Source organism: Ranitomeya variabilis, chromosome 3 (assembly GCF_051348905.1).
Source record: "Ranitomeya variabilis isolate aRanVar5 chromosome 3, aRanVar5.hap1, whole genome shotgun sequence".
NCBI lineage: Eukaryota > Metazoa > Chordata > Amphibia > Anura > Dendrobatidae > Ranitomeya > Ranitomeya variabilis.
In genome coordinates this window covers 681250238-681394416 of record NC_135234.1, presented here as the reverse complement: position 1 = coordinate 681394416, position 144179 = coordinate 681250238, and the positions used below count along the sequence as shown (strand labels likewise).

At 44.0% G+C, this 144179-nt stretch overlaps 4 protein-coding genes and 2 long non-coding RNA genes across 6 annotated transcripts; 3 read left to right on the top strand and 3 right to left on the bottom strand.

The window, feature by feature from the left end:
* Nucleotides 1-856: 856 nt before the first annotated feature.
* On the bottom strand, nt 857-5578 carry LOC143818510 (keratin, type II cytoskeletal cochleal-like). Its single transcript, XM_077299795.1, has 9 exons — nt 4847-5578; nt 3873-4081; nt 3269-3329; nt 2864-2959; nt 2607-2771; nt 2398-2523; nt 2097-2317; nt 1815-1843; nt 857-1142 (listed from the first exon to the last, which is right to left on the bottom strand). The coding sequence occupies exons 1-9, from the start codon at nt 5261-5263 to the stop codon at nt 1006-1008; spliced, it is 1461 nt and encodes a 486-aa protein (XP_077155910.1). The 5' UTR covers nt 5264-5578; the 3' UTR covers nt 857-1005.
* A 39696-nt stretch (nt 5579-45274) lies between these two features.
* On the top strand, nt 45275-49403 carry LOC143818509 (keratin, type II cytoskeletal 8-like). Its single transcript, XM_077299794.1, has 9 exons — nt 45275-45691; nt 46480-46688; nt 47363-47423; nt 47514-47609; nt 47702-47866; nt 47950-48075; nt 48156-48376; nt 48587-48615; nt 49253-49403. The coding sequence occupies exons 1-9, from the start codon at nt 45275-45277 to the stop codon at nt 49375-49377; spliced, it is 1449 nt and encodes a 482-aa protein (XP_077155909.1). The 3' UTR covers nt 49378-49403.
* Nucleotides 49404-63608: 14205 nt separating this feature from the next.
* On the top strand, nt 63609-68130 carry LOC143817000 (uncharacterized). The gene is made up of 3 exons (XR_013224038.1): nt 63609-63648; nt 66659-66790; nt 68063-68130. It is a non-coding gene; the product is annotated as an uncharacterized LOC143817000 (long non-coding RNA).
* Nucleotides 68039-77740, bottom strand: LOC143816998 (keratin, type II cytoskeletal cochleal-like). The gene is made up of 7 exons (XM_077298042.1): nt 77318-77740; nt 76506-76714; nt 75216-75276; nt 75017-75112; nt 74748-74912; nt 68423-68548; nt 68039-68263 (listed from the first exon to the last, which is right to left on the bottom strand). The coding sequence occupies exons 1-7, from the start codon at nt 77738-77740 to the stop codon at nt 68039-68041; spliced, it is 1305 nt and encodes a 434-aa protein (XP_077154157.1).
* Nucleotides 68168-134252, top strand: LOC143816999 (uncharacterized). The gene is made up of 3 exons (XR_013224037.1): nt 68168-68274; nt 133520-133616; nt 134158-134252. It is a non-coding gene; the product is annotated as an uncharacterized LOC143816999 (long non-coding RNA).
* On the bottom strand, nt 132446-137983 carry LOC143816997 (keratin, type II cytoskeletal cochleal-like). Its single transcript, XM_077298041.1, has 9 exons — nt 137517-137983; nt 136200-136408; nt 135420-135480; nt 135034-135129; nt 134785-134949; nt 134573-134698; nt 134138-134358; nt 133734-133762; nt 132446-132786 (listed from the first exon to the last, which is right to left on the bottom strand). Exons 1-9 carry the CDS (start codon nt 137940-137942, stop codon nt 132608-132610), a joined length of 1512 nt encoding a protein of 503 aa, XP_077154156.1. The 5' UTR covers nt 137943-137983; the 3' UTR covers nt 132446-132607.
* Nucleotides 137984-144179: the final 6196 nt, after the last annotated feature.

Below are 144179 nucleotides of genomic sequence, written 5' to 3'. Positions count from 1 at the left end.
TGAGGAGGAAAAAAATGAAAACACAAAAATGGAAAATTGCCCAATTGAGAAGGAATTAAAATCAGGGCTGATTGTTGTATATCTCAAATGTGGTTTCATTCGCTAACTTTGTAATAATAGAAAGGAATAATCATTCTTTATTCATTGTATAAAAAATCATATTTAATAATTAGTGGAGTTATGTCAGTGAAGATGAATATGAGGAAGCTATGATTACATATTGCTTTAACGCAAAAAAAAGAAAGAGAATGAAGGAGTCATCTACTGTAAACTGGTGATATTACATCATGTTTTCATGATCTTTGACTCAGTCGGCCCATCATGGACCCATTATCAATGTCCTTTTTCACATGCCATTTTTTCCGATCCAATTGTAGGCCAACTGAAAAAAATAGAGCCATGTCCTACATTGATAAGGACTGCAGATCAAAGTCATCAGTGCGAGTTAATGGCTCTGTGAAAAAAAATATAAAGGACACAGAGGTCAAGTCCGCGCATATTTTAATACCTAATGGAGAGTTGTAAATAATAACTGACACAAGGACCAATAATGGATCCAGCCCATTAGTGAGTTATGAAAAGAAAATAGATGTGTGAAACTAGCCTTACTGATACATTTAGTAAAATCTAAGTCTTTGTCTCCTGGTGGTAATTTTTGCCCAATTTTACTTGCTATTACCTCTGCCCAGCAATAAATGTGTGAAATTCAATAGATTATTTTATGGCAATAGATTTTTTTGTAAGATTTATTATGCTTTCACCTAATATGGCTTTATAAGAACCAAGAATAATGAGATAACGAGTTTTGCAATCAGCTCAGTTTATTGCAGGCAGTATAGACAAGCAGTCACTATTACATTGCATCCTAAAAATTCAAGTGAAACAACCAGAATAAAATATATTAGACTCTCACTTTCCTACAAGAATAGCAACAAAGCATATTTCTAAATATACACTATAATGATATCCACTGGGTATTCTGGAGCTCTAGTCCACCAATCCATTTCAACAATGGTGGCTGTGGCCAGAGTGATGCTTGCTGGAGTCATAGGTGTTGGATTTATGGTGGTGATGAGAATGGTGATGTCCACCATGGTGTCCTCCTGAATGATGTTTTCCTCCAGTGCTGGAGTGTAGAACGGCTGCAGAGTGTTGGAAACAAATTAGTTACACAAATTATTGAATATGCAAGTTTAAATTCAAAGTTAAAATGCTAATATTCAAAGGTTTATAGTTTTTAAGCTTGATAGAATTTCATTATTCCAGTCTAACACCTAACATGTTGATCCAGATGAAGGCAAGAACTTACATGATAAGTTCCCCATATTCAGGGAAAATTTATTTCGTGACAACACATACAGCAATCAGACTAGTTCCCTGGATTAACATCCCATCACAGAATTTAGTGCCCATATCCTATAATATATATCTATATCAAGAAAGGCATCCAGGCCTTCCTTGAAATTTTGTAGTGAGTGTCCTCTATTTGCTGCTCACTTCCATGATGTCAACAAGAGGAATGGCATGAGTGGCATTGCGCGTTGTGCACTGTAGTAGTGGCTCTGTTATGGGAAATTGCACAACCGGCTTCATTAAGAGATTGCATGTGTTGCCAACCTGTCTCCTCCATTCTCAAGTGTGAACTGGGAGCTGAAGAAATCGGTATGCTCCAGAAGTGGAACCCCCATCCATCAGGCAATTATGACAAAATTAATCCAGATTTTACTTTTATGTACCTCATGAGAAGTGGAATCTGACAAGTTGTTGCCCTTGCGCACTTATATAAAAATAACAATTAAATTATGGATACTTACATATATTCACAGAGTTGTCACCAGAGATCCTGAAATAGAACATTAATTTTTGTGAGTTGTGTTGCTGTAACAGTATGCTGGTTCTATCTTTACATTTTTTTGTCAAGTTTCATGATTACCATAATTTACAATGAGGTAATTTTACCATGTAGACACGTTATGCTTATACATAATTTTCCACATTGTACACTAGTTGAGGAAGACGGCTGTTATAGTACATTTTCTTGTAATCATTTGCACATTAATTGCGTTTTTTTTTCCAGCAAGTTGTATGGTAATTACCTGCATTCTTCCCCTTCCAACATTTTCTTATAAGTGGCTATCTCAATATCCAGAGCCAGTTTGACGTTCATCAGCTCCTGGTATTCTCTCAGTTGGCGAGCCATGTCCTGCTTGGCCTTCTGTAGGGCAGACTCCAGTTCTGACAATTTCATCTTGGCATCTCGGACAGCAGCTTCACCACGTTCTTCAGCCTCTGCGATGGCAGCTTCCAGGGCAGCACGCTAGAAATATCTTAAGAATTATCATTGTTTTTTGCCTCCCCAGATAAAATGTGTCATTCACTGAATTTTGATGTTTTTACCTGGGCCTTAGCACACTCAATCTCCCCTTTAAGTCTCTGGATTGTTTGATTAAGTCCAGCGATCTCATTTCTGCTGCTTTGCAGATCATCTCCATTTCTTCCAGCCACCATACGGAGCTCATCAAACTGCCCAGCCAAAGAATATTCAAGGATTAAAAAATACTGTTAATTCAGACATTATGAATTATGTGCTCACGTTTTATCTTTACCCTTGACTGGTACATGGCCTCGGCCTCAGCTCTGCTCCTGCTGGCAATCTCTTCATATTGGGCTCTGACCTCAGCAATGATGCTGTCCATGTCCAGGTCTCGGCTGTTGTCCATGGACACAACCACTGAGGTGTCTGAGATCTGAGCCTGGAGCTGACTGATCTCCTGTAAAACAAAAGTAAAATTACATAACATTATATGATACAATACAACTAATAACATATTCAATGGACATGAATCACAAGTAGCATCATTACCGCATCATATAAAGTCCTTAGGAAGTTGATTTCATCAGACAGCGAGTCAGCTCTGGCCTGAAGTTCAGCTTTGTTCATAAAGGCAGCGTCAACATCCTAAGGCACAAATATAATTCAGAAAATATATAATACAAACACATCACATCTACATTTTCATGTTCTTTTACAGGGGTTGTCCTCACTTTTTTTTGTTTTTAAAACCCATATTGTCTAAGAATAAAAACCTATATGTTACCAACCAATCTCTCACAGCTCCTCAGTACCATACCTGAGTTCCTCTTCCAGAGGGACAGCGCATGACTGAGGCAGCCAGACACTGACTACAGTGATGATAATTAAAAAGGTGAACAATCCCTTTAAGGGGTTTTAGCTTACATTAGTTATTTTTACAATTTTTAGACTTACTCTCTTTATACTGACAAATTCATTCTCTGCTGCTGTACGACGGTTCAGCTCTTCTTCATAGCTGTAGGGAACACACTATTGGTTAATACCTTGTGTGTGACATTTTATTTGCTGATTTTTTTGAAGACCATTCCACCACATGAAGACAAAGGTATTGTGAATGTCACAAGGAAGGTGGAAGGCCTTGATTGACATGCACAAAGACTTCAGCTTACTGCTAAAAAGTTCATCCATTTTTAAAAAATTTAGTCACTGAGGTATTCTGTAAAATCCTGATCCATAAAGCATTTAAATGGCTGACTAGACGACACATCAACAAGATCTGATCTCTTGGTTGGTCATCTTATTCAGGTAATACTAAATGTAATAGAATATGGCAAGCCAGACCACTAGCCAGTACTATCCGAGTATTTATAGGACAGCATTGCAAGTGCCTGAATTTAACATTAAAAAGTTTCACAAAAAAATGAATGTTAAAGATTTTAGCTACAAAAAATATATTATATTCAAGGTGGGAGAATGTGGGGATTAGATCGTTTTGATTCCATAATAATGATGCTTAATGTTGAAAGAAATACAGTTTCGGCATTTGAACAATTAGTACCTTCTCCTCAGGTCTTCAACAGTTCTTTCCATGTTGTTTCTCTCTGCGTCCAGACGAGCTCTCTCACATGTCAGGTTCTCCAGTTGACTTCTGAGATTGCTGATAAAAGCCTCAAACAAAGGTTCGATCTGACAACGGGCTGTTCTTTGTTCTTGTAGAAGGGACCATTTGGTTTCCAGCATCTTATTTTGCTGCTCCAGAAATCTCACCTTTGTGGGAAAAAATATCAATATCAAGTAAACTAGTGATTTTTTTACTTATTTCTTCTAATATTTAGATAATTGTAATCTATTTGACTTGTTAAAATATGATGTAGCATCTTCTGTGCCTGGTAGATTATTTTTTTGTACAGTAGTTTGCCTCACCCACTTTTGCATGTGACCATAAATCGTTCCAAGCTACTTGTTACTATTGTTATGAATTATGGGAGATTCCATCAATTACATCTGGTGCCTTAAGGAAATCGAACCTGAGTTGAACTGGAGTAGGCACTAAATGAGCCTTGCTTGTGATCTCCATTTGCAAAAACTGGATCAGAAATTAGTAGCCATTCTAGGAAAATTGAAAGCTAGAGGGTTTTGCACCTAATTTACAAAAATCCAAATGTGCTTTAATACATTTGCACATTTGAACCTTTATAAAATCTAGAAAATTACTTGCCCCAAAGCTTACTCTGTTTTATGTCTTTCATGTTAATAAATCACTACTAAATTTGGACCCAGTGCCCACTATGTGAAACACACAATTATTTTTCTTGAAACCTCAAATTTGTGAAATGCCAAGACAAGTCACAGTTTTCAAGTAAAATTGATGCAAGTCACGGCTATTTTGGTACAGTTCATACTAATAACAGTAGTTAGAAAAGAAATTCAATCTGCTGATATCAGCTACATTTTTCATCTACATGAGGGGTGGACACGGGAATATGCAAATAACTTTATCAGCAGGATATCTAAACTTCCAGCTTTTCTTACCTTGTCAATAAAGGAAGCAAACTGATTGTTGAGGCCTTTAATTTGGTTCTTCTCATCATTTCTAACTCTTTGGATGTTAGTGTCAATCTCCAAGTTAAGTGGAGCTAGAAGACCTTCGTTCACAGTCACAGGGGTGATACCTCCACATCCGGATTGTCCTCCAAGACCACCACCCATTCCTCCAAATCCAGATCCATGTCCACTTTTATGTAGACTTCCAAATGACATCTTGTGACCCTTGGATCCAATGTTGTGGGCACTTGAGCTGCTGAAGCAATGTTGAGTCTTGTGTCCATGGCCAGTGTGTTTAGAAGAGTGGGATAAGATGCTGTGAGAGCTGGAATGTTTGGGTAAAGCTACAGAACACGAGCTGAAGTGCTTGTGTCCAGAGGAGGAGAGGATGGAGTGATGAGACATGATGGTTCTTCTCACAAAGCTGGAATAGGATGTGAAGTGCTCAGAAGATTCCTCTCGACTGCTGTCTTCTACAGCTGTTATGTGGAGCTTTTATACTCAAACTGGGTGTTTCCATGCTCAATGCACTGTTACTATTGTAGCATCATCTACTTTTATAGAAATCATATAAGCTACACGCCTGTGTTATCAAAACTGAAGTATCGTTTTACTATTTGATGATGAAAGGAATCCTCTCACCACAAGCTAGTTATTTAATTTTATTAACTTCAACATTGATGTTTTATTCATGTGTATCATTCATTTGAAATGTGACTTTGAGAGCTGAAATGGAATAAAACAATAAATAGTTTGCTAAATAAGAATAGACACTGGAAAATGAGGCAGAAGTCAACATCTTAGGTCATCATGAACATATCATGTTAACATCCTCCATTTGACCTATACACTGGGAAAGGATGTGAATAATGGATGATGGCATATTTATGCATTGTATCCCACAGAAGTAGCATCCAGTGCGATTTGTCACCTATAGCATCCCATTCTAAAAAAATATGACATGGTATATATATATTTTATTTAATACTATTGTATGGAGCCTACTACATTATTCCATACCTTTTTTTGCAGGATATAAACCTATACCTATGCAATGGATGCCAGAAGGATGTTTTGATACATATATACTAGATGGAGGCCCGATGCTATCGCATTGGGAGGGCGGTAATATCACGATGGGGTCAGCATTGAGAATCTCTTCCTCCATGTGCTCACCCACCTATCCACTCTCTCTTTCCCCATGTGCTGACTTCTCCCATCTGTGCTCTCTTCTTTGACCTTTCTGCCCCATGTGCTATATGCATTGTTTCCCAGCGATGCTGTTGCTCTTTAAGAGTCTTATTTGCCCATTGTTGTCTTTGACGTTGTGCCTTTGCTGCTTTCCTTTCATTGTCATTGGCATACTGTTTAGGAGGAGCCATGTTGGTGCTGATATTTGCTTTTTAAAGGGGTTTTCCCATGAATGAAAGTTCATTTTAAAAATTGTGCCTGATCTTGTACAGAACATACCACAGCTCCTGGGCAGGGGAGGAAGCAGAAGACAATAAAGACATTACAGCAGGAGATCGCAGAAGATTCATTTTGTGAAGTAAAATATTGTTTAAAAACAGTCAGTGAAATATTTTACCTGACAAAATGAATCCTCTGTGATCCCCTGTTGTAATGTCAGTATTGTCTTTTGCTTCCTCCCCTACCAAGGAGATGTGTTATGCTCAGTACACGGTCAGACACAGACAATTTTTAAAATTAACTTTGGTTCGTGGGAAAACCCCTGTAATGTGACGGCTTCCTCTGCCTGTAGAAATGTTGTGCATCTGCTGCCGGGATCAGCCAAATCATTCACTGCGCCTGTGTGGAATTCACGCAGGCTCAGTAAATCAGACCGCCGCCATCTTTGTGCAAACAGATAGCGGCGGTCACATTAAAACTGCGCATGCGCTCCTCCTGTACAAAGATGGCGGCGGTCAGTGAATCGTTGGTACTAGAGTTGAGCGACTTTTACTTTTTTCGGATCGAGTTGGGTTTCGCGAAACCCGACTTTGTCAAAAGTCGGGTCGGGTGAAATCGGCCGAATATTGCGAAAAGTTGGGGGCCGACTGAAACACGAAACCCAATGCAAGTCAATGGGGAATCAAAGTCGGCAGTGAGTGGAGGACAGGAAAACACCTACAGTGCCCATTTTAATGCCAAAAACATCAATTCTTATTACTGAAGCTTGTCAATCTTAATTTACTTTATAATAATAGCTAGGCATTGAAAACTGTGGGTCATTTGGCAAAAGATGTGGGCCCAGGAAACGTGGAATACGTCACGGCGGTGGAGCAGGGAGAGGTAAGTATTTCAACCTTGCAAGTGCTGTGATTCTGAGCAAGCAGGGAGGCCCACTCGTTAGCTTTGGCACTGGCACAGGGCCCCTCATAGTACGGCGGTGTGTTTGATGGTGGGTGGCGCCTCCCACCGGCAGAGACACTTTTGCGTACTATGAGGGGCCCTGTGCCAGTGACGTCGCCAACGAGTATGCCCCCCCCACCTGATGAAGGAACCTGCACTTTCATCTGCACCTTCCTCTTTGTCCCCGTGTAAGGTGGTATAGTATGCGGGAAGGGGAACCTGACTTTCAGCAGGGTCAGATTCTGGCTGTGTAGAGTGCAAGGGGAATGTAGTGGTCTGGGTCAATGTACCAGCAGACTCATCTAGCAGTGGCTGGGCAATGGGCAGGATGAGGAGGAAACACAGATATTGGCCCAAATAATAAAGTAGGCTAAATGCAGTTCAAAATTGGTAACAGGACTAAACTGGCGGCATTGCTTTGTTCAGCGGAGGACAACTGTAAAGAGTGGCAGACACAGTTAGTAGGCCCAAATAATAAAGTGGGCTAAATGCAGTTCAAAATTGGTAACAGGACTAAACTGGCGGCATTGCTTTGTTCAGCGGAGGACAACTGTAAGGAGTGGCAGACACAGTTAGTAGGCCCAAATAATTAAGTGGGCTAAATGCAGTTCAAAATTGGTAACAGGACTAAACAGGCGGCATGGCTTTGTTCAGCGGAGGACAACTGTAATGAGCGGCAGACACAGTTAGTAGGCCCTAATAATAAAGTAGGCTAAATGTCTGCCAAAAAATTGTTCATAAATAAACAGGTGGCATAGCTAGGTACAGGGATGGGCTCCTCTGCTGAGTAGCAGACAGTGGTAGTAGGCGCAAAGTACCATATTTTTCGGACTATAAGATGCACCGGACCATAAGGCGCAGCCCAAATTTGGGGTGAAAATTGCAGAAAAAAAGATTTTTTATAAGATGGGGGTCCGTCTTATTGTCCGAATGTAATACATTATCTTACCTGAGAGCTGGCGGTGGCAGAGCAGGGTCACAGGAGGCATGGTGTCGGCAGAGGTGGGGTGATGCGGTGTGGTGTGCACCTGAGCAGGGTCCCTTCCTGCTTAGGTGGGCGACGCCATGGCCTGGTGTCCATGGGGGGTTGCAGCAGTGCTGTGACGGCAGAAGAGGTGCAGGGATGATGAGCGGTATGGCGTGCGCAGGGTCACTTCCTCAGGTGAGGTGATGCAGTGGCCCGGTATGCAATGTGAGCAGCAGAGCCGGGTTAATAACCGGTTTATCGGTGGCGGCGGCCATCTTCCCAAGGCCGCGCGTGCGCAGATGGAGTGCTCTGCTTCCCGGGGCTTCAGGAAAACGGCCGAGGGAGGCCGCGCGTGCGCAGATGCAGATCGCCGTGGCCATTTTCCTGAAGCCGAGATCTAAATCTGCGAACTCGGCTTCAGGAAAATGGCCGCCGCGATCTCCATCTGCGCACGTGCGGCCTCCCGCGGCCATTTTCCTGAAGCCCCGTGAAGCAGAGCACTCCATCTGCGCACACGCGGCCTCAGAAAGATGGCCGCCGCCACCGATAAACCAGTGATCAACCCGGCTCTGCTGCTTACATTGTATTCTGGGCCGCTGCGTCACCTCACCGGTGGAAGGGACCCTGCGCATGCCATACCGCACCTCTGCCGCCGCACCTCTGCTGCCACCACACCACTGCGGGTAAGCCTGCATTACGACTATAAGACGTACCCCCTATTTTCCCCCCTTTTTTGGGGGGGAAAAAGTGCATCTTGTAGTACAAAAAATACGGTATTAACTGGTCTAAATGGAGGCCATGGCCCCTGTATATTTTAACTATCATCTATCATTTCAACAAATTTGTATTGGCAGTGCCATTGAAGGATTTAACAGCACAGACTACACAGTGGTGGAGCAGGGAGAGGTAAGTATTGCAAGTGGTAGAGCACTGTTCGAGCTGGGGGGAACACTCTCTCGTAGGCGGCGGTACTGGCACAGGGCCCCTCATATTATGACGGTGTGTCTGACGTTGGTTGTGCACCACCACCATCAGAGACACTTCATTGTACTATGAGGGACCCTGTGCCAGTGCCAGAACTTTTTCCTGCTGCTCCAGCTTTAAAAGCTGTTTTCCTACTCCCAGATAAGGGAGCCTTCGAGGTCTTGTGTAGCCAGACGATGACACTGGCTCAACACCTCCAGCCTTAGGTGCTATTTTGCTTTTCCCACTACAACCAGATGCTCCACCACCACCACCACCATCAGTACCAGCTGGCAATGACCGCCCACGGCCTCTTCCACCAGACTTCCTCATTTTTGGGAAAATCTAACCAAAATAACAACCATTATATGGTACTGTAAAACAAGGTAGAAGGTGTATATAAACTTGCTGAGAATTTAAATCTCCCTTTTTTGGGGGGGAGACTGCACCAAAACTCAGGCCCAATGTATAACACAACACAATGTAAGTGGCAGAAAGTGGCTGGAAGATATCTGAAAAAATACAAGGACTGTAGTACAATTTCAATCTCCCTACAATGAACTCAGGACAAGTATGGCAGCAATAAAAAGGACTGCTGCACACAAAAGTGTGGACAAATAAGCAAGATAACTGTGCAGAAAGGCGCAACAGGATTTTTGCTTTTAAAAAAGCAGTTGGTTTGCACAGCAGCATGCAAACAGCAATGCAGCTATCAGGGAGCCTTATAAGGCAGCCTAATAAGCTACAGAACTGATGCACAAAAATATAGCCTCCGCTGTCCCTGCAAAAAAAGGTGGTGTTGGACAGTGGAAATCGCTACAGCACAAGCAGTTTGGGGGTTAATGTTTCCTCCCTAACTACAGTATATCCCTTCTTCTGATGAAGCTGCAGCAAGCTCTCCCTATGCTACGATCGGCAGAAGTAAGATTGCGGTCAGCGTGCAAGCCCCTTTATAGCCCCTGTGATGCCGCAGAAAGCAAGCCAATCACTGTCATGCCCTTCTCTAAGATGGTGGGGACCGATACCTATGTCACCACGCTGCCCACACTCTGCGTCCTCCTTCATTGGCTGAGAAATGGCACTGAACGCGTCATATGAAACGCGACTTTGGCGCGAACATCGCCGACCTCATGGCCGATCCCACATTAGGATCGGGTCGGGTTTCATGAAACCCGACTTTGCCAAAAGTCGGCGATTTTTGAATTTGTCTGATCCGTTTTGCTCAACCCTAGTTGGTGCTAATAAAAACCTTATCTGAAGCTCAGAGGCTCCTAATTTCTTGCATCACAGCCCACCCATTGTGATTCTCTTCATTCTGTTAAATATATATCTGGCAGATATCTCCTCCAGCCAAGGGGCAGCAAAAGTGGATATTCACGCTTAAACAGTAGTGCATTTAGCTAACTTGACATGTTATCCTCTTGAAGTTAACCCTTCTACCATCAGCTCTCAGGGTATAGAGGTCACATTGTGCTTGGTGATGTTTGTTATTCTCATTTGCACTTCCTCTGGAAATAGCTATCCTCTCCTCCTTGTAGTTTTGTTGCTATCAGAACAGTCGCTCTTTCTAATCCATGCTGGCTCATGCCAGCTAGTAAGAACAGTAACACTTCATAGCCCGTTGATGGCTAGTTTAAATTTCTAATAGTCTAACACAACTTGCTCTCCCAAGCAAGTCTACAAGTATCTTCTGAATCCAAGACCTGCTTAAAGATTTTCTACAACCCTATTTATGAGGGGTTCTAATTTGAGACATGCTTCCAATTCTTGGAAACAAACTCAAACAAGCCAAAAGTCCATGTATTGAAATGTCCACTGCATCACTCAGACTTAAGCCATATCCAGGCTCTGTTTCTCTCATTTAATATAAATGAAGGGGTTAATGTGGATATATTCTGCGCTGCTAAATTATCATAAGTCCAGATGCATTTTACATAAAGAGAGGTGGTTCATTCAACTCATTTCAAAGTCTAAGTGACATCTTCATCAGGAAAACCACATGAAATGGTATTCCTGTGGTATTTCCTGATGAACAAGTCACTTAGACTTTGAAACTCGTTGAATAAACCACCTCTCTTTATGTGAAATACATCTGGATATACGATTATTCAGCAGCGCAGATTATATCCACATTAACCCCTTCATTTATCTACAGCATGGTCACTTGCTGACCCCTGGATCTGTCGCAGCAGATCATTTTATATGCTTTTATCAAAAGCTCTATCTGGTGAGTAGAATTTGATTACATCATAGAATCATAGAATGGTAGAGTTGGAAGGGACCTCCTGGGTCATCTGGTCCAACCCCCTGCTCAAACAAAGATTCACTAAATCATCCCAGACAGATGTCTCTGAAGACTTCCATTGAAGAACTCACCACCTCTCGTGGCAGCCTGTTCCACTCATTGATCACCCTCACTGTGAAAGTGTTTTCTAATATCTAATCTGTGTCTCCTCCCAATCAGTTTCATCCCATTGATTCTAGTCTTTCCTTGTGCAAATGAGAATAAAAATGATCCTTCTACACTGTGACAGCCCTTGAGATATTTGTAGACAGCTATTGAGCCTCCTCTCAGTCTTGTTTTTAGCAAGCTAAACATTCTCAAATCCTGTAACCGTTTCTCATAGGTCATGGTTTGCAGACCGGTCACCATTCTGGTTGCTCTTCTCTGAACTTGCTCCAGTTGATGTTGATGTTTTTTTTTTTAAATGTGGTGCCCAAAACTGGACACAGTATTCCAGATGATATCTGATATTCCAGATATCAATTCATTTTTTGTTGGATAAGACCCTATTTGTGCTGATCTCTCCATCAGTAATCCTTGGATTCTCTCATTTAATAAGGAGGGGATGTGAGCTTTAACCCCTTCACCCCAAAGCCTGTGTTCACCTTCCTGATCAGGCCAATTTTTACAATTCTAAACACTATCAATTTATGAGGTCATAACTCTGGAATGCTGATTTGGAGACTGTTTTGTCAAAACATATTGTACTTCATGATAGTGGTAAAATTTATTTGATATGACTTGCGTTCATTTGTAAAATTTGGTAAAAAACAAAAAATGGAAATTTGTTGAGAATTTTGAACATTTGGTAATTTTCAAACTTTTAGTTTTTATGCCCTTAAATCAGAGTCATATTGCACAAAATATTTAATAAATAACATTTCTCACATGTCTACTTTACATCAGCACAATTTTTGAAGCATATTTTTTTTGCTAGGAAGTTATAAGAGTTAAAAATTGATCAGCGATTTCTCATTTTTACAACAAAATTTTTAGGGACCACCTCCCATTTGAATTGACTTTGAAGGGCCAATATGAGAGAAAATACCCCAAAGTAACACCATTCTTAAAACTGCACCCCTCAAGGTACTCAAAACCACATTTAACCCCTTAATCCCATTGTACGCACTATCCCGTCAAGGCGACCTGGGACTTAATTCCCCGTGATGGGATAGTACGTCCAGCGCGATCAGCTGCGCTCACGGGGGGAATGCGGCCGATCGCAGCCAGCTGTCAGATGACTATTGCCCCCGGCACATTAACCCCCGGCACACTGCAATCAAAGATGATCGCAGTGTCCCGGCGGTATAGGGAAGCATCGCGCAGGGAGGGGGCTCCCTGCATGCTTCCCAGAGACCCTCGGTACAAGGCGATGTGCTCACCTCGTACCGAGCGTCTTCTCCCTGCAGGCCCCAGATCCAAAATGGCCGTGGGGCGTCATCCGGGTCCTGCAGGGAGGTGGCTTACCAGCGCCTGCTCAGAGCAAGCACTGGTAAGCCTGCAGCCCTGCATGTCAGATCGTTGATCTGACACATTGCTCTGCAAAGTGTGAGATCAGCGATCTGACCCTATAAAAAGATGCACCCCTCTGGGGCAATGTTAGAAAGTAAAAACAAAATATTCACATGTGTAAAAAAAAAAACCATTCCTAAATAAAGAAAAAATATATATTGTTCCCATAAATACATTCCTTTATCTAAAGAAAAAAATAAATAAAAGTACACATATTTAGTATCGCCGCATCCGTAGCAACCCGACCTATAAAACTGTCTAACTAGTTAACCCCTTCAGTGAACAACATAAAAAAGAATTTAAAAAAACGAGACAAAAAACAACCCTTTCTTATCATACCGCCGAACAAAAAATGGAATAGCATGCGATCAAAAAGACAGATATAAATAACCATGGTACCACTGAAAATGTCATCTTGTCCTGCAAAAAATGAGCCGCCATACAGCATCATCAGCAAAAAAATAAAAAAGTTATAGTCCTCAGAATAAAGCGATGCAAAAATAATCCTTTTTTCTATAAAAAGGTTTTTATTGTATAAAAGCGCCAAAACATAAAAAAATAATCTAAATGAGCTATCGCTGTAATCGTACTGACCCGAAGAATAAAACTGCTGTATCCATTTTACCAAACGCAGAACGGTATAAACGCCCCCCAAAAGAAATTCATGAAAAGTTGGTTTTTGGTCATACTGCCTCACAAAAATCGGAATAAAAAGCGATCAAAAAATGTCACGTGCCCAAAAATGTTACCAATTAAAATTTTCAACTCGTCCTGCAAAAAAAAAGACCTCAAATGACTCTGTGGACCAAAATATGGAAAAATTATAGCTCTCAAAATGTGGTAACACAAAAAATATTTTTTGCAATAAAAAGCGTCTTTTAATGTGTGACAGCTGCCAATCGGAAAAATCTGCTAAAAAAACTCGCTATAAAAGTAAATCCTCCTTCATCACCCCCTTGGTTAGGGAAAAATAAAAAAATTAAAAAAATGTATTTATTTCCATTTTCCCATTAGGGTTAGGGCTAGGGCTAGGGTTATGGTTGGGGCTAGGGTTAAAGTTAGTGTTGGGGTTAGGGTTAGGGCTGGGGCTAGGGTTGGGGTTAGGGCTGGGGTTTGGGTTAGGGTTTGGGCTAGGGTTAGGGTTTGGATTACATTTACGGTTGGGAAACTGGGTGTTAAAGATAATTTTTGTGGAAAAAAAAAGATTTTTTATTTTCACGGCTCTGCGTTATAAACTGTAGTGAAATACTTGGGGGTTCAAAGTTCTCACAACACATCTAGATAAGTTTCTTGTGGGGTCTAGATTCCAATATGGGGTCACTTGTGGGTGGTTTCTACTGTTTAGGTACATCAGGGGCTCTGCAAATGCAACGTGACGCCTGCAGACCAATCCATCTAAGTCTGCATTCCAAATGGCTCTCCTTCCCTTCCGAGCTCTGCCATGCACACAAACGGTTGTTACCCCCCACATATGGGGTATCAGCGTACTCAGGACAAATTGCACAACATCTTTTGTGGTCCAATTTCTCCTGTTACCCTTGGGAAAATACAAAACTGGGGGCTAAAAAAGAATTTTTGTGGAAAAAAAAGGAATTTTTATTTTCACGGCTCTGCATTATAAACTGTAGTGAAACACTTGGGGGTTCAAAGCTCTCACAACACATCTAGATAAGATTCTTGGGGGGTCTACTTTCCAAAATGTTGTCACTTGTGGGGGGTTTCAATGTTTAGGCACATCAGGGGCTCTCCAAACGCAACATGACATCCCATCTCAATTCCAGCCAATTTTGCATTGAAAAGTCAAATGGCGCTCCTTCCCTTCCAAGCTCTGCCATGCACCCAAACAGTGGTTTACTCCCACATATGGGGTATCAGCGTACTCAGGACAAATTGCACAACAACTTTTGGGGTATAATTTCTTCTGGTACCTTTGGGAAAATAACAAATTGGGGGCAACAATTTCATTTTTGTGAAAAAATATTATTTTTTATTTTTACGGCTCTACATTATAAACTTCTGTGAAGCACTTGGTGGGTCAAAGTGCTCACCACACATCTAGATAAGTTCCTTAGGGGGTCTACTTTCCAAAATGGTGTCACTTGTGTGGGGTTTCAATGTTTAGGCACATCAAGGGCTCTCCAAACGCAACATGGCGTCCCATCTCAATTCCAGTTAATTTTGCATGGAAAAGTCAAATAGCGCTCCTTCCCTTCCGAGCTCTGCCATGCACCCAAACAGTGGTTTACCCCCACATATCAGATATCAGCGTACTCAGGACAAATTGCAAAACAACTTCACGGGTCCATTTTCTCCTGTTACCCTTGGTAAAATAAAACAAATTGGAGCTGAATTAAATTTTTTGTGAAAAAAAATTAAATGTTCATTTTTTTTTGAACATTCCAAAAATTCCTGTGAAACACCTGAAGGGTTAATAAACTTCTTGAATGTGGTCTTGAGCACCTTGAGGGGTGCAGTTTTTAGAATGGTGTCACACTTGGTTATTTTCTATCATATAGACCCCTCAAAATGACTTAAAATGTGATGTGGTCCCTTAAAAATAATGGTGTTGTAAAAATGAGAAATTGCTGGTCAAGTTTTAACCCTTATAACTCCCTAGCAAAAAAAATTGTTTCCAAAATTGTGCTGATGTAAAGTAGACATGTGGAAATGTTACTTATTAAGTATTTTGTGTGACATATATCTGTAATTTAAGGGCATAAAAATTCAAAGTTGGAAAATTGCCAAATTTTCTAAATTTTCTCCAAATATCAGTTTTTTTTTCACAAATAAATGCAGGTAATATCAAAGAAATTTTAACACTAAGATGAAGTACAATATGTCTTGAGAAAATAATGTCAGACTCACCGGGATCCGTTGAAGCGTAAAGGGACAGTGGTCAGAATTGTAAAAATTGGCCAAGTCATTAACGTGCAAACCGCCCTTGGTGCTTACGGGGTTAATGTCTGTCATGTTTGCCAGCAGTCAGGACACCTTGCCACCAGGTGTTCTCAGCGGTCAGGAAAACTTCCGCATCTGGTCGTAGTCGGAGGAGGTATACTAGACACGGCAAAGTTTTCCTACAACTTGTCCTTCAAGGGGACAATTACCATAGGCCCATGCACTCTTATGGTAGAGCTTTGCGTGAACTCCGGGGCGGAGGGCAATTTTATTTCATCTGCTTTCGCCCAATGACACGCAATACCCCTGGTGATGCTCACCAAATCTGTGACCGTTCAAGTGGTAAATGGGTCGACACTACCCTCACAGATTACACACCAAACCATTCCATTCACTCTTTCCATGTCTCCATCTCATCAGAAGATTATTTGACTACTAGTCATTCCCGAGGGAATTGATGAGGTCCTGTTGGGGATACCATGGTTACGCTACCACCCTCCTCATATAGAGCGGTCCTCAGGGACAATTCTGGGATGGAGTAAATCCTGTGAGGGTAGATGTCAGAGGGAGTGCGTTCAGGTTGCTACAACTGAGGTACCCGCAGATCTTTCCTCTCTCCCCAAGCACTATTGGCCCTATGCGGACGTGTTCTCCAAAAGGGCTGCAGAAACCCTTCCACCTGACTGCCCCTATGTCTGTCCTACTGACCTCTCGCCTGGTGCAGAGCCTCCCTGGGGTCGAGTCTATCTGTTATCTCTTCCAGAGACGGAGGCAATGTCCGAGTACATCCGAGAGAATCTAGCAAGAGGATTCATTAGGAAGTCAGTGTGACCTGCAGGGGCTGGGTTCTTCTTCGTGCAGAAGAAGAGTGGAGAACTACGTCCATGCATAGACTACAGGGGTCTTAAGGCCATCACCGTTAAGAATAAGTACCCACTACCCCTGATATCTGAGCTCTTTGATAGGCTATGGGAAGCAAGGGTATTTACTAAATTAGATCTGCGGGGTGCTTACAACCTGATTCGCATCCGTGAGGGGGACGAATGGAAGACGGCTTTTAATACCAGGGATGGGCACTATGAATATCTGGTGATGCCCTTCGGGCTCTGTAATGCCCCAGCCGTTTTCCAAGACTTTGTGAACGACATCTTCCGGGATATGCTCACCACCTCGGTCGTAGTCTATCTGGAAGATATTCTCATCTACTCTCCAGATATTGACTCCAACCGGAGAGATGTTTGCAAAGTCTTCGACCTCTTACAGGCAAACTCCCTCTACGCCAAGTTGGAGAAGTGTGTGTTTGAGCAAGAGTCCTTGCCTGTCCTGGGCTATATCATCTCTTCCCAGGGATTGGCTATGGATCCTGCCAAGTTACAGGCTGTGATGGACTGGCAGGAACCCCATTCCAGCTAAGTCCGCAAACACAAAATCTAGCTCATAGGGAGGTGGTAACTTGGCTGACCGTATATCTGATCCTAGCACAACAACTAAAATTAGCCGGGGAACGTTCCTACGTTGATTCTAGACATCTCGCACCAGCCGGAGAACTAACTAACCCTTTCAGAGGAAATAAGACCTCACTTGCCTCAAGAGAAAGGACCCCAAAGTTATGATACAAGCCCCCAACAAATAATAACGGTGAGGTAAGAAGAAAAGACAAACATAAGTATGAACTAGATTTAGCAAAGTGAGGCCCACTAATTAATAGCAGAAAATAGGAAGAGGACTTATGCGGTCAGCAAAAACCCTACAAAAATATCCACGCTGAATATCCAAGAACCCCCGCACCGACTAACGGTGTGGGGGGAGAATATCAGCCCCCTAGAGCTTCCAGCAAAAATCAGGAATCACATTGTAACAAGCTGGAACAAAATAGCAGTAATGCGAATAAACAAAAATAGGAAAGCAGGACTTAGCTTATCTTGCAAAAAGCAGGAGACCAGGAGACAGGAGCAAACAGACATAGACTGACTACATCGATTCCAGGCACTAGACTGAGTTTCCAGGAAGTCTAAATAGGAACACCCAAGGCCTAACGAACCAGGTGGGTACCAACCTGGAGAAAGACAATCCAAGTGTCATACCGCTAGTGATCACAAGAGGGAGCCAAGAAATACAGTTCACAACAGTAGATAAGTCATTTATAATGGATGTAAATGCCTCATCTGTTGGTGCTGGAGCAGTCCTCTTCCAAAAGGAGGCTCAAGGTCGGAAGCATCTTTGCTTCTTCTTTTCCAAGACCTTCCCACCAGCGGAGAGGAATTATTCCACTGGGGAGAGGGAGTTGCTAGCCATGAAGTTGGCTTTCTCAGAGGGGAGACACCTCCTGGAGGGGGCTCGCTTTCCCTTCCAAGTTTTTACAGACCACAAAAATTTGGTGCACTGTCATGGTTCTCAATGGCAAGAGACCGTAGTAAAGCATACAAAAGGACTAGCTCTTGGAAGATGGGAACTCGAGCTGACTGTGAGCTAAACCTACCGCACAACTAACAGTGGCCGGGTAGCGTGCCTACGTTTTATCCCTAGACGCCCAGCGCCAGCCGGAGGACTGCCTGACCCTAGCAGAGGAAAATACAGACCTGGCTTACCTCTAGAGAAATTTTCCCCACAAGGCAGACAGTAGCCCCCACATATATTGTCGGTGATTTTAGAGGAAATTGACATACGAAGTATGAAGATAGGTTTAGCAAATTGAGGTCCGCTTACTAGATAGTAGGAAGACAGAAAAGGGAACTACACAGTCAGCTGAAAACCCTTTTCAAAACACCATCCTGAAATTACTTTAAGACTCTAATATCAACTCATGACACTAGAATGGCAATTTCAGCTCACAAGAGCTTCCAGCCTCAGAATTATTCAAACACAGAGAACTGGAACAAAAATGCAAAACAAACTTAGGACTACAAGTCCAACTTAGCTGATAGTAGTCTAGGAGCAGGAACATGCAACAGAAAGGCTTCTGGTAACATTGTTGGCCGGCATAGAAATGACTGAGGAGCAAGGTTAAATAGAAAACTCCCACATCCTGATGGAAACAGGTGAACAGAGGAGATGAAGCACACAAGTTCAGTACCACCAGTGGCCACCGGGGGAGCCCAGAAACCAAATTCACAACAGTACCCCCCCCTCAAGGAGGGGGCACCGAACCCTCACCAGAACCACCAGGGCGATCAGGATGAGCCCTATGAAAGGCACGGACCAAATCGGAGGCATGAACATCAGAGGCTGTCACCCAAGAATTATCCTCCTGACCGTAGCCCTTCCACTTGACCAGATACTGAAGTCTCCGTCTGGAAACACGGGAGTCCAAGATCTTCTCGACAACGTACTCCAACTCACCCTCAACCAACACCGGAGCAGGAGGCTCAACGGAAGGCACAACCGGTACCTCATACCTGCGCAACAATGACCGATGGAAGACATTATGAATAGAAAAAGATGCAGGGAGGTCCAAACGAAAGGACACAGGGTTAAGAATCTCCAATATCTTGTACGGGCCGATAAACCGAGGCTTAAACTTAGGAGAAGAAACCTTCATAGGGACAAAACGAGAAGACAACCACACCAAGTCCCCAACACAAAGACGAGGACCAACACGACGACGGCGGTTGGCAAACTGCTGAGTCTTCTCCTGGGACAACTTCAAATTGTCCACCACATGCCCCCAAATCTGATGCAACCTCTCCACCACAGCATCCACTCCAGGACAATCCGAAGACTCCACCTGACCGGAAGAGAAACGAGGATGAAACCCCGAATTACAGAAGAAAGGAGAAACCAAGGTGGCAGAACTAGCCCGATTATTGAGGGCAAACTCCGCCAAGGGCAAAAAGGCAACCCAATCATCCTGATCCGCAGACACAAAACACCTCAAATAAGTCTCCAAGGTCTGATTAGCTCGCTCGGTCTGGCCATTAGTCTGAGGATGGAAAGCAGATGAAAAAGACAAATCAATGCCCATCCTAGCACAGAATGCTCGCCAAAATCTAGACACGAATTGAGTTCCCCTGTCAGAAACGATATTTTCCGGAATACCATGCAAGCGAACCACATTTTGAAAAAACAGAGGAACCAGCTCGGATGAGGAAGGCAATTTAGGCAAGGGGACCAAATGGACCGTCTTAGAGAAACGGTCACACACCACCCAGATGACAGACATCTTCTGAGAAACAGGGAGATCAGAAATAAAATCCATGGAGATGTGAGTCCAAGGCCTCTTCGGAATAGGCAAAGATAACAACAATCCACTAGCCCGAGAACAACAAGGCTTGGCCCGAGCACAAACATCACAAGACTGCACAAAACCTCGCACATCTCGCGACAGGGAAGGCCACCAGAAGGACCTAGCCACCAAATCCCTGGTACCAAAGATTCCAGGATGACCAGCTAACGCAGAAGAATGGACCTCCGAGATGACTCTACTGGTCCAATCATCCGGAACAAACAGTCTACCAGGCGGGCAACGATCAGGTCTATCCGCCTGAAACTCCTGCAAGACCCGTCGCAAGTCTGGGGAAACAGCAGACAATATCACTCCATCCTTAAGGATACCTGTAGGTTCAGAATTACCAGGGGAATCAGGCTCAAAACTCCTAGAAAGGGCATCCGCCTTCACATTTTTAGAACCCGGTAGGTAAGAAACCACAAAATTAAACCGAGAGAAAAATAACGACCAGCGCGCCTGTCTAGGATTCAGGCGCCTGGCAGACTCAAGATAAATCAAATTCTTGTGGTCGGTCAATACCACCACCTGATGTCTAGCCCCCTCAAGCCAATGACGCCACTCCTCAAAAGCCCACTTCATAGCCAAGAGCTCCCGATTACCAATATCATAATTTCGCTCAGCGGGCGAAAACTTACGAGAAAAGAACGCGCAAGGTCTCATCACGGAGCAGTCGGAACTTTTCTGCGACAAAACCACCCCCAGCTCCGATTTCTGAAGCGTCGACCTCAACCTGAAAAGGAAGAGTAACATCAGGCTGACGCAATACAGGGGCGGAAGAAAAGCGGCGCTTAAGCTCCCGAAAGGCCTCCACAGCAGCAGGGGACCAATCAGCAACATCCGCACCCTTCTTAGTCAAATCAGTCAACGGCTTAGCAACATCAGAAAAAACAGTTATAAATCGACGATAAAAATTAGCAAAGCCCAAAAACTTCTGAAGGCTCTTAAGAGAAGAGGGTTGCGTCCAATCACAAATAGCCTGAACCTTGACAGGGTCCATCTCAATGGAGGAGGGGGAAAAAATGTACCCCAAAAACGAAATCTTTTGAACCCCAAAAACACACTTAGAACCCTTTACACACAAGGAATTAGAGCGCAAAACCTGAAAAACCCTCCTGACCTGTTGGACATGAGAGTCCCAGTCATCCGAAAAAATCAAAATATCATCCAGATACACAATCATAAATTTATCCAAATATTCACGGAAAATGTCATGCATAAAAGACTGAAAGACTGAAGGGGCATTTGAAAGACCAAAAGGCATTACTAAATACTCAAAATGGCCCTCAGGCGTATTAAATGCGGTTTTCCACTCATCCCCCTGCTTAATTCGCAATAAATTATACGCCCCACGAAGATCAATCTTAGAGAACCACTTGGCCCCCTTTATTCGAGCAAACAAATCAGTAAGCAGTGGCAAAGGATACTGATATTTAACCGTGATTTTATTCAAAAGCCGATAATCAATACACGGCCTCAAAGAGCCATCTTTTTTAGATACAAAGAAAAAACCGGCTCCTAAGGAAGATGACGAAGGACGAATATGTCCCTTTTCCAAGGACTCCTTAATATATTCCCGCATAGCAGCATGTTCAGGCACAGATAGATTAAATAAACGACCCTTTGGAAACTTACTGCCCGGAATCAGATCTATAGTACAATCGCAATCTCTGTGCGGAGGTAGTGAACCAAGTTTAGGCTCCTCAAAAACGTCACGATAATCCGATAAAAATTCCGGAATCTCAGAGGGAATAGATGACGAAATGGAAACCAAAGGTACGTCCCCATGAGTCCCCTGACATCCCCAGCTTAACACAGACATTGCTTTCCAGTCGAGGACTGGGTTATGAGATTGCAGCCATGGCAATCCAAGCACCAACACATCATGTAGATTATACAACACAAGGAAGCGAATAATCTCCTGGTGATCCGGATTAATACGCATAGTTACTTGTGTCCAGTATTGTGGTTTATTACTAGCCAATGGCGTGGAGTCAATACCCTTCAGAGGTATAGGAACTTCCAGAGGCTCTAAACTAAACCCACAGCGTTTGGCAAAGGACCAATCCATAAGACTCAAAGTGGCGCCAGAGTCGACATAGGCGTCCGCGGTAATAGACGATAAAGAGAAAATCAGGGTCACAGATAGAATAAACTTAGACTGTAAAGTGCCAATTGAAACAGACTTATCATCAACCTTCTTAGTACGTTTAGAGCATGCTGATATAACATGAGTTGAATCACCACAATAGAAGCACAACCCATTTTTTCGCCTAAAATTCTGTCGTTCGCTTCTGGACAGAATTCTATCACATTGCATAATCTCTGGCGCCTTCTCAGTAGACACCGCCAAATGGTGCACAGGTTTGCGCTCCCGCAAACGCCGATCAATCTGAATGGCCATTGTCATGGACTCATTCAGACCTGTAGGCACAGGGAACCCCACCATAACATCTTTAATGGCATCAGAGAGACCCTCTCTGAAATTCGCCGCCAGGGCGCACTCATTCCACTGAGTAAGCACAGACCACTTACGAAATTTTTGGCAGTATATTTCAGCCTCATCTTGCCCCTGAGACAGGGCCATCAAGGCTTTTTCAGCCTGAATCTCTAAATGAGGTTCCTCATAAAGCAACCCCAATGCCAGGAAAAACGCATCCACATTGAGCAACGCAGGATCCCCTGGTGCCAAAGCAAATGCCCAATCCTGAGGGTCGCCCCGGAGCAAGGAAATTACAATCCTGACCTGCTGTGCAGGATCTCCAGCGGAGCGAGATCTCAGAGACAAGAATAATTTACAATTATGTTTGAAATTCTGGAAGCGAGATCTATCCCCGGAGAAAAATTCAGGTAAAGGAATTCTAGGTTCAGATATAGGAGCATGAATTACAAAATCCTGTAAACTTTGAACCTTCATAGCGAGATTATTCAAACCTGTAGCTAAACTCTGCTGATCCATTTTTATCAGGTGAAATCAGAACCATTCAAGGATTAGAAGGAGAGAGAGACGAAGGCTGCAGTAAGCAGAGATGCAAAAAATCAACTAATGAGCAAACTCAGGAAAAAAAAAAAAAAAAAAAAATTCTCTGCAGACTTCTTTTCTCTCCTTTCTTCTGCCAATTATTTTAACCCTTGGCCGGCCAAACTGTCATGGTTCTCAATGGCAAGAGACCGTAGTAAAGCATACAAAAGGACTAGCTCTTGGAAGATGGGAACTCGAGCTGACTGTGAGCTAAACCTACCGCACAACTAACAGTGGCCGGGTAGCGTGCCTACGTTTTATCCCTAGACGCCCAGCGCCAGCTGGAGGACTGCCTGACCCTAGCAGAGGAAAATACAGACCTGTCTTACCTCTAGAGAAATTTTCCCCACAAGGCAGACAGTAGCCCCCACATATATTGTCGGTGATTTTAGAGGAAATTGACATACGAAGTATGAAGATAGGTTTAGCAAATTGAGGTCCGCTTACTAGATAGTAGGAAGACAGAAAAGGGAACTACACAGTCAGCTGAAAAACCCTTTTCAAAACACCATCCTGAAATTACTTTAAGACTCTAATATCAACTCATGACACTAGAGTGGCAATTTCAGCTCACAAGAGCTTCCAGCCTCAGAATTATTCAAACACAGAGAACTGGAACAAAAATGCAAAACAAACTTAGGACTACAAGTCCAACTTAGCTGATAGTAGTCTAGGAGCAGGAACATGCAACAGAAAGGCTTCTGGTAACATTGTTGGCCGGCATAGAAATGACTGAGGAGCAAGGTTAAATAGAAAACTCCCACATCCTGATGGAAACAGGTGAACAGAGGAGATGAAGCACACAAGTTCAGTACCACCAGTGGCCACCGGGGGAGCCCAGAAACCAAATTCACAACAGTGCACTTACAGACAGACAAGAGGCTAAATTCTCGCCTGGCCAGATGGTCCCTGTTCATCTCCTGGTGTCAGGACTCTGAACATTTTTTATTACCTTTTTGTGCATTACTGCCCTTTTCCAAGATGGTGTCTTTGGTCTCATGTGCACTGTGTCTTCCTGCTATAAAACTCCACCCCAGCCTTCAGTCTGTGCTAGAGTATTCTGCCTTGCATCCATCTCCTGACCTCTGGTCACTCCCTGGCTATATACCTGCTCCTGTGAACCTGTGGGGTTATCTTGCTACTCTGCTCTGAGTTCCTGCTGCATACACCAGTTCCTGTAATCCTCCTTCATCTGCTGCTCACGTTTACTTCCATCTGCATTTGCTGGACATGTAAGCTGTTGCTGCTCTGCAAGAACCTGAGACTATTACCCAGACCTCCCTGGTTGAGCTAAGATATTATTTGAACTGCCTTATAAGCATATCTATCTGTGTTTTGGACTAAGCAAGGACTTATTCGTGTCAAGTATCCTCAAGAATAATTGTGCTTCATAGACTTTCTGCGTGATTGCATTTTCCTCTGAAGTTTCCTATAGACTGCTGAGCTGCATTTGATATTTGCACCAAGTGTTGTGGACTTGAGTTTCTCTCTGCACCTGTTTGAATCAACGTGTGATAATATAGACTTTACCACTTATAAAACTGTGTCTTGCAGTTGTTTTGTTCCATGCAAAGAGTCTCCTGAGTTATCCCCTATAATTATTACAGGGGATAACTCAGGAGGTTCTTTGCGTGGAACAAGACAACTACAGGATACAGTTTTATAAGTGGTAAAGTCTATATTATCACACGGTGATTCAAACAAGTGCAGAGAGAAACTCAAGTCCACAACACTTGGTGCAAATATCAAATGCAGCTCAGCAGTCTATAGGAAACTTCAGAGGAAAATGCAATCACGCAGAAAGTCTATGAAGCACAATTATTCTTGAGGATACTTGACACGAATAAGTCCTTGCTTAGTCCAAAACACAGATAGATATGCTTATAAGGTAGTTCAAATAATATCTTAGCTCAACCAGGGAGGTCTGGGTAATAGTCTCAGGTTCTTGCAGAGCAGCAACAGCTTACATGTCCTGCAAATGCAGATGGAAGTAAACACGAGCAGCAGATGAAGGAGGATTACTGGAACTGGTGTATGCAGCAGGAACTCAGCAGAGTAGCAGGATAACCCCACAGGTTCACAGGAGCAGGTATATAGCCAGGGAGTAACCAGAGGTCAGGAGCTGGATGCAAGGCAGAATACTCTAGCACAGACTGAAGGCTGGGGTGGAGTTTTATAGCAGGAAGACAGTGCACATGAGACCAAAGACGCCATCTTGGAAAAGGGCAGTAATGCACAAAAAGGTAATAAAAAATGTTCAGAGTCCTGACACCTGGTTCCATTTCACCCTCCATTTTCTCTCCGGGGAGAAGAACATTCGTGCCGATGCTCTCTCCCACTCCGTAGTGTCATCAGAGAAAGAGGAGGAGGAGCCTCGGCTTATTGTCCCTTCGGAGAGCCTGAGAACCATAGCTCCGGTTTTACTAGAGTCTGTGCACCTGGGCAAGACTTTTGTACCATCTAATTTGTGACCGAAGGTTCTCTCTTGGGCTCATTCGTCCAGGGTGGGTGGACATTTTGGGACCAAGAGGACATTTGAGCTTCTGGCGAGGACATACTGGTGGCCGCATATGGCTCGTGACGTTGGGGATTATATTCGGGCGTGTGTCTCCTGCGCCAAGTATCGGTCTCCTCGGCAATGGCCTGCTGGGCTACTTTACCCCCTGTCGCTGGCAGACAGGCCCTGGGAGATGGTCAGGATGAACTTCATGGTGGGCTTACCTAAGTCTCGTAGCTGCACTGTTATCTGCATAGTCACCGATCATTTTTCTAAAATGGTGCTTTTGGTGCCACTTCCACGGTTACCTTCTGCACGGGCCTTGGTGGCGTTGTTCATAAAACATATCTTCTGTCTACCTGGCATGCCTGACAAAATTGTCAGTGACCGGGGTCCCCAGTTCGGGTCTCGATTCTGGAGAGAGCTCTGTCGTTTACTCTGCATTGAGCTGAATCTCTCTTCTGCATACCATCCCGAGACGAATGGGTTGGTAGAGAGGGCCAACCAGACTCTGGTGACATACCTGCGACATTTTGTCTCTGCTAGGCAGGACGATTGGGCATCTTTGCTACCTTGGGCGGAATTTGCTTTGAACAACGCTGTAGCCGACTCCACTGGGCAGACTCCATTTCTCCTTAATTACGGCCAGCATCCGCGTGTCCCTGTGCCCATGCCCGTGTCATCCACTGATTCCAGGGTGGGAAACTGGGCAGTGGAGGCACTTGACATTTGGGACCGCACACAGGATGCCATTCGGGCCTCCAAGGAGAGAATGAGGGTTTCTGCCGATGCACACCGGCGCCCCGCTCCGACCTTTGCTCCTGGCAACTTAGTGTGTCTCTCCGCCCGTAACATCAGGCTGTGAGTTGAGTCCACTAAGTTTGTGCCTCGTTACATTGGTCCATTCAAGCTTCTGGAACAGGTTAATCCTGTGGTCTACCATCTGGCTATTCCTCTGCGCCTTGTTATCACTGACACCTTTCATGTTTCCCTCTTAAAGCCTGTCTATATATCTCAGTTTTGCGAGTCATCTGCCGGGACATCGGGTTCATCCACGATTGAGTACCAGGTGAATATCATTGGGTGCAAGGTGGTACGTTGCAAGAAATACTATCTGGTGGACTGGAAGGGTCACGGCCCAGAGGACAGAACCTGGGAACCTATGGAGCACATTCAGGCTCCGCTGCTCATTGCAGCCTTTGAGCATACCGAGGCTCAAGGAGGAGGGGGCCCTAGGAGGGGGGTAATGTTAGGTGTCGAGTTCCCGCAGCTGCACAGGGGGAATCTCGAACCAAGTCTGCTGCAGTCTCCCATTCTCCTCCAGCCACAGTGGAACCTGCTCAGCGGAGACGTCGGTCCCAGCGTCTGGCTCAGCCTGATACTGTGCTAATGGTTACTGCTGCCTTTCCAGGCTCTTCCTTTGTAGCCCGCACTGGTCAGCGGCGAGCAGGCTTTTCTGGGACTAAGTCCTGCTTTTCATGCACTGAGCATGCCCACGGGAGGAAATCTCATTGGAGGTCGGGGGTCACACACTCAGGCCCTGTAGCAGCTCCTATTGGTCCACCAGGAAGGTCCTGAAGAGCTGCAACTATAAAAGGTTCGCATGGCAGCACGGCCATGCGCTAGTATCAAACGTGTTTGGCTTATGCCAGTGAATGCTATACCACTCTATACTTATGTGGTGTGAGGTTGTAGCTTTGGGACTGTACACTCAGGCAGGCAGCTAGCGTCATTGGGGCAATTAGCCTTGACTTAGCATCTGGTTCCTTCATGTGTGCAGTTAGCACAGAAGAGTTCCAGAGTAAGCACAACCCTAGTTAGGGTAATAGTTTTGTGTACAGCGCGACTCTGTGAGGCAACAAAGATCCCTTCCAGTTCACACGGGTTGAAGTATAACCCACTTGTGAGCTCAGAGTTTATCTGCCGTTACTGTGCAGCAGATATCTCTGCACGGAGGACCCTAGGCTGTGAACGCACCTTGTAGCTACCTATCGATATTCGGTGCGTTCCGCTAGCCCTAACATAGAGTGTACCTTAATGAGAAAAATGAACTTTTTAGAATTTACCAAATGGCTGCAATGAAACAAAGAGTGAAACATTTACAGAGGTATGAACACTTTCCGTACCCACTGTATATTTTGCTTGGGAAAGACATCATGGGCCATGTAGCTAACAGACACACTGTTTGCAGATAGTCAAAATAATAAATGGATTTCTGTCTCTTTGTTAGTGTATCTGTAGGGCTACAGGCACTTTTATGAGTCAATGGATAAAAAATTCAGACATGCCACCTTATTCAGTTTTTAAAAAGGTTAAAAAACCAAACAAATGTAAAGCCTGGGCCTTTAGGGGAGCATTAGGTTCCTTGTGACCTTCAATAAAACAGTGGTCAGCCAGGTGCTAAGCAGCATTAATCAGAAAAAATGGCCAGAAGTGGCCCTAATAACAACCTAAAGAACCACACTTTCTAGCAAAACTTGGGTCAACAGTTACAGGTTGTGAGATTCCAGCATGCAGAGGTGGACTGTACAATTCTTTGTGCCCCCCTAACTGATAAAGTACCAATTTTGTGAGTATTAGGTCAAATTCACACATCCATGTGTTGTGGCCCGGGCATGGATCACGATAAACATAGCAGCTGCAAGTCTCCTGACCAAGATTCAGCAGCCTAAAAAATGTACATGATGCAGCTAAGTTTGAGTCAGGAAAACCACTAACTCTCCTTCATGGTCCATGCTCGAGTATGTCTCTAGCTTTATTGAGAGATTTCGTATATTTACCCAAAAGAGCGTTGCACATTATGTACTGTATACCACAGTTACCAAACCACAGTTACCAATCAGTAACTGCTGTTACATATTGCCTCTACACTGTATTATTTAAAATCCAATGATCGGCCGTAGAGAATTGTGGGATCTCTCTCTGCATGTGGGGATCTTACATCTTGAAAGTTTGGACCCTTCTTTTGCTAGGAAGTCATAGAAATTTAAATTTTAGCATAATTAATGTTAACTAAAGCTTTAGCCAACGCTTGCTCAAGAGAAAGAGAATATGTTGTTGTGTGTAGAGATGGACAAACTTGTTCAGAAAAGATTCGCCAATCTCAAATTCAGCATGAACATAGCACATTGGGTTTTGTGTTTGGTTTCCCGAGCATTTCTACTCAAAGTTGGCAAAATTGGGACACAGATCAGTAAATTATTGTGTTTCCACTAATACTTTGGTTTTAACTTTGTCTAGAATAATGTTGCTGTATGATGAGCAGGGAGACATATTTTATGAGAGGAGGGGTGTGTGTCGAGGTCAGAGGAGCAGCCGAGTATAATTTTTTTTGTTTTGTAATAACTTAATGTGTATACTTTGGCAGCCAATCATGATGCAGAAACCATCCACAATGTCATGACACAAGGTCTTCTGTGATTGGCTGCCAAAGTCACAAGTCCCTGTCCATATAAAAAGTAGATATTTTGTTTTCTGGTGCCATTTTCTCAGTGTAACAGCGCAAAGAGACCGCTCCTGCTGCTGCTGAAAGTGAACTTGTCAGTTAGCTTGATAGGATCCTGTTCTGTATGAAATTGATCTTAAAGCATCTAACTAGATTGTGCTAAAACTGTGTTGCAGTCTAAGGAGGTCTCAATTGCTAATCAAATTCATTTGGGCAAAAACTGGGTTGCAGTGAGGAATCAGGAAGCCCCATTTTCTCTTAAAAATTGTTATTCCTAATATTGGGGTTCAGCCAGGAGGCCCTATTTACTTATTCAAATTGTTTGGGATAAAACTGTGTTGCAGTGAGGAACCTGGAGGCCCCATTTGCTCTTAACCCATTGACCAGAGGTATTTTTAGTTTTGCACATTCATTTTTTCTCCCCTTCTTCCTGGAGCCATAACTTTTTTATTTTTGATCAAACTGACCGTGTGAGGGCTTCATTTTTGCAGGATGAGCTGTACTTTTGAACGACACAATTGGTTTTAACATATCGTGTACTGGAAAACGGGAAAGAAAAAAAATCCAAGTGCGGTGAAATCACAAATAAAGTGCAATCTCACAGTTGTTTTTTTTTTTTTTTTTACCTTGTTCTTTAAATGCTAAACCTGACCTGCCATTATGATTCTCCATGTAAGTACAAGTTCATAGACACCAAACATGTATAGGTTTTTTTTTGTTTTTGTTTTTTAGTCCTTGTATTGGGGTTCAGCCAAGAGGCTCTATTTGCTTATCCAAATCGTTTGGGATAAAACTGTGTTGCAGTGAGGAAAAGAGGGGAACAGTACATACAGTACAGTACATACAACATGAGAGGGGAAAAAGCGAGGTCATGGGAGAAAGGGAAATAGGCTTGGTGTTCGATGTGTAATTGGGTTAGGTGTTGATGTTAAGGGCCAGTATTTACGGGTCAGGAGAAAATGCTTCTCTTCGGCATTGTTTTATACCCAAGTGCGACAACTGAGGGACAGATTCTCTGAGAGAGGATACCCAAAAACTGTCCTTAAGGAAGCATTTACTCATGCTGAATCGCAATCAAGAACCAGTTTGTTGAGATCAGAATCATAGGCAACTTTGGTAATTGTTCCCAAGAAGTCAGAACTAGAGTTGAGCGACTTTTACTTTTTTAGGATCGAGTCGGGTTTCGTGAAACCCGACTTTCTCAAAAGTCGGATCTTGTGAAAATGGCCGATTATTGCAAAAAGTCGGGGATCCGACTGAAACACGAAAACCAATGCAAGTCAATGGGGATATCTCTTTCTCTCTCTCTTTCTCTCTCTCTCTCTCTCCTTGGACAGTGTAAATCGCTACATCCAAAACGGTAAGATCGCGGTTATACCCCCCACCCCCTGTGACGCCGCAGAAAGCAAGACGACACCTATGTCATCACAGTGCCCACACTCCTTCATTGGCTGAAAAATGGCGGTTAAAGCGTCATATGAAACGCGACTTTGGCGCGAAGATCGCCGACCGCATGGCTGATCCCACACTGGGATCGGCTCAGGTTTCATGAAACCCGACTTTGCCGAAAGTCGGCGACTTATGAAATTGACTGATCCATTTCGCTCAACCCTAGTCAGAACAATTATCTGTAGACATTGGGGCATTTTGAAAGCAGATACTAATATCAGCTATTTATTGCCTCCTTTGCCAGCAATTACCTATAGAAAAGGGAGATCCATTGGTGACCAATTAGTCCATAGCACATACATTCCCCCAGAAAAAAGGGTACCTGGCTTGATAACAGAAGCCAGGATATTTTACAGAGAGTACTAGTACAGGCAAAATGTATCATTCTAGACATTTTGCCAACTGTAAAACCAAAGGAGTGATTTAGCTATGCAAGTGCTCCTGTCCCTTTCATTATGTTGGCAAAACTAAGCAAGAGTTATGCACAGACACAGAGTGATGCAACCACGACAAGCACAACTGTGGCTTTGGTATCAGAGGTCTGCTTCAAAGATTCACAGAATCTAGAGGAAGAAAGCATCTGCAGCGATGCCAACATTTTTCCATGTTGGATCCGGGGCAGGACAAAGTAGGATTTGAGCAGAATCCAGACCCTTGTCACCAGAGGTTAACCACTGGGGATGGAGGTGATCCTGATGAGACTCAGATAAGAGGCACAAGCGGACTGTACTGGGGCATCAGGCCAGGAAGAGGAGAAAGGTGTCTCTCAGGGCAAGGAGTAGGAGAACAGAGAGGATGACGATGAGGTTGTAGATCCCACTTGGTGTTAATCCAGAGGCACACAGCTAAGTAGCTCAGCAGAGGAGGAAGAAGACAAGTAGGTTACATTGCGGATTGCTGCACAGACAGGGAGTGATGCAACCAAGACAAACACAACTGTGACTTTGGCCAGCTCTGTCCTGAGTCTGCAGTTTGCAGGGGTGGCAAGGGTTGCCTATACTGGGCCTTTTTTGAGACTATGAAGGAAGACCCAACTCAAGTTATATACCAAATTTGCAAAAAAGACTTAGTAGAGGCAAAAATTGCAATAATTTGACTACTACATGCACGAACCTGCACATGTGTGATTTGAGAATCTCACTGTGCTAAAATTCGGACTACCAGGCGTCGCCAATCACCAACCCAACCTGCTGCTTCTTCCTCTTCTGTCACTGTTCCAAGTGTTCTCCCACAGATCTCTGGCTGCAGAAACTCCACTTGTTTACGTCCTACAGTCGGGGTGAGTGAGAGCTCCTCAGCTGTTGCAGAAGTCGATATGGCTGCTGTTTTTGCTTCACTGAGCACAACACATCTTTCTTAACCCACCATAACATCTCTGCCTGTACCTCACTCACAGTCCAGCAGTTTGTCCTGTTCACCCTTCTCCACCCTCTCTCTCAGCCCCCAGTCTTGCAGTTGTGGTCATGTAAAAAAAAAGTTTTGCTCTACACATGTCAAAGCTAAAAGCTTGAACTCCACCATCTTCAATCTGTTAGCCACAGAAATGCTGCTCTTCCGCCAGCAAAGAAGGCTTTCATGGGTCCCTTAACCACAGGCCTTAATTTGAACTTCAATTCAAAGCTGTAAATGAGGGCCCAGACACTGATACCACATGCATGGCCTATGGCTGACTGCTGCTGTGCCATTTTAATTCTACTGTGGGTCAATTGATCAGTCAACTATCTGTGTTACATTCCTTACATTTTTTTTACCAATAGTACTCTATGAAACTGATGTTTGTGCCATCTGAGTGTTGCTGGGAAAAAAAAGAGCTGCTGCATGAGGAATCAGGGCTCCCAGCAAAGAAGGCTTACACCGCTCCCTTCAATTCAACTTCAATTCAAAGCTGTAAATGCTGGTCCAGACCTTGATGCCTCATGCATGATTCATGGCTGACTGCTGCTGTGCCATTAGCAAATTCAGTCAATTGATGCCATTTTTCATGGTGTCTGCCCTTAATATTAGCTGTTTGTGAAGCTTTTTGTCACCCTTTAAGGGATGTATTTATTTGGTTTCGCCTCCCATTGAATTTAATTGGGTTCAGGTACGTTCATCAAACTTTTCGGGAAACACATAGGACGAACATCGGGACATTTGGGGAACAGAACCATACCATGGAAGGTTTGCTTATCTCTAGTTGTGTGCATTATTATATTTATTTAATCATTAAAAAAGTATATTTGTGCTCAGTGTTCTGTCCATGTGCTCAACATACAGAACAATAATAATCATTGTGCCAGTGCACGCTAACAGTTTTTCAATTAGATTGATGGCCTGTGTGAAGAACTACAGCATGCATAAAACTGGTCCGATATATAGAGCAAACTGGTGCATGTCAATAATACCGAGTCACTTACTTCTGCAGGCTATGGATGACCGGCCCAAGTTTTAGTACAGCTTGGCCTACCACGGTTGCCTCCCTATAGACCACGTAATTCACCACAAAAGAAACATATAAATGCCAGAAGCACTGTAGATGTCAAATGTATTTGTCACTTGGTCATTATGAGGTGAATACTTTGAATACAGAGATTTATTAAGATGTTAGATGTGTCATTAAGAAATAAAGCATATAATTACTGGTGTCTAGACAGAACACAGGGATCCTCAATGTTACTTTCTCCTACAGCTGTTTGCATTGTTTGGAATTGCTGAACTAAGATTTTCAATGCCAATAAGGTTCTTTTCACATCTACAGTAGTTGTGAGCCTTTTGTTGAAGGTGTATGTCAAGAAAACTCCTGGTGTTTATCCCACTGTACTGCACCAGACTTTGTAGAACCTTGCCCTATCTCTAGCTACTGTATATCTTCAGACATTGGAGATCTTGTTGTGTTGGAGGTTGAGTCTCTAAAGGTACCTTCACACTAAACGATATCGCTAGCGATCCGTGACGTTGCAGCGTCCTGGCTAGCGATATCGTTGTGTTTGACAGGCAGCAGCGATCAGGATCCTGCTGTGATATCGCTGGTCGTTGCTGAAAGTTCAGAACTTTATTTGGTCGTCAGATCGGCGTGTATCGTCGTGTTTGACAGCCAAAGCAATGATGCCAGCGATGTTTTACAGTGGTAACCAGGGTAAATATCGGGTTACTAAGCACAGGGCCACGCTTAGTAACCCGATGTTTACCCTGGTTACCATTGTAAAAGTAAAAAAAACCAAACAGTACATACTCACCTTCTGCTGTCTGTCACACGACCCTTGCCGTCTGCTTCCTGCACTGACTGTGATTGCCGGCCGTAAAGTGAAAGCAGAGCACAGCGGTGACGTCACCGCTGTGCTGTACTTTACAGCCGGCAATCACAGTCAGTGCAGGAAGCAGACGGCAAGGGTCGTGTGACAGACAGCAGAAGGTGAGTATGTACTGTTTGTTTTTTTTTACTTTTACAATGGTAACCAGGGTAAACATCGGGTTACTAAGCGCGGCCCTGCGCTTAGTAACCCGATGTTTACCCTGGTTACCCGGGGACCTCGGCATCGTTGGTCGCTGGAGAGCTGTCTGTGTGACAGCTCTCAAGCGACCACACAGCGATGCTGCAGCGATCGGCATCGTTGTCGATATCGCTGCAGCGTCGCTTAGTGTGAAGGTACCTTTAGGCAGCAGGGTGAACTAGTGGTTAGCGCTGTTGCATTGGGGTCCTGGAATCAAATCTCACGAAGATAACACCTGCAAGTAATTTATACACTTTTTCTGTGTTCGCGTGGGTTTCCTCCGGGTTCTCTGGCTTCCTTCCACACTCCAAAGACATACTGGTAGACAATGTAGATTGATAGCATTGATAATGTCTGTAAAGCGCTTCGGAATATGATAGTGTTATATAAGGAAGCTAACCAAATAATAGTAAAAGAAGTGTGGAAGGCAGATAAGGCTACTTTCACACTAGTCCGTTGGTACGGGCCATCGCAAACCGTCGGCTCGACGTACCGACAGACAGTGTGTTAATGTAGCACAACGTGGGCAGCGGATGCAGTTTTACAATGCATCCGCTGCCCATTGTGAGTTCCGGGGAGGAGGGGGCGGAGTTCCGGCCGCGCATGCGCGGTCGAAAATGGTGGACACGACGCACAAAAAAAACGTTACATGGAACGATTTTTTGTGCCGACGGTCTGCCAAAACACGACACATCCGTCGCACGACAGATGCGACGTGTGGAAATCTGTCGCAATGCGTCGCTAATGCAAGTCTATGGAGAAAAAACGCATCCTGCGGGCAACTTTGCAGGATGCGTTTTTTCTCCAAAACGACGCATTGCGACTTCCATCTAACAACGCTAGTGTGAAAGTAGCCAAAGCTGCTGGCTCTGGTCCACATGCGTTTCAAAGCAATATTACTAAAAGTTTTTTTAATCATGGCTAAAGATATTTCTTTAGCAAATATCTTTAGTCATTACTAGCAACCATTTAATGATATTGTTTTGAAACACAGACTGATAACGCTATTCGTTTTTACATCATTGTTTTCTTTTATCATTTTGGATTTTAATCTTATAAAGTAAGGCTATGTTCACACGTTCAGGATTTCCATCCTTTTTTTTTCCTGACTGAATCTGCAGGTCTCTGCAGAAAACGCAGGTGCGTTTTTGGTGCGTTTTTGGTGCATTTTTTGGTGCGTTTTTTAGTGCGGTTTTTTGTGCGTTTTTTTATGCAGTTTTCTCTGCAAATTGTCTGTGTTTGACACAAATAAAGCTTTAACTGCAGTGGGGGAAAAAAAAAAAAGAAATGATGTCATTTCCTTGTCCAACCCTTTTCTTCTTCCATCCTCCATTTTGGGACTAAACACCAAAATGAGTGGACGTGTTTTGAATGACAGCGCTCCGCGTTTTGCGCCGCATGCGTCACTGCAGCGCACGCATCCGGGCGCAGAGGACGCAGCAAGTTGCATTTTTGCTGCGTCCAAAATCAATCCAAAAAAGGACGCATGCGGCGCAAAACGCAGCGTTGTGCATGCGTTTTGCTGCGTTTTACTTTGCGTTGTGTGTTGGGGCGCCGACGCTGCGGCGCACAACGCAAATGTGAACATAGCCTAAGTGCCACGTGCCACGTATTTCAGTGCCACGTGCCACGTATTTAAGTGCCACGTGCCACATATTTCAGTGCCACGTGCCACGTATTTCAGTGCCACGTGCCACGTATTTAAGTGCCACGTGCCACGTATTTAAGTGCCACGTGCCACGTATTTAAGTGCCACGTGCCACGTATCTCAGTGCCACGTGCCACGTATTTAAGTGACACGTGCCACGTATTTAAGTGCCACGTGCCACATATTTCAGTGCCACGTGCCACGTATTTCAGTGCCACGTGCCACGTATTTCAGTGCCACGTGCCACGTATTTCAGTGCCACGTGCCACGTATTTAAGTGCCACGTGCCACGTATTTCAGTGCCACGTGCCACGTATTTAAGTGCCACGTGCCACGTATCTCAGTGCCACGTGCCACGTATTTAAGTGCCACGTGCCACGTATTTAAGTGCCACGTGCCACATATTTCAGTGCCACGTGCCACGTATTTCAGTGCCACGTGCCACGTATTTCAGTGCCACGTGCCACGTATTTAAGTGCCACGTGCCACGTATTTCAGTGCCACGTGCCACGTATTTAAGTGCCACGTGCCACGTATTTCAGTGCCACGTGCCACGTATTTAAGTGCCACGTGCCACGTATTTAAGTGCCACGTGCCACGTATCTCAGTGCCACGTGCCACGTATTTAAGTGCCACGTGCCACGTATTTAAGTGCCACGTGCCACATATTTCAGTGCCACGTGCCACGTATTTCAGTGCCACGTGCCACGTATTTAAGTGCCACATGCCACGTATTTAAGTGCCACGTGCCACGTATCTCAGTGCCACGTGCCACGTATTTAAGTGCCACGTGCCACGTATTTAAGTGCCACGTGCCACGTATTTCAGTGCCACGTGCCACGTATTTAAGTGACACGTATCATGTATTTAAGTGACACGTATCACGTATAAGTGACACGTGTCACGTATTTAAGTGACACGTATCACGTATAAGTGACACGTGTCACGTATTTAAGTGCCACGTATTTAAGTGCCACGTATCCCACGAAGATTTTCCATGGAGAACAGACACATCCAGAGATATGTCTGCTCTCCACGGATGCAGCAACACACTGACAGGAGCCATAGTTCCTGTCGGTGTGTCACTGCGCATGCGCGAGCGAGTTTACCGGCGGTCATTGACCCCGACACTCTCGCTTAACGGCAGTGCTGCGTGGGAAAGTTCAACGCAGCTGTACTGCTGTTAACCGAGACGCCGGAGTCATTGAGCTCCGGGACAGTACGCGATACACTGCTAGGAGCTTCGCTCCTGGCAGTGTATCGCCGGAGAGCAGCCGATCGGCGTGGGACACTCGTTTTATGGATTCTGCGGACAGGGAGTATGAATTTGCTTTATTATTTTGCGATTTTTTCCTGGAGGATCGAGGGCTTCGCCTACAAGTGTGCTGTTGGTGAGTATATACTCTGTGTTATGTGTTGTATGTACTGTACTGTGTGTCATGTATGTGTATTGTGTGTAGGTGTTTGGTGTAACTTTACCATTGTGCTAAGTCGCCGGACACAGGGACAACTCTCCCATCCTAATACCGGATGGGAGTAGTAGTCCATACGGCGACTTAGCACAATGGAGGCACTAGCGTCGCATGGGGACACACACGCACACACACACACACACACACACACAGACACAGACACACAGACACACATACCAAATCAATCAAACGGCCGACACGATCCCCATGCGCCGGTATGCCTCCATGTCTCTCCGCCCACGCACTTCCGGCCCCGCACTTCCGCCGGCTTCCCCGCACTTCCGGCTGCAGCGGTTCTGCACAACAAACCGCAGTAAAACCCGCAGATATATTTTTGATCTGCGGGTTTTACTGCGATTTTGACCTCACAATGGAGGTCTATGGGTGCAGAACCGCTGCGGTTCAGGACGAAGAATTGACATGCTCCTTCTTTTTTCCGGGAGCTATTCCGCACGGCTTTTTTTTTAAAATTTCCGGACCATGTGCACAGTGTGTCCTGTTTTCCATAGGGTACAGTGTACTGTACCCTGCATGGAAAACAGCTGCGGAACCGCAGCGGCAAAACCGCCGCGGTTCCGCGGTAAAAAACGCACTGTGTGAACATGGCCTTAAACTTATTATGAATTTAATTGCGAAAAAAACCCCGACACACCACTTTTAACGCTATTTACACATCAACATAAATAATCTGTTAACTGTGGTTGCTTTCGATTACAGAGATACCAAATATATCCGTGTTATTTACTGGTTTGAAACCTTTATTTATAAATGGTGTATAAAGAATGTGATTATTATAATACTTTAGGCCATGTTCACACAGTGCGTTTTTTACCGCGGAACCGCGGCGGTTTTGCCGCTGCGGTTCCGCAGCTGTTTTCCATGCAGGGTACAGTACACTGTACCCTATGGAAAACAGGACACACTGTGCACATGGTCCGGAAATTTTAAAAAAAAAGCCGTGCGGAATAGCTCCCGGAAAAAAGAAGGAGCATGTCAATTCTTCGTCCTGAACCGCAGCGGTTCTGCACCCATAGACCTCCATTGTGAGGTCAAAATCGCAGTAAAACCCGCAGATCAAAAATATATCTGCGGGTTTTACTGCGGTTTGTTGTGCAGAACCGCTGCAGCCGGAAGTGCGGGGAAGCCGGCGGAAGTGCGGGGCCGGAAGTGCGTGGGCGGAGAGACATGGAGGCATACCGGCGCATGGGGATCGTGTCGGCCGTTTGATTGATTTGGTATGTGTGTCTGTGTGTCTGTGTCTGTGTGTGTGTGTGTGTGTGTGTGTGTGTGTGTGTGTGTGTGTGTGTGTGTGCGTGTGTGTCCCCATGCGACGCTAGTGCCTCCATTGTGCTAAGTCGCCGTATGGACTACTACTCCCATCCGGTATTAGGATGGGAGAGTTGTCCCTGTGTCCGGCGACTTAGCACAATGGTAAAGTTACACCAAACACCTACACACAATACACATACATGACACACAGTACAGTACATACAACACATAACACAGAGTATATACTCACCAACAGCACACTTGTAGGCGAAGCCCTCGATCCTCCAGGAAAAAATCGCAAAATAATAAAGCAAATTCATACTCCCTGTCCGCAGAATCCATAAAACGAGTGTCCCACGCCGATCGGCTGCTCTCCGGCGATACACTGCCAGGAGCGAAGCTCCTAGCAGTGTATCGCGTACTGTCCCGGAGCTCAATGACTCCGGCGTCTCGGTTAACAGCAGTACAGCTGCGTTGAACTTTCCCACGCAGCACTGCCGTTAAGCGAGAGTGTCGGGGTCAATGACCGCCGGTAAACTCGCTCGCGCATGCGCAGTGACACACCGACAGGAACTATGGCTCCTGTCAGTGTGTTGCTGCATCCGTGGAGAGCAGACATATCTCTGGATGTGTCTGTTCTCCATGGAAAATCTTCGTGGGATACGTGGCACTTAAATACGTGGCACTTAAATACGTGACACGTGTCACTTATACGTGATACGTGTCACTTAAATACGTGACACGTGTCACTTATACGTGATACGTGTCACTTAAATACATGATACGTGTCACTTAAATACGTGGCACGTGGCACTGAAATACGTGGCACGTGGCACTTAAATACGTGGCACGTGGCACTTAAATACGTGGCACGTGGCACTGAGATACGTGGCACGTGGCACTTAAATACGTGGCATGTGGCACTTAAATACGTGGCACGTGGCACTGAAATACGTGGCACGTGGCACTGAAATATGTGGCACGTGGCACTTAAATACGTGGCACGTGGCACTTAAATACGTGGCACGTGGCACTGAGATACGTGGCACGTGGCACTTAAATACGTGGCACGTGGCACTTAAATACGTGGCACGTGGCACTGAAATACGTGGCACGTGGCACTTAAATACGTGGCACGTGGCACTGAAATACGTGGCACGTGGCACTTAAATACGTGGCACGTGGCACTGAAATACGTGGCACGTGGCACTGAAATACGTGGCACGTGGCACTGAAATATGTGGCACGTGGCACTTAAATACGTGGCACGTGGCACTTAAATACGTGGCACGTGGCACTGAGATACGTGGCACGTGGCACTTAAATACGTGGCACGTGGCACTGAAATACGTGGCACGTGGCACTTAAATACGTGGCACGTGGCACTGAAATACGTGGCACGTGGCACTGAAATACGTGGCACGTGGCACTTAAATACGTGGCACGTGGCACTGAAATACGTGGCACGTGGCACTGAAATACGTGGCACGTGGCACTGAAATACGTGGCACGTGGCACTGAAATATGTGGCACGTGGCACTTAAATACGTGGCACGTGTCACTTAAATACGTGGCACGTGGCACTGAGATACGTGGCACGTGGCACTTAAATACGTGGCACGTGGCACTTAAATACGTGGCACGTGGCACTTAAATACGTGGCACGTGGCACTGAAATACGTGGCACGTGGCACTGAAATATGTGGCACGTGGCACTTAAATACGTGGCACGTGGCACTGAAATACGTGGCACGTGGCACTTAGGCTATGTTCACATTTGCGTTGTGCGCCGCAGCGTCGGCGCCCCAACACACAACGCAAAGTAAAACGCAGCAAAACGCATGCACAACGCTGCGTTTTGCGCCGCATGCGTCCTTTTTTGGATTGATTTTGGACGCAGCAAAAATGCAACTTGCTGCGTCCTCTGCGCCCGGATGCGTGCGCTGCAGTGACGCATGCGGCGCAAAACGCGGAGCGCTGTCATTCAAAACACGTCCACTCATTTTGGTGTTTAGTCCCAAAATGGAGGATGGAAGAAGAAAAGGGTTGGACAAGGAAATTACATCATTTCTTTTTTTTTTTTCCCCCACTGCAGTTAAAGCTTTATTTGTGTCAAACACAGACAATTTGCAGAGAAAACTGCATAAAAAAACGCACAAAAAACCGCACTAAAAAACGCACCAAAAAACGCACCAAAAACGCACCAAAAACGCACCTGCGTTTTCTGCAGAGACCTGCAGATTCAGTCAGGAAAAAAAAAGGATGGAAATCCTGAACGTGTGAACATAGCCTTAGACAATTGTAACTCTTACAGGCTTGTTTGACAAAATTCTCTCTTCAAAAAACTAGATCTAGTGTAGGGAAGCTTACATAAAAATATAAAGGCTATGGATGCAACATCTATGAATGAATGACCAAATAAAAAATGTGAAGCCATCTGAACAAGTGCATCACAAAAGTGTCCTTGTGTATATGCATCTATTATATGTATGTGTCAGTTATGTGTATCATATATGCTTGTGTATTTGTACTATGTATATGTATATTCATATGCGTGTGTAATATGTAAATGCTCAGGGGTCTTTCATCCTCACTGTCAGTACTTGACTTGAATAAAAGTAGTCAATTTGGTAACATCAATCATCAGTGGGCTGGTCTTGCAGTTTTAGTTTCAATTCTCACAGTCTTCAGCTGGTCCTCTTCTAGTCAAGCACATTCACTCTCTTTGCAGCCTAGCAGACTCTTAAGTTCCCAATGAACATGAGATGGCTGACGGTCAAATGATGGCTCTTCTGGCAGCCATCTTAGCAAGCTCTCCCATGCACAAGAAATTACATCAAATTAAGCTATTCTTTGTTCTCTATAAAAAAAAGTTATGTCTGGTGTGTTTGGGCTAGTAGAACGCACTAAATAATTAGAGAAAAGGAATAAGGTGCGTTCGCAGCCCGGGGTCCACCGTGCAGAGATGGAACCTGCTGCTAAGCAATGATGGACTATATGGCGGTACAATGAGGATACACACACTGGTTAGCTTCACCCTGTGTGAAAGAAGCGAACCCTGTTGTGTCACAGAGCCACAGTACCGCACGTAACAGAATTAATAATAAAGTAGCACGAGAGTGCATGCAGTGCCACACTGACGGACGCCACTAACCACCCAGACTTGGGTCAGGAAAGCGCGGAGATAGCGCACGGTGCTGCACTGGTGGTCACAGCAATAGACACTGTTTGTATACTAGTGTTGGTAACAAGTCGGGCGCTAGATTACAATCATCCTCCTTACGCGAGCATTCAAACACAAGGGAGGGGATGATTAAAGAGCAAATTTCACTCACAACACACACACGTAAACAAGAGTATACCAGCGCATGGCCGTGCGGCCATACAAATATTTTATAGCTGCAGCAAGTTCAGGACCTTCCTAGAGGACCAATGAGAACTGCTACAGTAACTGAGCAACTTCAGGACCTTCCTAGAGGACCAATAGGAGCTGCTAAAGTACCTGAGCATGTGACCCCAGACCTCCACTTAGAGGTCTTTCTTTTTGCATGCTCAGAAGGGAAAAAGCAGGACTTAGTCCCAGAGATGTCTGCTCGCCGCTGATCAGTACAGGCTACAATGGCAGAGCCTGGAAAGGCAGCAGTAACCCTTTGTACAGAATCAGACTGAGTGAGATGCTGGGACCAACGTCTCCGCTGAGCAGGCTCCACTGCGGCTGATGCAGAATGAGAGACTGCAGCAGACATGGTTTGAGATTCCCCCTGTGAAGTGGTGGGAACTTGACTCCTAACATGGTGTCAGCTTATCTTTGGAAGAACAAAAAAATCTTCAGTCTGAAATTGAGCAAGACTGAATACTATTTTCCCCAACAATAAATTGTCCAATGCTCACATAGACATTAGAGTGTCACCTGAAACCATTGATATTGCAGAGTATGGCCGACACTAGTTTAATGTGTATGGTGGGCTTTACATCACCAGCTTATTTGGCAGTCTGTACAATATTGCACTCACTCTCATCCTGTCGATAGGTAATCGTTGTCTTGTATGCTGTAGCACTTTTTGACATTTTCCAGTGGTTACATTACTGTAAGGGGGTGTCGAATAGAAAATACATTAATTCAACATAGCAAAGAACCTTTACTTGAATGTCGCATCTGCTAAATGGACTGGATAAGCAGGAAATGAAGGATGGAGAGAGTTTTCCCTTGAGGGAAGAATTTGAGGGGGTCAAGTGACAGCTGTGGCGCAGCTGCTAAATATGAAAAGGTCGGTATGAAGAAGCATGAGTCAGTTAGCGCCAGAATGTGAAAGGACGAACATGTGTGAGCAACAGAACAGGCTCAAGGCTGACATCGTACTAAAACTACCTGAGAGCAGTCTGCTTCTGTGGAAGTCTAGACTACATAAGTCAAGCACAGAAAGATGACTTCATAGGTCAAGTACCAGAATTTGACTTCGAAGATCATGCCCCGAAAGTCATACGCTGATCGCCGATCAGAAAGAGACACCGGTCGTCCCTACAAGAAGACTCAGAGTGAACCCAACCATTACTTCCAGCATAGATGTAGGGTTCAGGGTGTGAGCCGGGGCTGTGCTTCAGGGATTGAAGGCCAATGACACAATGAGAGGCGCTTAGAGAGAATACGACTGTGACGGGCCTAATATTGAAAGTTGCGCCTATTAAGCTGAGACATCAAGGCTAAGCATTACTTATTACTAGTCATTTAACTGGTAGATAATATGGACGGTGTATATAAATAGGATGTTGAATAAGATATTGAATCTAATTCTGATCGTCGTACCATACTGTATTACCTGTATTACTGTTACTCACAATATCTACTTATTTGCATATTTATATATATATATATATACAGTATATGTACACTGCTCAAAAAAATAAAGGGAACACTAAAATACCACATCCTAGATATCTCTGAAAGAAATATTCTAGTTGCAAATTTTTATTCATTGCATAGTGGAATGTGTTCAGAACAATAAAACATAACAATTATCAATGTAAATCAAAATGAATATCCCATGGAGGTCTGCATTTGGAATGATACTCAAAATCAAAGTGGAAAATCAAATTACAGGCTGATCCAACTTCAGTGGAAATGCGTCATGACAAGGAAAAGATGCTCAGTATTGTGTGTGACCGCCACGTGCTTGTATAACCTCCATACTGTACAACGCCTGGGCATGCTCCTGATGAGGCGGAGGCTAGTCTCCTCAGGGATCTCCTCCCAGACCTGGACTATAGCATCCCCTAACTCCTGGACAGTCTGTGGTGCAACGTGACGTTGGTGGATGGAGCGAGACATGATGTCCCAGATGTATTCAATCAGATTCAGGTCTGGGGAACGGGCAGGCAGTCCATAGCTTCAATGCCTTCTTCTTGCAGGAACTGCTGACACACTCCAGCCACATGAGGTCTGGCATTGTCCTGCATTAGGAGGAACCCAGGGCCGTCTCATGCTACCATGAGTGTGAAAGTACAAACAAAATTCAAAAGTGACCAAAACATCAGCCAGAAAGCATTGGTAGTGAGATGTAGTCTGTGGTGCCCACCTTCAGATCCACTCCTTTATTGAGTGTGTCTTGATAATTGCCAATAATTTCCATCTGTTGTCTATTCCATTTGCACAAAAGCATGTGAAATTGATTGTCAATCAGTGTTGCTTCCTAAGTGGACAGCTTGATTTCACAGAAGTTTGATTTACTTGGAGTTATATTCTGTTGTTTAAGTGTTCCCTTTATTTTTTGAGCAGTGATATATATGCATATATAATATTGATGAGTGAGCAGTAAACTTTTCATGTGCTCAGTGCTCAAATCGAGCACCGAGCATAATATACCGTAAGTCAATGAAGGAGTCGAGCATTTTTCCAGGAGACCGGCATTTGGCAACAGAGTCGGCGGGAGAAGAGGCAGAAATCTCCATTAGTAAAGAGCAAGCTCATTTGATTCTGAATCAGCTGAGCCGCATGCCGCACTGAAGCCAGGAATTCCTCTGCTGGGAGCGCAGGGACTCCTCTGTCAATCGGACTCTTTGTGAGCTGAAAAGCTCTCTCTACCATAAGAAGCTCATTTGAATCATCTGAGCCGCGCACCGCTCTGAAGCCAGGTATATCTATCTCTATCTATATACTGTATATGTATGTATCTCTCTCCAGTATCTCTATCTATCTTAAATACAATTCAAATAAACTTTATTGGCATGACTACATACACATGAGTTTTGCCAAAGCAAGTGTACATTAGGGAATAGGGACTGTGAGGATGATGGATAGGAACTGTTCAGGGTGGGGGCTATGGAAGTCCGTGGAATATCATAATTGTCTTACCCGCAGCCAATGGCATGCACTCACATACTGAACTGCTATCTCCACTGCACTCTCTTTTTCCCCAGACATATCTATCTATCTATCTATCTATCTATCTATCTATCTATCTATCTATCTATCTATCTATCTATCTATCTATCTATCTATCTGTCTATCTATCTGCAATCTTTATAAGTTCAATGAAATAAAAAATCTTAACATACAAGTGTTTTATAATGAATATTTTTTTTACAATTAGTATTGAGAAGTGAAAATTGAGCTTTAATTGGTTGCTATGGGAAACCGAAACAGTTTTGCTATTAGACAGTTTTTAAATATCTCCCCCATTGTGTGCACTTTTAAGAAGTGAAATCATGACTCGTATTTAGTTTATGTAAAAAAATTTTGCTGGCACTATATTATTCAGTTTTGATAACACAGGCGTGTAGCTTATATGATCTCTATAAAAGTAGATGATGCTACAATAGTAACAGTGCACTGAGAATGGAAACACCCAGCTGAGTATAAAAGCTCCACATAACAGCTGTAGAAGACAGCAGTCAAGAGGCATCTTCTGAGCACTTCACATCCTCTTCCAGCTTTGTGAGAAGAACCATCATGTCTCATCACTCCATCCTCTCCTCCTCTGGACACAAGCACTTCAGCTCGTGTTCTGTAGCTTTACCCAAACATTCCAGCTCTCACAGCATCTTATCCCACTCTTCTAAACACACAGGCCATGGACACAAGACTCAACATTGCTTCAGCAGCTCAAGTGCCCACAACATTGGATCCAAGGGTCACAAGATATCATTTGCAAGTCTACATAAAAGTGGACATGGATCTGGATTTGGAGGAATGGGTGGTGGTCTTGGAGGACAATCAGGATGTGGAGGTATCACCCCTGTGACTGTGAACGAAGGTCTTCTAGCTCCACTTAACTTGGAGATTGACACTAACATCCAAAGAGTTAGAAATGATGAGAAGAACCAAATTAAAGGCCTCAACAACCAGTTTGCTTCCTTTATTGACAAGGTAAGAAAAACTGGAAGTTTAAATATCCTGCTGTATGTTTTTCAGAGAAAGAAAGGATAAAATTATTTGCACATTCTCGTGTCCACTCCTCATGTAGATGAAAAATTTAGTTGATATCAGCAGATTGAATTATGTTTGTAACTTCAGTGTTTAGCATGAATTGCACCGAAAAGATCGCAGGCCGGGACGTGCATCAATTGTACATTAAAAATTGTGACTTTTCTTGGCACTTCTCAAATTTGAAGTTTCAAGAAAAGTGATTGTGTGTTTCACAGAGTGGGCATTGGGTCCAAATTTAGTAGTGATTTATTAATAGGAAAGACATAAAACTTTGTACAACTTTGGTACAAGTAATTTTCAGCATGCTAAGTGTATTAAATCACATTTGGATTTTTGTAAATTTGGTGCAAATCCCTCCAACTTTGAATTTTCCAAGACTTATTAAAAATCTGACCCATAGTTTTTTCAAATGGAGATGGCAAGCAAAGCTCATTTAGTTCCTACATCAGTTCCACTCAGGTTCGATTACCTTAAGGCACCAGATGTAATTGATGGAATCTCCCATTATTCATAACAATAGTTGCAAGTAGCTTGTATCGATTTATGGTCACATCACATGCAGAAGCCGGTGAGGCAAACTACTGTACAAAAAAAGAGTCCACCAGGCACAAAAGAAACTACAATTGTATTTTAACAAGTCAACTAGATTACAATTATCTAAATATTAGAAGAAATAAGAAAAAAATCACTATTTACAACTCATCTTTATGGATTTTTTTCCCACAAAGGTGAGATTTCTGGAGCAGCAAAATAAGATGCTGGAAACCAAATGGTCCCTTCTGCAAGAACAAAGGACAGCCCGTTGTCAGATTGAACCTTTGTTTGAGGCTTTTATCAGCAACCTCAGAAGTCAACTGGAGAACCTGACATGTGAGAGAGCTCGTCTGGACACAGAGAGAAACAACATGGAAAGAACTGTTGAAGACTTGAGAAGAAGGTACTAATTGTCCAATAGCTGAAACAGTATTTCTCCCAACATCAAGCTTCATTATTATGGAATTCATATGTTCTAATCCCCACATTCTCCCACCTTGAATATAATGACTTTAACACTCATTTTTTTGTGAAACTTTCTAACTGTAAATTCAGGCACTGTTATAGTGCTGTCTTATAAATATTCAGATAGTAGTGGATGCAGATCTGAGTCATGGCCATTTTTCCTCCTTGGTTGTTGCCAAGGTGGTCCTCCATTGCATGCCACATAGAAAAGTTGTAATAGGGTTCCATTTTAGTTTTTGAGCCATTCAACCAGTTCCAAGGTGCTGTGTTGTTGCATTTGTTGCATACTGTATTACATTCAGTATAGCAGTTTGGACCTACCTGAATAATATTGCCAACAAAGAGATGAGATCTTGTTGAAGTGTCGTCTAGTCAGCCATTTAAATGCTTTATGGATCATGAGTTTACAGAATACCCCAGTGATTATTTTTTTATTCCTGGATGACTTTTTGTCAGAAAGTTGACATCTTTGCGAAAAAATTATCAAGACCCTCCACCTCCCTTGTGCCATTCACATTACCTTTGTCTTCATGTGGTGGAATGGTCTTCAAAAATAAATTATCAAATAAAAAGTCACACACAAGATATTAACCAATAGTGGATTTCCTACAGCTATGAAGAAGAGCTGAACCGTCGCACAGCAGCAGAGAATGAATTTGTCAGTATAAAGAGAGTAAGTCTAAAAATTGTAAAAATAACTATTGTAGGCTAAAACCCCTTAAAGGGATTGATCACTTTTTTATGAATTTTATATGTGCCTTAGGATGTTGATGCTGCCTTTATGAACAAAGCTGAACTTCAGGCCAGGGCTGACTCTCTCTCTGATGAAATCAGCTTCCTAAGGACTTTATATGATGCGGTAATTATGCTACTTGTGATTCATTTCCATTGAATATGTTATTAGTTGTATTGTATCATATAATATTATATAATTTAACTTTTGATTTACAGGAGGTTAGTCAGCTCCAGGCTCAGATCTCAGACACCTCAGTGGTTGTGTCCATGGACAACAGCCGAGACCTGGACATGGACAGCATCATCGCTGAGGTCAGAGCCCAATATGAAGAGATTGCCAGCAGGAGCAGAGCTGAGGCAGAGGCCATGTACCAGTCAAGGGTAAGGATAAAACATGAGCACATAATTCATAATGTCTGAATTAACAATATTTTTTAATCCTTGAATATTCTTTGGGTCGGCAGTTTAATGAGCTCCGTATGGCGGCTGGAAGAAATGGAGATGATCTGCAAAGCAGCAGAAATGAGATCGCTGGACTTACTCAAACAATCCAGAGACTTAAAGAAGAGATTGAATGTGCTAAGGCCCAGGTAAAAACATCAAAATTCAGTGAATAACACATTTTATCTGAGGAGGCAAAAAACAATGCTAATTCTTAAGCTATTTCTAGCGTGCTGCCCTGGAAGCTGCCATCACAGAGGCTGAAGAACGTGGTGAAGCTGCTGTCGGAGATGCCAAGATGAAATTGTCAGAACTGGAGTCTGCCCTACAGAAGGCCAAGCAGGACATGGCTCGCCAACTGAGAGAATACCAGGAGCTGATGAACGTCAAACTGGCTCTGGATATTGAGATCGCCACTTATAAGAAAATGCTGGAAGGGGAAGAATGCAGGTAAATACAGTACAACCTCCGATGATGACGTAGTATATCAGGTTTTATCCTTCCTCCTCAAATAGCGTACAATGTGGAAAATGATGTACAGGCATAACATGTCTACATGGTAAAGTGCTCTCATTGTATATCATAGTAATCATCAAACGAGAAACAAATATGTTAATATAGAACCAGCATACAACTGAAAAAATCAATGTTTTGTTTCAGGATATCTGGTGACAGCTCTGTGAATATATGTAAGTATCCGTAATTCAATTGCTATCTTTATATGTACGCAAGGGCAACAACTTGTCAGGTTCCTCTACCCCTGATTTACATAGTATTCATATCTTAAGCATTTTTGTCATAAATGCCTAATAGGTTCCACTTCTGGGACACATGGAGTTCTTCAGCTCCCAGTTCACACTTGAGAATGGAGGAGACAGGTTGGCAACACATTCAAGAGGCTAACAGAGCCATCACACAATTTCCCCTATTGCCATCCCTAAAGTGCACAGTGCCACTCATTGCCTTTACTCTTCTTGACATGACAGAATGAAGATACTCACTGCAAAAGTTCAAGGAAGGCCTGGATGCCTTTATTGATAAATATATTACAGGATATGGGCACTAGATTCTGCGATGGGACGTTGATCAAGGGAAACAGTCTGATTGCCATATGTGGAGTCAGGAAGGACATTTTCCCCTAATATGAGTAACTTAGCATGAGTTTTTTGCCTTTATCTTAATCAACATGTTAGGTTATAGGCTGGACACAATTAATTTCTTTCAACCTTAAAAACTGTGAACCGTTGAACATTATCATTTTAACTTTCTATTAAAACTCGTATATCCAATAATTTGTGTAACTAATTTGTTTCCAACACTCTGCAGCTGTTCTTCACTCCAGCACTGGAGGAAAACATCATTCAGGAGGCCACCATGGTGGACATCACCATTCTCATCACCACCATAAATCCAGCAGCAAGCATCACTCTGGCCACAACCACCATTGTTAAAATGGATTGGTGGACTAGAGCTCCAGAATACCCAGTGGATCTTATTATAGTGTATATTTAGAAATATGCTTTGTTCCTATTCTTGTAGGAAAGTGAGAGTCTAATATATTTTATTCTGGTTGTTTCACTTGAATTTTTAGGATGCAATTTAATAGTGGCTGCTTGTCTATACTGCCTTCAATAAACTGAGCTGATTGCAAAACTTTTCTCATTATTCTTGGTTCTCATTAAGAGATATTAAGTGATAGCATAATAAAACTTACAAAATAATGTATTGCCATAAAATAATCTATTGGATTTCACACACACACTTATTGCTGGGCAGAGGTGGCAAATTAGTAATAGCAAGTAAAATTGACGTAAAAATTACCACCAGGGTACAAAGACTTAGACTTAACTAAATGTATCAGTAAGGCTAGTTTCACACATTTATTTTCTTCTCATACATCACTAATGTGCTGTATCCATTTTTGGTTCTTGTGTCAGTTATTACAACCCTTGTTGCATTCGTTTTTTTTCATATGAAGAAAAACATGTTAGTTTTTTATTTCCATTACTCAGTAAAATATTTAGCGCAGATATGACCTTAGCAATGTTGGACATGGCTCTATTTTTTTAATTTGGCCTACAATTGGTCCAGAAAAAAAATGGCAAGTATCAAAAACTTCTCGTCGATTGTCAAACCCATCACTGACATGACAAAGAAAGGTACGGACTTCTCTCAAGGTGGTCTGACTGTACCCCTTAGGCATTTTCTTCTTTGAAGAAATGCTTTTCTCCTGCTCCTTTACTCATTCAATACAATGTTTCCCAACCATTTATTGTTGATGGTTGATGCATCTAAGGTAGGGGTCGGGGTTGTGTTGTTTCAAAGGTCATGCTCTGGTAAGTGGCTTCTAGGTGCTTTCTTTTCTAAAAATTATCGTTGGTCGAAAAAAACTGTGATGTAAGGAATAGAGAAATTTTGGTCGGCAAGTTTTTCTTAATAATGGCGAAACTTTTTGGAAGGGGCAGTCCACCCTGTCACTGTCATTGCTGATCAAAAAATCTGCTATACCTTGAATCTACTAAGTGTCTTAATCCTAGACAAGCTAGAAAGTCTTTGTTTTTTGCCACGATTAATTTTATTGTCACTTACCTGTTATGATCCGGTGACCCTGGAGCCGCATGAGACGTTCTCTGGAGTAGCTGGTACCTGTACTGACCGCAACCCTAAACTGACACCGCAACTAGAAGTAGCCGTGGGGTGTACCTAACACGTCCTACACACCTCGACACAGCCGGAGGACTAAATACCCCTATAGATGGAAATGGGAATTCTATCTTGCCTCAGAGCAGAACCCCAAAGGATAGGCAGCCCCCCACAAATATTGACTGTGAGGATAAGAGGAACGACACACGCAGGCAGAAAGCAAGATTTAGCAAAAGAGGCACTTCTAGCTAAATAGAAAAGGATAGGACAGAATTCTAAGCAGTCAGTTAAAACCCTAAAAATATCCACAGCAGAAAATACAAAATATTCTACATCTAACTAAAGACATAGAATGTATATCTGCATCTCCAGAGAATCCAGCATGACTGAAAAATCCAAACAAAGTCTAAGCTGGACAAAAACACAATAAATTGCACTGAAATGTAAAGCACACAGAATGTGTGCTACAGAGACAAAAAAACAGACACTTATCTTAGCTGAATTGACAGTAGGGCATGAGGAACCAGACAGAGATGCAATCCCTCCAAGAACAATGGACAACTGGCAGGGACTCATGGATCCTGCACACCTAAATACCTAGTAGAGCTGCAATCAGTAGAAACACCTGCCCTGGATTACAACCCAGAGACAACTGCACTACCACCAACAACCACCGGAGGGAGCCCAAGAGCAGAATTCACAACACTTACCGTCCTGGGAATAAGAACGTCAAAGCTGCTGCTTTGTCTCAAAGTTTCCCTGGGTCACTGCATTGCTTTACCTGCTCTCCCTAATGCTAAGACCCTGGCTCAGATGTTTGTCAATGAAATTGTGAAGCTTCATGGTGCTTCCTACGATGTGGTGTCAGATCGAGGGACCCAGTTTGTATCTAAATTCTGCAGGACATTTTGTTCTCTCCTGGGGATGCATCTATCTTTTTCTTCGGCAATCCATCCTCAAACTAATGGGCATACTGAATGTTTAAACCAAAGCCTGGAGACATATCTCAGGTATTTTGTGTCAGATAACCAGGGGGATTGGTCATCTTTTCTACCATTAACTGAGTTTGCTTTAAACAATAGTCACAATTTTTCAGTGCATATCATTTTCATCCTCAGTTCTGTACCTTCAGAAAGAGTCTTCAGGGGTTCCTGGGGAAGAAAGATTCTCTTCATCACTTTCATCTGTATGGCAAGGGGTTCAGAATAACTTAAAGATCATGAGGGACAGATACAGACGCAAGGCTGATAAGAAACTTTTGTCAGGTCTGGACCTGGGTGTGAATGATTTAGTCTGTCTACCAAAAATATTAAACTGAAAATTCCTTCCTGGAAATTAGGTCCTTGTTTCATTGGTCCTTACAAGGTGGTCACCATAATTAACCCTGTGGCTTTTCGTTTTTAGCTTCCTCTAACTCATAAAATCCACAGCATTTTCCACAGGTCATTGCTCAAAAAATATGTAGCACCTGTGGATCTGTCACCCTTGCCACTGCCACCGATTACTGCTAATATTAATTTTGGAGTTTCAGGTGGTAAAAATTGTGGATTCTCGTATGGTTCACCGCTCTTTACAATACTTGGCGCGCTGGAAGGCGTTTGGTCCGGAGGAAAGGATGTGGGTACTTGCTTCTGAGGATAATTCCAGTAAACTAATTCTGTCCTTCCATGCGGTCCTTCTGGATGTACCCAGTCCCGAGGGTCCAGTGGCCCCTCGATGAAGGGTGGGTACAGTCACAAGGATGTCACGTCCCCTTGGATGACTTGGAGTTAGACAGTCACGTTGAGTAATGAATCGCAGTCCTCTTTAGAGATGGCATGATTTAATTTCCCTTTATTTCAGTGCTGAGAGGGTTAAGGACTTTTTCCATGCTGTCTGAGACCATACAGCCTGGTTGTTCTCAGCTGCAACTGCTTACCCTTTAATCCCTCTATATATACATGCTCTGGGGGTTTAGACCCTGCCGATGAAAGATTTGTCTTCCTGCGCTGTGTGTTAAAGCTAAGTAGTTGAAGTTTAGAGTTGGAGTTGTGGTGTTCTGTAGTTTGCTGTTGTACGTGTGTGTTTATCTCCTATGTCAGGAAGGGGTTAAAGTCACATGCCTAATATTAAACACGGACTCAAAAAGACCAGCAAAGTTGTCCTGTGGTATTTGGCACCAAGATCCCCACCTTACCTGCTTTTCCAGCACATCGCAACACAGCTTCAATAGATTGCTACAGTCTAAAATATAAAAAACACACTGGTGCTATACACACTCTGAAAAAAGAAGAAGAAAGCTTCTGGTATTTAGATGGATACTGTGCCAATTTCCGTCAGGTATATAAGAATTGATAATAGTGAATAGAAATACCGCGCTAAACACCATAAACACATTCCCAAGTATGATTCAGATTAAACACTGTTGCCTACTATTATTCAATAATTCCTAAGGAAGCCAATAGACCTATTATCGGTCTAGAAATCTGTCATACATAGATATGTATGTTCGCCTTAAAAACTATACTAGTTAACACTTTGTACATAAATTCCGTTAGCAATTGCACATCTAATTGCGCCACATACCTTGTGAGTTCACGGAGGTTAGTTCGATTAAGTTTCCTACTCTGGCAGGCGAAGAGTTGGATAATGTGCAAGTGTACACCGCCACCTTCCGGGTGGGTAAAAGTTTACTGCAGGATCGTGCAGAGCTGGGTGGGTGAACACTGTGCATGCACCGCGTGAGGGTGTGTGCGAAAGGCGGAGGAGGATTGCAAATGTGTGCAGAGGCAGAGACGTCCCGGCCGGTGGTGTCCCTGGTTACACGGAGAAAGGAAAAAAAGAGATGTCCGATACTGTTCAGCCACTCGACCGCGTGTGACGTCACTGGTCTATGGAGTCTAACTAAGGCCAAAAAACCTTGCTACAGTCTTAAAAGATCATGGGCCCGAGCCCCAAGGCATAGCCGACTTCTACTTAATATAGGATAGATAGATATAATATAGACAGATAGATAGATAGTAAGATAGACTGAAGATAGTTAGATTGATTGACTGTAGACAGATAGATAGTTTGCATATTGCGTGTTTGCATGCCTGCATACTGTATGTATGCATGTCTGTGTATTGTGTGTGTGCATGTCTGCGTACTGTATGTGTGTGCATGTCTGTGTATTGTATGTGTACGCATGTCTGCGTATTGTGTGTGTATGTCGGCACATTGTGTGTATGCATGTCTGCGTATTGTATATGAGTGCGTGTCTGCGTACTGTATGTATGTGCATATCTGCGTACTGTATGCTTGTTTATGTCTGCATGCTGTATGTGTGTGAAAGCAAAAATGATTCTTAGTATGATTCATGAAAACACCAAAGAGAAAAGAGCATAAGTACTATAAAAAGATTTTTTTCCTTTTAATAAATTAATTAAACAATAAATAAATAAAACATAAAATAAACAAATATAGTGCCAGAGGCTGCAAAGGCCATATGCTAGTCTAAAGAGACCAGGTCATATGTATTTACCCTGTTAAAATCATACCATATGTCCACATAGATAAATATAGATCCTGATTGTTGATAATACGGTAAGTGTGATGCAGCGGTATGACCATACACCGTGAAACAGCAGTGACCCAAACAAGTTCAAACAAAATGTTCTTTTATCGTAATATAACAAAAGAAAACACCAGCGCTACCAGTAGAAAAGATGCCCTTTGCTGCTGGTATCAAAACAGCCAGATGCCAGGGCTGTCAATATAAATAAATAATAAAGATAAAACAGGATGATACTGCGCTAAAGGGATATAACTTGGCTGAGAAATCTATATACAAATGAGTGGAGTATATAAAAGTTACCCATATTAATAAACTCCCCGCTGAGTACCTGCTACATATGATGGAAGAGTGGAAGGGTGAGGGCACTATGGTAAATAATAAGCTGAGCACAACGTGGTACAAAAGATTTTGGCACTAACCAGTGCGAGTCTGACTCACCGAGATCTGATGTTGGTGGTAGTGTAGGAGGTACCAGGGATCCGGGCGCCCAGACAGTGGGTCCGGCACGTGAGACGCTGCTCCTGGGGAACAAGTGCTGGGCGAGGAGGCCAGCGCCAGGTGACAGCAGCTGAACAGGAATGCGGTGTGTCAGCGTGGAAACCAGGAACGCCCCAGCCGGTGGCGTCCCTGGAAACAGTGAGGGAAAAGAAAAAAATAAATAAATGGCCGACGGGAGCGCTCACTGTGTGACGTCACAAAAGTGTGGAGCAGCACTGGGACCAAGCAGAAACCGACGCATTTAGAAGGAGCGCAGTCCTTCTTCATCAGGGTTACCGCCTGCTTGGGAAACCCAGCTTAAATAGCCCCTAATGTCCTGCCCTCCACTCCTAACACCGCCCATAGAACTGGTACTGAAATTCAGTGTGCCCCACCGCTGTTACTGTGCAGTTTAAAGCGAGAGAGGTGGCGCTCAGGGCTAGTACACCTGTGCACCAAAGGAAGAAACACCATGCGTGCCTGACACGGTATGTGTGTAAAATTCTTTGAATATAATTAAAAATTGCATAATGGCTTTATTAATCCAATAAAAATAAAAACAACAGTAAATGGTTTTAAACACATGCACTAGGAAAAATAAAATAAAATCCATGGTACCCGCAGTATATAAGCAGAACCCATCATAGACAATAATTAAAAAGGGAGATGTGATTACCTATATAAAAGAATGAAATGTGTATAAAAACTATAAAACACTAGAACTTGCTACACCGAGCGTAGAGTAGGAGTTCCTCTGTACCAACCCCATATGTGTTGTGATATCTTATTGAATGGGGAAACTGAATGAATACACATAGGGTCAATGGGGAGGGGCCCCAACAGATCGCTGGTTCACCGCACCCTAAAATGCATAGAGTTCTAGCCCAAAATTGAGGCCCCTTGGGGCCAGACAATCTAGAGAAAAAATCCATTTGGATTCTGCTCTTGACATCGTCTCTATAAGGTTGCCCCCTCTGGCATTCTGCTGAATTTTTTGGATACCCATAAAGCGGACACCCTCGATACATTTGTTATGCTTCTCAGAGAAATGTGGTGAGAGGGGATGGCCTATATGCCCTTTCTTAATGTTTATCAGGTGCTCTTTGATGCGTACCATGAGCCTTCCTTTCGTGCGGCCTACGTACAATTTTTTGCAGGGGCATTCAATTAGGTAAATAATCTTTGTAGTGTAGCAGGTAATACTGCTTTTAATACTAAAGGTGATCATGGCCTTAGAGTCAGTAAACGTAACTTGTTTCAGTTTGTTGAAGATTGTGTTTTTACAACAATAACAAGTACCACATGGGGTAAATCCAGGAGCGGTGATCCTGAGTATACCGACCTCTGCCTTTCGGCTCTTAATGGTTGGAGCCACCAAGTTGCCCAAAGATTGGGCCTTCCTGAATACAAATCTTGGGGCATTAGGCAGATATTCACCTATAACCTTGTCTCTCCGCAGAATGGCCCAGTGTTTCAGAATAATAGATTGGATTTTTTTCTTGCCGGCATGAAATTGAGTGATAAATGACAATTGCCGAATTTGATCCTGTATACTGATGTTTGGTGGGTTGCTATTCCTGGTTTTGTGTACCAGGGGCTCCCTCGGGGCAGCCCCCACCTCTTGTTTGGCCTGTTCTAATGAAGAGATTGGATATCCTTTTTCCAGAAATTGTCTTGTCAGGATACCCGCCTCCTCATTGTAATCGTCCAGAGTGGTACAGTTGCATCTTATTCTTGTATACTGACCCCTGGGAATATTTATAAGCTATACTGGCAAGTGACAGCTACTCATGTGAATGAAGCTGTTGGAATCAACTTCCTTTCGATAACATTTCGTGAGCAGGTTATTTTGTTCAATGTATATGCTTAGGTCCAAGAAATTCACACTCGTGGTTCTAATTGTGGGAGTGAATTCCAGGCCAAAATTGTTTTCATTCAAGCTCAGAATAAGTGAATCCAGGCTATGTCTAGGGCCATCCCAGATGAATATGACATCGTCGATATATCGATGCCAGAGGACTAGGCCAGTACGTAGGCTCCCAGATGTATAGATGTGGGACTCCTCCCACTTAGCCACGTACAAATTCGCCTAACTTGGAGCAAAGCGAGTCCCCATGGCCGTACCCCATATCTGCAAATAGAATTCACTTTCATACATGAAGTAATTATGGCGCAAAATAAAATACACTCTTCGATAAACAAAATTTGATCATCCGGATAGGTATCCAAAGAGCGGAGAAATTGGCCTGCAATTTGGCAGCCCAGCTCTTGATTAATCACCGTGTATAACGACTTAATGTCCAACGTCCCGAGGATGTACCTGGAATTCCACTTGACTTGTTCTAGAACCTGCAAAATATGGCCTGTGTCTTTCAGGTAAGATGGTATAAGTGGCATGCATTTCTGCAGGTGCGTGTCCAAGTACCGTGATAAATTAGCTGTAAGGCTGTTTATGCCTGAAATAATTGGCCTACCGGGGGGGCATGTCATATTCTTGTGAAGTTTAGGAATACGATAGAAGATGGCCAAGCTTGTGTCTTTATTCATAACAAATTCGTACTCCTTTTTGTTCAGAATTTCCAATGATTTACCTTTAAGGCACAAGATGTTTAGTTTTTTGACATAGCCGTGAGTAGGATCGTTCATAAGCTTTTTATATGTGACAGCGTCGCCAAGCAGCTATTTAAGCTGGGTCTCTCAAGCAGGCGGTAACCCTGATGAAGAAAGACTGCGCTCCTTCGAAACGCGTCGGTTTCTGCTTGGTCCCAGTGCTGCTCCACACTTTTGTGACGTCACACAGTGAGCGCTCCCGTCGAACATTTTTTCTTTTCCCTCACTGTTTCCAGGGACGCCACCGGCCGGGGCGTTCCTGGTTTCCACGCCGACACACCGCCTTCCTGTTCAGCTGCTGTCACCTGGTGCTGGCCTCCTCACCCAGCACTTGTTCCCCAGGAGCAGCGTCTCACGTGCCATACCCACTGTCTGGGCGCCCGGATCCCTGGTACCTCCTACACTACGAGCAACAACAGATCTCGGTGAGTCAGACTCGCACTGGTTAGTGCCAAAATCTTTTGTACCACGTTGTGCTCAGCTTATTTACCATAGTGCACTCACCCTTCCACTCTTCCATCATATGTAGCAGCTACTCAGAGGGGAGTTTATTAATAGGGGTAACTTTTATATACTCCACTCATTTGTATATAGATTTCTCAGCCAAGTTATATCCCTTTAGTGCGGTATCATCCTGTTTTATCTTTGTTCTTTTATTGTGTTACTTCACACAGTCAATATAGTATACAGCTTCCTCATACAGTCCATTAATAATGCATGGCTATATGACGCAGTCAATACACAGGCCGAACTTCCCTCTGTCCAGTTTCCCTGGGTGACCGCACGCCGGTAACAAGTCTCTGTACTCACTCAGCAAACTGCACTCTTTCTCCTCGGGAGTGCAGCCGGGTACACATATGACAGCCCAAGACGCAGGGTGTCAGTCTCTCTGGTTCCTTTAGCCTCTGTGTTACTCCACACAGAGAGAGCTCTGCAGACACCTGCCCTGTTTGCTTCCAAGAATACACTGAAACACCTCCCCCACTACTACAGGTATTTGTAATCAGTCACTGCTTCACTATTCTAATTATAGCCACACCTGTGTCTGTAGTACACCCTCATGGCCTCACTACGCTTCCATGCACATTCTGCAGAGCACATACAGCGCCCCCTAGCTGTACCAGGGGTCACTGCCTCACATAAGCATGAAAAGTACATATAGCGCAAACTGCTGCCTAATAGTGTTCAAACATAATATTAGATGTTAGTACAGGAACTTACATTAGCACACAGGGTGTAGTGATGGTGCTCCCGCTGACCCAACGCACGTTTCGTGTGGTTACTTCCTTAGGAGTCGTCTGTGTATTGTGTGTGCATGTCTGGGTTGTGGGTGTGTGTGTGCATGTCAGCGTATTCTGTGTATGCATGTCTGTGTATTATATATGAGTGCATGTCTGCGTACTGTATGTGTGTGCATATCTGCGTACTGTATGTGTGTTTATGTCTGCATACTGTATGTTTATATGTCTGCATACTGTATGTGTGTGCATATCTGAAAATGTGAAAGATTAGGGGGCAGGCTGGGGCCTCTGTTATATACCTATATTTCTCCACCGTACTTGTGCATTATGAATTGTGGTATGTGTTAAAGGGGCTCACTGAGACTCTTTCACCCAAATTCTGGAGCCAGCCCTGGCAGTGGTCTTACTTGATGGCATGGCACCAATCGTGGACCCAGGCGTTCGCACGTGGCACACTGAGTCGGGTGCTTAGCTGACATGTCACTGATCATACTGGTGGTGGTTAGGTTCTTAGTGTTCATGCCCCTGCTGCTCTTGGCATGGCAAAGGTTGCAAATGACCATTTTGTTAGTCTAAGAACTCTCTTTAAAAAAGTCCCAGACTGGGGAACTTTTGATGGAGAAATGCATGGAACAGTGTCCCGTCTTCACACTCTGGTCACCCCACTGCCAGCTTCCCAGGTTGGGTCAATGAATTTGTCATCCACCACCTCGTCTTCCACCAACGCCCCCTGGTCCTCCTGACTTGTGACTTAACAACAACAAGACTTAGCGGCTAGGGAGAGCAAATGACAAATTGGGAGAGGGGGCGGTTAAAGCAAATGATGAATTGTGAGTGGAGGGTGGGGAGAGCAAATGATGAATTGGGAGTGGGGGTGGGGAAAGCAAATTATGAATTGGGAGTGGGGGAAAGCAAATGGTGAATTGGGAGAGGGAGGGAGAGGAAATTACGAATTGGGAGTTTGGGGCTGGGGAGAGCAAATGATGAATTTGGAGTGGGGGTTGGGAGCGCAAATGATGAATTGGGAGTGGGGGGTTGGGAGAGAAAATGACGAATTGGGAGTGGGAGTGGGGAGAACAAATGATGAATTGGGAGTGGAGGGAGAGCAAATGGCGAATTGGGAGTGGGAGAGAGAGGAAATGGCGAATTGGAGTTTGGGGTGGGGAGAGCAAATGATAAATTGAGGGCGAGTGACAGTGGAGAGCAAATAATGAATTGAGGGAGGGGAACAGCAAATGATGAATTGAAGGTGGGGAGAGCAAATGATAATTGATTGAGGGTGGGGGAAGAGCAAATGATAATGAATTGAGGGTGGGGGAGACCACACGATGAATTGAGTGTGGAGGACAACAAATGATAAATAATTGTGGGTGGGGGAGAGTAAATGATGATGAATAGATTTTGGAGGGCTGGAGAGAGAGGACATGATATAATGAATTGGGGCAGAGGGGTGCATGTAAAGATAATGAATCATGGAGGGTGAGGTGCAGAGTGGGGGCATTGAGGATGACTGAGTGTGACTGGTAATTTATTAGGGAAAAGAGTACAGGTGCTCATTTATATATTTATTCACTGAGGAAAGTGTCTATGTATAGTTAGTGGGGGCATGGTGGTGGATTACAACTTATATTTGGAATGGTGGGGTGCATACTGACTAAATACACTGCTCAAAAAAATAAAGGGAACACTTAAACAACAGAATATATTAGCATGAGACGGACTCTATAACCCACACAAGTGTCTCAGGTAGTGCCGCTCATCCAGGATGGCACATCAATGCGAGCTGTAGCAAGAAGGTTTGCTGTGTCTGTCAGCATAGTGTCCAGAGGCTGGAGGCGCTACCAGGAGACAGACTAGTACACCAGGAGATGTGGAGGGGGCCGTAAGAGGGCAGTAACCCAGCAGCAGGACCGCTACCTCCGCCTTTGTGCAAGGAGGAACAGGAGGAGCACTGCCAGAGCCCTGCAAAATGAGCTCCAGCCGGCCATAAATGTGCATGTGTCTGCACAAACGGTTAGAAACCGACTCCATGAGGATGGTCTAAGTGCCCGACGTCCACACATGGGAGCTGTGCTCACAGCCCAACACCATACAGGATGCTTGGCATTTGCCACAGAAAACCAGGATTGGCAAATTTGCCACTGGCCTTCTGTGCTCTTCACAGATGAAAGCAGGTTCACACTGAGCACATGTGACAGACGTGACAGAGTCTGGAGATGCCGTGGAGAGCGATCTGCTGCCTGTAACATCCTTCAGCATGACCGGTTTGGCAGTGGGTCAGTAATGGTGTGGTGTGATATTTCTTTTGAGGGCCACACAGCCCTCCATGTGCTCGCCAGAGGTAGCCTGACTGCCATTAGGTACCGAGATCAGATCCTCAGACCCCTTGTGAGATCATATGCTGGTGCAATTGGCCCTGGGTTCCTCCTAATGCAGCACAATGCAAGACCTCATGTGGCTGGAGTGTGTCAGCAGTTCCTGCAAGATGAAAGCATTGAAGCTATGGACCAGGCATTGTACTGTAGGGAGGTCATACAGGCACGTGGAGGCCACACACAATGCTGAGCATCTTTTCCTTGTCATGAGGCATTTCCACTGAAGTTGGATCGGCCTGTAATTTGATTTTCCACTTTGATTTTGAGTATCATTCCAAATCCAGACCTCCAGGGGATATTCATTTTGATTTACATTGATAATTGTTATGTTTTGTTGTTCTGAACACATTCCACTATGCAATGAATACAAATTTTCAACTGGAATATTTCAGAGATATCTAGGATGTAGTATTTTAGTGTTCCCTTTATTTTTTTGAGCAGTGTATATAATAATGATGGGTGCACATCTATATTCAGCTGCAAAATGTAGAAGTTGGGGAATGCGCTCTGGAAGCAGTGCTCTAGATAACTGTGTTTTTTGTGTAAAGACAAGTCCTAGTTGGAAGAAATTATGGCGGTCTGTGCTGTATAAAGGATAAAAGCGAAGATAAAGGACTTCAGCTAGAGAAGTTATCAGTCAGTCAGTGTGCTACCTATACAGTGACACTATACACTATATAGTATATACAAAGCTCCTGTGTACAATACTGGTGATCCCTGTATTACCTTAACACTTAACTCTATATACAATCTCCTGTGTATAATGTCACTTGTGATCCCTGTATTACCTGTACGCTGACATTATATACAGAGCTCCTGTGTATAATGTCACTGGTGATCACTGTAGTACCTGTAAACTATACACTATATACATAGCTCCTATACATAAGGTTACTGGTGATCACTGCATTACCTGTACACTATACACTTATATACAGAGCTCCTGTATATAATGTCACTGGTAATCACTGTATTACCTGTACACTGTATACATAGCTACTGTGTATGTCATCGGTGAGTGTGATCCCTGTATTACCTGTACACAAACACTATATACAGAGCTCCAGTATATAATGTTACTCGTGATGACTGACACTATGTACGGAGTTCGGTTTTGTGTATAATGGAACTTATGGTGATATTAGTATTGTGGGTTTTTTTATTAACCCCTTTACACCCGAGAGTGGTTTGCACGTTAATGACCAGGCCAATTTTTACAATTCTGACCACTGTACCATTATGAGGTAATAACTCTGGAACGCTTCAATGGATCCCGGTAATTCTGAGATTGTTTTTTCATGACATATTGTACTTCATGATAGTGGTAAAAAAATTTTGATATGACTAGCATTTACTTGTAAAAAAATGGAAATTTGGCGAAAATTTTGAGCATTTTGCTATTTTCCAACTTTGAATTTTCATACTCTTAAATCACAGCGATAGGTCACACAAAATACTCAATAAGTAACATTTCCCACATGTCTACTTTACATCAGCACAAATTTGTAACCAAAATTTTTATTTATTTGGAAGTCATAAGGGCTAAACGTTGACAAATGAACCCTCAGGTGCTTCACAGAAGTTTATAATGTTGAGCCATAAAAATAAAAAAACTAAAATTTTCCCCACAAATATGTTTTTAGCACAAAATATTGCATTTTCATAAGGGTAACAGGGAAAATTGCACCATATAATTTGTTGCACAATTTCTCCATATGATGGAGAAAACCCCTGTTTGGGTGCATGGTAGAGCTTGGAAAGGAAGGAGCATCATTTGACTTTTTGAATGTAAAATTTCCTGGAATCATTAGCGCAAGTCATGTCCCATTTGGAGAGCTCCTGATGTGCCTAAACAGAGGAAACCCCACAAGTGACCCCTATATTAGAAAATAGACCCCTCAAGGAATGTATTTAGATGCACAGTAAGCACCTTGAACCCTCGGATGCTTCACAGAAGTTTATACCGTTGAGCTGTAAAATAATAAAATCGCATTTTCTTCACAAAAATGTTGTTTTAGCCCCAAGTTTTAAATTTTTCTAAGAGCTAATGAGAAATTTTTTTTACAACAAACTGAGGTCCATTTTTTCGTGAGTGACCCAATACCCTATATGTAATCGGGAAGTATTTTTCAGGCACTGGGCAAAGGTCAGAAGGCATAGAGCGCTAGATTTTACTGTTATGGTTTGCAGGTACCATGACCCCCTGGGAGAGCCTATGAGGTGTCAGAACAGCAAAACCCCCATAAGTAACCCGATTTTACACACAACACCTCTCAATGAATTCATATAGGGGTGCAGTGATCATATTGACATCACAGGTGTGTCACAGAATTTTCTACCATTGATTAGTGAAGAAAAAAAAACTACAATTTTACCATCAAAATTTATTTTTAGCCCAAGATTTTACATTTTCACACAAGAAGTTTGTAAAAATGGCACCAAAATTTGTCATAAAATTTCTACTGAATGCAACAATATCCCATGTGTGGCTGTATAGTACTGCTTAGCCATACGGAGAGACTCGGGAGGACAGGAGCGCTATTTGCCTCCTAGAGCACAGATTTTCCTAGAAGAGTTTGTGGACTCCATATACATAGTCTCTATTTGCTAGAAGAGCAGAATCCCCCTCAAATGACCCAAGATTGGAAATTATAACCCATTGGAAATTTATCTACAGGTGTAGTGACGATTTTGACTCCATTTATATTTTCCAGAAACAATAATAATGTTGCCAAGGGAAAATTGCAAACTGCCACTGTAGTGACCAGTACACTGTAGTGACCATTACTTTGCAGTCACAAGTACGTTATGCCCAGCACGTGCTTCTGGAGACATGCACCCGTAAGTTAGGTGGGCTGTCTTCGCTTCAGAAATGCCAAACATTGACGCTATATGTGCTTTAGGTACACTGTGGGGCTCAGAAGGGAGGGGGACATTTGGATTTAGGAACACAAAATTTGCTGAATTTCTTTTGGCGGGTGAGGAGCCATTTTGCTTTTACTGAGCCTTTGTACTTCCCCTATATTTCTGTTAACAGATACTGGATCTGAGTGTCGGCTTGATTTTTTGTGGATTGAGTTGAAGCTTTTATTTGGAACATTTTACATAACATTTGGGATCACATTTATCTGGCACTCTACGCTGAGAACTTACTTTGGGGTTTCCATATAAATCTCTGAGTGACATGATTCAGATGAAACCCCCAAGGGATCCAATCACTATAATGAGGCAGCAGAGTTACTCTGGACTCCATCTTGCCTCTGCTCAGCAGTGTCCTTCTTTTCAAAAGTGCGCAAAACTGTGTCCGATGGCACTTTTATGCACGACTAAAAATATGGAAACCGCCGGATCTTAGGTCCTTTGGCTTCCACAGTTCATCCATCACCCTCAGTATAGGGAATATTCCGACAGGGGTTCTGTCTGAATCACATATTTCAGATATTTACACGGAAACCCTGATGTAAGAGCTCAACGCAGAGCGCAGGGTAAATGTGTGCCGAGCCTTACTCGGGGATTCGAGTTTGAACTCAAGCACAGCCCATTGCTCGCCAAGTAATGAGCACACCTGATGATAACTGAGTATCAGCGTTCACATTCGCGCATCCCTAATCATTAACTGAACAGTACAGCCGCTAGTTGTCGGCTTTCTGTATAACTTGCCCAACCCCTTCAATGTCTTGGAAGGATTTTGAAATAAATGATTCCACTACAATGAGATATTTTCAACTAAGCAACTTTATTGGCATTCAAGAAACAGTGAAAGTTTTCTTGTAATAAACTAAAGCAGTGATGATATACAACAGCACTCATATCATGACTCAATATGTGGTGGTAGGTCACCTCAAAGACATATAATAGATGCCATTTTTGGACAACCCTTACAGTTGAAAATTACTAGTAAAGTAAAATAATCTCATATATCACACTGTGCATACAATATCTATATCCAAATGATCTCTGGTGAAATTGTATATCAGATAATCTAGCATCTAATTAGGATCCTTCATTTTATAGGCAAATTTTACAAATATTATAGTACACATAAGAAAGTCAGGTATTTGACTTATAAAGGTATTAGAATATCTACTGGTAAAATTTGGACAACTCTTTATGCCCAAATGTTAGTCTCTATCTATCTATCTATCTATCTATCTATCTATCTATCTATCTATCTATCTATCTACTGTATCTATCTATATTCTATCTATATTCTATCAATCTTTCTAATATCTGTCTATCTATAAAGTCTATATTTAAATATATAAATATTTAAAACAACATTAAATCTTCACTTTACAAATCCAACTTTATCTTTATCCTACCAATTTTTCCATTAATTGTTCCGACAGTAGGAGACCTAGACATTCAACCTATACTCGGAGACCACCCTAGTGTGCTTGGGAAAACCCGAGCAACGAGTATACTCGCTCTTCGCTAATCTTAATCAAAGAAATATTCTTTCCAGTCCAGGACTGATCAGTCATTCTGAGAAGTATCATTTCACAGGTAAAATCTCTGTTCAGTGAACACAGACTTTATATTAGTGAGATAGAGATGTCAGTTGCTGCTGATAAGAATCTATGTGGAGAGGAGGGAGGAACCAGAGGAAGAGCTCCTCCTACTTCCCCATCCATAGAATCTCATGAACAGCAGCTCTCATCTCCTATCTCAGTAACGTAAAATTCTGTCTTTGCTGAATACAGAATTTCCCTGTGAATGTAGAATTTTGAGAATGACTGATAAGTCCATAAGGGGAAAGAAGCAGATTTCTCTGATAAGATCTATTATAAAGTTTCTGGTTTTATAGTGCACTATTGAGTTGTCAAATAAAAACTAAAACACAGATACACTTTAACCTTACATGCTTGCCAAAGCAACAGACAAAATAACCAAGCAAGCAAAAAAATAAAATTATTATTTGCAGAAGAAAAGCTAAATAAAAGTTTCCTGCAAGTAATAAGGTCAGAAAATAAGGGTGGAAGGGACACCCATATATAGAAGTTACATGCCCGTATATGTATATACAGTATATAGTATATATGTAAAACGTGCAACATTCTATAAAATTAAAGTTCTAGAAAAAAAAATTCTATAATCTGATTTAAACTTAAACTTACTGGCCTCTTAATGTACTTTGAAAAGCTGTAATGTGTCAAATCCTGAATTTCACAGTATATGAATATCAATAAAATGGGAAGTTCTTCTAAATGTGTCTTCAAAATGGCCAACTTAAATTTAATGACAGTTTGTACTTGTTTTGGGATTAAAAAAAAGTGTGTGATACATTTTGTGTATTTTAGGGGGATATTAGCTATTAGGGTACATTTTGAGCAGACAGAAGATTGTAACTCCCCAAGCACAGAGATTTCCAACATGGATGTATAGCAGATTTACAAAGAGGCATATTGTTACTTGGGTGCTATTTTACTAAAGTAAATGCTCATCTGGGAAATCTCTTTGAAAATGAAGCTACTCTTTAAGTTCATGTTGTAAAATCATCACTGCTAAAGCTATAGATAGAGGTTATTGGAATAATGTAAAGCTTGAATATTGCAAGTGATAGCTGATTCACTTCAACAATGGTGCCCATGGCTGGAATGGTGTTTAGATTTTGAGCTATGGCTGCTGGACACGAATCCTCCCTTGTGATGGTGGTGATGATGTCCACCATGATGAGAAGATGATCCCGAATGTTTCCCCCCAGTGCTGGAGTGCAGGACAGCTAGAAGGAATAAATGAAATGTTTGTTGTGAGCAAAATTGTTAAATTTTCTTTATTTCTGAAATCAATACGGTATATACTGTAGATGCCACGTCAAGAATTAAAATATATCACGAATGTATACTTACAGATATTCACGTGACCCTCGGAACACAGTCTGCAAAATAATTGATAATGAATTATAAAGTGTTCCTCTAATAACAAGGTCACTTTCTACAAAATATACAAGCATCTAAAACTGAAAAACTGAACACAAGTCCAGGTAACTATCTACTATAAAGAGATTTCCACTAAATAATTCAGAAAACTGAATAAGGCTATAGATAATAGCATAAACATATGTGAGACAAGTGTTGTGCATTGCAAAGTTTTCTTCCAGCTGGAAAAGCCAATAATGGATGGATAAAATACAAAACGGGTTTGGCTTACAATCACTGGTGGAAAATACTGATTGAAACATGCAAGTGTAAAAGTGACCAAAGAGGTTTCTCCTAAATAACATTTATCATTAGAGATGACCCAATCGATTCAATGCAAATCAAATTCATATTGAGTTTTTAAGAAGTCACTCAAACAACTTGCGATTCACATTGTTTGAGCTGACTAAAATGGCTGCTGTCATTTCACACATTACAGAATAAAGCTCAAGTCAGAGAAGGCTTGCAAGACCTAGGGTGCTACCAGGTGGATATCTCCATGATGGCTTGCAGTTATCACATCACATGATATGGCACAACCATTCAGGAATGACTATCGTAGCCTCTAGAAAAATAGAGGCAGGGAATGCAGCAGCCATTTTGTGGAGAATATGAATAGTAAAAGGACTTTTACAGCACATGGCTTACTCATATAAAAAGCAAAAAACTTCATAAAACATCTTACAAATTGCACAGATAGTGTGTGGCAGCACAGCAATGAAGAAGATTAATGCGTAAGGAAGAGGGTATGGGTTACCATCATTATGGTAAGGTCACATTGACATTACTAAGGCTATGTTTGCGTTAAAGAGTTTGAAATAGGTTGGATACCCACCTAGGAGACCTCAAAGATGCATATATGTCTTTTTAGGACAATTGGAGAACTTTTGTTTTGAGGTCAATGACATTTTTTGGGAAAACTTCACAAAGCTGATGAATTTGAACTTCAAAAGATTCACTCATCTCTGCTTATCAATGATCCAAAAGATAGGTGATAAGTGTCTGATCACTCCGACTGCTTGAACCCACGTTGATTATAGCACCACTGGCACCATGTGCCCCTTTTTAACGGAATTCATTCCATGTCTAAGGACTGGATAAGGTAAACATGCGCAACTGCCACTCCAATTGTAAGACACAGAATTAATTTTTTATGGTGGTCCTAGCAATCAGATCCTTTCATCCATAATATGGATAGTAGATATGTTTTGGTTATAGTAAATTTCTTTTTTACGTTACTGTTCTTTTCTCATAAACAAACTACATAAGGCAGTGCCATATTAATATTATAGTCACTTTTGTAGTGCAATAACCTACCTGCTCTCTTCTCCTTCCAGCATTTTCTTATAGGTGGCAATCTCAATATCCAGAGCCAGTTTGACGTTCATCAGCTCCTGGTATTCTCTCAGCTGGCGAGCCATGTCCTGCTTGGCCTTCTGTAGGGCAGACTCCAGTTCCGACAATTTGATCTTGGCATCTCGGACAGCAGCTTCACCACGTTCTTCAGCCTCTGCGATGGCAGCTTCCAGGGCGGCACGCTAGAAATAAAGTAAGATATTACTGTTTCTATTGCTCTAATATTTTCTTGCATCAAATATGATAAAGTTCTTCATAGTAAAAAGAAATGTATTTTAGCTGCAAATGACATTATTTCATGGATAGATCCTAAGATACGTATTTTTAATAAGGTTCTGTACCTGGGATTTAGCACACTCAATCTCTCCCTTGAGCCTTTGGATTGTTCGGTTAAGTTCAGCTATCTCATTCTTGCTGTTCTGCAGGTCATTGCCATTTCTTCCAGCTGCCATGCGTAGGTCCTCAAACTATATGTGAAAATTGTGGAGGAAAAAAAACACATATGTACAGTATCTGAACAGATTCTTAGTGGACTTTGCAGAAAAATCTTGTACAGTTCTCTACCAACAGACATTAGTAGAGATTGGGAGTCTGGTCCATTCTTCCAATGAGCAGCAAAATATTTGCTATATAAGGACAAAAGCTCATCCATCCAATTTGAGGCTCATACTGCAGGTCAGCCCTGATAATAAGCCATGGTTGTATATTCCTGCAATACATTTTTAATATTATCCAGATTCTCATTACTTATTGCTATTCCTAATTGCTCCACATCACCCAAATAGTGGAATATTTAAACTTGCCCACAGTAGCTAGGCTTCCTTCATCTAGGGCCAAGATACAATCAGTCCCAACTAATCTAAAAATTATAGAAAGTTGTCAGCTGAAACTGACGGTATAAACTAGGAACATAGCCTCATAGAGGATATAGCCCTATTAAAATCGTACTGTAAGAGTTATAATTGCAATCTCCACTCTGCAGAAACTGAAGTTCAATCAGTTATGCTAATTATGGAGCTCGGTGCACCCTTGGTGTGGCTAAAAGCTCAAAGACCCATTCCGCCCACTGGATTTGCATGCCTTACCTCCCTCACTGGTGAATGACAGCACTGAGCTCTCTCTCGGGAGACGGTGCTCTCTTCAGGAAAGCCAATGCTGTCAGTGGGTGGAATGGTGCACTTAACTGTTTAGCTAACCTAATTAGTATGACTGATTTAACTTCAGTTTCTACAGTCAATTGTAACACTAAAGCTGTGATTTTCATAGGAGCTATATCCCCAACTAGGATATGTGAGTCATAGAATGTTAGAGTTGGAAGGGATCTCCAGGGTCATCTGTCATGATTCCCAATGGCAGGGACTTAGGCAAAAAACAGACAAGCTCTAGGAAGGATGGTATCTTAGGTAACCGCGATACTGAACCTAACACGCAACTAAAAATAGCCAGGGGGTGTGCCTACGTTGTCTCTAGACACCTCGCGCCAGCCGGAGAACTAACTACCCCTAATAGAGGAATACACAGACCTGACTTGCCTCCAGGGAAACCCCAAAGGTTATAGTAGCCCCCCACATATAATAACGGTTAGGTAAGAGGAAAACACAAACGCAGTATGAATATAGATTCAGCAAAGCGAGGCCCTCTGACTAGATTGCGGAATATACCAAAGAGGACTTCGCGGTCACCTCAAAACCCTGAACAGCCATCCTGGAATTACCTTAACTCCGTTGTCAACTCATGACACCGGAGTAGCAATTCCAGATCACTAGAGCTTCCAGCCGCACGAGATATGAAAATGCATGCTGGACAAAACAAACACAAAAGCCAAAGATTCAACTTAGCTGACTTGCAGACTTGGAGCAGGAAGCAAGCAACAAGGTGCTCTGATAACATTGATTGCCGGCACTGCAATGACTGGGAAGCCAGACTAAATAGAAGACTCCCAATTTCCTAATGGAAACAGGTGCACTGGAAAAAACAAGACACCAGTCAACCAGTACCACCAGTAACCACCAGAGGGAGCCCAAAAACAGAATTCACAACAGTACCCTCATGAGAACCACCAGGGCGATCTGGATGCGCCCTATGAAAGGCGCGAACCAAATCCGAAGCATGAACATCAGAGGCAGTCACCCAAGAATTATCCTCCTGACCGTATCCCTTCCATTTAACCAAATACTGAAGTCTCCGTCTGGAAATGCGAGAGTCCAAAATCTTCTCCACAACATACTCCAATTCACCCTCCACCAGCACAGGAGCAGGAGGCTCAACAGAAGGAACAACCGGTACCTCGTACCTCCACAACAATGACCGATGGAAGACATTATGAATGGTGAAAGATGCTGGTAGATCCAAACGAAAAGATACAGGATTAAGAATCTCCAAAATCTTATAAGGACCTATAAACCGAGGCTTAAACTTAGGAGAGGAGACCTTCATAGGGACAAAACGAGAAGACAACCACACCAAGTCCCCAACACGGAGATGATGACCCACACGACGATGACGATTAGCAAACTGCTGAGTCTTCTCCTGAGACAGCTTCAAATTGTCCACCACATGACTCCAAATCTGGTGCAGTCTATCCACCACAGTGTCCACTCCAGGACAATCCGAAGATTCCACCTGGCCAGATGAAAAACGAGGGTGAAACCCTGAATTGCAAAAGAAAGGAGAAACCAGAGTGGCAGAACTGGCCCGATTATTGAGGGCAAACTCTGCCAACGGCAAAAAGGCGACCCAATCATCCTGATCAGCAGACACAAAACACCTCAAATAAGTCTCCAAGGTCTGATTAGTTCGCTACGTCTGGCCATTAGTCTGGGGATGGAACGCAGACGAAAAAGACAAATCAATGCCCATCCTGGCACAGAACGCTCGCCAGAACCTGGACACAAATTGAGATCCCCTGTCAGAAACGATGTTTTCCGGGATACCATGTAAACGAACCACATTCTGAAAAAACAAAGGAACCAACTCCGATGAAGAAGGCAATTTGGGCAAGGGTACCAAATGAACCATCTTAGAAAAACGGTCACACACCACCCAAATGACAGACATTTTCTGAGAAACCGGGAGATCCGAGATAAAGTCCATAGAGATGTGCGTCCACGGCCTCTTCGGAATAGGCAAGGACAACAGCACCCTTCTTAGTCAAATCAGTCAGAGGTCTAACCACACTTGAAAACCCAGTTATAAATCGACGATAGAAATTAGCAAAGCCCAAGAACTTCTGAAGACTCTTCAGGGAAGTAGGCTGCGTCCAATCACAAATAGCCCGAACCTTGACAGGATCCATCTCAACAGAAGAAGGGGAAAAAATATACCCCAAAAAGGAGATCTTCTGAACCCCAAAAATGCACTTTGAACCCTTTACAAACAAAGAATTGGACTGCAAAACCTGAAAAACCTTCCTAACCTGTTGAACATGCGACTCCCAGTCATCCGAAAAAATCAAAATATCATCCAAATACACAATCATAAATTTATCCAGGTATTTACGGAAAATATCGTGCATAAAGGACTGAAAGACTAAAGGAGCATTAGAAAGACCAAAAGGCATTACCAAATACTCAAAATGGCCCTCGGGCGTATTAAATGCAGTTTTCCACTCATCTCCCTGCTTAATCCGCACCAAATTATACGCACCCCGAAGATCAACCTTAGAGAACCACTTAGCCCCTTTAATACGAGCAAATAAATCAGTCAATAGTGGCAAAGGATACTGATATTTGACTGTAATCTTATTCAACAAGCGATAATCAATACAGGGCCTCAGGGAGCCATCTTTTTTACCCACGAAAAAAAAACCTGCTCCTAAAGGGGATGAGGATGGACGGATATGTCCCTTTTCCAAGGACTCCTTAATATACTCTCGCATGGCAGCATGCTCAGGCACAGACAGATTGAACAAACGACCCTTGGGAAACTTGCTGCCAGGAATCAATTCTATAGCGCAATCACAATCCCGGTGAGGGGGAAGAGAACCAAGTTTAGGCTCCTCAAAAACATCACAAAAATGAGACAAAAATGCCGGAATATTAGAGGGAGTAGATGAAGCAATGGAAACCAAAGGTACTTCCCCATGAGCCCCCCAACATCCCCAGCTTAACACAGACATTGTTTTCCAGTCGAGGACTGGATTATGAGTTTGCAACCATGGCAATCCAAGCACTAAGACATCATGCAAGTTATGCAACACAAGGAAGCGAATCACCTCCCGATGGTCAGGAGTCATACACATAGTCACTTGTGTCCAGAATTGTGGTTTATTCCTAGCCAAAGGTGTGGAGTCGATACCCTTTAGAGGGATAGGAACTTCCAAAGGCTCTAGGCTAAACCCACAACGTCTGGCAAAGGACCAATCCATAAGACTCAAGGAAGCGCCAGAATCCACATAGGCATCCACAGTGATAGATGACAATGAACAAATCAAAGTTACAGACAAAATAAACTTAGATTGTAAGGTGCCAATTGAAAAAGACTTATCAACCTTTTTTGTGCGTTTAGAGCATGCTGATATAACATGAGCAGAATCACCACAGTAGAAGCACAACCCATTTTTGCGCCTATAATTCTGCCGTTCACCTCTGGACAGAATTCTATCACATTGCATAATCTCTGGTGCCTGCTCAGAAGACACCGCCAAATGGTGCACAGGTTTGCGCTCCCGTAAACGCCGATCAATCTGAATAGCCATAGTCATGGATTCATTCAGACCTGTGGGCGTAGGAAACCCCACCATGACATCTTTAACGGCGTCAGAGAGACCTTCTCTGAAATTCGCCACCAGGGCGCACTCATTCCACTGAGTAAGCACCGACCATTTTCGAAATTTTTGACAATATATTTCAGCTTCATCATGCCCTTGAGAGAGGGCTATTAAGGCCTTTTCAGCCTGAATCTCCAAATTAGGTTCCTCATAGAGCAACCCCAGTGCCAGAAAAAACGCATCCACACTGAGCAGCGCAGGATCCCCTGGTGCCAATGCAAATGCCCAATTCTGGGGGTCACCCCGCAACAAGGAAATAACAATTTTAACCTGCTGAGCGGAATCTCCAGCGGAGCGAGATCTCAGAGAAAGATACAATTTACAATTGTGCTTAAAATTCAAAAAACAAGATCTATCTCCAGAAAAGAACTCGGGTATAGGGATCTTGGGTTCAGACACAGGAGCATGCATAACATATTCTTGGATATTTTGAACCTTAGAAGCGAGAGCATTTAGGTTTGAAGCTAAACTCTGGATATCCATTTTTCAACAGCAGAGATCTGAGCCATTCAGGGGTTAAGAGGAGAAAAAAAAACAAAACAAAAAAAAAAAACAGCAGACTGCAATTATGGCTAGGAGAACTTCTGAGCAAACAAACAAACAAAAAAAAAAGTGTCAGAAACTTCTTTTTACTCTCTTTCTTCAGCCAATACTCTTAATACATTAGGGCCGGCAATACTGTCATGATTCCCAATGGCAGGGACTTAGGGAAAAAACGGACAAGCTCTAGGAAGGATGGTATCTTAGGTAACCGCGATACTGAACCTAACACGCAACTAAAAATAGCCAGGGGGTGTGCCTACGTTGTCTCTAGACACCTCGCGCCAGCCGGAGAACTAACTACCCCTAATAGAGGAATACACAGACCTGACTTGCCTCCAGGGAAACCCCAAAGGTTATAGTAGCCCCCCACATATAATAACGGTTAGGTAAGAGGAAAACACAAACGCAGTATGAATATAGATTCAGCAAAGCGAGGCCCTCTGACTAGATAGTGGAATATACCAAAGAGGACTTCGCGGTCACCTCAAAACCCTGAACAGCCATCCTGGAATTACCTTAACTCCGTTGTCAACTCATGACACCGGAGTAGCAATTCCAGATCACTAGAGCTTCCAGCCGCACGAGATATGAAAATGCATGCTGGACAAAACAAACACAAAAGCCAAAGATTCAACTTAGCTGACTTGCAGACTTGGAGCAGGAAGCAAGCAACAAGGTGCTCTGATAACATTGATTGCCGGCACTGCAATGACTGGGAAGCCAGACTAAATAGAAGACTCCCAATTTCCTAATGGAAACAGGTGCACTGGAAAAAACAAGACACCAGTCAACCAGTACCACCAGTAACCACCAGAGGGAGCCCAAAAACAGAATTCACAACAGTCATCATGTCCAACCTCCTGCTCAAAGCAGGATTAACTAAACCATCTCAGACAGATGTCTCTCCAGCCTCTGTTTGAAGACTTCCATTGAATGAGAACTCACCATCTCGTGGCAGCCTGTTCCACTCATTGATCACCCTCAATGTCAGTTGGGCTGACAGACTACATTTAAAGCACAAAATGATAATTTCAACTAAGCCCTCGGAGCACTCATGGTGATGCCAAACAGGTCAATGCATCTTTTCACCTACTTATTTTCCATTTCTGTCTTCTGTGATTGATAGTTCTGGTTTTATAGGGACCAGATAAGGTTGGAAATAGCTGCAAAACAATAACCTGGGAAGATGCACAGAAGTGCTTATCCACCACAAGGGTGCACAGAGGGCCTGTGCTTGATTTTAATGGTCATTTTGTGAAGACATGCTCCTGTTGTTGTTACAAGCTTGTAGGGCTTGTTGGCATTCCCTCCAGGATCCCTGAAACAAAGATATTTGGTACCTCTCATAAACTTACCCTTGACTGGTACATAGCTTCAGCTTCAGCTCTGCTCCTGCTGGCTATCTCTTCATACTGAGCTCTGACCTCAGCAATGATGCTGTCCATGTCTAGATCTCGGCTGTTGTCCATAGACACAACCACTGATGTGTCTGAGATCTGAGCCTGGAGCTGAGCAATTTCCTAAAGTGTTAAAGAAATATATCTTTAAAAAATAAACTAAATAAAGTGAAAATGTACATTTGTAGAAAGAGTTGTATGGAAAATATACAACAGTGGTTTCTTACGGCATCGTATAGAGTTCTTAGGAAGTTGATCTCATCAGTGAGGGAATCTGCCCTGGCTTGAAGTTCAGCTTTGTTCAAGAATGCAGCATCAACATCCTATAATATAAATATCAAATAATGGTATAATTATCCTGTATAATGTATGTGTACATCCATATAATGGATATTACAGTTAAACTAGAAAACTGTGCACACTCACTCTCTTAACAGAAACAAATTCGTTTTCAGCAGCTGTCCTCCTGTTAACCTCTTCTTCATACCTGAAGAATGAAAATCAGTTTATTTAATGGCTAATATACTGTACCTTACAAAAACGATCTAATTAGCACCAAGAACAGGGGTAAACACTGCCTTCCTTGTAATTATATTATAACACAATGCAATTTCCAATAGCAGATCTATTGAAAGATTATGTAATGGCACATACCATATATACAGTACCTGAAATTTTTTGAACTAGAACTACAGGAGCAAATTATTTATATCCTTTGATCTGTGTGGGAAATGTAATTAGATCTAATAACAGGAGCAGAAAGATAAACTCAAGATCTTGACGATATTGGTAAGTGTTCATATAAGCGCTCTCCACACATGTCTGTTATAACTGAACGGATTGTCTCAACATGATAAATGGTTACAATTGCAAATTGGTGGTAGAACCAATTAGTCTTGCTCTGAAACTGGTCGGATTGTTGGATCCAGGCCACATTTCGAATTCCTGTGCTCTTTCCATACTGCAAAGGCAAATTTGCCACTTTTAGCAGCATTGGAGAGCATGTAGCGTTCAGACCAGTGACTCGATCATGCCCTTGGCCCAAGCTGTAAGAGACAATCTTCAGGAACACATCACCCTCCAGCAACCTGGAAGCGGAGAGCCTGGAAAACAGTGTGCTGTTGAAGATTGATCTTGAGAAACTGCAGAAGATCAACTTTGAGTTGAATTTCTAGAAATTCATAGGCAGTGGCACCCATGAATTTGATCACTTTTTCATGAGGATCACAAAAAACAATGCCTTGTGTCATTTCACATACTGCTGAAGCATGAGCGAGGCAACCCCTTAATACCCTGCAGCTATGGCACCACATGGCTGTATCACAAGTGATCAGGGGGGCTATCATGGCCTGTATATGATGAGATGGGGGACCAGCCAAGGAGGGGAATTTTAGGCTTGGACAGTGTAGGAATAGCAGGTTATTCCACACAGGCATAGAAAAAGGCCTAATCTGAGTCTGGTGTACTATAACTAGAATTTATAGGATAATTTAATGATATTTGGAGTCATCTGGATTTTTATCTCTTTTACTTTTCTGCATTTTGAAGTGATTTTGTAGGACTTATGTCACTTAAAGAAGATAAATATGCTCTCCTAAATGTATATAGTAATAAATTATTTATTTCTGCTGTTCTCATATTAGATGGCAACAACCTGGTGTATTTTGCAAAGAGTGACCTGAGTATCACACATATGTAGTAGTGATAAGATCATACCGTCTTCTTAGTTCTTCCACTGTTCCCTCCATGCTATTCCTTTCTGCTTCAAGATTAGCCTTCTCACTTTCCAGGCTCTCCAGTTGTCTCCTGAGGTTACTGATAAAAGCCTCAAACAGAGGTTCAATCTGACACCGGGCTGTTTTCTGTTCTTGTAGAAGAGCCCACTTGGTCTCCAGCATCTTATTTTGTTGTTCCAAAAATCGAACCTGCAAAAAAGTATACAGAAAAAAAAATGAAATGCAACTTCTACGCATTGGCTTTCTATGCAATATTGTCTTACAGGAAAATCTCTCTAAAAACCGCCTTTTTCACAAGACTGTTCCTTTATCTAAACCGACAAACTGCAAACTGGTCATTTTCATTGAGAGTACCATCCCTTTACATAAACATTTTAACTTTTGGTGGTCATCTCCATTTCAATGCAAGCAATTTTTCATCCAATATTCCACATATGAATGTCTAGAACATTGGAAGAGAAAGAATTTCAGAACCTGAAACATTTCTGCTTGAGCGTTAGAGAGATTTCATGAATCCTTTGAGCACTGATTTTTTTTTTTTGTTGCACCCATTCTCAATTTAATGTAATTTAATGTTTTTTCTTTCTACTTCTGAGCCAACATGGACATTCAGATGAACAATGTGTAAAACATATTTTACCATTCTAAAAATGATTTACTGTAAATGTTTGACTATTTGGATTTTGTCAATAATAAAAAGGAAAATAATTAAAATAAGCTATAATCATGCTATATATTTACTGATCCAAGTTTTGTCACATTGAATGTCAAATACAAGTAATGAGGTTTTACCTTGTCAATGAAGGAAGCAAACTTATTGTTCAGACCTTTGATCTGATTCTTCTCTTCAGTCCTCACTCTCTGTATGTTTGGGTCAATCTCCAAATTCAGGGGAGCCAGGAGACCCTGGTTGATGGTGACAGAAGTGATTCCGCCAGATTGTCCTCCAAATCCATGACCACTGCCACCGATGCCAAACCCAGATCCATGTCCGCTCTTTCCTGAGTGGTGACTTCCCAACGAGATCTTATGTCCCTTGGATCCAAAACTATGGGCGCTCTTGCTGCTGAAGCAATGTTGAGTCTTGTGTCCATGGCCCGTGTGTTTAGAAGAATGGGATAAGATGCTGTGGGAGCTGGAATGTTTGGGTAAAGCTACGGAGCAGGAGCTGAAGTGCTTGTGTCCAGAGGAGGCATGGATGGAGTGATGAGACATGATGGTTCTTCTTAGTAAGGATGTAAAGTGGAGCTGCTCAGTCACCTTTAGATGGCTAATACTGTTGCTTGGTCTTTTTATACTTACAGTGGGTGTAGTCATAGAAATATAGCCTGTCATTAATGCATGTGACTCTGGCTTGATGGCATCAGATCCTCCTTGCTTCATAGGAAATAAAACATTCATTTGCTTATGATATAGCATCTTTTCAGATGCAGCAATAGAGTTATATTCAAAGAATGGGTGGATGGAAGAAGTATTAATCTGTTTAATGAGCAATAAAAGAATGACCATTTTGTAACTGGTAAGCCAGAAAGCTATACTCAGACAGCAGTAAGTAACCATTGCTTCTTTGTCCAAGCACAGCAGTGTAAATGCAGTGGGGACCATAAATAATAGCAGTGATTTTCTCTTTTCCCTACAATAGCAGCAGGGATTAGAGCTCGCTCCAGCTGTTTAACCCATCAGATGCCAGGTTAGACAGTTCCCTTCCTCTTTACGTCAATTTGCTCCTCAGCAAAATATCGCGCCAATTGGTTGCAAGGCAGATAGCAGCCTAAGACTGGTCCTCCCGATCTGCCATGTACTGGAATCTATTAGGTCTTACATAAGGGTGCATTCACGTATGTCCAACCACCCAATATTTTTTCACTCGTGCTGAAGTAAGCATGCAAAGGGCTCATGCGCATCTAGGAGTCATGCTGTATTGTTGGTCAGCGTCAGAGGCATAACTAGGGGTCCATCTCAGGGGGAGTGGGGGATGAAACACAATTGAGTGAGTCCCAAACCAGGTAACCATGTTTACAACTATGGTGGCACACTATAAATATAGTGAATATTGTGGGACCTCAGCAGATGACCATGCTATTACCGAAAAAAAAAACAGTATTCAAAAATTGACATTGATATTATCACCAAATGGTGAACATAAGTGGTAGATACCAGTCCTGCAGAACTTATTAACAGATTACCGCACAGTTGTTGATAGTGACTTACAGGTAATGTTCTTTCTTTTGGGGTCATTCACTTTTCCCATCTTTTCCATCTGGACCAGTCCAAAATAGCAACTTCTTCCATCAGAACCTTCCTGCAGCGCTTATAAGAAATTCACATGTGAATTCTCACATTTTCAGCACCGTCTCCGTATATTCACAACACCTCATTTTGATGATTCCCCAATTGCTAAGCCCTCTGATGCTATCATATTTATCTCTGTTACTGGACCTACTGTGTTGCCCAGAAACATTAACAGTAGTCCTCTTAGTGCTCCATATAAGAAAAATGCCTACCACTGTGCCCCTTACATAGTATAATGCTCCCTTTGTATGCTGTGGAGGGTAAAATTGCCACCAAAAAATATCAATGCACTTTGTGTATGCCTTACAAAGTAAAAGTACCCATAAGTTGCTCACTCGAAAGTAAAAAAGCATCCTGTGGGCTCTAGATGGTAAAATATTAATGCTTTCTGTGAGTGCCCTTGAAAGTATTAATTTCTACTGCATGCTCTTTTGATGGTTAACATTAGAGATGAGCGGAACTTTCAGGGTTAGGTTCAGTCCAGATTGGCGAACGTCCCGATGTTCATTGAACATTTCCAAACCCCATCAAATTCAATGGGAGCAAAAATCAAACGCATAGACAACAACTTTAGGGGGACCAAAAAGCTGCCAAAAGAGCTCAAATTAGTGGGAGACATCAGGAAAAGTTGCATCAATTAACCCAGAGTACAAATAGTATATTTTTGCAGCATGGGTGCATGGGACAGGGCCTGGGACAAAGCTTGGACCAGAATTTCTAGCTTAAACTTTGATCAGTAGCAGGTGGATGTGTGACAGGTGTAGGCTGTGCCAAATTCAGATAACACACACAAAGGAGACCCAACTTGGAGTCCAAACATTTGCAAAAATTAGGGGTAGACACCAGGAAAAGTGGCATCAATTAACCCACGGTCCATGTGTCATCAGTGTGACATGTACCAGCGCCTGGGAATCAGCAATACTGTTTGCGCTGTTCCTCCGCACTGGGTGCTGAAGACAGCTCTCATCATTGTCCCCTGCTCTGCCAGTGATCAGCATGAACAAAGGACAATGGAGAGAGTAGTATTCCAGAGTAAAATTAAGAATAAAATAAAAAATCACATTATACTCATCTGAACACCTAATCCCCTGGAGCATTTGTCCCCCTTAAACAATAAAAAATAAAAAACAGCAATATCCTTCACCTGTCCGAAGTTGAAAATTTCCCTCCGGTCACAGGCATCAACTGATGGGCGTAACTTGGGAACAACAGAGAGAGCAGGTGGCACCTGCGCTATAAATAAATAAATAATAAAAAAAATTGGCTTGGTTTACCCTGTATTTTTGATAACCAGCCAGGTAAAACTAACAGCTGCAGGATGAAAGCCTCAGCTGTCAGTTTTAACAAGGCTGGTTATCAAGAATAGATGGATCCTACAACGTTCTTAAATTATATAAATAAATAATTTTAAGAAAGAAATTACATGGGGGTCCCCCCATTTTTGGCTACCAGCCAAGCTAAAGCAGACATCTGTGGACTGATATTCTTAGGCTAAGCGGCCATGGATAATGGACCCACCAACCTAAAAATACACATGTGGTCAAAATTGTTGGTACCCCTCGTTTAATGACAGAGAATCCCACAACGGTCACAGAAATAACTTGAATCTGACAAAAGTAATAATAAATTAAAAAAATCCATGAAAATGAAAAAATTAAAGTCAGACATTGCTTTTCAACCAAGCTTCCACAGAATAATAAAAAAAAAAACTCATGAAATAGGCCTGGACAAAAAAAAATGGTACCCTTAACTTAATATTTTGTTTCACAACCTTTTGAGGCAATCACTGCAATCAAATGATTCCTTTAACTGTCATTGAGATGTCTGCACCTCTCAATAGGTATTTTGGCCCACTCCTAAAGACTGCTCTAGTTGTCTTGTGTTTGAAGGTTGCCTTTCAGATGGCATGTTTCAGCTCTTTCAAAAGTTTCTCAATAGGATTCATGTCAGGGCTCATAGAAGGCCACTTCACAATAGTCCAATGTTTTCGTCTTAGCCATTATTGGGTGTTTTTAGATGTGTGTTTTGTGTCATTATCCTTTTGCAAGACCCATGACCTGCGACTGAAACCAAGCATTTGACACTGGGCAGCACATTACTCTCTAGAATCCCTTGATAGTCTTGAGATTTCATTGTACCCTGCACAGATTCTAGACACCCTATGTCAAATGCAGCAAAGCAGCCCCAGAACATAACAGAGCCTCCTCCATGTTTCACAGTATGGACAGTTTTCTTTTCTTGATATGCTTCATTTTTCCATCTGTGAACATAGAGCTGATGTGACTTGCCAAAAAGTTCCATTTTTGTCTCATCTGTCCATAGGACATTCTCCCAGAACCTTTGTGGCTTGCTAACATGTAGCTTGGCAAATTCCATTCTGGCTTTTTTATGATTTTTTTTCAACAATGGTGTCCTCCTTAGACGTCTCCCATGAAGTCCACTTTGACTCATACAATGACAGATGGTGCGATCTTACACGGATGTTCCTTGATCTTGAAGTTCACCTTTAATCTGTTTAGAAGTTTTTCTAGGCTTTTTTGTTACCATTCGCATTATCTGTCTTTTTGATTTGTCATCAATTTTCCTCCTACGGCCATGTCCCATGGATCTTAAATTTCTGAATAATATGTGCAACTGTCGTCACAGGAACTTAAAGCTGCTTGGAAATGGTCTTATAACTTTTACCTGTAACATGTTTGTCTATAATTTTCTTTCTAATCTCCTGAGACAACTCTTTCCTTCGTTTCCTCTGGTCCATGTTGAGTGTGATACACACCATGTCACCAAACAGCACAGTGAGTATCTGTAGCCCTATATACAGTCCCACTCACTGATTAAAAAATTGTAGACACCTGTGATGCTAGTTAGTGGACACACCTTGATTTAACATGTCCCTTTTGTCACATTATTTTCAGGGGTGCCATCATTTCTGTCCAGGCCTATTTCGTAAGTTTTATTATTTTTTTTAATTCTGTGGAAGCATGGTTGAAAAGCAATGTCTGACTTTAATTTCTTCATTTTCATAGATCTTTCATTTATTATTACTTTTGTCGGATTCAAGTTATAACACCTTACTGACATCGTATTAGCACACGGATGTCAGCATCCCCCGCTTTGATGTGGGCTCTGGCGGTGAGCCCACATGTTTCCGGGGATATGCCAGCTGTTTTGAACAGCTGACATGTGCCTGCAGTAGCTGCGGGTGGAATTGCGATCCACCAGCAGCTATTAACTAGTTAAATGCCACTGTCAAACTCTGACAATGTAGAAATCAAAAGAGAACTCCAGCACACAAAAAAAGTTCCAAGTGAATAATAAAGTTTATTTTATGAACTTGTGAATTTTCTATATTTCAAAAAGTGAAGTCTGCACACAGTAATGAAACAAGAAGAATATATCAGGTATCAGTTTCAACGTTTCGGCTGACCATGAGCCTTTATCAAGATATACCTGTATCTGTAATGATATGAATAATAATCAGTATCATATAAACGAAACAAATAATCCAAAATAACAGTAATCAGCCCTGACATCTTCAGGGTATATCCAGTCCATATGTACACATACATCAAAATTTATATGCAGTGCCCCAGAGTCCTGGTCATTGCAGTATTGTCGCTCTTCCACTAGGGTGTGTCATGGTACGTCTCATGGTACTGAGAGAGTTCACCTGATCAGGTATCACAGAGCAAAAGGTTCTATGCAAAAACTCTTACTGTCTCATTTATTCTTTCTCGTCTGGACTATTGTAACTCTCTACTAATCGGCCTCCCTCTTACCAAACTCTCCCCGCTCCAATCTGTCCTAAATGCTGCTGCCAGGATCATATTCCTCACCAACCGTTATACCAATGCCTCTACATTGTGCCAGTCATTACACTGGCTACCTATCCACTCCAGAATCCAGTACAAAACTACTACCCTCATCCACAAAGCACTCCATGGCTCAGCACCACCCTACATCTCCTCTCTGGTCTCAGTCTACCACCCTACCCGTGCCCTCCGCTCCGCTAATGACCTCAGGTTAGCATCCCCAATAATCAGAACCTCCCATTCCTGTCTTCAAGACTTTACACGTGCTGCGCCGATTCTTTGGAATGCACTACCCAGGTTAATACGATTAATCCCCAACCCCCACAGTTTTAAGCGTGCCCTAAAAATTTATTTGTTCAGACTGGCCTACTGCCTCAACACATTAACCTAACTATCCCTGTGTGGCCTATTAAAAAAAAAAAAAAAAACATAATCAGGTTCCTTGCATCGTGTTCTCATACACTTTATGCAGTTAATAGCACTCTGTGTCTGTACTGCTACATACTTAGGCAGTTAACTGGTTCATGCAGCTTTACATGAACACCCGAGCCTTACACTATGGCTGGTCCAAATAACTAAAGCAATTGTTACTATCCACCTCTCGTGTCTCCCCTTCTCCTCATAGGTTGTAAGCTTGCGAGCAGGGCCCTCATTCCTCCTGGTATCTGTTTTGAACTGTGATTTCTGTTATGCTGTAATGTCTATTGTGTGTACAAGTTCCCGCTATAAGTTGTAAAGCGCTGCGGAATATGTTGGCGCTATATAAATAAAAATTATTAGAATTATATTATTATCTATTAGGCCACTCCTCACACTCGGGTAAAACTGGGTGTTGGATAGGAAGTTAGTTAGAAAGCTGCCTGGGTGAGACCCAGAGAAGACCTGTCAGGCAGACAGGGAGAGAAAAGGAGGAACATCTGAGCTGCAGACAGAGGTCCCTGTCAGGGGTGGGATCCTGACAGAGACATAGCAAGAGATAGAACGTTACGGGGCTGCGCCTGCACCTCATTGCGGCAGTATCCTAAGAAAGGACAAGAAGCGAAGAATATTGTGGAGAAGTGAGAAACGAGATCATAGCACAAGGAGAAACAAGGAGAGACTCCTACCAAGAGGAGTCCTGCCTTAAGATCGGCAACATCCTTCTGAGGTGCGTAGCCGGTGGCCGGAACACCGAGGGAGTAATTGGCTCTACGCATTGCTTCAAAACACGGCAGGACAGTTAATTCCAAGTTGGCTGCCTGACCTTTAACCTAATGAAGACAACAGAGGCAAATTGTGGGAGAGGGGCATCTCTAGGGTCCCTATAAAATAGCTCCAGGCCTACCCCGTCATACGGGTCGTCCTAGCCATACCATCTGGGGGACGGAGAAAGAACATCAGAAATATACACGAGAGTCGTGAGGACTATCCCGTGGTGCTCAGCAGGAAGGTACTACAACACACAGGCGCTAGTAGGAAGGCTACTGATTTCCACCTGCAAAGGGAACTCTGGATGTGCCTTCGGAACGGCCGGACTTAGCCTGCCCTGTGAACGGTACTCTGGACTGTGGACGCTGACGTCTTCAGTAAAAGGTAAAGAGACTGCAACCTTTGTGTCCTTGTTATTAATCGCGCCTTACAACATCCACCATTACCACCTACTCTTCAAGGGAAGCCCTGGGGACATACTTCACCAGTGGGAAGGTATAACATCTAGCTGCCATTCCATCACCCCAGCGGACCCCTAGCAACGTCGGTCACCCTGACCAAACACCACAGGTGGCGTCACGAACACTTGACAAACTACACCCTTAATTGGGCGCCCCTTTGCAGGGCCACGGACCGGGTTGGGCCACCGTGACATCTTCAGAACCGAGACAGAGGGACCCGGTGCCGAGTACCCCACTGCCCTGCGCCTTGGGGCGATCCATATATAAACCCGTATATATATGTAAACCTTCTACACGGCGGAGTAATATCCAAGCCGAAAAACACCAAACATATCTGTCAAAACACATGAATTACTTGTCAGCCATACTGATATATGGCGTATATTATAATGATCTTAATACAAAGTAATGTGAATACCATTAAGTGGGTCAAGCCGTTTTGTATAGAAACACATATACATTAATGTCTCTGTAACACAAAATGACGGAATGGTTGAAGGAAAAGCAGAGCCATAAGGCCAAACAGACCCCAGCAGCGATACCGAACCAGTGAGAAGACGGAAAAAAATCGAAAAAACCTCAGATGGCAGGTACTATATTGGGATAATTCTTGGTTACGTTATTGTGATAGGATTTTACTCATATAGAGGTTTCTTTTTCTCTTTTTTTCTCCCTTTTTTTACATATTTTACATATATATACGGGTTTATATACATTTTGATGTACAGTGGGGCAAAAAAGTATTTAGTCAGTCAGCAATAGTGCAAGTTCCACCACTTAAAAAGATGAGAGGCGTCTGTAATTTACATCATAGGTGGACCTCAACTATGGGAGACAAACTGAGAAAAAAAAATCCAGAAAATCACATTGTCTGTTTTTTTATCATTTTATTTGCATTTTATGGTGGAAAATAAGTATTTGGTCAGAAACAAAATTTCATCTCAATACTTTGTAATAAATCCTTTGTTGGCAATGACAGAGGTCAAACGTTTTCTGTAAGTCTTCACAAGGTTGCCACACACTGTTGTTGGTATTTTGGCCCATTCCTCCATGCAGATCTCCCCTAGAGCAGTGATGTTTTTGGCTTTTCGCTTGGCAACACGGACTTTCAACTCCCTCCAAAGGTTTTCTATAGGGTTGAGATCTGGAGACTGGCTAGGCCACTCCAGGACCTTGAAATGCTTCTTACGAAGCCACTCCTTCGTTGCCCTGGCGGTGTGCTTTGGATCATTGTCATGTTGAAAGACCCAGCCACGTTTCAACTTCAATGCCCTTGCTGATGGAAGGAGGTTTGCACTCAAAATCTCATGATACATGGCCCCATTCATTCTTTCATGTACCCGGATCAGTCGTCCTGGCCCCTTTGCAGAGAAACAGCCCCAAAACATGATGTTTCCACCACCATGCTTTACAGTAGGTATGGTGTTTGATGGATGCAACTCAGTATTCTTTTTCATCCAAACACGACAAATTGTGTTTCTACCAAACAGTTCCAGTTTGGTTTCATCAGACCATAGGACATTCTCCCAAAACTCCTCTGGATCATCCAAATGCTCTCTAGCAAACTTCATCGGGCCCGGACATGTACTGGCTTAAGCAGTGGGACACGTCTGGCACTGCAGGATCTGAGTCCATGGTGGCGTAGTGTGTTACTTATGGTAGGCCTTGTTACATTGGTCCCAGTTCTCTGCAGTTCATTCACTAGGTCCCCCCGCGTGGTTCTGGGATTTTTGCTCACCGTTCTTGAGATCATTCTGACCCCACGGGGTGGGATTTTGCGTGGAGCCCCAGATCGAGGGAGATTATCAGTGGTCTTGTATGTCTTCCATTTTCTAATTATTGCTCCCACTGTTGATTTCTTCACTCCAAGCTGGTTGGCTATTGCAGATTCAGTCTTCCCAGCCTGGTGCAGGGCTACAATTTTGTTTCTGGTGTCCTTTGACAGCTCTTTGGTCTTCACCTGTCATGAATCCCCAATGGCTAGGGATAGCACAGGATGAGCAAAGTATAATAAATATCGGACGAGCTCTAGGGTGATGGAACCTGGGCTGACCGCTGCCCTACGCCTGACAAACGCAACTAGAGATAGCCAGGTAGCGTGCCTACGTTGGTTCTAGACGCCACGCACCAGCCTAAGAGCTAACTAGTACTGCAGAGAAAACAAAGACCTCACTTGCCTCCAGAGGAATTAACCCCAAAGATATAGTTGCCCCCCACATGTATTGACGGTGAAATGAGAGGAAGGCACACACATAGAGATGATGTATATAGCTTTAGCAAATAGAGGCCCGCTGAAAACTAGAAAGCAGAATGACACAAAAGGGGACTGAGCGGTCAGCAAAAAACCCTAATCAAAAAAACCATCCTGAGATTACAAGAACCCATGTGCCAACTCATGGCACATGGGGAGAACCTCAGTCCACTAGAGCAACCAGCTAACAAAGAGACATTCAAAGCAAGCTGGACAAAAAACCAAACAACTGAAAATCAGCACTTAGCTTATCCTGAAAGATCTGGGAGTAGGTAGGCAGGAACCAAACAGAGCACATCTGAACACATTGATAGCCGGCAAGGGAAATGACAGAGAGGCCAGGTAAAATAGGAAACACCCAGCCTCTGATGGACAGATGGAAACCAAAGGCCGCAACCCACCAAAGTCACCCAGTACCAGCAGTAACCACCAGAGGGAGCCCGCAAACAGAATCCACAACAGTACCCCCCCTTGAGGAGGGGTCACCGAACCCTCACGAGAACCCCCAGGGCGATCAGGGTGAGCTCTATGGAAGGCGCGGTGTTATGACCCCAGTGGACAGGGTCTCAGAGGAACGTGTAAGTCTGCAAGATACAAAAATCCAGCTCATAGGGCTGTGGTAACTGGGTTGACCAAATAGCTACTCCTAACGCCAACACTAGAAGTAGCCGGGGATCATGCCTACGGTGATCGCTAGATGACTCGCGCCAGCCGGAGAATCTAACTACCCCTAGGAGAAGAAAACAAAGACCTCTCTTGCCTCCAGAGAAAGGGACCCCAAAGCAAGATACAAGCCCCCCACAAATAATAACGGTGAGGTAAGAGGAAATGACAAACACAGAAATGAACCAGGTTCAGCAAAGAGAGGCCAGCTTACTAATAGCAGAATATAGCAAGATAACTTATCTGGTCAACAAAAACCCTATAAAAATCCACGCTGGAGATTCAAGAACCCCCGAACCGTCTAACGGTCCGGGGGGAGAACACCAGCCCCCTAGAGCTTCCAGCAAAGGTCAGGATACAGATAGGAACAAGCTGGACAAAAATACCAAACAAAACAAAAGCAAAAAGCAAAGAAGCAGACTTAGCTTGAAAAACAGGAACCAGGATCAGAGGACAAGAGCACAACAGATTAGCTCTGATTTCAACGATGCCAGGCATTGAACTGAAGGTCCAGGGAGCTTATATAGCAACGCCCCTGAACTAACGGCCCAGGTGAGGATATAGGAAAAGACAGACGCTCCAGAGTCAAATCACTAATGACCACTAGAGGGAGCAAAAAGCAAAATCACAACAGTACCCCCCCCTTAGTGAGGGGTCACCGAACCCTCACCACGACCACCAGGGCGATCAGGATGAGCGGCATGAAAGGCACGAACTAAATCGGCCGCATGAACATCAGAGGCGACCACCCAGGAATTATCTTCCTGACCATAGCCCTTCCACTTGACCAGGTACTGAAGCCTCCGCCTGGAGAGACGAGAATCCAAGATCTTCTCCACCACGTACCCCAACTCGCCCTCAACCAACACCGGAGCAGGAGGCTCAGCAGAAGGAACTACAGGCACAACGTACCGCCGCAACAAGGACTTATGAAACACGTTGTGGATAGCAAACGACACAGGTAGATCCAGGCGAAAGGATACAGGATTAAGAATTTCCAATATCTTGTAAGGACCAATAAAACGAGGTTTAAATTTGGGAGAGGAAACCTTCATAGGAACAAAGCGGGAAGAAAGCCACACCAAATCCCCAACACGTAGTCGGGGACCCACACCGCGGCGGCGGTTGGCAAAGCGCTGAGCCCTCTCCTGTGACAACTTCAAGTTGTCCACCACAAGATTCCAGATCCGCTGCAACCTATCCACCACAGAATCCACCCCAGGGCAGTCAGAAGGTTCCACATGACCCGAAGAAAAACGAGGGTGGAAACCAGAGTTGCAGAAAAACGGCGAAACCAAGGTGGCGGAACTAGCCCGATTATTAAGGGCAAACTCAGCTAATGGCAAGAAGCAGTAGCGTAGCTACTGGGGGGGCAGAGGGGGCCATCGCCCCGGGCCCTGTCACATGAAGGGGCCCACCGGGAGCCGCCACTGCCACTTCCGTGATGAGGCACAATACAGCACAGGAGGAGAGCAGTAAAATGCCTGCGCCCCTGCCTGACGGAGACTCTGCATGCTGGTCGGACAGTGGCCAGTTGCAAATCTCCCTCCTGCACTGTATTGTGCTGACCGACCTCCTCCCAGGGCCAGGCTGCAGGTTTCTTCCCTCTGTGTGCACTCTGGGACTGGCTTAGGGCAGGCTCGCTGGGTCCTAGTGCCCACCTGCATTTCACTCAGATACTTCCTGGTCCTGCTGCAAACGTCATTGGTAAGTGGGGTCCTGGGGATAAAATGCATTAAATTGATAGGCATGTCAGTCACTGGGGGGTAAATGTGAGAGGATGGGGGTGTTGTGGGGGCTTAGGTGGGGGAGGGAGACAGGGCACTGGGGGGGTGAATGTGAGAAGATAAGGGTATTGTGAGGTCTGAGGTGGGTGAGGGGCAACAACACTGAGGGGCTGATTATTATACGGTTTTGTTAAGAGACTATACGCACTCCATCACATGTAATAGTTGTTCTCTGGGAAGGGGAGGTAGGGGGCATATTATACTTATCAGCTGGGTAAGCCATGAGCTGCATCACATTTAAAGCATTACTGCAGCATTTTTTGTTATTTCACCGCTGGAGTGGCGCTTTAAGGCACACGGTGCACATTTTGCTGCGGATCCGCAGCAGTTTCCCATGAGTTTACAGTTCAATGTAAACCTATGGGAAACCGAAAACGCTGTGCACATGCTGCGGGAAAAAAACGCACAGGAACGCAGCGGTTTACAATCCGCAGCATGTCAATTCTTTGTGCAGAATCGCAGCGATTCTGCACAGATAGGAATGCATTGATCCGTTTACTTCCCACATGGGGCTGTGCCCACGATGCGGGAAGTAAGCGGATCATGTGCAGATGGTACCCGGGGTGGAGGAGAGGAGACTCTCCTCCAGGCCCTGGGAACCATATTTGTGTAAAATAAAAAAGAATTAAGATAAAAAATCATGATATACTCACCTCTCAGCGCTGCACGCGGCCGTCCGGTCGCAGGGTTGGTGTACGAGCAGGGCCTGAGATGACATCGCGGTCACATGACCGTGACGTCACAAAGGTCCCTCTCACACAGCATCTTTGGAACCGGACCGCCGCGTGCAGCGCCGAGGAGATCGGGACGTCAGAGGGTGAGTATAACCATTTTTTAAATTATTTTTAACATTACTATTGACGCTGCATATGCAGCGTCAATAGTAAAAGTAAACCCGCAGCGGAAACCGCAAGACAAACCGCGATAAATCTGCAGGGATAACCGCAGCGGTTTTGCCCTGCAGATTTATCAAATCCACTGCGGTAGAACCCCAAGGGACCCTTCCTACTTGTGCACATAGCCTAAGGCTATGTGCACATGTTGTGGATCCGCAGCGGATTTCCATCAGGTTTACAGTACCATGTAAACCTATGGAAGACAAAATCCGCAGTGCACATGCTGGGGAAAATACAGCGCGGAAACGCTGCGTTGTATTTTTCGCAGCATATCAATTCTGCAGGTGTAAAAACACAGGCAAAATCTGCACAAAATTCGCTGGGAATCCGCAGGTAAAACGCAGGGTGTTTTTACCTGCGGATTTTGCAGAATCCGAACGGAAAAGTCCGCAATGTTATCCGCAACGTGTGCACATACCCTAAGAGGCGCAGTTACAGCTGCTGTGACTGAAACAGTATCGGAGCCGCTCCCTAGGCTGCAGTGAGGAATGAAGTTAATTTCCTCCTGGCATCATGACTCTCAGTGCAGGCGACGCACGGTGTCAGAACACTATTAACTATTATGCTGTGTTTTGTATAGGGGAGCTGTGGGGGCATTATACTGTGTATAGGGAAGTTGTGGGATCATACTATTGTCTATAGGGCAGCTGTGGGGGCATTATACTGTGTATAGAAAAGCTGTGGGCTCATCATACTGTGTATAGGGGAACAGTGGGGACATCATACTGTGTACAGGGAAGCTGTGGAATCATCATACTGTGTAGAGGGGAGCTGTGTGCTCATTATACTGTGTATAGGGGAGCAGTGGGGACATCATACTGTGCATAGGGAAGCTGTGGAATCATCATATTGTGTATAGGAGAGCTGTAGGGGCATTATACTGTGTATAGGAAAGCTGTGGGCCCACCATACTGTGTATAGGAAAGCTGTACATGGAGGCTACTTAGGGGACATTATTAAATGTTAAGTGGGCACTTAAACATTATTGTTATTGGGGCACTCAGAGCACTGAGACCATCAAAATTTCATATGTGGTATTATTACTTTTTAGGGACAAAATGTGGAGGGCACTAGCACAGGGCATTAGTGTTTTCTAGGGGTGAATTTTATTATCTAGAGAGCACAAAGGAGTCATTATTACTATGTAAGGGGCTCAGTGGTGGCATTATTATGTGGGGCGGCACCACTATTGTACTACACAGCAGGTGCAGTAATAGGGACACATACGGCAGCAGCGGCTCCGTGTATTGCGGTATCAGCAGAATGATTAGCTTGTGCAGGTTGGGAATAGATATGGACGGTGCTGGAAATGTGAGACGTATGATGTGTCTTTGTTGTAATCTCTGCAGACAAGTCCTGGCTGGAGAAGTTCTTACGTTGCTCTTGGCGAGATGGAAAAGATGGGAAAAGTGAACAACTCCATAAGAAAGACCATCAGCTGTAAGTCACCATCTAAAACTGTCCAGTGATCTTTTATATGGTCTGCAAGACTGGTATCTACCACTATATGGCCTCCATATAGTAATATCAGTGTTCGTATTTGTCTATAGATGTTTTTTCAGTCAGAGTGCGGTCATCTGCTGATGTTCCTCTATGCTCACAATTAGGGTGCACCACATAGCTGTAGTCAGGGGTACCTGGTTAGGGGCCCACTCAGATTTTTCGCCCCCCCTAAGCTAAAACCCTAGCTACGCCTCTGGCAAGAAGGTCACCCAATCGTCCTGATCAGCAGAGACAAAACACCTCAAATAAGCCTCCAAAGTCTGATTAGTTCGCTCCGTCTGTCCATTAGTCTGAGGATGGAAAGCAGACGAAAACGACAAGTCAATGCCCATCCTACTACAAAAGGATCGCCAGAATCTGGAAACGAACTGGGATCCTCTGTCTGACACAATATTCTCAGGGATGCCGTGCAAACGAACCACGTTCTGGAAAAACACAGGAACCAGATCGGAAGAGGAAGGCAGTTTAGGCAAAGGAACCAAATGGACCATCTTGGAGAAGCGATCACATATCACCCAGATAACAGACATGCCCTGAGACACCGGAAGATCAGAAATGAAATCCATGGAGATATGTGTCCAAGGTCTCTTAGGGACAGGCAAGGGCAAGAGCAACCCGCTGGCACGAGAACAGCAAGGCTTAGCTCGAGCACAAGTCCCACAGGACTGTACAAATGACCGCACATCCCTAGACAAGGAAGGCCACCAAAAGGATCTGGCCACCAGATCTCTGGTGCCAAAAATTCCTGGGTGACCTGCCAACACCGAGGAATGAACCTCGGAAATGACTCTGCTGGTCCACTTATCAGGCACAAACAGTCTGTCAGGTGGACAAGAATCAGGCCTATCAGCCTGAAATCTCTGCAACACACGTCGCAGATCAGGAGAAATAGCTGACAAGATAATACCATCCTTAAGAATACCAACAGGTTCAGCGACTCCAGGAGCATCAGGCACAAAGCTCCTGGAAAGAGCATCGGCCTTCACATTCTTTGAACCTGGTAAATACGAGACAACAAAGTCAAAACGGGAGAAAAACAATGACCAGCGGGCCTGTCTAGGATTCAGGCGTTTAGCAGACTCGAGATACATCAGATTTTTGTGATCAGTCAAGACCACCACACGATGCTTAGCACCCTCGAGCCAATGACGCCACTCCTCAAATGCCCATTTCATGGCCAACAACTCCCGATTGCCCACATCATAATTTCGCTCCGCAGGCGAAAACTTCCTAGAGAAAAAGGCGCAAGGTCTCATAACAGAGCAACCAGGGCCTCTCTGCGACAAAACGGCCCCTGCTCCAATCTCTGAAGCATCCACCTCAACTTGAAAGGGAAGCGAGACATCAGGCTGGCACAAAACAGGCGCCGAAGTAAACCGACGTTTCAACTCCTGGAAAGCCTCCACGGCAGCAGGAGCCCAATTAACCACATCGGAGCCCTTCTTGGTCATATCCGTCAAAGGTTTCACAATGCTAGAAAAGTTAGCGATAAAACGACGGTAGAAGTTAGCGAAACCCAAGAACTTCTGAAGACTCTTAACTGACGAGGGCTGAGTCCAATCAAGAATAGCTCGGACCTTGACTGGGTCCATCTCCACAGCAGAAGGGGAAAAAATGAACCCCAAAAAGGGAACCTTCTGTACACCAAAAAGACACTTTGAGCCCTTGACAAACAAAGAATTTTCACGCAAAATTTTAAAGACCATCCTGACCTGCTCCACATGCGAGTCCCAATTATCAGAAAAAACCAGAATATCATCCAGATAAACGATCAGAAATTTATCCAGATAGTTCCGGAAAATGTCATGCATAAAGGACTGAAAAACTGAAGGGGCATTAGAGAGCCCAAAAGGCATCACCAAGTACTCAAAATGACCTTCGGGCGTATTGAATGCGGTTTTCCATTCATCCCCTTGCTTAATGCGCACAAGGTTGTATGCACCACGAAGGTCTATCTTGGTAAACCACTTGGCACCTTTAATCCGGGCAAATAAGTCAGACAACAGCGGCAAAGGATACTGAAATTTGACAGTGATCTTATTTAAAAGCCGATAGTCAATACAAGGCCTCAAAGATCCGTCCTTTTTAGCCACAAAAAAGAATCCCGCACCAAGAGGGGAAGAAGACGGACGGATGTGTCCTTTCTCCAGAGACTCCTTGATATATGAACGCATAGCGGTATGTTCAGGTATCGACAGATTAAACAGTCTTCCCTTAGGAAATTTACTGCCTGGAATCAAATCTATTGCACAGTCACATTCCCTATGAGGAGGCAATGCACTGGACCTGGACTCGCTAAAGACATCCTGATAATCAGACAAGTACTCCGGAACTTCCGAAGGCGTAGAAGAAGCAATAGACACAGGCAGGGAATCCTCATGAATACCACGACAGCCCCAACTAGACACTGACATAGCCTTCCAGTCAAGGACTGGATTATGGGTCTGTAACCATGGCAGCCCCAAAACAACCAAATCATGCATTTTATGTAGAACGAGAAAATGTATCACCTCGCGGTGTTCAGGAGTCATGCACATGGTAACCTGTGTCCAATACTGCGGCTTATTTTCTGCCAATGGCGTAGCATCAATACCCCTAAGAGGGATAGGATTTTCTAATGGTTCAAGAATAAAACCACAGCGCTTAGCAAATGAGAGATCCATAAGACTCAGGGCAGCACCTGAATCTACAAACGCCATGACAGGATAAGATGACAGTGAGCAAATCAAAGTTACAGACAGAATAAACTTAGGATGCAAATTACCAACGGTGACAGGACTAACAACCTTAGATATACGTTTAGAGCATGCTGAGATAACATGTGTAGAATCACCACAGTAGTAGCACAAGCCATTCCGGCGTCTATGAATTTTCCTCTCATTTCTAGTCAGGATTCTATCACATTGCATCAAATCAGGTGTCCGTTCAGACAACACCATGAGGGAATTTGCGGTTTTTCTATCACATTGCATCACATCAGGTGTCTGTTCAGACAACAACATGAGGGAATTTGCGGTTTTGCGCTCCCGCAACCGCCGGTCAATTTGAATAGCCAGGGACATGGTATCATTCAGACCTGTGGGAATGGGAAAACCCACCATAACATTCTTAATGGCCTCAGAAAGGCCATTTCTAAAATTAGCGGCCAGTGCACACTCGTTCCAATGTGTCAGCACGGACCATTTCCGAAATTTTTGGCAATACACCTCAGCCTCGTCCTGGCCCTGAGACATAGCCAGCAAGGCTTTCTCTGCCTGAATCTCAAGATTGGGTTCCTCATAAAGTAAACCGAGCGCCAGAAAAAACGCATCAATATCAGCCAATGCTCCTGGCGCCAACGAAAAAGCCCAATCCTGAGGGTCACCCCGTAAGAATGAAATAACAATTTTTACTTGTTGAGCAGAGTCTCCAGACGAACAAGGTTTCAGGGACAAAAATAATTTACAATTATTCCTGAAATTCCTAAACTTAAATCGGTCTCCTGAAAACAGTTCAGGAATCGGAATCTTGGGTTCAGACCTAGGATTTCTGGTAACATAATCTTGTATACCCTGCACACGAGCGGCAAGCTGGTCCACACTTGTAATCAAGGTCTGGACATTCATGTCTGCAGCAAGCTTAAGCCACTCTGAGGTAAAGGGGAAAAGAAAAAAAAGAAATGAGAGAGGGAAAAAAAAACCTCAAAATTTTCTTTCTTATAATCCCACTTCTGCAATGCATTAAACATTTAATACTGGCCTGGCATACTGTTATGACCCCAGTGGACAGGGTCTCAGAGGAACGTGTAAGTCTGCAAGATACAAAAATCCAGCTCATAGGGCTGTGGTAACTGGGTTGACCAAATAGCTACTCCTAACGCCAACACTAGAAGTAGCCGGGGATCATGCCTACGGTGATCGCTAGATGACTCGCGCCAGCCGGAGAATCTAACTACCCCTAGGAGAAGAAAACAAAGACCTCTCTTGCCTCCAGAGAAAGGGACCCCAAAGCAAGATACAAGCCCCCCACAAATAATAACGGTGAGGTAAGAGGAAATGACAAACACAGAAATGAACCAGGTTCAGCAAAGAGAGGCCAGCTTACTAATAGCAGAATATAGCAAGATAACTTATCTGGTCAACAAAACCCTATAAAAATCCACGCTGGAGATTCAAGAACCCCCGAACCGTCTAACGGTCCGGGGGGAGAACACCAGCCCCCTAGAGCTTCCAGCAAAGGTCAGGATACAGATAGGAACAAGCTGGACAAAAATACCAAACAAAACAAAAGCAAAAAGCAAAGAAGCAGACTTAGCTTGAAAAACAGGAACCAGGATCAGAGGACAAGAGCACAACAGATTAGCTCTGATTTCAACGATGCCAGGCATTGAACTGAAGGTCCAGGGAGCTTATATAGCAACGCCCCTGAACTAACGGCCCAGGTGAGGATATAGGAAAAGACAGACGCTCCAGAGTCAAATCACTAATGACCACTAGAGGGAGCAAAAAGCAAAATCACAACAGCGCGGACCAAATCAGTCGCATGAACATCGGAGGCGACCACCCAGGAATTGTCCTCCTGACCATAACCCTTCCACTTAACCAAATACTGGAGTTTGCGTCTGGAAACACGAGAATCCAAGATCTTTTCAACAACATACTCCAATTCTCCCTCCACCAGCACCAGAGCAGGAGGCTCGACCAAAGGAACAACAGGCACCTCATACCTCCGCAACAACGACCGATGGAACACATTATGAATAGCGAACGATGCTGGGAGATCCAAACGGAAAGATACAGGGTTAAGAATCTCCGAGATCCTATAAGGACCGATGAACCGAGGCTTGAACTTAGGAGAAGAGACCTTCATAGGGACAAAACGAGAAGACAACCACACCAAGTCCCCAACAAGAGGTCGGGGACCCACGCGGCGACGGCGATTAGCAAACTGCTGAGTCTTCTCCTGAGATAACTTCAAATTGTCCACCACCTGATTCCAAATGTGATGTAGCCTGTCCACCACCACGTCCACTCCAGGACAATCCGAAGACTCCACCTGACCAGAGGAAAATCGAGGATTAAACCCCGAATTACAAAAAAAAGGAGAGACCAACGTGGCCGAACTAGCCCGATTATTAAGAGTAAATTCGGCCAGAGGCAAAAAAGCAACCCAGTCATCCTGATCAGCAGAAACAAAACACCTCAAATAAGTTTCCAAGGTCTGATTAGTTCACTCCGTCTGGCCATTTGTCTGAGGATGGAATGCAGACGAGAAAGACAAATCAATGCCCATCTTGGCACAAAACGTCCGCCAAAATCTAGACACAAACTGGGATCCCCTGTCAGAAACGATATTCTCCGGAATCCCATGCAAACGAACCACGTTCTGAAAAAACAAAGGAACCAACTCAGAGGAGGAGGGCAACTTAGGCAAGGGCACCAAATGAACCATCTTAGAAAAGCAGTCACACACAACCCAGATAACGGACATTTTCTGTGAAACCGGGAGATCAGAAATAAAATCCATGGAAATGTGCGTCCAAGGCCTCTTCGGGATGGGCAAGGATAACAACAACCCACTAGCCCGTGAACAGCAAGGCTTAACTCGAGCACACACTTCACAAGACTGCACAAAGGTACGCACATCCCTAGACAAGGAAGGCCACCAAAAAGACCTGGCCACCAAGTCTCTTGTACCAAATATTCCAGGATGACCAGCCAACACAGAAGAATGGACCTCGGAGATGACTCTACTGGTCCGATCATCCGGAACAAACAGTCTTTCTGGTGGACATCGATCCGGTTTATCCACCTGAAACTCCTGCAATGCGCGTCGCAAGTCTGGGGATACGGCGGACAATATTACCCCATCCCTAAGGATACCAGCAGGCCCAGTGTCTCCAGGGGAGTCAGGCACAAAACTCCTGGAAAGAGCATCTGCCTTCACATTCTTTGAACCTGGCAGGTATGAAACCACGAAATTGAAACGAGAAAAAAATAACGACCAACGAGCCTGTCTAGGATTCAAACGCCTGGCAGACTCAAGGTAAGTGAGATTCTTGTGATCAGTCAAGACCACCATGCGATGTTTAGCACCCTCAAGCCAATGATGCCACTCCTCAAATGCCCACTTCATGGCCAAAAGCTCCCGATTACCCACATCATAATTGCGCTCGGCGGGCGAGAATTTTCTAGAGAAGAAAGCACATGGCTTCATCACCGAGCCATTAGAACTTCTCTGTGACAAAACCGCCCCTGCTCCAATCTCGGAAGCATCAACCTCCACCTGGAAAGGAAGTGAAACATCTGGTTGACACAACACAGGAGCAGAAGAAAACCGGCGCTTAAGTTCCCGAAAGGCCTCCACAGCCGCAGGAGACCAATCAGCAACATCAGCACCCTTTTTAGTCAAATCAGTCAAAGGTTTAACAATACTGGAAAAATTAGCAATGAACCGACGATAAAAATTAGCAAACCCCAAGAACTTCTGAAGGCTCTTAACAGATGTAGGTTGTGTCCAGTCACAAATAGCCTGAACCTTAACGGGATCCATCTCAATAGTAGAAGGAGAAAAAATGTACCCCAAAAAAGAAATCTTCTGGACTCCGAAGAGACACTTTGAGCCCTTCACAAACAGAGAATTGGCCCGCAAAACTTGAAACACCTTCCTGACCTGTAGAACATGAGACTCCCAGTCATCAGAAAACACCAAAATATCATCCAAATACACAATCATAAACTTATCCAGATATTCACGGAAAATATTGTGCATAAAGGACTGAAAGACTGACGGAGCATTGGAGAGTCCAAAAGGCATTACCAAATACTCAAAATGGCCCTCAGGCGTATTAAATGCGGTTTTCCACTCATCACCCTGTTTTATCCGCACCAGATTATACGCACCACGAAGATCTATTTTAGTGAACCACCTAGCCCCCTTAATGCGAGCAAACAAATCAGTAAATAATGGCAATGGATACTGGTATTTGACTGTAATCTTATTCAGAAGGCGATAATCTATACAAGGCCTCAGGGAACCATCTTTTTTTGCCACGAAAAAAAAACCTGCTCCCAGAGGGGACGAAGATGGACGAATATGTCCCTTTTCCAAGGACTCCTTAATATAATTCCGCATAGCAGTATGCTCTGGCAGTGACAGATTAAATAAACGACCCTTAGGGAACTTACTGCCAGGAATCAATTCTATAGCACAGTCACACTCTCTATGGGGAGGGAGCGAATTGAGCTTAGGCTCCTCAAAAACATCCCTATAATCCGACAAAAACGCAGGGATCTCCGAAGGAGTAGATGAAGCTATAGAAATCGGAGGTGCATCATCATGAACCCCGTGACATCCCCAGCTTAGCACAGACATTGTTTTCCAGTCCAGGACAGGATTATGAGTTTGTAACCATGGCAGACCAAGCACTAGTACATCATGTAAATTATACAGTACAAGGAAGCGAATCACCTCCTGATGAACGGGAGTCATGCGCATGGTCACTTGTGTCCAATACTGTGGTTTATTCATAGCCAATGGTGTAGAATCAATTCCTTTCAGAGGAATAGGAACTTCCAGAGGCTCTAGACTAAAACCGCAGCGTTTAGCAAATGACCAATCCATAAGACTCAGGGCAGCGCCTGAATCCACATAGGCATCGACGGAAATGGAAGACAGTGAAAAAATCAGAGTCACAGACAAAATGAACTTAGACTGCAGAGTATCAATGGCAAAAGATTTATCAACCCTTTTTGTGCGTTTAGAGCATGCTGATATAACATGAGCTGAATCACCACAATAAAAACACAAACCATTTTTCCGCCTATAATTTTGCCGTTCACTTCTGGACTGAATTCTATCACATTGCATAGTCTCAGGTGCCTGTTCAGAAGACACCGCCAACTGGTGCACGGGTTTGCGCTCCCGTAAACGCCGATCAATCTGAATGGCCATAGCCATAGACTCATTCAGACCTGTAGGCGCAGGGAACCCCACCATAATATCCTTAATGGCCTCAGAAAGACCATTTCTGAAGTTTGCAGCCAGGGCGCACTCATTCCACTGAGTAAGCACCGACCATTTCCGAAATTTCTGACAATATATTTCCGCTTCATCATGCCCCTGAGAGAGGGCTAATAAAGCCTTTTCAGCCTGAATCTCTAGGTTAGGTTCCTCATAGAGCAATCCCAATGCCAGAAAAAACGCATCCACACTGAGCAATGCAGGATCCCCTGGTGCCAATGCAAATGCCCAATTCTGAGGGTCGCCCCGTAGGAACGATATAACAATCTTGACCTGTTGAGCAGGGTCTCCAGAGGAGCGAGATTTCAAAGAGAGAAACAATTTACAATTGTTCCTGAAATTCAGGAAGGTAGATCTATCTCCAGAAAAAAACTCTGGAATAGGAATTCTAGGTTCAGACATGGGAGTGTGAACAACGAAATCCTGTATGTTTTGAACCTTTGCCGCGAGACTACTCAGGCTGGAAGCCAAACTCTGGACATCCAGGATAAACAGCTAAGATCAGAGCCATTCAAGGGTTAAGAGGAGGTAAGAAGCAGCTAGACAGCAATTAAGGGCTAGGCAGCAAAACTCTGAAGGAAAAAAAAAAAAAAAAAAAATTTCCTTGAACACTTCTTTTTCTCCTGCTTCAGCCCAAACAATTAACACTTTGTGGGCCGGCTATACTGTCATGAATCCCCAATGGCTAGGGATAGCACAGGACAAGCAAAGTATAACAAATATCGGACGAGCTCTAGGGTGATGGAACCTGGGCTGACTGCTGCCCTACGCCTGACAAACGCAACTAGAGATAGCCAGGGAGCGTGCCTACGTTGGTTCTAGACGCCACGCACCAGCCTAAGAGCTAACTAGTACTGCAGAGAAAACAAGACCTCACTTGCCTCCAGAGGAATTAACCCCAAAGGTATAGTTGCCCCCCACATGTATTGACGGTGAAATGAGAGGAAGGCACACACATAGAGATGATGTATATAGCTTTAGAAAATTGAGGCCCGCTGAAAACTAGAAAGCAGAAAGATACAAAAGGGGACTGAGCGGTGAGCAAAAAACCCTAATCGAAAAAAACCATCCTGAGATTACAAGAACCCATGTGCCAACTCATGGCACATGGGGAGAACCTCAGTCCACTAGAGCAACCAGCTAACAAAGAGACATTCAAAGCAAGCTGGACAAAAAACCAAACAACTGAAAATCAGCACTTAGCTTATCCTGAAAGATCTGGGAGCAGGTAGGCAGGAACCAAACAGAGCACATCTGAACACATTGATAGCCGGCAAGGGAAATGACAGAGAGGCCAGGTAAAATAGGAAACACCCAGCCTCTGATGGACAGATGGAAACCAAAGGCCGCAACCCACCAAAGTCACCCAGTACCAGCAGTAACCACCAGAGGGAGCCCGCAAACAGAATCCACAACAGTACCCCCCCCTTGAGGAGGGGTCACCGAACCCTCACGAGAACCCCCAGGGTGATCAGGGTGAGCTCTATGGAAGGCGCGGACCAAATCAGTCGCATGAACATCGGAGGCGACCACCCAGGAATTGTCCTCCTGACCATAACCCTTCCACTTAACCAAATACTGGAGTTTGCGTCTGGAAACACGAGAATCCAAGATCTTTTCAACAACATACTCCAATTCTCCCTCCACCAGCACCGGAGCAGGAGGCTCGACCGAAGGAACAACAGGCACCTCATACCTCCGCAACAACGACCGATGGAACACATTATGAATTGCGAACGATGCTGAGAGATCCAAACGGAAAGATACAGGGTTAAGAATCTCCGAGATCCTATAAGGACCGATGAACCGAGGCTTGAACTTAGGAGAAGAGACCTTCATAGGGACAAAACGAGAAGACAACCACACCAAGTCCCCAACAAGAAGTCGGGGACCCACGCGGCGACGGCGATTAGCAAACTGCTGAGTCTTCTCCTGAGATAACTTCAAATTGTCCACCACCTGATTCCAAATGTGATGTAGCCTGTCCACCACCACGTCCACTCCAGGACAATCCGAAGACTCCACCTGACCAGAGGAAAATCGAGGATGAAACCCCGAATTACAAAAAAAAGGAGAGACCAACGTGGCCGAACTAGCCCGATTATTAAGAGCAAATTCGGCCAGAGGCAAAAAAGCAACCCAGTCATCCTGATCAGCAGAAACAAAACACCTCAAATAAGTTTCCAAGGTCTGATTAGTTCGCTCCGTCTGGCCATTCGTCTGAGGATGGAATGCAGACGAGAAAGACAAATCAATGCCCATCTTGGCACAAAACGTCCGCCAAAATCTAGACACAAACTGGGATCCCCTGTCAGAAACGATATTCTCCGGAATCCCATGCAAACGAACCACGTTCTGAAAAAACAAAGGAACCAACTCAGAGGAGGAGGGCAACTTAGGCAAGGGCACCAAATGAACCATCTTAGAAAAGCAGTCACACACAACCCAGATAACGGACATTTTCTGTGAAACCGGGAGATCAGAAATAAAATCCATGGAAATGTGCGTCCAAGGCCTCTTCGGGATGGGCAAGGATAACAACAACCCACTAGCCCGTGAACAGCAAGGCTTAACTCGAGCACACACTTCACAAGACTGCACAAAGGTACGCACATCCCTAGACAAGGAAGGCCACCAAAAAGACCTGGCCACCAAGTCTCTTGTACCAAATATTCCAGGATGACCAGCCAACACAGAAGAATGGACCTCGGAGATGACTCTACTGGTCCAATCATCCGGAACAAACAGTCTTTCTGGTGGACATCGATCCGGTTTATCCACCTGAAACTCCTGCAATGCGCATCGCAAGTCTGGGGATACGGCGGACAATATTACCCCATCCCTAAGGATACCAGCAGGCCCAGTGTCTCCAGGGGAGTCAGGCACAAAACTCCTGGAAAGAGCATCTGCCTTCACATTCTTTGAACCTGGCAGGTATGAAACCACGAAATTGAAACGAGAAAAAAATAACGACCAACGAGCCTGTCTAGGATTCAAACGCCTGGCAGACTCAAGGTAAGTGAGATTCTTGTGATCAGTCAAGACCACCACGCGATGTTTAGCACCCTCAAGCCAATGACGCCACTCCTCAAATGCCCACTTCATGGCCAAAAGCTCCCGATTACCCACATCATAATTGCGCTCGGCGGGCGAGAATTTTCTAGAGAAGAAAGCACATGGCTTCATCACCGAGCCATTAGAACTTCTCTGTGACAAAACCGCCCCCGCTCCAATCTCGGAAGCATCAACCTCCACCTGGAAAGGAAGTGAAACATCTGGTTGACACAACACAGGAGCAGAAGAAAACCGGCGCTTAAGTTCCCGAAAGGCCTCCACAGCCGCAGGAGACCAATCAGCAACATCAGCACCCTTTTTAGTCAAATCAGTCAAAGGTTTAACAATACTGGAAAAATTAGCAATGAACCGACGATAAAAATTAGCAAACCCCAAGAACTTCTGAAGGCTCTTAACAGATGTAGGTTGTGTCCAGTCACAAATAGCCTGAACCTTAACGGGATCCATCTCAATAGTAGAAGGAGAAAAAATGTACCCCAAAAAAGAAATCTTCTGGACTCCGAAGAGACACTTTGAGCCCTTCACAAACAGAGAATTGGCCCGCAAAACTTGAAACACCTTCCTGACCTGTAGAACATGAGACTCCCAGCCATCAGAAAACACCAAAATATCATCCAAATACACAATCATAAACTTATCCAGATATTCACGGAAAATATTGTGCATAAAGGACTGAGAGACTGACGGAGCATTGGAGAGTCCAAAAGGCATTACCAAATACTCAAAATGGCCCTCAGGCGTATTAAATGCGGTTTTCCACTCATCACCCTGTTTTATCCGCACCAGATTATACGCACCACGAAGATCTATTTTAGTGAACCACCTAGCCCCCTTAATGCGAGCAAACAAATCAGTAAATAATGGCAATGGATACTGGTATTTGACTGTAATCTTATTCAGAAGGCGATAATCTACACAAGGCCTCAGGGAACCATCTTTTTTTGCCACGAAAAAAAAACCTGCTCCCAGAGGGGACGAAGATGGACGAATATGTCCCTTTTCCAAGGACTCCTTAATATAATTCCGCATAGCAGTATGCTCTGGCAGTGACAGATTAAATAAACGACCCTTAGGGAACTTACTGCCAGGAATCAATTCTATAGCACAGTCACACTCTCTATGGGGAGGGAGCGAATTGAGCTTAGGCTCCTCAAAAACATCCCTATAATCCGACAAAAACGCAGGGATCTCCGAAGGAGTAGATGAAGCTATAGAAATCGGAGGTGCATCATCATGAACCCCGTGACATCCCCAGCTTAGCACAGACATTGTTTTCCAGTCCAGGACAGGATTATGAGTTTGTAACCATGGCAGACCAAGCACTAGTACATCATGTAAATTATACAGTACAAGGAAGCGAATCACCTCCTGATGAACGGGAGTCATGCGCATGGTCACTTGTGTCCAATACTGCGGTTTATTCATAGCCAATGGTGTAGAATCAATTCCTTTCAGAGGAATAGGAACTTCCAGAGGCTCTAGACTAAAACCGCAGCGTTTAGCAAATGACCAATCCATAAGACTCAGGGCAGCGCCTGAATCCACATAGGCATCGACGGAAATGGAAGACAGTGAAAAAATCAGAGTCACAGACAAAATGAACTTAGACTGCAGAGTATCAATGGCAAAAGATTTATCAACCCTTTTTGTGCGTTTAGAGCATGCTGATATAACATGAGCTGAATCACCACAATAAAAACACAAACCATTTTTCCGCCTATAATTTTGCCGTTCACTTCTGGACTGAATTCTATCACATTGCATAGTCTCAGGTGCCTGTTCAGAAGACACCGCCAACTGGTGCACGGGTTTGCGCTCCCGTAAACGCCGATCAATCTGAATGGCCATAGCCATAGACTCATTCAGACCTGTAGGCGCAGGGAACCCCACCATAATATCCTTAATGGCCTCAGAAAGACCATTTCTGAAGTTTGCAGCCAGGGCGCACTCATTCCACTGAGTAAGCACCGACCATTTCCGAAATTTCTGACAATATATTTCCGCTTCATCATGCCCCTGAGAGAGGGCTAATAAAGCCTTTTCAGCCTGAATCTCTAGGTTAGGTTCCTCATAGAGCAATCCCAATGCCAGAAAAAACGCATCCACACTGAGCAATGCAGGATCCCCTGGTGCCAATGCAAATGCCCAATTCTGAGGGTCGCCCCGTAGGAACGATATAACAATCTTGACCTGTTGAGCAGGGTCTCCAGAGGAGCGAGATTTCAAAGAGAGAAACAATTTACAATTGTTCCTGAAATTCAGGAAGGTAGATCTATCTCCAGAAAAAAACTCTGGAATAGGAATTCTAGGTTCAGACATGGGAGTGTGAACAACGAAATCCTGTATGTTTTGAACCTTTGCCGCGAGACTACTCAGGCTGGAAGCCAAACTCTGGACATCCATGATAAACAGCTAAGATCAGAGCCATTCAAGGGTTAAGAGGAGGTAAGAAGCAGCTAGACAGCAATTAAGGGCTAGGCAGCAAAACTCTGAAGGAAAAAAAAAAAAAAAAAATTTCCTTGAACACTTATTTTTCTCCTGCTTCAGCCCAAACAATTAACACTTTGTGGGCCGGCTATACTGTCATGAATCCCCAATGGCTAGGGATAGCACAGGATGAGCAAAGTATAATAAATATCGGACGAGCTCTAGGGTGATGGAACCTGGGCTGACCGCTGCCCTACGCCTGACAAACGCAACTAGAGATAGCCAGGGAGCGTGCCTACGTTGGTTCTAGACGCCACGCACCAGCCTAAGAGCTAACTAGTACTGCAGAGAAAACAAAGACCTCACTTGCCTCCAGAGGAATTAACCCCAAAGATATAGTTGCCCCCCACATGTATTGACGGTGAAATGAGAGGAAGGCACACACATAGAGATGATGTATATAGCTTTAGCAAATAGAGGCCCGCTGAAAACTAGAAAGCAGAATGACACAAAAGGGGACTGAGCGATCAGCAAAAAACCCTAATCAAAAAAAACCATCCTGAGATTACAAGAACCCATGTGCCAACTCATGGCACATGGGGAGAACCTCAGTCCACTAGAGCAACCAGCTAACAAAGAGACATTCAAAGCAAGCTGGACAAAAAACCAAACAACTGAAAATCAGCACTTAGCTTATCCTGAAAGATCTGGGAGCAGGTAGGCAGGAACCAAACAGAGCACATCTGAACACATTGATAGCCGGCAAGGGAAATGACAGAGAGGCCAGGTAAAATAGGAAACACCCAGCCTCTGATGGACAGATGGAAACCAAAGGCCGCAACCCACCAAAGTCACCCAGTACCAGCAGTAACCACCAGAGGGAGCCCGCAAACAGAATCCACAACATCACCATAGTGGAGTTTGGAGTCAGACTGTTTGAGGGTGTGCACAGGTGTCTTTTTATACTGATAAAAAGTTAAAACAGGTGCCATTACTACAGGTAATGAGTTGGGGAAAGAGGAGACTCTTAAAGAAGAAGTTACAGGTCTGTGAGAGCCAGAAATCTTGATTGTTGTTTCTGACCAAATACTTATTTTCCACCATAAAATGCAAATAAAATGATAAAAAAACAGACAATGTGATTTTCTGGATTTTTTTTTCTCAGTTTGTCTCCCATAGTTGAGGTCTACCTATGATGTAAATTACAGATGCCTCTCATCTTTTTAAGTGGTGGAACTTGCACTATTGCTGACTGACTAAATACTTTTTTGCCCCACTGTATGTGTAAATATGGACTGGATATACCCTGAAGATGTCAGGGCTGATTACTGTTATTTTGGTTTATTTGTTTCGTTTATATGATACTGATTATTATTCACATCATTACAGATACAGGTATATCTTGATAAAGGCTCATGGTCAGCTGAAACGTTGAAACTGATACCTGATATATTCTTCTTGTTTCATTACTGTATGACCTCTCTATAAGGGTATACCTTGACGATTTGGTGGAGCAGCTTAGTATACATTTTTTTGCAAAAAAAGTATCAACTAAATACCTGTTTTCTTTACATCTTTTGACTAGCACTTGCTGATTACTGTGATTTTTTTACAACAGAGTATTTTTGACCTCACTGTGCTCTTTTGTGTCTTCTTGTTTCATTACTGTGTGCAGACTTCATTTTTTGAAATATAGAAAATTGACAAGTTCATAAAATAAACTTTATTATTCACTTGGAACTTTTTTTGTGTGCCGGAGTTCTCTTTTGATATCTACAGTTTTTTTTCTCCTGAGCACCTATTAATACAGTGAGCACCCCTTTCTTTAATAATTTTTGAAACTCTGACAATGTGTTATGACTCTGGACAGGATGGTTCCGCCTCCATCCTGGTCAGGTCAGGGTTAATTTTAGTTCAACTCTCTTTGGTTCTGTGGCGGCTATTTAATGTTGGCAGTTCCTGGATTTGGTGTCGGTGATACTTCCGTATTCTCGGTTTGTGGTTGCTGACCCAAGTTACTCGTCCGTAAATGTTGTTCCTCTGTGCTTGTGTGCTTTGCTGTGTATGACCTGGTTTGTCCCCTGACTTTTGCCTCTGTATCCTGCTTTGTACTGCTCTGTCCTTTCCGGTTATCTGATCCCTTGGCTTGTTTCTGTTTACTCTTTGTCTTATCCCTAGGTACTATGCACTTGTCTGGCTTTTGACCCTCAGCTTTCCTTGACCACATTTTACTGTCTGTGCTTTGCACTCCATGCACTCAGTTACCTTCCCTGCACTCACGCGCGGTGACTCTGCCCCCTGTCACGTGACTGCTCAGTGCCAGGTCCTGTGCTCACTTCTAAGGGTACCGTCTCACATGACGATTTACCAACGATCACGACCAGCGATACGACCTGGCCGTGATCGTTGGTAAGTTGTTGTATGGTCGCTGGGGAGCTGTCACACAGACCGCTCTCCAGCGACCAACGATGCCGAGGTTCGCTGGTAACCAGGGTAAACATCGGGTTACTAAGCGCAGGGCCACGCTTAGTAACCCGATGTTTACCGTGGTTACCAGCGTAAAAGTAAAAAAAAACAAACCGTACATACTCACCATCTGATGTCCGCCAGGTCCCTTGCCGTCCGCTTCCCGCTCTGACTGAGTGCCGCTGTACAGTGAGAGCAGAGCACAGCAGTGACGTCACCGCTGTGATCTGCTCTCACTTTCCGGCCGGCAGACAGTCAGAGCGGGAAGCGGACGGCAAGGGACCTGACGGACATCAGATGGTGAGTATGTACGGTTTTTTTTTTTTTACTTTTACGCTGGTAACCACGGTAAACATCAGGTTACTAAGCGCGGCCCTGCGCTTAGTAACCCGATGTTTACCCTGGTTACCAGCGAACGCATCGCTGGATCACTGTCACACACAACGATCCAGCGATGACAGTGGGAGATCCAGCGACGAAAGAAAGTTTCAAACGATCTGCTACGACGTACGATTCTCAGCAGGGTCCCTGATCGCTGCTGCGTGTCAGACACTGCGAGATCGTAACGATATCGCTAGAACGTCACGAATTGTGCCGTCGTAGTGATGAAAATGCCACTGTGTGACGGTACCCTTAGTGTCAGGTCCTTGCACACATTGTGCCTTGTTCCTGCTCTCTCTGTGCTCGTTCCCTTGCCCCCTGATAGCGCCCCATAGGCAGCACCAGTGACACCATTGGTGTCATCACATTATTACCAACCAATAAAATTTTTCAGGTTTTTTTTAGTGTGTTTGCTGGTTATGGACCCGCTGCATGCTCTGTTAGATCAGGTATCTAATTTGACCAAGATGATGCAGAACCTATCTGTAGAGCAAAGAGCGTTGGTAGCTTCACACCAACAGGTACAGAGAGAGTTAGCAGATACAGTTAATACTGTTTGGGGTGCCTCTTCCTCGTTTGGCATTGGAGAAAGTACTCTGTCCAATGTTTCCTTATCCTCTGTTAAACTTCTGGATACCTTTTCTGGGGATAAGAAAAAATTCCGGTTATTCATTGAGAGTTGTAAATAACTTTTTTCCCTGCGTCCTCGGTCCTTGGGTGATGAGAATCAGAGAGTGGGGATAGATATTTCCCTGTTACTTGAGGGGCTGCAATCCTGGGCTTTCTCCTACCTCCCCTGAAAGAATGTCTGTTGATCAGTTCTTCGAGGCCTTGGGTCTTATTTACAATGAACCTAATCGGGTGAGGACATGATTATGAGTCTGACCCAGGGAAAGCACTCAGCTGAGTGGTACTGTTCCGAGTACAGGCAGTGGACATCCGAGGTTTCCTGGAACGATTCGGCACTCAGGGGATTGTTCCAACTGTGTCTCTCTGAGCATTTAAAGGATGCCTTGGCCTTACACCCACTGCCCGACTCTCTGGAGGAGGCCATGACCCAGGCCGTCCATATGTACCGCAGGCTGGGAGAGAGAGGTGTTGTGCAATGAGATGCTTCTCTGTTGCCAGTGAAACCAGAGCCTTCATCGTCGATTGAGCCCATGAAGGTGGGGGTTGTCTCCATGAAGTAAAAGGAAATGAGACGCCGCAGATAGAAAAAACTCTATTATATAGATACTTTTTCTAATAGAAAAAGCTTCTATTGTGGAGAGCCGGGTCATTGGATAAAGGACTGTTCCTCCTGTACCCTGGATTCCAATCCCTTGGAAAACAACTAGGTCTGGGTAACTGCCGAGGAGGTTACTCAGACCCACAGGTACTTTTATCCTCAGCCTTCAAACTGTTGTTAAAATTGGAAGTAGAAGTGAACAATTGTTTTTTCCCCTCTTCTGCTTTTGTTGATTGAGGGTTTTCAGTGAACTTGATTGATTCGAGGTTGGTGGCTCACTGTGAGATAGGGACAGTCAGGTTGGACAAACCCATGAGAGTGATGGCTATTGACTCAACCCCATTCACCAAGGATGGGATCTGCTCTGTTACTAAAGAATTTGTCCTGAAGGTGGGGTCTGATCATCTGGAGCATATAGCCTGTTTCATTCTGGACAACTGCTGGTTTGGTTTTGAGGTTTCCTTGGCTGCAATGTCATAATCCAGCCATTGACTGGGAGGTCCAGGAGATTGTTAAATGGGAATCCAACTGTGGAAACAAATGTCTGAATTCTGTGTCTGTGTTGTCTGTCGCTCTGGAGGGTATTCTGGAGTACCTGAAGGACTTCGAGGATGTGTTCTCCGAAAGTCAGGCCGAGGAGTTACCACCGCTTTGCCCTTTTGATTGTGCCATTGACCTGATTCCTGGGGCTAAATTGCCTAAGGCCCTATTGTTTAACCTTTCTGGTCCCGAAAGGAGCACCATGAAGAAGTACATATCTGAGAGTCTCCGCAAGAGGCATATTCACCCTTCCGTGTCTCCTTTTGCTGCAGGTTTTTTTTGTAAAAAAAAAACAATGGTGGTCCCTGCCCATGCCTTGACTTACGAGAGCTGAATAAGATTACTGTAAGAAACACTTATCCCCTCCCACTCATTCCCGATTTGTTTAACCAATTATCTGGGTCCAAATGGTTTTTAAAACTAGACTTGGGGGGGCATATAACCTCATCCGGGTGCGGGAGGGGGATGAGTGGCAATCCGCGTTTCTCACCTCAGAAGGGCTATTTGAAAATTTAGTTATGCTGTTTGGTCTGACCAATGTCCCTGCGGTTTTCCAAAACGTCATCAATTATGTGTTTTCTGGATTTTATTGGGCGGTTTGTGGTTACATACTTCAATGACATTCTAGTTTACTCACTTGATAAGCAGACACATATTGGTCACCTTCAGGCAGTTCTGCAGAGACGCAGGGAGAACCAACTTTTTGCTAAACTACAGAAATGCTCGTGTTTCATCCAGGAACTGTCTTTCATGGGGTTCATTATCTCTAGTGAGGGGTTTCGTATGGATCCCAAAAAGGTACAGGCTATTGTAGATTGGTTTCAACCCCGGGACCTGAAGGGCCTTCAGCGCTTCTTGGTATTTGCCAATTACTACCGGAGGTTTATTAAGGGGTTCTCTCAGGTGGTCATGCAACTCACTGACTTGACACAGAAGGGGGTCGATGTCAAGTACTGGTCTGCCTCAGCAGTAGCAGCGTTTCTCACTCTGAAAAAATGTTTTATGACTGCCTCGCTTCTGGTTGAACCTGATCCATCTGAACATTTTGTGGTGGAGGTTGATTCCTCGGAGGTGGGGGCGGTGTTGTCCCAGGGGCCCGCCACCTTGACCAAAATACTGATGGAGAAATTACTCACAAACCTACCAATTCATGGAGGGGTTGCTCGCCCAGTAATTAAAAGTACAAATGGATGAGACTTTCATAAGGCGCCAGTCACACAGGTACATATAATGCACAGTGTCTGGTCTAGAACCTATTGATGTTGCCCATACTATTATCAGGCGAGCTGCCCAGCACTATGAAAGTGGAAAAATGTGCTGTGATGGTGTGATATGCTATGTGGGTATCATTTTGTGTATATATATAGTAAAGCGCTGCGGAATATGTTGGCGCTATATAAATAAAAATTATTATTATATTATTATATTATTTCTATTTTACTTATTTTCATGGTGTTGAGTTGTTATTTGCCATCTGATATTCTCCCCACAGTTCTGTATTGTTATCTCTCCACAGGGTCAGTGAATAATGTTGTTTGTTAATATGCTAATGCCATGTTGACCTAGCTTGTTGACACAATGAGCCCTGAGACCTTCCCCTTCCTGGCCTGTGATTGAGGGGGGAGACTTGTAAATATCAGGGAGGTGAGACACAGAAGTCAGTCTGATGTGGAACCATGATGTGAAGAGCATATCAGAGAGAAAGAAGGGAATATGGACTGTTAGGGTACCGTCTCACATAACGATTTACCAACGATCACGACCTGCGATACGACCTGGCCGTGATCGTTGGTAAGTCATTGTATGGTCGCTGGGGAGCTGTCACACAGACCGCTCTCCAGCGACCAACGATGCCGAGGTTCGCTGGTAACCAGGGTAAACATCGGGTTACTAAGCGCAGGGCCGCGCTTAGTAACCCGATGTTTACCGTGGTTACCAGCGTAAAAGTAAAAAAAACAAACCGTACATACTCACCATCTGATGTCCGTCAGGTCCCTTGCCGTCCGCTTCCCGCTCTGACTGAGTGCCGCCGTACAGTGAGAGCAGAGCGCAGCGGTGACGTCACCGCTGTGATCTGCTCTCACTTTCCGGCCGGCAGACAGTCAGAGCGGGAAGCGGACGGCAAGGGACCTGACGGACATCAGATGGTGAGTATGTACGGTTTGTTTTTTTTACTTTTACGCTGGTAACCACGGTAAACATCGGGTTACTAAGCGCGGCCCTGCGCTTAGTAACCCGATGTTTACCCTGGTTACCAGCGAACGCATCGCTGGATCGCTGTCACACACAACGATCCAGCGATGACAGCGGGAGATCCAGCGACGAAAGAAAGTTTCAAACGATCTGCTACGACGTACGATTCTCAGCAGGGTCCCTGATCGCTGCTGTGTGTCAGACACTGCGAGATCGTAACGATATCGCTAGAGCGTCACCAATCGTTCCGTCGTAGCGATGAAAATGCCACTGTGTGACGGTACCCTTATCCTCTGTGCTGGATTGTTGGACTTTTATTCTGGAATATTTTATCCTTTGTGTGATGGATCGTATATATGGACCTTTCGTGTTTTGCCTAAATAAAGGTCTTGGAATTGTTCACTATTCTCTTGCTCTGTTGATTGTGTGATACCGGAGAAGGAACCTGTGACATGTGCAATAAAAAATTATGTATAAAATACATGAGGCATTGGTCGATATTTTGACCAAAATATGTTCCTCATACTTGCGAGTCCCTACAATAAATTAGAAAAGTCCTCATAGAAGGAAATAAGTTCAAAAAACATCACATAAAAAGAAACAGAGTTACCAACACCAGATTACCAATTCACTAGCCGGATGCAGTAGACCTACAGTGGGTACAGAAAGTATTCAGAGCCCTTTAAATTTTTCACACTTTGTTTCATTGCAGCCATTTGGTAAATTCAAAAAAGTTCATTTTTTTCACATTACTGTACACTCTGCACCCCATCTTGACTTAAAAAACCCCAGAAATGCTGAAATTTTAGCAAATTTATTAAAAAAGAAAATCTGAAATATCACATGGTCATAAGTATTCAGACCCATTTAACTCCTTCATGAGCGGAGCTTTTTTCGGTTTTGCGTTTTTGTTTTTCACTCCCCTCCTTCCCAGAGCCATAACTTTTTTATTTTTCCATCAATATGGCTATGTGAAGGCTTATATTTTGCGGGACGAGTTGTACTGTTGAATAGGGTTCAGACAAATTCAAAAATCGCCGACTTTCGGCAAAGTCGGGTTTCATGAAACCCGACCCGAACCTAGTGTGGGATCGGCCATGAGGTCAGCAATCTTCACGCCAAAGTCTCGTTTCGTATGACGCGTTCAGCGCCATTTCTCAGCCAATGAAGGTGGACGCAGAGTGTGGGCAGCGTGATGACATAGGTCTTGGTCCCCACCATCTTAGAGAAGGGCATGACAGTGATTGGCTTGCTTTCTGCAGCGTTACAGGGGCTATAAAGGGGCGTGCACGCCGACCGCCATCTTACTTCTGCCGATCTTAGCATATGGAGAGGTTGCTGCAGCTTCGTCAGAAGAAGGGATATAGTTAGGGAGGGAAGATTATCCCCCAAACCGCTTGTGCTGTAGCGATTTCCACTGTCCAACACTGTTGTGGATTCTGTTTGTGGGCTCCCTCTGGTGGTTACTGCTGGTACTGGGTGACTTTGGTGGGTTGCGGCCTTTGGTTTCCACCTGTCCATCAGAGGCTGGGTGTTTCCTATTTTACCTGGCCTTTCTGTCATTTCCCTTGCCGGCTATCAATGTGTTCAGATGTGCTCTGCTTGGTTCCTGCCTACCTGCTCCCAGATCTTTCAGGATAAGCTAAGTGCTGATTTTCAGTTGTTTGGTTTTTGGTCCAGCTTGCTTAGAATGTCTCTATGCTAGCTGGTTGCTCTAGTGGACTGAGGTTCTCCCCATGTGCCATGAGTTGGCACATGGGTTCTTGTAATCTCAGGATGGTTTTTTTCGATTAGGGTTTTTTGCTGACCGCTCAGTCCCCTTTTGTATCTTTCTGCTTTCTAGTTTTCAGCGGGCCTCAATTTGCTAAAGCTATATACATCATCTCTATGTGTGTGCCTTCCTCTCATTTCACCGTCAATACATGTGGGGGGCAACTATACCTTTGGGGTTAATTCCTCTGGAGGCAAGTGAGGTCTTGTTTTCTCTGCAGTACTAGTTAGCTCTTAGGCTGGTGCGTGGCGTCTAGAACCAACGTAGGCACGCTCCCTGGCTATCTCTAGTTGCGTTTGTCAGGCGTAGGGCAGCGGTCAGCCCAGGTTCCATCACCCTAGAGCTCGTCCGATATTTGTTATACTTTGCTTGTCCTGTGCTATCCCTATCCATTGGGGATTCATGACAGTATAGCCGGCCCACAAAGTGTTAATTGTTTGGGCTGAAGCAGGAGAAAAAGAAGTGTTCAAGGGAAAAATTTTTTTTTTTTTCCTTCAGAGTTTTGCTGCCTAGCCCTTAGTTGCTGTCTAGCTGCTTCTTACCTCCTCTTAACCCTTGAATGGCTCTGATCTTAGTTGTTTATCATGGATGTCCAGAGTTTGGCTTCCAGCCTGAGTAATCTCGCGGCAAAGGTTCAAAACATACAGGATTTCGTTGTTCACACTCCCATGTCTGAGCCTAGAATTCCTATTCCAGAGTTTTTTTCTGGAGATAGATCTACCTTCCTGAATTTCAGGAACAATTGTAAATTGTTTCTCTCTTTGAAATCTCGCTCCTCTGGAGACCCTGCTCAACAGGTCAAGATTGTTATATCGTTCCTACGGGGCGACCCTCAGAATTGGGCATTTGCATTGGCACCAGGGGATCCTGCATTGCTCAGTGTGGATGCGTTTTTTCTGGCATTGGGATTGCTCTATGAGGAACCTAACCTAGAGATTCAGGCTGAAAAGGCTTTATTAGCCCTCTCTCAGGGGCATGATGAAGCGGAAATATATTGTCAGAAATTTCGGAAATGGTCGGTGCTTACTCAGTGGAATGAGTGCGCCTTGGCTGCAAACTTCAGAAATGGTCTTTCTGAGGCCATTAAGGATATTATGGTGGGGTTCCCTGCGCCTACAGGTCTGAATGAGTCTATGGCTATGGCCATTCAGATTGATCGGCGTTTACGGGAGCGCAAACCCGTGCACCAGTTGGCGGTGTCTTCTGAACAGGCACCTGAGACTATGCAATGTGATAGAATTCAGTCCAGAAGTGAACGGCAAAATTATAGGCGGAAAAATGGTTTGTGTTTTTATTGTGGTGATTCAGCTCATGTTATATCAGCATGCTCTAAACGCACAAAAAGGGTTGATAAATCTTTTGCCATTGATACTCTGCAGTCTAAGTTCATTTTGTCTGTGACTCTGATTTTTTCACTGTCTTCCATTTCCGTCGATGCCTACGTGGATTCAGGCGCTGCCCTGAGTCTTATGGATTGGTCATTTGCTAAACGCTGCGGTTTTAGTCTAGAGCCTCTGGAAGTTCCTATTCCTCTGAAGGGAATTGATTCTACACCATTGGCTATGAATAAACCGCAGTATTGGACACAAGTGACCATGCGCATGACTCCCGTTCATCAGGAGGTGATTCGCTTCCTTGTACTGTATAATTTACATGATGTACTAGTGCTTGGTCTGCCATGGTTACAGACTCATAATCCTGTCCTGGACTGGAAAACAATGTCTGTGCTAAGTTGGGGATGTCAGGGGGTTCATGATGATGCACCTCCAATTTCTATCGCTTCATCCACTCCTTCGGAGATCCCTGCGTTTTTGTCGGATTATAGAGATGTTTTTGAGGAGCCTAAGCTCAATTCGCTCCCTCCTCATAGAGAGTGTGACTGTGCTATAGAATTGATTCCTGGCAGTAAGTTCCCTAAGGGTCGTTTATTTAATCTGTCACTGCCAGAGCATACTGCTATGCGGAATTATATTAAGGAGTCCTTGGAAAAGGGACATATTCGTCCATCTTCGTCCCTTCTGGGAGCAGGTTTTTTTTTCGTGGCAAAAAAAGATGGTTCCCTGAGGCCGTGTATAGATTATCGCCTTCTGAATAAGATTACAGTCAAATACCAGTATCCATTGCCATTATTTACTGATTTGTTTGCTCGCATTAAGGGGGCTAGGTGGTTCACTAAAATAGATCTTCGTGGTGCGTATAATCTGGTGCGGATAAAACAGGGTGATGAGTGGAAAACCGCATTTAATACGCCTGAGTGCCATTTTGAGTATTTGGTAATGCCTTTTGGACTCTCCAATGCTCCGTCAGTCTTTCAGTCCTTTATGCACAATATTTTCCGTGAATATCTGGATAAGTTTATGATTGTGTATTTGGATGATATTTTGGTGTTTTCTGATGACTGGGAGTCTCATGTTCTACAGGTCAGGAAGGTGTTTCAGGTTTTGCGGGCCAATTCTCTGTTTGTGAAGGGCTCAAAGTGTCTCTTCGGAGTCCAGAAGATTTCTTTTTTGGGGTACATTTTTTCTCCTTCTACTATTGAGATGGATCCCGTTAAGGTTCAGGCTATTTGTGACTGGACACAACCTACATCTGTTAAGAGCCTTCAGAAGTTCTTGGGGTTTGCTAATTTTTATCGTCGGTTCATTGCTAATTTTTCCAGTATTGTTAAACCTTTGACTGATTTGACTAAAAAGGGTGCTGATGTTGCTGATTGGTCTCCTGCGGCCGTGGAGGCCTTTCGGGAACTTAAGCACCGGTTTTCTTCTGCTCCTGTGTTGTGTCAACCAGATGTTTCACTTCCTTTCCAGGTGGAGGTTGATGCTTCCGAGATTGGAGCGGGGGCGGTTTTGTCACAGAGAAGTTCTAATGGCTCGGTGATGAAGCCATGTGCTTTCTTCTCTAGAAAATTCTCGCCCGCCGAGCGCAATTATGATGTGGGTAATCGGGAGCTTTTGGCCATGAAGTGGGCATTTGAGGAGTGGCGTCATTGGCTTGAGGGTGCTAAACATCGCGTGGTGGTCTTGACTGATCACAAGAATCTCATTTACCTTGAGTCTGCCAGGCGTTTGAATCCTAGACAGGCTCGTTGGTCGTTATTTTTTTCTCGTTTCAATTTCGTGGTTTCATACCTGCCAGGTTCAAAGAATGTGAAGGCAGATGCTCTTTCCAGGAGTTTTGTGCCTGACTCTCCTGGAGACACTGGGCCTGCTGGTATCCTTAGGGATGGGGTTATATTGTCCGCCGTATCCCCAGACTTGCGACGCGCATTGCAGGAGTTTCAGGTGGATAAACCGGATCGATGTCCACCAGAAAGACTGTTTGTTCCGGATGATTGGACCAGTAGAGTCATCTCCGAGGTCCATTCTTCTGTGCTGGCTGGTCATCCTGGAATATTTGGTACAAGAGACTTGGTGGCCAGGTCTTTTTGGTGGCCTTCCTTGTCTAGGGATGTGCGTACCTTTGTGCAGTCTTGTGAAGTGTGTGCTCGAGCTAAGCCTTGCTGTTCACGGGCTAGTGGGTTGTTGTTATCATTGCCCATCCCGAAGAGGCCTTGGACGCACATTTCCATGGATTTTATTTCTGATCTCCCGGTTTCACAGAAAATGTCCGTTATCTGGGTTGTGTGTGACCGCTTTTCTAAGATGGTTCATTTGGTGCCCTTGCCTAAGTTGCCCTCCTCCTCTGAGTTGGTTCCTTCGTTTTTTCAGAACGTGGTTCGTTTGCATGGGATTCCGGAGAATATCGTTTCTGACAGGGGATCCCAGTTTGTGTCTAGATTTTGGCGGACGTTTTGTGCCAAGATGGGCATTGATTTGTCTTTCTCGTCTGCATTCCATCCTCAGACGAATGGCCAGACGGAGCGAACTAATCAGACCTTGGAAACTTATTTGAGGTGTTTTGTTTCTGCTGATCAGGATGACTGGGTTGCTTTTTTGCCACTGGCCGAATTTGCTCTTAATAATCGGGCTAGTTCTGCCACGTTGGTCTCTCCTTTTTTTTGTAATTCGGGGTTTCATCCTCGTTTTTCCTCTGGTCAGGGGGAGTCTTCGGATTGTCCTGGAGTGGACGTGGTGGTGGACAGGCTACATCAGATTTGGAATCAGGTGGTGGACAATTTGAAGTTGTCTCAGGAGAAGACTCAGCAGTTTGCTAATCGCCGTCGCCGCGTGGGTCCCCGACTTCTTGTTGGGGACTTGGTGTGGTTGTCTTCTCGTTTTGTCCCTATGAAGGTCTCTTCTCCTAAGTTCAAGCCTCGGTTCATCGGTCCTTATAGGATCTCGGAGATTCTTAACCCTGTATCTTTTCGTTTGGATCTCCCAGCATCGTTTGCTATTCATAATGTGTTCCATCGGTCGTTGTTGCGGAGGTATGAGGTGCCCGTTGTTCCTTCGGTCGAGCCTCCTGCTCCGGTGCTGGTGGAGGGAGAATTGGAGTATGTTGTTGAAAAGATCTTGGATTCTCGTGTTTCCAGACGCAAACTCCAGTATTTGGTTAAGTGGAAGGGTTATGGTCAGGAGGATAATTCCTGGGTGGTCGCCTCCGATGTTCATGCGACTGATTTGGTCCGCGCCTTCCATAGAGCTCACCCTGATCGCCCTGGGGGTTCTCGTGAGGGTTCGGTGACCCCTCCTCAAGGGGGGGGTACTGTTGTGGATTCTGTTTGTGGGCTCCCTCTGGTGGTTACTGCTGGTACTGGGTGACTTTGGTGGGTTGCGGCCTTTGGTTTCCACCTGTCCATCAGAGGCTGGGTGTTTCCTATTTTACCTGGCCTTTCTGTCATTTCCCTTGCCGGCTATCAATGTGTTCAGATGTGCTCTGCTTGGTTCCTGCCTACCTGCTCCCAGATCTTTCAGGATAAGCTAAGTGCTGATTTTCAGTTGTTTGGTTTTTGGTCCAGCTTGCTTAGAATGTCTCTATGCTAGCTGGTTGCTCTAGTGGACTGAGGTTCTCCCCATGTGCCATGAGTTGGCACATGGGTTCTTGTAATCTCAGGATGGTTTTTTTCGATTAGGGTTTTTTGCTGACCGCTCAGTCCCCTTTTGTATCTTTCTGCTTTCTAGTTTTCAGCGGGCCTCAATTTGCTAAAGCTATATACATCATCTCTATGTGTGTGCCTTCCTCTCATTTCACCGTCAATACATGTGGGGGGCAACTATACCTTTGGGGTTAATTCCTCTGGAGGCAAGTGAGGTCTTGTTTTCTCTGCAGTACTAGTTAGCTCTTAGGCTGGTGCGTGGCGTCTAGAACCAACGTAGGCACGCTCCCTGGCTATCTCTAGTTGCGTTTGTCAGGCGTAGGGCAGCGGTCAGCCCAGGTTCCATCACCCTAGAGCTCGTCCGATATTTGTTATACTTTGCTTGTCCTGTGCTATCCCTAGCCATTGGGGATTTATGACACAACACCACCTTTTTTTTGCTGGGACAGTGGAGGCTATATTTTTGTGCATCAGCTCTGTAGCTTATTAGGCTGCCTTATAAGGCTCCCTGATAGCTGCATTGCTGTTTGCACGCTGCTGGGCAAACCAACTGCTTTTTTAAAAGCAAAACTCCTGCTGCTCCTTTCTGCACAGTTATCTTGTTTATTTGTCCTCACGTTTGTGTGCAGCAGTCCTTTTTATTGCTGCCATACTTGTCCTGAGATCATTGTAGGGAGATTGAAATTGTACTACAGTCCTTGTATTTTTTCATATATCTTCCAGCTACTTTCTTCCACTTACATTGTGTTGTTTTATACACTGGGCCTGAGTTTTGGTTCAGTCTCCCCCAGAAAAATGGAGATTCAAATTCTCACAAAGTGAATATATTTCAGTCCTGTTAGTTTGTCGTATATCAGCCAGCCACGTTCTGCCACTTACATTGTGTTGTGTTATACACTGGGCCTGAGTTGCGGTGCAGTCTCCCCCCCAAAAAAGGGTGTTTCAAATTGTCACAAAGTTGATATACGTAAGTTCTGTTAGTTTGTCGTATATCAGCCAGCCACGTTCTGCCACTTACATTGTGTTGTGTTATACACTGGGCCTAAGTTGCGGTGCAGTCTCCCCCCTGTGATACAGCGGTATGACCATACACAGTGAAATGGCAGTGACCCAAACAAGTACAAACAAAACGTTCTTTTATTGTGTTACTTCACACAGTCAATATAGTATGCAAAGGAAGAGGGAGATATAGTATACGGCTTCTTCATACAGTCCATTAATAATGCATGGCTATATGACGCAGTCAATACACAGGCCGAACTTCCCTCTGTGCAGTTTCCCTGGGTGACCGCACACCGGTAACAAGTCTCTGTACTCACTCACCGCACTGCACTCGTTATCCTCTGGAGTGCAGCCGGGTACATGTAAGACAGCCCAAGACGCGGGGTGTCAGTCTCTCTGGTTCCTTTAGCCTCTGTGCTGCTCCACACAGAGAGAAACCTGCAGACAACTGCCCTGTCTGCTTCCAAGAACACGCTGACACACCTCCCCCACTACTACAGGGCTTTTTAATCAGTCACTGCTTCACTATTCTAATTACAGCCATACCTGTGTCTGTAGTACGCCCTCATCGCCTCACTACGCTTCCATGCACATTCTGCAGAGCACATACAGCACCACCTAGCTGTACCAGGAGTCACTGCCTCACATATCCTCCCCCCCATTCATACCTGTGGGGTTGAACATTTGTTACCCCTTAAAGGGCGAAAGACAGGGCATCGGTATGACCCCCTGACATCCTTGCTCACTACATTAAGAAACCAAAGTAGGGACCGGAACCATCGATCAAGGCACGCATCCCTCCCCTTTGCTTTTCTCCTCCATATTTCATTACGGGACCACCCACCCTGATCTCCATCAAAGAAGCCAAACCCTCTTTTTTGATTAACCGCAGATTTGGGCCAGTTTTGGGTGGTCTTTACTTTGTTTACTTCAGGTTCCCTAACCCCACGGGTCATCCTGTCACCTAAGTATCTGCTTTCGGGCCCCTGGTACCGCTTCCTCTGTACCCTTACCCGTGCCTCAGTGACTATATCATGCTGAAACGCCACGGACCGCGCTGGCAACTCTGAGCATATATCTGTACTACGCCGCACCTGACCTGGAGCCTCCCGACACTGCTGTCTAGCGAGCGCTCTATCTAATTTACCCTGACCACCAGCCCCATCCTTGACCTGTGCCAGAGGGTTCCTCGTGTGCACGTCCCCAGTCGCTTCTGCGATCATACACTCTTGGCTCTTCTCATACCTGCGTCTTTTATATCTGCATGTCCGAAAGGGACCCTGGATCTGAGCTGTCCCAACCTTACCAGGGAACACCTCCAGCTCAGGTTTCAATGGGGTCCCCACAACCTCTACTGCCACAACCTCTAGAGGGAGCCTATCGGGATTACACTCTAATCCTAAATTGGCGACCCCTGTGGCATACATCTTAGGATCTTCGGGTTCTACGCCCGAAACAACATCTTTAGCTTCTCCTGCCGTTACCTCTAGGGGGAGCCTATCGGGATTACACTCTGTCCCTAGGTTGGCGACCCCTATGGCAGGTATTTCAATAACTTTGGGTTCTGCACCCGGAATAACTTTTTCCATGAGAGGGTTTACCCTGGTCTCCCACAGGGACCAAAACAGGGGAAAATCTCTTCCCAACACGGTCCCATAGGGAAGGGTCTTTGCCACTCCCACCACATGTCTAATGTCTCCACATGGTGTAGAAACATTGACCTCCACGGTCAGGTACTCCTGGATTTCCCCATGGATACCTATCACTTCCACTTTCTGTCCGTTGGTGTTGTCCCCAGCAACAAGGGAACGATGGACCAGAGTCACTTTACTCCCTGTGTCCAGGAGAGCCTCTGTTCGGCACCCATTCACAAGTACCTGGCACAATTCTGGTTCACTGCCAGCTGTGCCCGTAGTGGTGATACAGACACGCTGGGCACACATAGACTCCTGACCAGTGTTCCCACAGTCCATGGGCTTAGATGTTACCGAACAGTTACTAGCCCCATGCTCGGGCTCTGGTGCAATGTCCTGAGTGGACTTATACCGCTCAATCAATTCTATCAGCAGTTCCAGATGGCCTAGGTCCCTCAGCCCGACCCAAAGCTGCATGGCGGCCGGCAGAGCCCTCACCATCCGATCAGCCACGATTCTCTCCATCATCTCATATGGAGAACAGAACTCAGGCTGGAGCCACTCCTCCACCAAGTGCAACAAGTCACTTGCTTGAGACCTGGCAGACCGAGTCTCTACATAGGACCACTGGTACACCCAATGATCACCCCTTACCTTTGGGGTCTCTTCAGGACTCTGCTGTTCACCCCTCACATTAGAGGTCTCCACTTTATATAGTTGAAGCTCTGCTAGCTCCTTCTGCAGCGTCTCCTGCTGCTGCAAAATCTCTTGCTGGGAATGTTGAAACTGCAGCGTCTCTTGTTGAAGCCTTTGCTGACTGAGCACAACCTGCTCCAAAAGTTCCTCCATTTTTCCAGCAGACTCGCACAACAATCTGCAGCACTCTCTGGGGGTATGCCTTAGTTCACTGGCCTCGCATTCTTTCCACCACATGTGATGCAGCGGTATGACCATACACAGTGAAACGGCAGTGACCCAAACAAGTTCAAGCAAAACGTTCTTTTATTGTGTTACTTCACACAGTCAATATAGTATACGGCTTCTTCATACAGTCCATTAATAATGCATAGCTATATGATGCAGTCAATACACAGGCCGAACTTCCCTCTGTCCAGTTTCCCTGAGTGCCTGCACGCCGGTAACAAGTCTCTGTACTCACTCACGGCACTGCACTCATTTTCCTCTGGAGTGCAGCCGGGTACATGTAAGACAGCCCAAGACACGGGGTGTCAGTCTCTCTGGTTCCTTTAGCCTCTGTGCTGCTCCACACAGAGAGAAACCTGCAGACAACTGCCCTGTCTGCTTCCAAGAACACACTGACACACCTCCCCCACTACTACAGGGCTTTTTAATCAGTCACTGCTTCACTATTCTAATTACAGCCACACCTGTGTCTGTAGTACGCCCTCATGGCCTCACTACGCTTCCATGCACATTCTGCAGAGCACATACAGCGCCCCCTAGCTGTACCAGGGTCACGGCCTCACACCCCCAAAAATTTCAAATTGTCACAAAGTGGATATGTCAGTTCTGTTAGTTTGTCGTATATCAGCCAGCCACGTTCTGCCACTTACATTGTGTTGTGTTTTACACTGGGCCTGAGTTGCGGTGCAGTCTCCCCCAAAAACGGGTGTTTCAAATTGTCACAAAGTGGATATACGTCAGTTCTGTTAGTTTGTCGTATATCCGCCAGCCACGTTCTGCCACTTACATTGTGTTGTGTTATACACTGGGCTGCCTGAGTTTTGGTGCAGTCTCCCCCCCAAAAAAGGAGATTCAAATTGTCACAAAGTGGATATATGTCAGTTCTGTTAGTTTGCGAATATCAGCCAGCCACGTTCTGCCACTTACATTGTGTTGTGTTATACACTGGCCCTGAGTTGCGGTGCAGTCTCCCCCCAAAAAAGGGAGATTCAAATTATCACAAAGTGGATATATGTCAGTTCTGTTAGTTTGTCGTATATCAGCCAGCCACATTCTGCCACTTACATTGTGTTGTGTTATACACTGGGCCTGAGTTTTGGTTCAGTCTCCCCAAAATAAAAAAGGAGATTTAAATTCTCAACAAGTTTATATACACCTTCTACCTTGTTTTACAGTACCATATAACAGTTGTTATTTTGGTAACATTTTCCCAAAAATGAGGGAGTCTGGTGGAAGAGGCCGTGGGCGGTCGTTGCCAGCTGGTACTGATGGTGGTGGTGGAGCATCTGGCGGTAGTGGCAAAAGCAAAATAGCACTTAGGCTGGAGGAGTTGAGCCAGCGTCATCGTCTGGCTACACAAGGCCTCGAAGGCTCCCTTATCTCAGAGTAGGAAAACCGCTTTTAAAGACGGAGCAGCAGGAAAAAGTTTTGGCTTTCCTTGCTGACTCAGCCTCTAGCTCTTTCGCCTCCTCTTCAGAAAGTTCAAAATATAAAAGCAGCGAGTCGTCAGTGGATGCTCCTGGTCAGGAACAAGACGTTTCTTTGTGTCTGTCACCCAAACCAAAAGTGAAGGATGCGTCAGGCGACACCACAGGTTACTCCATGGACCGCTTTACACATACCGTGCCTGGGTTAGAAAGGGAAATTGTTAACTGCCCATTACAAGATGAATCGGGCATGGAGTGCACTGATGCACAGCAACAGCTAGATTATTATGCTTTTCCATTGACTCAGATCACTACATTGCCCTCGCAGTGTACTCAGCCAGAATCTGACCCTGATGAGACTATGGTGCCCTGTCCCGAACGCTATAGCACCTTACATGGTGACACAGAGGAAGGTGCACATGACATTGAAGAGAAGGTGATAGATGACCCAGTTGTTGACCCAGTTTGGCAGCCATTGGGGGAAGAGGGTGCTGCTGCCAGTAGCTCAGAAGCGGAGGAGGATGATCCGCAGCAGCCATCTACATCGCAACAGCTGTCATCTGGCAGGCCCGTATCAGGCCAAAAACATGTGTCAAAAACAAAAACAGTTTTAGGACAGCGTGGCCATCCGGTGAAAGTAGCACAGCGTGCAATGCCTGAAAAGGTATTTGATAGTAGGAAGACTGCAGTGTGGCAATTTTTTAACCAATATCCGAATGATCAGTCAAAAGTTATCTGTAAGAAATGCTCAAAGACCTTTGCAAAGAATCTTCAAAATTTAAATACAACGTGCATGCGTAGACAGTTAACCAGCATGCACTTGCAAGCCTGGACCAACTACCAAACATCACGTACCGTTGGTACACCTGCTCAGAATGAAGGTAGTCAGCAACGCTACATTGCTTCCCTCACTGTAAGCCCACCAGTTAGGACACCACCAGCAGCAAATGTGGAGGTATCGTCGCAAGGCCAAAGCAGTCAGGGAATCACAAGGTTATTGGTAGGAAACACTGTATGTAGGCCAGCATCAAGAATACCATCACCAACCCTCTCTCAATCCACCATGTCCACCACCACCACCACCGCTAGTTCCACCATATGCAGCTCTCCAGCCCAGCTCACCCTACAAGAGACTCTCGTTAAAGAAAAGAAAAGAAAGTACTGATCCTCTCATTCATACACAGGGTTTGAATGCCCACATTGCTAGACTAATCAATCTCGTTAGAGATGATGCCCTACCGGTTGGTTGAAAGTGAAGCTTTCAAAGACCTGATGGCCTATGCAGTACCACGCTATGACCTACTCAGTCGGCACTTCTTTGCGAGAAAAGCCATTCCAGCCCTCCACCAGCATGTCAAAGACTGCATTGTCCATGCACTGAGGCATTCAGTCAGTGGAAAGGTGCACCTCACAACAGATGCATGGACTAGTAGGCATGGCCAGGGACGTTACGTGTCCATCACGGCGCACTGGGTTAATGTGGTGGATGCAGGGTCCACTGGGGACAGCCATAGTGGGACAGTTCTGCCTAGCCCATGGTCTAGGAAACAATTGGCTGTAGGCGTTCGCCACCCCTCCTCCTCCTCCTCCTCCAGAAGCGAAAGCTCGTCCACAGAGCGCAGTCGCACAACCACTCCATCCGCAGCTGCCATTGTTGCACACGAGGTGTCCCATTATCGAACAGCTAGTGGTAAGCGCCAGCAGGCTGTGTTACAAATGAAGTGTTTGGGCGACAACAGACACACTGCGGAAGTACTGGCCGAGTACTTGCAGCAAGAAAGTCAGTCATGGCTGGGCAGTGTACATCTTGAGGCAGGCAAGGTAGTCAGTGATAACGGAAGGAATTTTATGGCTGCCATAGCCCTTTCACAACTGAAACACATACCTTGCCTGGCTCACACCTTCAACCTGGTGGTGCAGTGCTTCCTGAAAAATTATCCGGGGTTACCAGCCCTGCTCCTGAAGGTGCGAAGACTTTGCTCGCACATCCGCCGGTCGCCCATACACTCCAGCCGCATGCTGAACTATCAGCAATCGCTGAATCTTCCCCAGCACCGCCTAATAATCGACGTTGCAACAAGGTGGAACTCCACACTGCACATGCTTTAGAGGCTGTGCAAACAGAGGAGTGCTGTAATTTATTTGTGGGAGGATACACATACACGGGCAGGCACTTGGATGGCAGACATGGAGTTGTCAGGTGTGCAGTGGTCGAAGCTACAAGACCTCTGTCAAGTCCTTCAGTGTTTTGAGGAATGCACATGGCTGGTAAGTGCAGACGACGCCATCATAAGCATGAGCATCCCACTAATGCGTCTGCTGATGCAAAGTTTGACGCACATTAAGGAGCAGGCGTCTGCAGCCGAAGAGGAGGGAAGCCTTGATGACAGTCAGCCATTGTCAGCTCAGGGAACTCTCCTGGATGAGGTAGCGGATAAAGAGGAGGAGGATGATTGGGATGAATATTTATGGCAGGAGGATGCTTCTCAGGGGGCAATAGAAACTGGTGGCGTTGCAAGGTCAGGTACAGGGTTTTTGCGGGACACAAGTGATGTTGATTTGCAAGAAAGTGCTCCTCAACCAAGCAGAAGCAGTGAATTGACACCTGGAACATTGGCCCACATGGCTGAGTATGCCTTGCGTATCCTAAAAAGGGACCCCCGCATTATCAAAATGATGACCGATGACGATTACTGGTTGGCCTGCCTCCTGGATCCACGATATAAAGGAAAATTACAAAATATCATGCCACATGAGAACCTTGAGCAAATATTGGCTACCAAACAAGCAACTCTTGTAGACCATTTGTTTCAGGCATTCCCAGCACACAGCGGCGGTGATGGTTCTCACACGAGCCGTAGTGGGCAACATCGCAGAGGTGTTAGAGGTGCAGAAATCCGAAGTGGCGTTGGACAGAGGGGTTTTATGACCAGGTTGTGGAGTGATTTCACAACGACCGCTGACACGACAGGTACTGCTGCATCGATTCAAAGTGACAGGAGACAGCATTTTTCCAGTATGGTTACGAACTACTTTTCTGCCCTTATCGATGTTCTCCCTCACAGGTCATTCCCCTTTGATTACTGGGCATCTAAAATAGACACCTGGCCTGAATTGGCAGAATATGCATTACGGGAGCTCGCATGCCCTGCTGCTAGTTTGCTATCAGAAAGAGTATTCAGTGCTGCTGGTTCAATACTGACCGAAAAAAGGACACGTCTGGCTACCCGAAATGTTGATGATCTAACCTTCATTTAAATGAACCAATCATGGATTCCAAATTATTTGGCCCCACCTTCCCCTGCTGACACGTAGCTTGCCTGAAAAATGTCTTACTTTTGGCCTCCTCTTACTTACTTACTCCAATTCCTCCATTTGCAGCTGCTGAATGTCCACCATAGGCCATTTTTATACCTCCCTAAATGGGCTGACTCCCCCCACAGGGCCGTGGTCACCACCTGGCGCAAGCACCCGTGCGAGTGGCGTTTGCCTGGACAGGTGGGTGTCCCAATCTTGGGCGACTGCACTGGCACAGGGTCCCTCATAGTACAAAGAAGTGTCTCGGGCGGTGGTGGTGCAAACCCAATGTCAGACACACCGTCGTAATATGAGGGGCCCTATGCCAGTACCGCTGCCCATGAGAGAGTGTTCCCCCCAGCTCGAACAGTGCCCTACCACTTGCAATACTTACATCTCCTTGCTCCACCACTGTGTAGTCTGTGCTGTTAAATCCTTCAATGGCACTGCCAATACAAATTTGTTCAAATGATAGATGATAGTTAAAATATACAGGGGCCCTGGCCTCCATTTAGACCAGTTAATACTTTGCGCCTACTACCACTGTCTGCTACTCAGCAGTGGAGCCCACCCCTGTACCTAGCTATGCCACCTGTTTATTTATGAAAAAAATTTTGGCAGACATTTAGCCTACTTACTTATTGGGGCCTACTCACAGTGTCAGCCTCTCATTACAGTTGTCCTCCGCTGAACAAAGCAATGCCACCAGTTTAGTCCTGTTACCAATTTTGAACTGCATTTAGCCTACTTACTTATTTGGGCCTACTCCCTGTGTCAGCTTCTCATTACAGTTGTCCTCCACTGAACAAAGCAATGCCGCCTGGTTAGTCCTGTTACCAATTTTGAACTGCATTTAACCTACTTACTTATTTGGGCCTACTCACTGTGTCAGCCTCTCATTACAGTTGTCCTCCACTGAACAAAGCAATGCCGCCTGTTTAGTCCTGTTACCAATTTTGAACTGCATTTAGCCTACTTACTTATTTGGGCCTACTTACTGTGTCAGCCACTCCTTACAGTTGTCCTCCGCTGAACAAAGCAATGCCGCCTGGTGAGTCCTGTCACCAATTTTGAACTGAATTTAGCCCACTTTATTATTTGGGCCTATATCTGTGTTTCCTCCTCATCCTGCCCATTGCCCTGCCACTGCTAGATGAGTCTGCTGGTACATTGACCCAGACCACTACATTCCCCTTGCACTCTAAACAGCCAGAATCTGACCCTGCTGAAAGTCAGGTTCCCCTTCCCGCATGTTATACCACCTTACACGGGGACAAAGAGGAAGGTGCAGATGAAAGTGCAGGTTCCTTCATCAGGTAGGGGGGTATACTCGTTGGCGATGTCACTGGCACAGGGCCCCTCATAGTACGCAAAAGTGTCTCTGCCGGTGGGAGGCGCCACCCGCCGTCAAACACACCGTCGTACTATGAGGGGCCCTGTGCCAGTGCCAATGCCAACAAGTGGGCCCCCACTGCTTGCTCAGGATTACAGCACTTGCAAAGTTAAAATACTTACCTCTCCCTGTTCCACCGCCGTGACGTATTCCGCGTTTCCTGGGCCCACAAAAAACTTGAGCCAGCCCTACCCCCCCACAACTTTAGCCAAATGACCCCCAGTTTTCAATGCCTAACTATTATTATAAAGTAAATTAAGATTGACAAGCTTCAGTTATAAGAATTGATGTTTTCGGCATTAAAATGGGCACTGCAGGTGTTTTCCTGTCCTCCACTCACTGCCGACTTTGATTCCCCATTGACTTGCATTGGGTTTCGTGTTTCAGTCGGCCCCCGACTTTACGCAATAATCGGCCGAGTTCACAGGGTTTCGCGAACCCTGACTCGATCAGAAAAAAGTAAAAGTGGCTCAACTCTATTTTTGAACGACACCATTGGTTTTACCATGTCGTGCACTAGAAAACGGGAAAAAATTCCAAGTGCAGTGAAATTGCAAAAAAAGTTCAATCCCACACTTGTTTTTTGTTTGGCTTTTTTGCTAGGTTCACTAAGTGCTAAAACAGACATATAACTCTGCTATGCCAAAACACACACAACTCTGCCATACCAAAACACACACAACTCTGCTACACCAAAACATACACAATACTGCTTTGCTAAAATGCAGACATACATACTACTCTCCAATAATAAAACCCACACACAACTCTCCTACACCCAAATGCACACAACTCGACTACACCAAAACACACACACAACACTACTACACCAATACATTCACAGATAATAGTGATGAGCGATGTGTTCACCACTGCTCGATACTTGATTGTGCTTCGGGGTGCTTAGGTAAGCTAGTTACTTGATCAAGTATTGCGGGTGCTTGAGCACCATGCTCAAGTCCCATGCCACGTACTTAGACAGCCAATGAACATGTGAGGATTGCCTGCCATGCACAGTAATAGCCGACTGCATAGGGTCATTGGGTCTTAAAAAAGACACGGTAATGCAATGTTCGGCCCACTGTCCTCATGAATCAGTTCAGGGAGAGTTGCTTTAAGAGGAATAGCCGCAACCTAAAAAGAAAAGTCCTTTTTAAAGCTACATACTGTTATGGTTGTCGGAATGCACCGAGTATAAATATATGTAATAATAGGTGCTTTTGCAACCCGTGGTCCACCGTGCAGGAGAGGAACCTGCTGCTAGCAATTGGTGGTTCTATATGGCGGTATTAGCGAACTCTGTTACTTCACAGAATCGCTAGGATAGGGAAATGCTGTGCTCTGTTAACCTCACAGAGGAACACAGTTACCAAACAGAGCAAAACTGTGGTCATGCAGTCAGCATAGCACACAAACAACTCCCCACCAGAGGTGTCGGTATTCTAGGGGCTAATTTCAGCCAAGACCTGAATCCAAACACACAAAACTCCTCACCGGAGGTGCCGGTATTCTAGGGGCTTATTTCAGCCAACCCTGACCTCATGAAAACATGGCCACAGAGTAGCAAGGCTCAAAACATAGGTTGATACTAGCACATGGCCGTGCGGCCATGCAAATCTTTTATAGCTGTAGAAGACAAGGACCTTCCTGGTGGTCCAATAGGAGCTGCTACAGGACCTGAGCATGTGACCCTAGACCTCCAATGGGAGGTCGTCCCATGGGCATGCTCAGTATGGGAAAAGCGGGACTTAGTCCCAGAAAGACCTGCTCGCTGCTGAACACTGCTGGCTACAATGACAGAGCCTGGAATGGCAGTAGTAACCAATCGTCCAGTATCAGCCTGAGCCAGATGCTGGGACCAACGTCTCCACTGAGCAGGCTCCACTGTGGCTGGAGGAGAATGTCAGACCACAGCAGACATCGTTTGAGATTCCCCCTGTGCAGCGGTGGGAACTTGACACCTAACACATTCTGCCCATTTTCTAAACCGTTGTTACCTGCATTCAGTGTAAGGTAAGCTGGTGGAGGAGGGATAATTTTGGATTAGAGACATGTAGGCAAGGTTTATTGCCTCACATTCCTTCCATAGGTATACTGTTGCTGCAATCTAAACCAATCTAAAAAGAAAAGTCCTTTTCAGGGCTACATACGGTCCTTTCTCTAGTAAGACTGCTGTTACCTGCATTCAGTGTAGGTATAGCTGGTTGAGGAAGGATAGTTTTGGATTAGAGGCATATAGGCAGGGTTTATTGCCATGCAGTACTTCTATAGGTATACAGTTGCTGCAACCTAAACCAAAAGTCCTTTTCAGGGCTACATATTTTCTTTTACCTGTTAATACTGGAAGGTTTGGAGGCATATATTACATACCTACCGTAATTTAAAATGTTCAAGGCGGATTTGGCAGTTTTTGTATTGTTTGCATAGGCTTTGTGAGTTTCAGAGTCCCTCTTGCATAAATTTAGCAGGAGGTGTCTGACCATGTCACAAACCACATGTCCAGATAAGGTAGTAAAATGTTAAAATTGCATTTACTGGTGACTACAGGTGGGTGTAGTTTTATTTCACCTCTACTACGTCTTCTACTGTAGTCATAGGCGATGGAGAAACACAGATGGCATGGCTATTAAGGAGTGGAGGAGGCTTTTTTTTCTCTTTTCAATTTTGCATTATGCAGGAAAGAATGTTTCGTAACATTTTTTACTGTAAAATCTATTTTATCTTCAGTTTTACTGTATGTTTTATTGTTAGTCTGTAAAACTGGAGTAGTACTCTCACAACATTGTTCTCAGTGGCGACCTGGGAGTCAGAGATGCATCCAGGCATCGTGCCCATGCTGTCCCCATTTCATTTGAGCTCTGTTTCCATCCATTTCTGTGATTTTCCTGCCCTCTCAGCCCTCCTGTTAGGGTATTCCAGAAAATTGCTTGAGTTTCCCATAAACTTCTATTTATACTTACTTGATACGAACCTGTCCAAGTGTCCGACCTGCTCGATTCAAGTACAGAGCATTTAAGTGCTCACTCATCACTAACAGAAACACATAATACTGTTATAACAAACACAGACACCCTATTGCCTGTGTCTTGTTCTTCTCTCTTGCCTAATGGTATGACCTAAAAAAAGGTTCATGCGGCCCAAAAATTCAGCTGTTGCATGAGGTGTCAGGTCTCCCAGCTCAGAAGGTTTACACCACTCTCTTAAACCCCAGGTCCTCATTGAAACTTCAATTCCAAGCTGTAAAAATTGGACCAGACCCTGATACCTCTTGCATGGTCCATGGCAGACTGCTGCTGTGCCATTTACAAATTTCTATCTTCTTGATACCAGTTTTCATGGTGTCTACCACTAATGTTAGCTGTTTGTGAAGGCTTAACCCCTTTAGGTGCTGTATATGGGTTATGGCCTCCCATTGAATCTAATGGCGTTTGGGTAAATTCGGCGAACGTCTAATCGCTCGGTGAATCGAACCGAACCTTCAAAGGTTCACTCATCTCTATTCTTGACTAGACACATTTTTTCATAGATCCAGTTTAAAGATATTAGGCGATATCGGTGAGAAAATAAAATAAATATGTGCCTGTTTTTCCCTTTTTTATTTTATGACCACTATGGACCACTAAAATATTTGTTAATTTTTTTTCACCTTTCTGTAACAATTATTTCTATATATCACGCTGTTTTTTGTCTGAAGGTGCAGGACAACTAATGCATTGGATTGGCAGAAGCTTTTGCTTTAATTAATTAATAAATGTTTTACCTTAATTTTCACATATTGTAATATTGTATCTCTCATAAAGGTCCTAAAAGACCATTGGAGGACATTTCAACATTTAATTTCTTTTTTTTGTCAATCAGATTTCCCCTGTAACTGGGGCTGGTATATTAACCCAAGCTACAGATCCAGTGCAGTTACTGTATTATGCAGTGACTTTTTAGAAATAAAAGTCTATGGGAAGTCCAGAAGTAGTTAAAGAATGCAATTCTCAATTAGAAATATTTATATTTCTGGGTTTTTTAATTCTTTGTTTAATCTATTTGTAATCTTGCCTGAAGAAGGAGCCCCTGTGCTCTGAAAGCTTGCAAACATATTATTTTCTGGTTAGCCAATAAAGGTATCACTCCGAGAATACTTCTGTCATCATTGGGCAGAAAAGTATTCACATTGATTTTTCTGGCTAACACGGTACCACAATACAATTTGTTATTGTACATCATAATTCTTTGTTTAAATTTTTACATCCAAATTTGATTTTTACTTCAAAAGCAACATTTTCTACCTTTTGAAAAGTGCACATTTGAATAAGTAGTAGATTTCAACAGGAGATAGAACAAGCAATGCAGTTTATTAAAGCAATATGCAGTATTACAAACCAGGTAATACATTCATTTGATAAGGTTAGATTATCAGACTAGTGGCAAATATAGACATAGAAAGCAGCTGCACCTATATTACAGCTTCCTCACTGCGCAGACATATAATTTGTTATTCACTTTAGCAGTGATGTCCATGTCCATGGCCATGACCATGTTCAGAGTGATGTTTGCCAACAGAGATGTGGCTGCTGGAGCTAAATCCTCCTTTATGATGATGGTGATGATGATGATGTCCACTTCCACCATGGGACTTTCCTCCTGAGTGATGCTTTCCACCAGTGCTGGAGTGAAGAACGGCTGAGACGTATAACAGAAATAGATTGGTCAAAGCTTAGAAGACATGAACCTCAAACAATCTTGGTGACAAAACAATATCTTTCAACCACAAATAAAAGTAGCATTTTGCACCAGATATTTACAGCATAGCTACAAAATAACAGGGGTAGCATTTGTCACATAGTTTATTACAGTATGAGCACCCTTCAATATCAAGATCTGTGGTTTTCCAGATGTCAGACCCCCATGAGATTACTAATTCATTGCATGGTCCAGCATTACGCCATTATTTACTAAGAAATAAATGTGATTTCTATTAGTTTGTGCCAAACTTGTGAGTTTATAGGATAAGCAAAAGCTTATAATAGGGCTTTGGCTATCCCCATCTCAATAAAGTGAAGGTCAAGTATGTATACCTCCACTCCATTTATTGTGACTGCCGAGTGCTGCTATCTCTATCAGTCCCATAAAGAACGAATGGAGTGGAGATAAATAGGGTTGATTTCTGGTGCAATTAGACAGGGCTCTTCAGAGCCACGTTCTCGGGACTTGTGTGGGTCCCGTTAGTGAGACACCCAACAATCAGGAAGTTATTCATTATCGCATCTATAGGGGATAACTTCGAAACTTGAAACAAGCCCTTTAAGTTTAAATCCATAGATGAAAACATTCTAGTAAATATATTCTCATTATGTCTTCAGTTACTTTTGCAGAGAAATAAAACTACATTTCCCTTTATTTCTGCATATTTTAGGGCATAAGGAAGTCAAACAAGAAAAATTAGTACTCTTCTCCAGGCCTCTAACAGTCAACTTTTGCTCTGGCAAGCCCAACCTTTCCATGCATTACATGTATGTATTTATGTATAGACAGCAACATCTTCCCACCAGAATTATAGCTATTGACTTCACAGAGACATATAATGCTTGGATCACGGACAGATAGTTAATCTTCATATTGATACTTACAAATATTAACATGGCCATCCGAAGCAAGTCTGAAAAATATATGTTAAATAATATAATTAATTCAGTAAGATGTGGCATTAGGAAATATTTTTTGTAAGACACATTAATTTACTTTTATGTTATATGTTAGGAACATGCATAAATTATATATGCTGATTTTGATAATATATTATATATGATAAAAAGATTCAAGGAACTCCCAAAGTAATCCAATCCCAATCCCAGATAGGTGGGATCAATAATGTGTAATGGCATTTTGATATATGTTTATAAATTGCATTATATATTATTCTTGGTGATCTTTTGTTACTATTCAGAATTTTTGATGTTATAAATTTGACTTATATTATGGCATTATCATAGGTCTCCTACTGTATAGTATGGAGTGCTACCATTAAACTCACCTGCTCTCTTCTCCTTCCAGCATTTTCTTATAAGTGGCGATCTCAATATCCAGAGCCAGTTTGACGTTCATCAGCTCCTGGTATTCTCTCAGTTGGCGAGCCATGTCCTGCTTGGCCTTCTGTAGGGCAGACTCCAGTTCTGACAGTTTGTTCTTGGCATCTCGGACAGCAGCTTCACCACGTTCCTCAGCCTCTGCGATGGCAGCTTCAAGAGCAGCACGCTAGAAACAAAAGCATACATTTGTTCTTTATCTACAGTATGTACAGTACTACACAGTAAAATATTTTACTTTTCTGATATATTGCTTCATGTATTGATAATATTCTTTATTTGTACCAAAACCTGACATAGCCTCCAAGGTACAAAAACATTTGACGCTTGCAAATAACCACAAAAAATAGAAATAGGTATTATTAGATTGTTGCTAGTCATACCTGGGCTTTTGCACATTCAATCTCTCCCTTGAGCCTCTGGATTGTTCTGTTGAGTTCAGCAATTTCATTCCTGCTGTTCTGCAGATCATTGCCATTTCTTCCAGCTGCCATACGCAAGTCCTCAAACTGCAGACACAGAAAAAAAAGTCTTATATCTCATTCAACATGAAATCAAGTTACCAACGCCATGATGCCAAATGTATTAACCTTACCCTTGACTGATACATGGCCTCGGCCTCAGCTCTGCTCCTGTTGGCAATCTCCTCATATTGGGCTCTGACCTCGGCGATAATGCTGTCCATGTCCAGGTCACGGCTGTTGTCCATGGACACAACCACTGAGGTGTCTGAGATCTGAGCCTGGAGCTGACTGATCTCCTGAAGAGTAATACATAATAACATTGCAATTTACTGTAATAACATCATTCATTTTTGTGAATTTGAAAGTATTAGAAATGTTACCGCATCATAGAGAGTCCTCAGGAAGTTGATCTCATCAGAAAGAGAGTCGGCCTTAGCTTGGAGTTCAGCTTTGTTCATGAAAGCGGCATCAACATCCTACAAACCAGAAACAAAAAATATATATGGCCATCAATATTAAGATATACACAATCCGTAAATATGGTACCGCATTGACAAAAACAATCATCAGGATGTACAGTCAGTAGACCTGGATTTCCCTTTCAGACAACAAACTGAAGCAAAATATAGATGTCCACCAGCATCCATTTGCAGAAAACTATGAATAGCATGTCACATCATATATAATGCTACATGCAATGTCAATATATATAGTGCTTGCTCACCAAAACTATAAATATATACAGTAACTTCTTTCCACCACTTACCCTCTTCAGAGATACAAATTCATTCTCAGCAGCTGTACGTCTGTTAACTTCCTCCTCGTATCTACAAACACAAAAGTTTATATTTACTGTAGAAATGTATAGAAATAAACTAGATCTTACTTATGTACTACTGAAGTAATATAAGGTTAACAATGATGCATGAGAATAATAATAGTAATTCTAGAAATATTATGGTATGGAAAACCATACTTATACTCTCTGAAACTTTAGGATGTATCAGGAATATTACTTTGTTGGATTTATTGAGAATGAAGAACTCTAAGTTTAATATCAAAATATGGTCTTTGGTTGACATTAACACAGGTGTACCTTCAGAACATTCACTGGACCAAGAACACATTTTGAAATATTCTAGGACTGTTTATAACTCGAAGATACAGTGATATTGGTCTACAGAAGATCACCATTTAGAGTCTATTCAATTCTGTGATTTTGAGTGGTTTTACAACTTCTCAACAGCTTAGAAAATTTATATTCCAGTTGATAAAATACTGCCTTCAGTATGATTCCTTACTGCAACTCATTACTTTCATTTGACCAATGCCAAGAGACGACTAAGCTGCAGTTAACATTGGTTAAAACAATGGAAAGCTCTCCATACCCTACTGTGTGGGGTGGGATTCTGTTTTCAAGACAACTGCAGATACCAGTGGGACCCTTATCTATCAGACAATTATGTCATATTACTCAGATATGTCATAAAAGAGTTGTCCCATCATGAACATTTGAGATCACCAATGATGGCAATTATGCCTCTACCTTCTTTTCAGTTCTTCCACAGTTCCTTCCATACTGTTCCTTTCTGCATCCAAACGAGCCCTTTCACATTCCAGGTTCTCCAGTTGTCTCCTGAGGTTACTGATAAAAGCCTCAAATAGAGGTTCAATCTGACACCGGGCTGTTTTCTGTTCTTGAAGAAGAGCCCATTTGGTCTCCAGCATCTTGTTCTGTTGCTCCAAAAATCTCACCTGTTAAAAGGCATTTATGTTTGTTACTAAGAAGGTTTAATGGCAATTATCTGCCTATAACTCCAAATAGCAATTAGCATAACACATTGAATTTAATCATAGTTACACAGGTGGAAAAATACCTTGGTCCATCAAGTTCAACCGTTCTCCATAAATTATACATTTCTTGTCACAAAATTATCTATATCCCACAATGTTCTGTGTACTGTGGAAAACTTCCAGCCCTTTTTAAAAGCTGTTATAGTGTCTGCCATTACTACCTCTTGTGGTGGGGCATTCCACACTCTGACTGATCTAACTGTAAAGAACCCTTTCCTATTTAGCTGCTGGAATAGCCTTTCTTCCACCCGTAATGAGTGACACCTGGTCCTTAGTGTGGTCTGTGGAAGGAATCATGTACCAGTCCTTTGTTTTGACCACACATGTACTTATATGTATGAATAAGCTCTCCTCTGAGATGTCTTTTTACTAAGCTAAGCAAGCTCAACTTTTCCAACCTTTGATCATATGAGAGGCTTTCCATCCCTTGTAATAATCTACAGTAGATGCCCTCATTTGAACTGACTCTAACGTCTGAATTTCCTTTTTAAAATGTGGAACCCAAAGCTCGATCCCATGTTGTAGATGTGGCCTTATAAGTGATCTATAAAGGAGTAGCAATACATTGGGATCATAGGATTTTATCTCTCTTTTTATACATCCTAAAATTGTGTTTGCTTTTGCAACTGCTGCTTGACATTGAGTACTACTGCTCAGCATAATTTTAACCAGAATACCCAAGTCTTTCTCCTGTTCTGTAGTCCAAAGTAAACTCCCATTTAATTTATATGCAGAAATAGGATTAATTCTTCCTATGTGTATTACTGCACATTTATCAACATTAAATCTCATTTGACAAGTGTTTGCCAATTCAGACTCCTAGCACAGCTCCCTGTGGTACCCCCCTACTGACTATATCCTATTTAGAGAATATACTATTTACAACAACTTTGTTTCCTGTCTTTTAGCAAATTCCTTACCCATCTACATACAGTTTCCCTTAGTCTCTACTTCAATTCTTTAATGCTCACCATATCTATATAGCTTTTCAATGAAGAATTTTACTCACCTTATCAATAAAAGAAGCAAACTTATTGTTAAGACCTTTGATCTGATTCTTCTCTTCAGTCCTCACTCTCTGTATGTTTGGGTCAATCTCCAAGTTCAGGGGAGCCAGGAGACCCTGGTTGACAGTAACAGAGGTGATTCCTCCACAACCAGATCCCCCAAATCCATGCCCACCGCCACCGATGCCAAACCCAGATCCATGTCCGCTTTTCCCTGAATGAAAATGTCCAACTGAGATCTTGTGTCCCTTGGATCCAATATTATGGGCACTTGCACTGCTGAAGCAATGTTGTTTCTTGTGTCCATGGCCCACATGTTTCGAAGAGTGGGATAAGATGCTGTGGGAGTTGGAATGTTTGGGTAAAGCAACAGAGCAGGAGCTGAAGTGCTTGTGTCCAGAGGAGGCAAGGATGGAGTGATGAGACATGATGGTTCTTCTCAGGTAGATAGTTTGCAAAGGATTCTATGTACAAGTGATGCTCACTCAAGCTGTGCTATGGAAATTACAATTGTTCCATCCCTTATATACCTAAAGTGGGTGTAGTCTCTAATAAAGATCAGGCTATTACTACCTATGACTCTAGCTTGGTGACACTGGTTCCTCCTTCTTTCATAGAAAATAAAACATTCACCAGCGTCTATTTTCAAAGCTGTTACACTTTTATTAGTTTTTACCATTTTTTAATAAAACAATGATGCTGTCCTGTTATGTGAAGCAGAGCTGATTGACGATGATCATGTGAGGGTATAAAATGTTGCTGTACATGGAGTGATGCTGCGCTTGTCTGAATGAATAAGACATTTACAAATGTATTTTTTTCTAAACCAACTGAATGCATGTTTAATGTAGAACAATATTTCATATTTTACAGTAATAACTCCATATTTTCTTACATAGGTTGTCTTGATATAGACATTGGAGACAATATTGCTAAACTATGTCACCAAGTGCTATATTCCATACAACAGTGACAGTGTTGCTCAGAATGGCCTGTCCTCCTCACCGGTCAGCCATGTCCAGCAACATGCGCACCCCCGCAGAAACCTCGCACACCTAGACACCCACACGCTCTCTGACTCTATACTACCACTGCCATCCATATCTTCACTCCATGGCACAGACACTGCCACTAGTTTCTACAATGCCACTCTTGCATCAGCCATTGACTCGGTCGCCCCTCTCATGCATAGCAGAGTGCGACGAATCAAAAGACAACCCTGGCACAATAACATCACTAAAAAGCTTTGGCAAGTATTCCGAATTGCAGAAAGTCATCGGAACAAAACGCATTCACAAGACGACTTCACTGCAGTCACACAAGCAACACTTACATTCAAATCAGCTCTCACCTCTGCTAAACAGGCCTATTTTACATCCCCCATATCTTCTTTATCCCACAACCCCAAACAGTTGTTCAACACTTTTAAATCCCTCCTCCGCCCACCACTGCCCCCTCCAACCTCCCTCAACTCTGCTGAGGACTTTGCCACACACTTTAAAAATAAGATCGACCAAACAAGGCAAGTCTTTGTTGTCAAACCACCACAACCCCTTTGTATACCAGACCAATGCCCTAACCCCATAACTTCCCTCTCCAAAATCACTGAAGAGCTTACTTATCTTCACTCCAAATCACACCTTACCACTTGTGCACTTGACTCCATCCCATGCCATCCCAACTCCTCCCCAACCTCATGACCACACTAATCCCATCCCTAACCCATCTCTTCAACCTATCACTAACTTCTGATACCTTTCCCTCTGCTTTCAAACATGCCACAATCACACCTATCCTCAAAAAGCCATCCCTTGACCTGAGCGCTATGCCCAGCTACCGCCCCATATCTTTGCTCCCATTTGATTCCAAACTCCTTGAGCAGCACATCCATGCTGAACTTTCCTCTCACTTTGCATCTAACTCTCGCTTTGACAACCTACAATCTGGCTTCTGTCCCCACCATTCTACTGAGACTGCCCTGACCAAAATTACTAATGAAGTACTTACAGCCAAAGCTAACAGACAATTCTCTATACTCCTCCTTCTAGACTTGTCCTCTGCCCTTGACACAGCTGACCACTGCCTCCTACTACATATCCTCTCTTGCTTTGGTGACAAAGACCTTGCCCTATCTTTGATCTCCTCATACCTTACCAACCGCACATTTAGCGTTTCCTACTCCCATGCTACCTCTTCATCTCACCCATGGTGTCCCTCAAGGCTCTGTCCTAGGACACCTTCTCTTCTCAATCTATACCCTTGGCCTGGGACAACTCATAACGTCCTATGGCTTCCAGTACCATCTATATGGTGATGATACTCAGATCTGCCTCCATGGCCCAGATGTCACCTCTCTGCTCTCCCGAATCCCAGAGTGTCTATCAGCCATATCCTCCTTCTTCTCCTCTCACTTCCTCAAGCTCAATGTGGACAAATCTAAACTATCTTTCCTCCATCTCACATACCCTCCCTACCTGATCTATCTATCAAAATAAATGATATCACACTTTCCCCTGTCCCGGAAATTCGCTGCCTCGGAGTAACCCTTGACTCTGCGCTGTCCTTCAAACCACACATCCAAGCTCTCACCACCTCCTGTCGCCTCCAGTTCAAAAATATTTCCAGAATCCATCCTTTCCTCAACCCTCACTCTACCAAAATGCTTGTGCATGCCCTAATCATCTCCCGCCTCGACTACTGCAATACCCTCCTCTGTGGCCTACCTTCTAACACTCCTGCATTTCTCCAGTCCGTCCTTAACTCTGCTGCCCAACTAATTAATCTCTCTCCTCGTTACACTCCTGCTTCCCCTCTTTGCAAATCCCTTCACTGGCTCCCAATTTCCCAGCATATCCAGTTTAAACTATTAACACTGACCTACAAAGCCATCCATAACCTTTCTCCTCTGTATATTTCCAAACTAATCTCTCAATATCTTCCCTCATGTTAATCTCCGGTCCTCCCAAGACTTCCTTCTCTTCTCCACACTTATTCGCTTCTCACCCAATCGCCTCCAAGACTTCTCTCGAATATCCTTCACCCTCTGGAATTCTGTGCCCCAACATGTCCAGTTATCCACCATATTTGTGTCATGGTTTGGACAGGGTTAATGCCCTGCCCTTTCATGGTTAATTGTTGTGGCCTCCTTTTGGATCTGGGAGGGATATTTATAGCCACCCTGTACTACGATTCTCTTTCAGTTATACTTTTGCCTGTGTGCCTGACTCCCTGGTGTGCGTGTGCATACTGTTTTGTTTGTTTGCTCTCCGTGCTTGATCTGGTCTGTTTGATCCTCTTGGCTTCTCTGCTTTGTGTTTCTATTAATTTTCTTACTCTGCTTTCTGACCTCAAGCATCCACCTGGCTATCCTTCTGTCTCACCCTCCGGTACTTGCTTGTCACCTGGTTATTGACCTCAGCACGTTTGACTAGTCTCCGGCGCATTTCGCCTCCTTTGCACCCCGGTGCCTGGCTCCACCCCTGGCCTCTCCCCCTCTGTCACATGGTTCACGTTCTGCTTGCTACCCGGTGAGTTCTCTGCCATTCTGTGCTGTGCTCCGTTACTGCGGTAAGTAACCTCACGGCAATAGTTACACCCAGGAGCCTTGACAACTTAGATCCTTCACATGGAACCTGAAAACCCACTTCTTCAAAAAAACTTATGGAATACCCGCTAGGACTGTGGGCTACTCGGTACCGATCTGACACGGCAGTTCTTAAAGGGGAAGGTTACGACAGCAGTGACCCGGTCCGTGGCCCTGTGTGTCCAATTAAAGGGGATGAAGTGTAGTGACAAATAAGCTCTATGGAGAAATGTTTGTGACACCACCTGTGGTACTCGGCCAGGGATGGCTGACTTAAAGGGATCCGCTAGGGCTGATGGTGATGCAGCTTAGATGGTCTTGCTCCCCACAGGTGGAGCAGAGGCCCCAGGGCTACCAGGACAGTCTATGAGGGGTTGCAGATGTTGAGGTGCAGGAAATAATTGGAGGACACTGGGTTTGCAGCTTCTTTACCTTTTTAATTACCAGTGCAGTCTGGAGCATAGGTTACAGGTGATCTTGAAATCTGGGCAGCCTGGAAGCGGTTTGGAATCCCCCTAGCCAGGTGGGGTTGGAAGCCTTCCTTTCTGTGCTGAATTCTGGGTTCTTGATGCATTAGCTTTTCTCAAGTCCCTCACTTAATCTGTCCCTCAGGTGGAGCACTACCCGCATGGCAGGCAGCTTGAGCCTTTTTACAGGTGTCTCTGTCCTGTGGTGACTCCGGGCTCTAATCTGCTGCTGTGCCTTCGGGTGTTTGTTGTGGCCAGGAGACCTGCAATCTCCTGCCCTCCGGTTTCTGCTGCGGGGCATACAGTTCCCACACAATCTAGGACTCTGGTGTCCAGTTTCCTGCGCTCAATCCTGGGGGTGAGCTCAATCGCAGCTCCACTCCCAGCCTCTCTCTTCTCTTGTGCTTCCTCTCTCTTCACTGACTCACACAGACTGAGCACTACCTCCTCCTCCAGACCAGAACTTATAGGGAAGCTACCCTGAAACCGGGTTTAGAGCTCCCACTTCTGGCCTGGAGTCAGGAAAGTATTGTATGCTAGTGTTACCTGTTAAGGGGATGCCTTCTCGCTTCCAGGCATGGCATCACCTTCCCCGAGAGGCAGGCAATATCACTGTGGCACCCGGACCCCTGGGACGCCACACTTGCAAGCTGTAATATTGACCAAACGATCGCCTCAACACCATTGGAGCTACTGCAACCACCAACCTACTGTCTCCTTCCCCATAATCCTGTAGAATGTAAGCCAGCAAGGGCAGGGTCCTTTCCCCTCTGTACCAGTCTGCTATTGTTAGTTTTGTTTGCTGTAAGTGATATTTGTATTTTGATGTAACCCCGTCTCATGTACAGCACCATGGAATTAATGGTGCTATATAAATAAATAAATAATAATAACATTAAAAATGGCCAAAGTGACTGGACCCCTACTAATCAGAAGCCAATGATATATCCTATCAATATGCTACCAATGTCTATACTGAAACAATATTTTAAATAGTTCCCAAAGTAGGGTGTACCAGTGCGTTCTATGTAGGGATCGGTGTATGGAGTTGGCGTCATATATGTAAAGTACTGGCTGCGTTATACAGCTGACACCTGACTTTAACAACCACCACTGGAGATAATTCTAACCGCTGTTGTTTAGCCATTTAGATGCCACTCTCAATCACTAATATTGGTATCTAAATAATTATGTTTAGGGGGAGAATCTATTAGCAGGTCCCTAGTCCAGTAGTCAGGTCAATATTCAATGACCATTTCATGGGAGCCCTGCTAATTACCTCTCATCTGACAGATTCCGCAACTCTTTTGATTAGCCATTGTGGAGGAATATGATACCTACAATATGATGAAGTAATCTCTTATTCAATTCTTCTAATTTTTTTTTTCAAATTTTGGAAATTTTTGTAACTACTAAAATATAAATAACTACAAATGTTTGGTATCCGTGTAGTCGTATATGTACAGCACATTGAACGCTGTAAGAATAAAAACCCCAAAACAATGGTGGAATTGTATTTTTTTTTTAATTTTGCCCTTTTTGGATTTTTTTCCCCATTTTTCAGTATATTATATGGTAAAATGAATAGTGTCATATTAACATACAGGTTCTCCCATGAAAAATAACAAGCCCTCATATGACTATGTAAACACAAAATAAAATGGTTATGGCTCTTTTAAGGAGGGGTGGAAAAAAATGACCAAGACTGGTCTAATGTACATGATTCAGTGTCAAGCACCATTTTGTGCAAGGTCATTACTGTACCTACATATGCTTTTGATTTCATACTGATGCATGCAGATTTATTTTCTGTCATATTAAGGCTTGGATCACACAACTGTATTTACCCTCATCCGAGAAGATCAGTCTGATTATGATAATCACATTTGTCACGCACAGGAGCGATGCAGCACTCAGAAGTGACACTTGATTTCCAAGCTGGAGCACAAACCAGTATACAAAGTGCATGTGCACGATAGCTTAGCCTGATATGACTTAAGCGATCCACACTGGAATGCATAAAATCAACAGATAGCGTCATATTTTTACATTTTAGTATTCAAAGCGATGACGTGGCTGCATATGACATAGGCGCTCCACACTGGAACACACAACATCAACAGATAGCTTCACATTTTCTCTTTCTAGGATTATTAATCATCCCACAAAGGTATTTTCATGTTATATGGAGGCAAAAATCCTGTTAAAATGAAGCAGCAAATCAAACATACCACATCCATGTGCTCAACAGAGCAGAAACTTTCTGTGCATAATAAAAGTAACATATATTATCTAAGGAAGTGGGGGGTTAAATTCTTGAACATAATTAGATATATGTACATCCAATCATGTAAAGCATTTTGATATAAAGTATCACTAACTTAGTGGTAAAAAAAAAAAGCATGGCGTTCCAAATGGAAGCTATATCCTGTCCTAACCAGTTATTGAAGTAGTAACTAGAATTTTTGAAGAATCCTTGGTTTCAAAGAAGTATTTGGAAGACCACAAGGTACCAAATCCAATGCATAAGATGATATTAGAGAACACATATATAGGAGAGCTGTTCATTCAATTCTTTTGGGAAAAGTGATTGCATCCTAAATATCCTTTCAGAT

Coding starts and splice junctions, on each gene's coding strand:
- LOC143816998 (XM_077298042.1), bottom strand. CDS start 77,740: ATGTCTCATCACTCCATCCATGCCTCCTCTGGACACAAGCACTTCAGC. Junction 76,715..77,317: donor TTGCTTCCTTCATTGACAAG/GTAAAACCTCAT, acceptor ACTTTTTTGCAG/GTTCGATTTTTGGAACAACA. Junction 75,113..75,215: donor AATTTGTTTCTGTTAAGAGA/GTGAGTGTGCAC, acceptor TTTATATTATAG/GATGTTGATGCTGCATTCTT.
- LOC143816997 (XM_077298041.1), bottom strand. CDS start 137,942: ATGTCTCATCACTCCATCCTTGCCTCCTCTGGACACAAGCACTTCAGC. Junction 134,950..135,033: donor TGAGGACTCTCTATGATGCG/GTAACATTTCTA, acceptor ATTACTCTTCAG/GAGATCAGTCAGCTCCAGGC. Junction 134,699..134,784: donor AGGCCATGTATCAGTCAAGG/GTAAGGTTAATA, acceptor CTGTGTCTGCAG/TTTGAGGACTTGCGTATGGC.
- LOC143818510 (XM_077299795.1), bottom strand. CDS start 5,263: ATGTCTCATCACTCCATCCTCTCCTCCTCTGGACACAAGCACTTCAGC. Junction 3,330..3,872: donor GTTGAAGACCTGAGGAGAAG/GTACTAATTGTT, acceptor TGTTCCCTACAG/CTATGAAGAAGAGCTGAACC. Junction 2,318..2,397: donor TTGAGTGTGCTAAGGCCCAG/GTAAAAACATCA, acceptor AGATATTTCTAG/CGTGCTGCCCTGGAAGCTGC.
- LOC143818509 (XM_077299794.1), top strand. CDS start 45,275: ATGTCTCATCACTCCATCCTCTCCTCCTCTGGACACAAGCACTTCAGC. Junction 48,076..48,155: donor TTGAATGTGCTAAGGCCCAG/GTAAAAACATCA, acceptor AGCTATTTCTAG/CGTGCTGCCCTGGAAGCTGC. Junction 48,616..49,252: donor TGACAGCTCTGTGAATATAT/GTAAGTATCCGT, acceptor AACACTCTGCAG/CTGTTCTTCACTCCAGCACT.